Genomic DNA, 144,179 nt, shown 5'->3' with positions numbered 1-144,179 from the left:
AGAGGGATACTCTCTCAGCCTAGACACACTGGGGAAGGTCTAGGCCCTGCTCCAAATGATATGACAGACTTTGAAGATTTCCCCATGGAAGGCCTCACCCTTCCTGGGGAGCAGAAAGGGGTTGGGATAGGGTGTGGAGGGCAGGGGAGGAGGGGAGGGAGAGGGATCTAAGGTTGACATGCAAAAGAAACTTGTTTCTAATTTAAATTTTAAAAAATCTGATAGTTGTTTTCTGTAAGACTGGGGAATGGTATATCCTGGACTAGGGACTCTAATGATTAAAAATCTCATGCCAGTGATGTTTTTCACCATGGGCCCCAGGAAATGTTTAAGATACATCTTTAGTCTGCCTGGAATCAATGAATGGCAGTGAGTGTCTCTGACATGGAGTTCAAGTTAAAACCCAGATCCATTCATCAAATGCTGCCTGTAGAACACAGATGCAATCTTTTTTAAGTTATTTTTTATTTTAGAGGCATTCATATTTACATACCATACCCCCATTCTCTCATCCTCCCATCCTCCCATGTTCCCCACCAACTCCCCAACCCACCCTCCAACTCCTCCCCCCAGGGATAGTGAGGCCCTCCTCAGGGGACCTTCAAAGTCCTTTATACCATTTGGGGAAGGGCCTAGGCCCTCCTTGCTGTATCTGGGCTGCAATAGTATTCCTCCATAAGGAATGAGTTACCAAAGTCCATTTGTGCTCTAGGGTTAAAGACTGGCTCCACTGTTAGAGGTCCCATAGACTGTCTTGGCCTCCTAGCTGACACCCACATTCAGAGGTTCAGTCCAATGCTGTTTCCCCAGCTTATGACTAGGGTCTCCATGCTCTCAGTAGGTCAGGTCAACTGTTTCTTCAGGTTTCTCCAGCACCATCTTGGCTCCTTTGCTCATCCCTCCTCCTTCTCTGCAACTGGATTCCCGGAGTATGGTTCAGTGCTTAGCTGTGGGTACCTGTTTCTGCTTTGAACAGCTACTGGATGAAGGCTCTAGGAATGGTAACCAAGGTAGTCATCAATATCATTATAGGGAAAGGGCATCAAAGGCAACCTCTCCACCACTGCCTAGATTCTTAGTGGGGGTCATCCCTATGGATACCCTAACATTTCCCCTGTGCCAGACCTCTTTCCAAACCTGTACTGTCTCCCTCTATCAAGGCATCTCCTTTCTTGCCCTCTTCTATTCCTCCCCTGTCTCAGTCTTCTTATTCTCCTGCCCCCCTCCCCTTGTTCCCTTCCTACCTCCTTCCTCCCCCCTCCCTGTGCTCCCACTTTGCTCAGGGTTCTTGTCCCCCTCCCCTTCTTTCTACACAATCTTCTCTTGGTATCCTCCTTGTTTCCTAGCTCCCCTGGCAGTGTGTATTGTACACTGGTAATCCTTTGCTCTGTCTAAAAATTATATATGAGTGAGTACATAACATGTTTGTCATTTTGTGACTGGTTTACCTCACTCAGGATGGTTTCTTCTAGTTGCATCCACTTGCCTGAGAATTTCAAGATTCCATTGTTTTTTATCTGCTGAGTAGTACTCCATTGTGTAAATGTATCAGATTATCTCTATCCATTCTTCAGTTGAGGGGCATCTAGGTTGTTGCTTCAAGTTTCTGGCTATTACACATAATGCTGTTATGAGCATAGTTGAACATATGCCATTATATGAGTGTGTATTCTTTGGGTATATGCCCAAAAGAGAGGAATTGCTGGATCTTGAGGTAGACTTATTCCAGTTTTCCTGAGAAACCACCATACTGATTTCCAAAGTGGTCGTTCAAGTTTGCACTCCCACCAGAAATGGAGGAGAATTCCTCTTTCTCCCCATCCTCTTCAGCATAGATTGTCATTAGTGTTATTGATTTTAGCCATTCTGACAGGAGTAAGATGGTATCTCAGAGTTATTTTGAGTTGCATTTCCCTGGTGACTAAGGATGTTGAGCATTTTCTTAAGTGTCTTTCAGCCATTTTAGATCCCTCTGTTGAGAATTCTCTAGTTCTGCACTCCAACATTTTAATTGCATTGTTTGGTGTTTTGGTAGCTAGCTTCTTGCATTTATTGTATATTTTGGTGATCAGCTCTCTGTCAGATGTGGGGTTGGTGAATATCTTTTCCATTTTGTGAGATGCTGTTTTGTCTTGCTGACTGTGTCCTTTGCCTTACAGAAGTTTCTCAGTTTAAGGAGGTCCCATTTATTAATTGTCTATCTCAATGTTTGTGCTACTGATGTTATGTTCTGGAAGCGGTCTCCTGTACCAATTCATTCCAGGGTGTCACCTACCTTCTCTTCTAGGAGGTTCAGTGTGGCTGAATTTATGTTGAGGTCTTTGATCCATTGGACTTAAGTTTTGTGCATGGTGATAGATATGGATCTAACTGCAATCTTCTACATGTCTGAATCCAGTTATGCCAGCACCATTTGTTGAAGATGCTTTCTTTTTTCCATTGTATAATGTTAGCTTCTTTGTGAAAACTCAGGTGTTTGTAGGTGTGTGGGTTAATATCACACAGATCCAATCTTACATTTTTAAAAATAATATAATTTATATATTATAGTATTCCTTAGCAATCGTATATAAAAAGTATCCAGGACATAAGTCTATAACAATCAACAAATGGTGTAAAGACAGCCCTTAAATCTCCTCTGTTAAATAGAGTCTCATTCCCTGAGCAACAATGACAGCTTAGACAACTTTTGCACAGCCAATAGAGACAAAGTTCTTAGCTGTAACTTCAGGGTTGACAGTAAGGGTTGTGATAAAAATAAAGGCAAGGTCATTTGAATTTGTTATTGTTCATGTTTTCCTATGCTGTGGGGCATAGCGTTGGGATATGACTATCCTTATTTTGGTTGTGAGCCTAGCCTTTAACTACTGAGCCATATCTCCAGCCCATGGCTATCTTTATTAAAATGATCTTTCAATTGGCAACCACATGCCAATTAATTAATTAATTTGATAACTACAAATAATGGAATTCAATATAGGGAAGATTTTTTTCCTTCAATCCAAACTAGCATATTTTTTTAGCATATTGTTGGTTGATTTCCATCTTCTCAGTTTCTGGGATTGCAGCAGATGCTTTGGAGCCAATTTGTGTTTTTATTTTTTTTCATTTGTTTGTTTAATTGTCTATTATGAAGTAGTCATGAAATGCACACTCAAATTCCTACATTAAACATCTGTGACACAAAGGACATCCCCAATACTCTTAATCATTAATGAGATTAGTACTGAGTTTCAATAGTGAGAGCAGTGCTAAGTTTCAGTATCCTACAGCAAGTGTAGGAACACCCTTCCACTGCAACAGGATGGAAGGTTATCAGCTAGCCCCAGGACTGCCAGCAGAGCAGTTTCTATACCTTATATACCACTATTCTTCAGGAACGGGTATGATTGCTTACCACTGGGACAATATTCAACCTAAAACCTAAAATCCTGGGCAAGCCTACTGGAGGCTTTTGTGAATTCATGAAGTTTTGCATCATTAGACATTTCATTCCCTTTTCTTAGAATCATAATTCATCTTCAATATTAAGAGACTTTAATATATGCAATGCTTATTTTGATGAGGTTTTTGAAGCATTTTATATACATTTTTCTTAAAATGGTAGTTAGGTTTTCGAGTGAAAGAACTCAGAGGTACAGCTGTATCGAATCTTCTACTGTTCATGTTTTTTCCTAGCATTTCTATGAAATACAAGAAGATTAAATCTTTGATTTTGTGTATCATTTGAAGAAAACATGTATTATAAGAGTAGCGCATCAGAAAAAGCCCGTCTGCCAAATCCAACCAACCACCTGGGTTTGAAACTAGAACAGAGTAGCCTGAAGTGTGGGCACATCTATTTGGTTTTGTGTTCCCCTTGGGGAGCTTTCACACTAAGATGGTAAAGCTAAACAGTTGGGATGTAGGCATTTTTGCTCTACACATTCAACAGTATATACTACAGCCAGCAACAGATAAGATATGCCAATTTTCCAGTCTAAATACAACCTAAGCTGTAGGGTCAGCATCTGAAAACTTCTACAGGTTTTCACATGTCAACAGTATATGGATAGTGGGTATGATCTAACCTTAACTAATCCATCAACATCATGCTTTTAAGTAAGAGAAGACCTCTTAATTTTAGTTGAGTACCTTCTGGAAACTTCCTTAATTCTCTGCTACAAGATATGCTTTACAAATGAGTTCCTGGCAATACTATCCTGGTCTTTAGCCTCCTTTAGAAGTCTCTTGAGTAGATCTCCAAACACAGTCCAAATGGAAAATAGATATCCAAGGCAGCACTTTTGCAGCAACAGCATTTTTTGAGGTAGTACTTGAGGAGAAGGAAAATGACATGAAGGTGATGCATATAAGTTGCCATTAGATTTTTGAAGATGGAGATAGGTAAATAGATAGACAGACAGACAGACAGACAGACAGACAGACAGACAGATAGATAGCAGAACACACACTTGAATTTCAAGTGGATTTCTTGATAGTAATTTAATCATCCAGAGCTATGATTCAGAACAAATAAGTTGGAATTGTACATTTATTGATGGTTTCAGTTAAATATTTGGTTTTACAATCTGGTAAACTCAGTTTGGGCATAAATCTCCTGTATTTGACTTCTTTTTCTTTTTTGAAAAGACAAATTTATTCAGTGTTATGATCAGACCCTCCTCAAAAGGTCAAAGTATTCTCTAGAGAACGAAAGAAGAAGGATTTTACTCACATTCTTAGCCAACTATGGCAACTAGATACAATGCTAAAATACAAAAACATTTAAATAAAATTAAGACTCTGAACTTCATTTGCCTTGCAAAGTACCATGGCTTACATGGCTACCGAGTATTAACTAATGTTTCATAATCCAACAGCACAGTAGGGTGAAATAAAGTCATAAAAATGGATAAAGACTAAACCCACTACATAGAGCTTCTCCAGACATAGAAAGACTTCCAAGACATCACTTACTCCATGTCTGTGTGATCTGAAAACAGAAGCTGTTTTGACCTTATCCTGACCTGGACCAATGATGTAAGGACCAACTATTTCAAAATTAAACTACACAGTCACAAGCCTTAAAACACAGTCATTCTGAGTGACTCAGACATTGGACATAGGACTAAGTAACCATAATGAAGCTTGTGCTCAGTGGAGAAGATAAGCCAACCAATACTGTTGAGAGTACTGACCCAATTGAGGTTCAAAACCATGACACCTACCCATATATAACACAAGCATGCTTTATTCTGATCATTAATTGATGAGTAAGATGCCGTGACCTGATCAAAGACCATCTCCACGTTAAAAGAAAATCATAATGTAAGATTGATTGTTAAACGAAAAATGGGCTCACATCCAGCAAAGTCATAAACCTTTGGGTCTTCCAGTCCTACTTGGCTGATATTATTTTGAGTTTTGCCATGGGGGTTGGGATGGGGACCCTGCCCTTGAACATCAAAGTCTGAGTTGTTTAATTAGTAATAAGTTGTGATGTGTTCTAATAGGCACTTGATTAATCCTTGGATGTCTTGGTTCCAAAGGACAATGAAAGGCAGTTATACACGTTTTGAATTATTTGTATTTTCTGATGCATACAATAAGACATCATCAACCAGGGCTCTGAATGGGATAGAGTCAACATGGTATTTTTAAGCTGAGACTCAGAAGTGAAGATAGCGAAACCAGAAAAAGGATAAGAAGGTGAGAACTCCAAATTAAAAAGAAAAAACAGGAACATACATGGCAACTTTATATTTATCACTGTGTTACTTTATATTTTGTACCCACAGGCTGGAAAAATCATAAATGCACTCTAGGAAAAGGTAGAAAACTGTTTTCTTTAATCTATCCTTACAATGAGGACAAGATGTACTAGCTTCTGATAGGCATGGACTGAGAAATACACTCCCACAGAGTATTAGCCTGGACTGGAGAAGAATGAGGATGCCTCCATTGACCTGGGATATGTCTCTAGGACCATGGGCTTAATGGAAGGCTTAAAAGAGCTGTAAGGGAAGAGACTGTCAACTGCTTATTTCCCAGCCACATGTGCTACTTGTCTAAGTCAGTTTGTGGTCTCTCACTTACTCTATTTAGAATTCTGTACATCTGGGTGTATCTTTTCCTAGTGTTTCCTATCATATCAGTGACAGAATTGCCAACACAGAGGTATCCATAAATTATACTGCAGTCTAGTAGTTTCTAATGTCTGGGAAGCTTGGAACAAAAGACTTGGATGCAAATGTGAGCTGTTTAATTCAGTGAGTATTTGTGATGTTACCCAGGTGCCAGTGACATCTTTCTGACCAGCACAGAGGCACCAGGGACCAACCCAACATACATTTTTAATGTGCTCAGCTGTGACAGCACACACACACACAGAAGACCTCAAGGCCCTAAAGTCATTTTATTGGAAAATGCTGTACTTTTAGGGACCCAGAAGAAACGGTTTAATTAATCTTTTTTTCAGGGTAGCTTTTTTTAATATAAATTATGTACACTGAAAACTTGCCAATTATAGCAAATTAAGGGACTTGGCAAGTGCATCCCATAGAGGCAGATGGTAAATAATATCCAGATTCTGATTTGAAAGAAGACCAGAGATTAGCTAGTGCAGAATATAAAAGCCATCCAGATAGAAGAAGTAAACAGACTTCATGTGAGCTTGAGGAGAGGGCTTTGCTTCGGGATAGCTACACTGATGTGTTGAAAACAGATCTATGTGATCTATGGAGGAGTCTGAGTTACGACTCTTCTTAGACCTTTCTTTTGGGATTCTTGGATGAATCAGTTTTGTTTGTGTCTTTGTGATGATGTGCAGATGCCTCAGTTTCCCTGCCTGTGCAATGAGCACAGAATAGGTTAGCGTGAGTTTGAAATACCATCACTATTTAACATACTAAAGCATTGGCCTTGCGCACATTAGGCTTCATAAATATAAGCTGACTTTGTCAGTGTTGTTATAATACAATTACCAAATAAGTCAATCATGGTGCACTTTCACCACTACTACCTAGTTGCCAAAGATAAAAGCTCATGTTTGTGAGTGCCAATCATGTGCCAATCAATGACTGATGCAGAATTTCATTCTTCAGGGAAGGGATGTTTAGAGACCTCAAGCATGGTGACTACCTCCAGGATAGTAAGAAGCATGTCCTGGAGGTTTAATTGTCTTAACATTGTGCTATCACTCAAAGGCTGACAGCTACTTAAAAACCCAAAGGCCATCCAGAAACATAAACTAACCAGGTTGGTATATCCTGGGAAGCACCAGAAGAGAAGTATGTAAATGGAAGGTGGGGTGATTGTCTGGCCAGAAGATCAGAGGAGCAAATAGCAAGATGAGGTCTGTTCCTGCTCACTTTCTCTTGCCTCCCAAGTCAGTTTGTTTCTGGCTTCAGTCACTATAGCCAAGCAGCTGGTGAGCTCAGCTTATTTGCCTAATAATCAGATTTCTTCTCCCTAACTTACCACAGAAATCATTTAGAGCAACTGCCAGTCTTCGTTACAGATCCTGTGTTTAGAAGAAAGAGGAGGAGAAGGAAGAGGAGGAGGAGGAGGAGGAGGAGGAGGAGGAGGAGGAGAGAGGAGGAGGAGGGAGAGAGAGAGAGAAGAGAGAGAGAGAGAGAGAGAGGAGAGGAGAGGAGGAGGAGGAGGAGGAGAAGAAGAAGAAGAAGAAGAAGAAGAAGAAGAAGAAGAAGAAGAAGAAGAAGAAGAAGAAGAAGAAGAAGAAGAAGAAGAAGAAGAAGAAGAAGAAAGAAGAAGAAGAAGAAGAAGAAGAAGAAGAAGAAGAAGAAGAAGAAGAAAGAGTGAGCAAAGGCAGAGGACACCCAACCAGACAAGAAAGCAAGGAATAGTGCAAGTTAGAACGAAGGGGAGCTGATTGGTCCCGTGGGCAATGCATCTGCACGTGCTTGCATGATCCACTCCAAGCTCTGCCACTCTCAGCAAAACAATCCCTGTGTCAGCCAGTCCAGACCTGGGTGGGTTCTTCCAGTAGTATCAAGTTAGAGATAGGACAACGTCAAGCACATGTTCGTCATGTAATTCGTGTTCAGCCGGGGTTGCTAAAATTAGGGAGTGACTCAATCATCATACATCATTACAGCTATTTTCAAGGCTGTAAGTGATGCGAAGCAGGAGCGCTGATGCAAAAGCTTACTCCAATTAGCTTCTGCAAACGCACTGCCTGCAACAGGGCTCCGTTTCCTAGGAGCCTTCAATCTAATTACAAGCCTTGATTCTCCCGCAGGGCCCGCCTGGCCGGATGATTTCATTTTACTTTTAGGCTAACCTTTGCCATCGGTGATGTCACTGGAGTGTTCCTTCTCTTCGAGGCTCCTAGGAACACAGTAAAAGGTTAATTTGTTTGATATTTGGTTAAAGAGACTTCGCTACTGGAGGGGCCCTGTTTTGCTGTAGGCAGGTAATGGTACAAGGCAGAAGACTTTAGATGCAGGCAATTTGCACCCAGCTAGCACCAACATAGCTGGATGCATTCACTACCCAGGAGCCACTCGGATGGCAAAGCCACTGAGGACAAAGAGTGAGTCCTTCTACTGTTCAGATTATTCACTCGAAAATTTTGCACATTTCCTAGTGGATTTCTCCCCCTCAAGAATAAGAGCTACAGGACTCAGTACAAATTGTAATTAATATGCCAGGTGGGGTTGGGTGGGGGAACTTCTGTTAAGCCATCTTATATGTTTGGTCATAAGTCTAGTTTTTAAGTGCTGAGCCATCTCTCCAACCCTGTTAAATCACCTTAAAACCAGCAAAAGGTAGTGGAAAAACACAAGCTCAATGGGGGCCACAGCTCCACCACTTTTGTGTGTCCCTGAACAAAAGAGACCCCAATTGGAGTCTCTTTGTGACTAGGTGTCCCCTCCACACCTATCCTCACAGCCCTCAATGATGCTTGCTGAAAGCCAAAAGGGAGATACTTCAGAAGGGTTCAGGTTCTGACTCTTCCCCCATTCCATCTGGGCGCCCTCTACAGAGAGCCAGTGTTCATCACCAGGACCTGTGCACCCACCCAACTACAGGAGATAAGTAATGAAAATCAGGGCTTCCTGACACTTCTTCAGAACCACACAGTAGAAAAGCCCTGCTTCTCCTTGATTTCATTCATAAATATTCCAAAAACATTCTGGCCTTGGTTTTGCTTTTTTGTTTTTGTTTTTGTTTTTGTTTTTCGAGACAGGGTTTCTCTATGCAGCTTTGGAGCCTGTCCTGGCACTCGCTCTGGAGACCAGGCTGGCCTTGAACTCACAGAGATCCGCCTGCCTCTGCCTCCTGAGTGCTGGGATGAAAGGCGAGCACCACCAACGCCCGACTCACCATTTTCTCTTATATACAAGGGCTTTCCACAGCTAGTCCTTCCCCCACCCTGGCCTTTCATTGCATATTTTAGATCATTATTTTTGTTTAATTAAAGAAAGCCTCACCTCCTTCCCCTACACAACTTTTCAATTTCTGTTATTTCCATGAATAACGGACATTTACAACATAATAAAAGCATCAAGCACAGTATGAAATCAGCATATGAACACAGCAGACAAATAAAGTATAGAACTTTTAAAGCAAAAAAATAGGAGTCCCTGAACAAATTGGCCAAACAACAGAGCATGTATCAGTCTGAAGTCAGAGTTGTACACTATGCCTGGAATATGAAAATTCAATTTACATTAAAAGCTGGAACACAAGTGTGAAAGGAAATGAAATAGAAAAACCACTTTATTCAACAGGCAATAAATTATAGGGCTTGTCATTAATGGTAGTTTCAAGTAAAATTTTAAACACAAATACTTCCTTAGTTAAGTTCCTGGATGATAAATAAAATTCAACTGCTAGAATTTTGAGTAAAGAAGGCAATATAAGAGATACCATATCACATAATTTCCACTTTCCATTTTGTATTCACACATGTCCAACCTATTTTTCGAAAGAAAAGAAGTCACTATCAACAACAGCCCAGGTGAAAAAGATATGCAGCTGAAAGTAATAATTACCCACAAGTAAAGATGTAAAGATGAACTTACAGAACATTTTAGAATTAAGTAAAGCAGTTGGGGCAACTTATTTGGCTTCTAATGACTTTTCAGTATTCTAGACACAATGGTTCTGTCAATAACATACTAACAGAAACAAACTTGGAAGGAGCAAATTGAAATTATCTCCTTGTACTTTTATTCTTTTAGTAGCTGGAAAATACTGGGGAAAGAGACAGGGAGGGAAAATGGGATAAAGGAAATTTTATAAGTTCACATGGCTTCACCCAGAGGAGACAACAAACTAAACAAGACTGATGGGGAAACCTTACATTTTCAAGGGAACCATGATGTAAGGTTTTCAGCACACCTCATCTTTGCTGTCTTTCATTTCCCACACTTGATCTGCTGCTCAGAGGAGATGCAACATAAACCTACATGTAGCCTGGCAGAAAAGGAATAAATGAAAGTATTAAAGCATTTTTGAAGGAAATTAGCCAGTGAAATCATTTTCATCAAATAAGTCACAGTAAGTACAAATAAATTACAGTAAGCTCCTCTATCACAGTTGGACTATATCTGAATAAAACCAACTTAAGTTGACCATTTCTTCAGTTGAAATTGCATTGAGTACATCTGAAAACCCAGGCACCACAGTGAAGCAATGTTATAATCTAACAGACAATTCTTAATTCACCCTCATACATAGGGGTGACTGGAAGCTACAGGGGACTGCTAAGCACCCAGACAACCCATCATCTCACACATGGTTAGCCTAGGCAAAGACCAAAATTCTAAGTCTCATTTCTGACAAGTGCATATTTTTTGACATCATAACTTCAAAATATTCTAAGTTGGGGCTTTCTAGCCGAGCAAACTAAAAAGAATCTGGATGTCAATATTCTAATCACAGTATAGGGGAAGTTAGTGAGTAAAAATTAATGGAAAACAGACTCAGGTCTGTAGACAGATTTTTCTTTGGGTGCCAGCTAAACAAATAATGACATGGAGACTTATTATTAAATATGAAAGCCCTAGCTTAGCTTGGGCTTGTTCCTAACTAGTTCTTATAACTTAAATTAACCCTTATCTTATAATCTAAACTTTTATGGGACTCATTTATCTTTACTCCGTATTGTCCATTCTGTTTCCTCTGAGTCTGCTGGTGACTCTGCCTTTCTTCCTCCAAGCCTTCTCTCTCTCTGCCTTCAAGTCCCACCTCTCCTGCCTAGTTCTTGGCTGCTCAGCTTTTTGTTACACCAATCACAGCACATACATCTTCACACATTGTACAAACATCCCACAATACAAATAAAAAAAATGCATGTTTGAGCAAAAGCAAAGAAAATGAAAGGATATAAAAATAGAGTTTCAACATTAAGAAAAATTAAAATCTAAAGCATGAATACTATGAAACAATTTATAAATTGTGGAAAGGAAAAGTACATATGTAAAAATAAAGTTGCTGCTCTAAATAGTTTCTTTAATTCAAAACAAATATAGAGAATGAAGAAAACATACCAGAAGAAGAAGAGAAAGAAGAAAGGGGGAAGGGTGAAAGAAAGAGGGAAGGATGGGAACAAGGGATTGAAGAAATGGGGAATCTTTAAGGTAAGCTGACTTAGGATAACCAGCTTCCCCAAAGAACAAAGCTCACCTACAAATCTCAAAACACATAATGCTGAAGACTGAATGGTAAAGCACCATTATTTTACTGAGGAATTTCAAGGATGAAATATGACTTCCCCAAGTTACCACCAGAAAGCTTAAGGTGCCTATCAGCCAAGAGGATAAAACTTGCCTGGAACAAGCATAGCCACATACATGATTGCGAGATCTGACAAGTTCTGGATAAAGAGAATATGTCAAAAGTGTAGTCTATCCAGCCAACTATTACACACAGAAGCTGTTAAAAGAGGATTCTGAAAAATATAATAACTCAGGCAGCACAATATTCGATAACATGTTATGACCCAGTTGTGGGGTGGGCAATGTGGAACAGGAGTGTTGCTTTATTACTATTCTTCGAAACTGTATGATGAATGTGGGGTGTGAAGCTCAGAAGACAATTTGTAGACTCGGATCATTCCTTCTATCTTTACATGGGTTTGGGGATAGAACTTAAATTGGCAAGTTTCAACAAGCCTTTGACTCATTGGGTCACTTTACAAGCACTGTAGGAGAGTATTTAAGTGGATCTGACTGAATTTGAATACCAGGGAAAACTGTGGGTCACGATGAAGGATGGAAATATAAAGGCATTTGAAACTGGTAGCAATACAAACGTAAAGGAACAGTTATTTCTATGTGTGAAGTTACAGCAAACAATAGCAGCTAAATGATATTTTTTTTCTGAATGCACAAATCTCTCACCTTCCCTAAGGATTTAACTATCATCGTACGTTAAATAACACTTTATATTTGTATACACGCTATACCCATCTTTTTGTCAACTTTGGAAGCTTGTTTGTTTGCTAAACGTATTTGCAAGTCAAATTATAACACTTTTCCTTGCAGAAATGTAAAAATTTATGCAACTTTTAGAATTGGTAATGTAATTTACAAAAATAATTGGAATATCCATTATAACTTGTGAAAATTGATAAAAAGTTTGAATATTATTCCATTTCTATTCATGCTTCAAGGATTAAAATGTCATGTTTTAGAATGGAAATTCTGGCAACTTTGCTGACTTATTATTTCATTTTTGAAGGAATGTCATATTATCTGGGCCACTGTGTAAAAACCGACTTCTGTGTAAGGTAGTCAGATTAACAGAACCTGTAGGAAAATCCAGCATTGCTAGAATCTATAGAGGCTTTGTTTATCTACCAAAAGGGATGTTGCCTTAAACATTCAGGATCCTTATACAATCCAATTTCACTCATAGCGGCTGTATAGCTTGCTTTCTGTGGCTGTGATAAATACCATGACAAAAGCAACTTAGAACTGGATGGATTTATTTGACCTTACAGGTTAAAGTCTATCTTTGAGGGAATTCAGTATGGGAAATCAAGAGAAAGCTAAAACCTGGAGGCAGGAGCAAGAACTAGAACCATGGAGGAAAGCTTAGTGACTTGCTACTTTCCACCTTGGTAGTGTAGCACCTACACTACCATGGACCCACTCACATCAATCATTAATCCTAAAAAGTCTTCATAAATTTGCCTACAGGCCATCTTGTGATAGCACTTTCTCAACTGACTCTAGTTTTTGTCAAGTTGATAAAAACTAGAAGAGCATTGGTTTGGAAACCTCACTGAAGGGCTGGATGATACATGTGAAGAAGGGGGGTTGCATCTTATAACACAAATCATGTGTTCTACCATTTTCTTCTTCCTTCTTCTTATAAGTTCCCAATCGTTATCCTATGTTTGATGTAATATAACCCATTTAATATTATGACACTTGCCAGCTTAGTCAAGGCCTGAAAGTCCTACAACAAGTGTAGTTTGGATAATAAAATTCCAGGTCATGATTGAGAAGAATAATTCTCCCTGTAATTCTGATAGGGCATTAAATATAGAGTTTCACTTGTGGATGTGACATGACCAGTACATATTCTTCAGTAACCATTTGCTGAATATCTGTAGAACTTCTACTGCACAATAACCTAATTGCTATAAATAGTTAGGACTGTTTTTAGTGAGCCGTTTTGCTATTGTCATATTTATCAATCCTATCTATACCTGAGGAGCCCAGGCATGGGTATGTGTAAGGAAGCACAACTTCCTAAATGTAGGCATTTATCCCTCCTCTTATCCCACAGAAGTTTGACTTACTGTGATTGATTTGTAAGAATACCAGTGGCATACCCCCTGCCTTTTCTTATTTGAGATTTTGATCCCTTAAGAAGCCACAGGCTCTAGAATCCTGCTTGCACACAGAATACACACTTGACCTTTGGCTTAGCTGAGATTCCAGAGATAGACTTAAAGACTGGTGTCTCTCTCTGTTCCTCATATAACATGGACATGAAGCAACAAATCTGAGTTTGTCTCTTTTGTAGATTCAAGTGGTCTCTCAGATGGAACATATCTAACTACCTTGGGGAAATGATGGAAATCCCGAGTGCTTACATATCTCTGCCTCTCTTCAATTCAGTCTTTATAGTAATATCCTCAATAATATATGTCTGACTTTTTGGTCTGTTTCTAAAAACTACTTCATAAAACAAGAGAGAAATAGATATGGTTAAAACTCTCTAAATCCCAACAATTACTGTTATGATAATTAAGTTTAAGATAAAATAAAAGTGGGCCTGACTCAGTGCCCTGACTTCCTTAGTTCCAAGGGTGGACCTCACTACATTGCAGGCCTCACTTCTGCCATGTACACAGTCCATGCGACTCTACCCTGCCTCTCTGTACCTTCCACAGAGTAAGTAGCAAAAATAAAGGCAAATAATAAATGCAAAAAATGATGAACAGACTATGCAGGAACTCCAGGATAAAAGAAAATAGAAAATCTTTGGACTATGAGAATAGAAGGACAAGAATTCCACATCAAAGACATAGACTATATCTTCAATAAAATCATGGAAACAAACTTTACAAATCATTGAAAAAGAACACAGAGCAACAAATTGACAGAAATAAAATAGAACTCCTTATAATATATTGTGGTAAAAACAATAAAAATGGAGAACAAAGTAGGGCATTGAAAGCTGCAAGAGAGAAGGCAAGTGTCACATATAAGGACAGTCCCAGAAGAACAGTTAGTTTCTTAATAGAAACTTAAAAAAAAAAAAGAGCTTGGAGCAATGTACTCCAAGTTATGAAGAGCACAGATGGGAACCCAGAAGATTTTACCCAGTAAAACAATCCATCATAATTAAAGGAAAAAGAAAGAATGGGGGAAATAGTCTACAGCAACTTATGACTACAAAATTAGTCCTACAAAAAGTACTGGAAGGAATAATTTGGACGGAAAAGGATGCTCACACCCCAAGAGGCATTAAGGAAAGAATGAATAATGCCAGAATAATGATTTGTAAAATAGGACCATGAAAACAACCAGCATTAAATCAACAAAAAGAAGTCAATATATACACAACTTTCATCAACTCTAATTGTTACTGGCCTAATTCAAAGACACAGGCTAGTCAATTGTATCAGGAAACAGGATCCATAGCCGGTTTGTCCTGACCTGCAGGACATGAACCTGGGGCAAGAGAGTCAGGGATAGGGAATGGGGACAAGAGACGCAGAAAGAACAACCACAAGACAGGATTTTTATCAAGTGGCAAACTTTACTTTTCTCAGGCTAGCTTATATAGTCAGGATATGGGGAAGGGCAGAATGGGTTGCTTGTGCACCAGGTGTTAGTATAGGCAGGATATTGGGAAACCACAAAGAGGATGTTTGCCAGGGTAGTTTATGAGTAAGAGGTCCAGGAAGGGGTTGCCTAGGTGACTGAGCCTGTAGGTGGAGGACTGGGTTAAATTGTTTCTTTTCTTGAGCTGAGGTTCTAAGGAGCTGCTATGTAAAGGTTAACTTTGTGGCCTGCCAAGCATCGCCTAGGATCTCATGTCAAGCCCTGAGATTTGGCTCCCAACACTGGTTGTCGACAAGAAACACATCTCACTTTCAAATATAGACCCTACCTTAGCCAAGAAAATGAGATCAGAAAACAAGCAAGCATCATTATTCAAATATCTGACAAAAGAGAATTCAAGTCAAAAGAGACAAAGAGTACTCCATCCTGGCCAAGTGAACAATTTACTAAGAGGACATTGAAGTTTTCAACACATATGCACCAAATTTCTGTGAAACTATTTTCATAAGACAAACACTGGTAGGCATTAAGTCACAGATAACATAGTAAAAGTAGGCAAATTGAGTACCCAAGTTTCACAAAGGGGCAGGGTATCCAGATAAAAATACACAATAAAGCATCGGAACTAAATAAAACCATAGGCCAACAAGACCTCACAGACATATAAATAATATTATACTCTGAAAATTCAGGGTATGCACTCACAGTAGTGCATAGAAGTTTTCCTAAAACAGATGACTTGTTAGGACACAAAACAAATCTCAACAAATTGAGGGAAATTGAAATAACTTCATGTATTCCATCTGAGCATGGAATAAAATTTGGAATTAATACCAAGGGTACAACATACACAACCCATGGAAATTAAACAATGCTATATTGAATGAGTCATTAAAAAAATCAAGGTGGAAATAACAAAATTCCTGGTATTCATTGAAAATAAAAACACAGCATGGCAAACCCTGTGTGATACAGTGAAAGTGATCTTAAAAGGAAGATTTACAGTTCAAGTATGTACATTAAAAATAATAATAAAATACAACAAAATAAACAACTGAATAATACATATTAAGAGTTTAAAAAACATAGCAAACCAAGTCCAAGAGAAGACAAAAAGTAAAAACTAAAACAATAGCAGAATTCAATGAAAGGGAAACAAAAATAATCAACAAAATGATGAATTTGTTGTTTGAAACATATATAATATCGACAAACTTTTAGTTGAATTATGTAAAATATGTTGTAGCATATGAAGTCCAGTCTAGGGTAACAACATTTCTGGAGAGGATGGAAAGAAAGAATTTTTATCCACTATTGATGGGAATGCAAACTTGTTCAGCTATGATGGAAACCAATATGGCTATTTCTTAAAACAAACAAACAAACAAAAAAACCTAAGACTATAGCTATCATATGACCCAACAATAAGCACAAATAAACAAGTATCTCTGTTGTATGATATAGAATACCCCAAATATAAGCAGATAGATGGATGAAAGAACTGTGAAAATATATTGAGTGAAATAACACAAGCACAGAAATATAAACACTCCATGTCCACATTCATATGTGAATCCTAACTTTGATTTTCTAACTGTGTACATTCAACTTAGAGTTCCTATAGATACCACTAACCTAGCAAAGGGCCTTTGGGGAGGGTCTTTAAGGGATGGGAGCTGGTAAAGTGTACAAATTATGAATGTGGGAAGAGGGAATACCAGGGGTAGAAAGTTTTGAGCTGGTGGTTTTTAATCTCTGGATTACAACCCCATTGGGGGTCAAATGACTCTTTCACAGAGGTCATATATCAGATATCCTGAATATCAGATATTTATATTACAATTAATAGCAGTAGCAAAATTACAGTTATGAAGTAGCAATGAGGGTCACCACAAATTTATTAAGGAATTGCAGCACTAGGAAGATTGAGAACCACTGGCTTAAACAGAGAGGAGTTCTGGAGATGTAGGAGGTGTAGGAGCAGGGGGGGGGGGTTAACCACAATGAAAAAGCTTTGAGAAGCCTGTAAGGAAAACTACTATCTTGCAACCAAAGTAAAATACAAAATAAATTTACAAAAAAAATATATAAGCTACTGTAAGGTTAGAAAAAACTGCTCCTAGAAGACATAAGTTACTAAACTTAAACCCTAGGATCAGAGGTGGGATACCACATATATTAGTTACTTTTCTGGTGCTATGATAAAATACCATGACCCAAGCAACTTAAGGGAGGAAAAGCTTCTTTGCCTATAGGTCCAGAGAAAATGAGACTTCATGGCAGGGAAGGCATGCCATCTTGGCAAGAGCAAAAAAGACAAGTTATCACAATTTATATACACACAGAAAACAGAAAGAACAAGCAGGAAGTGGGAGAAAGACATAAATCCTGAAGTCTGCCCCAGTGACATAGTCTGCCAATAAAGCTGCATCTCCTAATGTTTCCATACACTCCCCCAAAAGTGACACCAATTAGGAACCATGAGTTCCAATACATGAGTCCATGAGGGACATTTTCCCTTCAAAGTACCACACTTCCTTATGAGTTTTTTGTCAACAAGGCCCTGGAGGCTCCCAAAACAATACAGGCTCTTGCCATTCTTTAGTTCACCACCAGAACTATATGATAAGACCCTACCGCTGAAGAAACCACACACTATTCCTAACCCTAAGTAATGGAGCTAGCTGGAACTGAGTTGGAAGCTTCCTCCCTGATTAGCTTTCATAGCTCCAGAAGTTGCTATGCAGGCTGATAAGAAATGGGTATCAGTAGCCTGAGATATCCATAAATTCCATGTTCTACAAGACCATCCTGCCAAACAAGGTATACCAACTTGTGCAACAGTGTCACTGCTGTCATGGGGATGTTCAATTGCTCTCCAATTTGATTTGGGTACCAGGAGAGAATCACCCTGGGTACTGTAAACCTGATCAAATACCCATGGTGGGGCTTCATAGACCCTATGGGGAACAGAACAATATTATTTAGCTAAATCATCATACCATCAAACTGCCTTCTAAATATTTATGTTTATAACCCTAGACAAATGCTAATCCATGCCTTAATCACAGAAGCCTCTCTTTCCAGTGAACAGTTGTAAATGAGACTCGAGGCTTCACTAGGTGCTGAGGGTAAGTTATGACTGAGTGATCAGCCTTAAACACAGAATTCACACCATGCCTTCTAAAGTTCAAGGAACACTGTTACAAGAGTGGACAGAAAGAATTAAAGAGCTAGATGACAGGGAGAAGAGCTCCAAAATGAAATGCCATCTCCTTGCCAAGACACAGCCATTGCAATCATGAACTGACAGCTGCCACTAATTGCACTGTGCCAGTATAAGAATGAGCCTATCATATACCCAAAGAATGCACATTCATACAACAAGGACATATGTTCAACTATGTTCATAGCAACATTATTTGTTAGAGCTAGAACCTGGAAGCAAACTAGATGCCCCTCAACTGAAAAATGGATAGAGAAAATGTGGCACGTTTACACAATGGAGTACTACTCAGCAGAAAAAAAAAAGCAATGGAATCTTGAAATTCACAGGAAAATGGATGGAACTAGAAGAAACCATCATAAAGTGGGAAATTACCAATACGGAGCCAAGTAGAAACATACGGGTATTTAATAGGGAAAAGCCTTACTTACAGAGCTACCTAGCCAGCCGGCGTGGCATCAGTCTGTATGCAAGCCGAAAGGGTAAATGAAATTGAAACGAAGCCCTGACCCTCTCACTCTATGTCACTCTGACCATGCCCTTGCAGGCGTGGTCAGGCAGACCTGTAGCCAGCCCCTAAGCAGGCATGGCTACAGGTTCCCCTACACCATCCTGAGTGAGATAACCCAGTCACAAAAAGACAAACATGGTATGTACTCACTCATATGTGGATTTTAGACATAGAGCAAAGGATTACCAGCCTACAATTCTTATCACCAAAGGAACTAGGAAACAGGAAGGACTCTAAAAGAAAAATGAATGGACCCTGGAGAATGGGAAGGGGCAGGATATCCTGAGTTAATTGGGAGAATGAGGGTAGGGGAGAGGGAGCTGGCAGAATGAGAGGGGAAGAAGAGGAGGGGAGAGGAGGAAATGGAGGAGCAGAATGGTTGAGTTGGGAGAAAAATAGAGGAGAACAGGATGAGAAATACTATAACAGAGGGAGCCATTATAGGTCAGAGGAGAGATCTGGCACTAGAGAGATTTCCAGAGATCTACAAGGATGACACCACTGACAATCAAGGCAATGGTGGAGAGTCTGCCCTAAATGCCCTTCCCCTATAATGAGATTAATCACTACCTTATATGCCATCCTAGAGCCTTCATCCAGTGGCTGATGGAAACAGAGGCAGACATCCACAGCTATACATTGAACTGAACTCTGGAACCCAGTTGCAGAGAGGGAGGAATGAAGAACAAAGGGGTCAGGACCAGGCTGGTAAAACCCACAGAAACAGCTGACCTGAACAAGAGGGGGGCACATGGACCCCAGACTGATATCTGGGATGCCATCATGGGACTGATCCAGACCCTTGAACGTGGAATGTGAATTAGGAGGTCTCAGAACTCTATGGTGCCCCTGGTAGTGGATCAGTATTTATCCCTGGTGTAAGAAGGGACTTTGAGAGCCCACCCCACATGGAGGGATGCTCTCTCAGCCTGGACTCATTGGGGAGGGCCTAGGCCCTGCCAAAGATGATATCACAGACTTTGGGGAACCCCCATGGAGGGCTTTACCCTCCCTGGGGAGCAGAAGGGGATGAGGTAAGGGGCTTGTGGGGGGTTGGGGGAAGGGGAAGGAGAGGGAGAAGGGATTGACATGTGAAGCAAGCTTGTTTCTAATTTGAACTAATAAAAAATAATTTAAAAAGCAAAAAAAAATAAGAATGAGCCTATCAACAATCAAACATGGCACAGCAAAGATTCAGACGGTCCCACACCTAATGGCAGAATTATTTACTACTGAAAGATCAAGGGAGGAGAGGAATCATTGTCTCCAGTTGTGTATGCACTGATGGCCCCACTAAGTTCCAATGGGTAGTTCCAAGCTACAGATTGTCTTGTTAAACTAAATGGCTCCTAAAAATAGAACCAATATCATAGCTTTAGGAACATGACTGATAGAGTATGGTGTGTGTGTGTGTGTGTGTGTGTGTGTGTGTGTGTGTGTGTGTGTGTGTGTATCTGTCTCCCTGTCTGCTTGCCTGCCTGCCTGTGTCTGTGTGTGTGATAGAGATGGGAAGAAGATAAGAGGTGTGGGGAAAAAAACAGAATACATTATATACAGGTAGGAAACTCAAATAACAAAATCAATTTGAAAAGGCCAGTGATTAAGGTCCTACATTCAATTCCCAATATCATATTTAAGAGGTCATAAAGCTAGCCATCTATCCTTGTTCCTTTTCAGTTTCTAAATTTATTCAGTGCTTCCTTTCTTTTTCTTCTTAATTTTTGTCTGTCTGTCTTTCTTCTTGCTTTGATATAGAGTTCCTTATAACCAGCTAGCTTCACACTCACTACATAGTCAACAGTGACCTTGAACTCCCATTTCCACTTCCAAAGTGCTGAGATTAAAGGCACATACTACCATGCCCAATTTTATGAACCTAGGGTTTGTGCATCTTACCAACTGGCCTACACCCCAGCCATATTCTTTTTTCTTTTAAACTTGAGATTATATGGGAATACACCTGTTAAGTGAGAAGACACCAGTCCTAGCATATAGAAAGAACATGGTCTTGGGCACCCTTTTCACATTGAGGTTACGTCTGATATTGCTATCTTCAGATGGTCATGGAGTAGCCTGCTAAAATCTTACTTTCTGCCTCTCCTTAACAATTCCTCAGAGAAATATTAGGCCATAGACGTACCAAGAGCTGTATTTTCCCACACTCAGAATACTACTAAGATTCTATTATCATTAGTTCTCTTACGTTTTCATGGTAAGAGACCACTCAAGTGTGTGACTCATTTCATCCTGCTGACCAGTGACCTAGTTGAGAACAGGGACAAATGGTTATTTCTCTGTTCTTTGATGGCTTATCCTGTTTACCTGCTCTCATTTTCCACTCAGATTAGTTGCCAAATAGTAATACTACTACTAATAATAATAATAATAATAATAATAACAACAAACTTTTAATCTGGCTGATGAACTATATTCAATAATGGTGCTAGCCCCCTTCATTAGTTTATATTCCAGCATGGAAAAAGATAAACTACACACCGACCCTTTAAAAAGCAAGCAAAGGGATACATCAGGAAATTCAAAGAGGCTCAGTTTCAGGAGCTATCTTTAGACTATAAATTCATTCCTAACCTAACATAGCTTATACTCACATTCATTTGTCCTTGCTTGGATAGTTGTAACATGCATGTGTCTTTTATAAGCTTCCTCAAATATTTTTGGAGCAAAGTGGGGTCATAAATAAAGGACAGTTTACTTACGACCAGGTGCATTAAGAGTTAAAATACTCTTAATTGTATTTTTTGCATGGGATGAATAGAGGCACAGCATGACAGCAGGGAGGGATAATGAATGATGACAAAGGGTGGTTTTAGTTCAGATCTATTTTGGGGGACCCAGAGATGAGCAGCTTGATCATCTGCACTCAGAAAGGGCAGAACATCAAGGTTATCATCTTAGCTGCTTGGGAAAATAATTGCACAAGCTTTAGCAAGTGGCCCGGAGCAGGATCTGTGTTCAATGACTCATCTGAGAGGTGGCCCTTCCATTAGCTCCCCAACTATAACAGTGAGACATCCATTTAATTCTGACTCACATTGTTAAATGCCACACACTGAATCACCAGTCCTACTACATAAAGCACCTGGCTCAAACGTCCCTATGAAATACTTATCCAGGCTGAAAAATATCCTCTGGGGCCTGAGAGGCACTAGACGCTGTGGTTACAGCTAGTTGCCTTGGAAGTCACAAATGGGTTCAAGTTCACAGTCTTCCTGGATGCAAGTTAAAGCCCAAATAGACATCACATTTTATATCCTTGGGGTGCTTTATGATCCTACTTATACATTTATTGTATGTAATAAAATTTCTCAATAATCCTGTTTCTAGTAATTTTTACTTTAAAAAAATATTTCTCTTGAGCCGCATGTTATCTTCCCACTTATGTTGCTTTCCAAATGGATGTTCTATATATGGGGGGCAGGAATACATGCTACAAGGTCCCTCAAATGAAATGTATTTGCTAGCTGTCCAGATGTTGGCTTGGGTACATGCATTGGATAAATCTAAACTGATGAGAACAGTAATGGCCCAGCACAGTCTGTCTTACTTGGTGAACTCTGAAAGAAGAAAAATAAAAAAATGTGCATTTTTGGAAGTTATGAATTTTAACAACTCAAGAAAAGAAAACACTTTCTGAATTTTATTGCTTTGATTTTGTGGACAATAAAGTTGAGTTCCCACAGCGGTTTTCTTCCTATGTAACACAAAAACATCATCTCTGCTTCAAAAATTTGCTCTGTGATAAGGCTATGTTTGTAAAAAGATAAATAAAAAAACAACAATGTAATCCCAGGACACATTCTATAATATGGCAGTGTTTTCTATCGCTACTCTCTGAATACTCCAATAGATTTGATGGCCTTTCATTAGCTCCCACACATCTCAAGCGTGGGCAGATGGGAGAATCTCTGCTTCTTCCACCTCTGAGAATTTATATAACATTATAGAAAATACCATGAATTACAGCTTTACTTGCTGTGTGATGTCTTGCGACAGATTAATATAATGATTACAAATAAGGCTGAGCCCAAGCAAGCCACAAAACTATTGTGACTGAATTAACCACATAGCCACTTATTCTGGTCAATAATTATGACTAAGGATTCTCAGAGTTTATGTAAGAAGACCAAGTGGTGTCAGCATTACACAGTGAGGCTGGTCTTGTTCAACTTTTGACATTGCAACATAATGTTGTTCACTACAAAAGTGCCGGGGCTCATTCATGCTTACTGGTGGGCAGATATGCACCATAAGCAACTGGTAGCAAATACCCAATATAAATCGTTTACCTCCTTTCATAGTCCTAACATGAAGAAGCCTTGAAAGTTTTCACATATACTTGAAAGTTTTCACATATACATTCACTCAGTTTTTTTTTTCCTTCTGAAATATGTGTTATCAACAGAGGTATGATGCCACACCACTGGTATTGCACTGACCTTTCTGCAGAGTGTAGCATTTTCTGAATGTGAAACTGAGTGAGGCTCTTCATCTTGTATATGCAGCTGCTTAAGTTATTCCTGTAGTAGGAGCCACTGTTGTCACCCACAATACACTAGTGTTAAGATATAGCTACCATATCCCAAGTGACGAATATTTACAGGGATCTTGCCTTATACATCATTTACAGCAACTACTAGTTGTTTCTGCCTTCTGCTAATCACAAAATTTGGCCCACTTGCAAGCACTAATACATCCTGCTAGCACCAATTCATTAGTCTGTTCGAACCTCTACAGATTTTTTTCTAACAGCCTTTCTAGTTGGATATAAAAAGGAATACCATCTATAAGAAAAGTTCCCAGTGGTTGTATGGAGAGAGGTCTGGAAGAAGAGGGAAGACTACTTGCCCTAAAGAAAGTGGGCACATGCTCAGTGTCAGTTGGACCATGATATAAACCTGGTACATGAGCTAGCTTGTTGGAGCCCATTAGCTATGGTGGGATGCTATGATCAGACTTAATGCATGGGAGAGGGGCTTGACCCTGCCACAACCTATTATGCCAAACTTCATTGACTCCTCATGGGAAACCTTACCTGTGAGGAGGAGTGGACAGGGGTTGGGCTCCAGGGGTGGGGTTGGGGGTTGAGGAAGGACGGGAGAAGGGGTAAGAGGGGGAATTGTGACTGGAATATAAAATGAAATTTAAAAGAATAAATAAGTTATTTATTAAAAGGAAGAAAGTGGGCACTGTTAACCCTCTCTTGTCACAGTCCTGCCCTATTATGTGCCCTTGGCCACACCATACTCAGTTTTCTAAGGAAGAACTCGAGTTGTTCTTTTATAATTCTGCTCTCATCTGACACTATTAGATCATGAACCCTCTCCAATGCAAGGCCCAGTTAAGCATTCATTTCTTTCCTAACCCTTCTACATTTCTTAATATAGTACCCTCAGAACTGGTAACAAACAAGTTATTTCAACAGAACTAGAAACAAGGTTCTTCACAGCGCAGAAGAAAAGCTGGGAATTTTCTTGGCTCACGTGGAAGCCTCAAGTCCAGCATTTGCAAGAATAAACACTATTTTCCAGAGTGCATTTGGTATTATAACTCAGCTTAATTTAAGGAATTACCCAAATGAAAGGGACACTCGGTGTTTTCATACACTGCCAAATTAGTACAATCACTTAAAATGTTAAATAAGAATTTTTGAAAGATTTCCTGGAACCACTGAAATAAATGCCTTTAAAAGCTGGGGTTTATAATTTGTCTTGTGGCGCTAACACTAAGAATGTGGTTATAATCTGGCACAATAATATTTTCCTGGATGAGCCTTCAAGTCTTGGGACAATTTCAAAGGGAACTGTCCAAAGACAAAAAGATGACCCAAAAACTAAGGCAATACAAATGCAGCATGTGCTGTGGTCTACCCATCAACTGCAGAAGCATGACACCTGATCAAGGCATACAAATCCCTCACCCACGATTAAAGTCAAAGAGCATCACCATTGCTTTTAAGTCAACACTTCTGCAGAGGCTGCCCACCTCTGAGAATATCAGCACTTTTCTCAGCACCTTTTCAGGCTCTTCCCACTTAGTAGGAAATTGGATTACTAGGGATTTTGATTTGAATGCCTTCCTCTACATAGCCAATAAAATGGTATTTTGATTACTCGATTCCCAAATCCACTTGCTTCTAAGAACTCCGTAGTTGGTCTTTCTCATTGGACTTTCTCTTGGGACTGCCAGCCCCCAAATAATGACCCAGAAACTTATTATGAATTATGAAAGCTTGGCCTTTAGGCTTGTTTCTAATTAGCTCTTATGACTCAAATTAACCTGTTTCTGTTAATCTACGTTTTGCCACATGGCTTTTTACCTCTCTTCCATTCTATACACTCCACTTCCTCAGTGTCTTGCAGGCATCTTCCATGGACCTCACATTCTTCCCCTGTGTTCCTATCTCTTCCCAGAAGTCCTGCCTATTCTCATCTGCCTAACTATTGACAATTCAGATCTTTATTAAACCAATCAGAAGATACTTTAGGCAGAGACATCTTTACAGTGTACAAAAGGTTATCCCACAACAGAACTCTCCATTTACTTTTGCCAAGCCTTTATATACTGTGGTATAGTGCTTAAGCAAACATCACCAGCACTCATTTCTCATGGAGTGAGAAACTGGCCTCCAAATACTCAGATTTATTTACGACTATATCAGACATCTTTATCTTCTCATCTTAACAGCTTCCTCTTTACAAGGTAACATCCTGTTTATTGTGAGGAACACTGCCGGTATGTCTATGATCTCACTACCATGAGTAAGGCAATGATTCAGTCTGTTTCTGCAAATTCTTGTAGAAAATATTTGTCTCTCTTTCCTGTACTGGCCAACTTGATCTTCTTTGGTCCAGAGATCCCTCTACATACCTCCAGGGGCAAAGCCAGGTCCGTTTGCAATCTGGCCTTATAAATATTTAATAAAGAATATGAGCGGAGAATGCGTACAGATCCATCTGGTAAACTGCTAGAGACAAACCAGATATTGTGAATTAACTACAGAATAAGCCCATTATGTTGTCAGGGTTCGATAGAGGGCCAAAAAGATGCAGCTGATCCCACATTTCAAGTGGAAGAACAGTGTGATAGGGATGCAGCAGACACAAACAGATGAATATAATTCTGCCACCAAATAAAGCTAATTTCTTATACAAATCAGTTAACAAAACTCTGATCACTCTAAAGCAACCCAGCTAACTGTGTTGCAATTGCAAGAGCCTTCAGCTCTCAGCCAAGTCCAAGTGTTCTGAGTCTGATTCCAGTTGCCATCCCTCAGGAAATGAAAATCAAGCCAGGAGAAACACAAGTACAAACATGATGTGTGTGTGTGTTCCTTGATGACCATTCAACTTTCAACTTTGTAAAACTTAATTTCAAAATAATCTTTGAAGCCAAACAACCACAAACCAGACTCCTGAAGTGCTTTCTGTCACATGGTGAAAGATGATGCTTGTGTTTCCGAAAACAGACAGTATCAGGACTTCTAGACAATGATTGATGGTTCAGGAAAGGAAGACCTGCCCCCTCTAAAGCAGACATACCTCTAGATTGATATGATGGGTGAAGAGAGAAAACTGACTTTACAGCTTTTAGGCTTTCTATATCATTTCTCCTTGTGGAAACATTAAAATAAATGGACACAATTAAGATAATTGCAGAGTTTTGCACAACAGAATATACCCAATTCTGCCTCTTTTGTATTCCTTCTACCCTTTCTCCCGCATGGGAGAAAGAACATTGCTTCAAAGAGAAATGTACATAGGTTCCTGTTTCTAATTCTGTGTCCTTCCTCTATTTCTCCTGATTTTGCCCTTCCCCCAGCAATCCAGCTCTTTAGACATAAAAGGAAGTGATATCTAGTACAAGAATCTCTTTAAGGCAGTTTTCTTGAGGGCAGTATAGGAGACAAAAGAGTGTTTGACACTGAGAAAATAAAGCCATGATTCAAAGGTCAGGTTGCACTCAAATTTATAATCCTCAAGGTGAGAATTGTCTTCCCTCTTTCTACTCCCCAGCCTCAACTTCCAATATGTACAAATTCAGAGTCACAAATATGCACATACCTCACACAGAACAAATATACACATGTATGTGTACATATAGTCCCACTGGCATGAATAACAGCTTCCTTGGGGTTTCAGGTAAAGACAGGGAATCTATTTACCTCTGATATATTTCTAATGAGTAGATGCGTATACCCAGAGGGTCACAATTTGACTGCTTTTCTCATATAAGCCTAGCCAAAGCACCATCAGTAAATAATATATTAGCATTTTGCATGAGAATAAACCCATCACTATACCATATTAAAAGGGAGCAGTAGCCCAGTGGGAAAGTAACAAAATCATGATTCCCTAAATCAAGATCATCTGTGCAGCTGCTTGGTCTCATTGTACATTTAAACATATCTACTCAAAGAGTAAGTAGTCTTACTACACAGGGAAACATTTTCACTGCTATAAAATATTACAGAGGGCAGAAAAATGGCTCAGCAGATTCGAGCATCCATTATTCTTCCTGAGGACCCAAGTTCAGTTCCCAGCATGCATGTCTGGCAGCTCACAACTACCTGTAATTCCAGATTCAGGAAATCAGATGCTGTCTACTGGCCTCTGTAGGTACCCATACACAGAGACACACACTTAAACATAAATTAAAATATTTTTAGATGACTACAGCTCCATTTTCAGTTGTGGAAGAAATTCCTTCAACTTTTTTTTGAAAAATTATAGATTATTAGCACCTATCAATTATGTATAATATTGGTTTCATTGTGACATTTTTGTATGTGTACACAATTCGTTTTGTTCATCTTCAACCCTCATTATCCTCTTTTGTCCTATTTCCACTCTCAGTGATCACCTTTCTCTTCCCAACTAGTCCCTTTCTACATTCATGTCACTTTTAGGTTAAGTGAAGAAGGAACCCAGTGAGTTTCATATTTATGTTTATGTTCATAGATCATTGTTGATGCCAACTTTGGTCAGAGAAGCCCTTCTTTGTAGTGGGTGTTATTGCTTCATATTGCAGAGACTCACAACTGCCCAATGTTCTGAGAACAGGTGAGGATAAACTTAAAATGGTGTATCCATATCACCCTATCCATAGCTGAGAGAACATCACATAAGAGGAGGTAGGAAGACTATAAAGGAGAAAGTAGGGGTGAAGGGTCGTGGGATGCTAGCTTCCAGGCAAAGAGTCTAGAAATAACTGTAAAGACCTGCACGTGATTGGGACTGTCAGCAACATCATGGAGAACATGGTGCTCCATGAGTCCTCACCCAATGCTGTGGACTTAGAGACAGCTAATAGTTGTTAAGGAAAAGCAAGACATTTTCTTTAATGGTATGGCCATTCATTAATTGCCCATGGCACTGGAAAAAATCCCTCACCTATTTCACAAAGCAAAGATAGAAGATAAGAGCAGGTTGCCCTGGAAAATTGAATGACTACATCTAACAGCACACTTTTGTTTATAGGACACAAAAGCATTTAAATAGAAGCACAACTTTAACACATTATAATTTCAAAGATTTTGCCACTGTTCTTAAGAAATGAATGAAATGAGAACAAGGTATTACCACCATTTTCCATATCCACAATCTATAATACCCAGGTTTTGGAAGTAAATAAGTGAACTCATTAATATATATTCACTATTATTTTAATTATTTTACAAACATTTTGATTAATGTGTGTGGTTAGTAAGGTGGAGACATAAAGGAGTTGTTTCATGTTAGCAGATCTGATCTATCCTTTACAAGGAAATGGGAAAACAGAAGATCACGTTCTTAAGAGTTTTTTTTTTTTTTATTCACACCTTTGTCAGCTCTTTGTCTTTTGCTATGATAAACCATCACTTATGAAAGAAGGGATTTATTTTGGTTTATGGTTCCAGAGAGAGAGAGAGAGAGATCATAATGACATAGAAGGCCTGCCCCAATACAGCTGAAAGAGGGTGTGTTAATCTACAAACATGAAACTGTAATGGACAAAACATTCAAAGCCTGCCCCACAACAAAACCCTGTGATGTCATTCATCCAGCAAGGCTCTAAATCCTAAAATTTCTATAACCTCTTCAAACAGCACTACCAATTGGGAACCAAGTGTTCAAATGCCTGGGCCTATGGGGGACATTTCTTATATAAACCACTACCACATCTAACATTTGGTCAAGAGTAATTATTTTTGCTAGGATACCAAACTTCAGCAAACAACTCATCAATGGCCACCCACGCAACTTACAAAACCCAGCTAAAGAAAAAATAAGATAGAGAATAGCTAACACCAGGACTAGACACCATGCATGGTAGCAACACAATTTTGCAAACTGCAAGAGTCAGCTCTGCAACTAGCCCTCCCCTGTGTTTCCCACCCTAGGGCATTGCACCAGGAATAGGAGCATCACAGTGTTATAGCTAGAGGAGTAGTAACTGGGATGGTTACAGACAACATTTATACATTATGGATGAGAAAATGAGATCTATATAATAAATGCTACTCTTTAGGTTTCACAGCAACTTTATGTCAAAGTCTAGGCTGAAAAACTTATTTCCTAAAAGTTGGACCTTAAGTTCTTCAGCTACCCAGTACAGTACTCTATCTGTCCAGCAGTACCAAGAACTGATTAGAAACACAAAATCTCAAGGCATACTCAAGTGCTCCCATAATTTTTCAGAGGAACAGAATCACAGAAATAGGTCTGTGATATGTGTATGTGTAAGTATGTGTACATATAATTAGGAAGATATTCATTAAAGGGAATTGGCTGGCAAACTACTTGTTCATAGGAAAAGTAATGAGCTGGAAACCTATCAGAACTCCCATGTTTCTGCATGGAAACAGAATTTCTTCTCTGGAACTCCTTGCCCTTTTCATTCTTAAGACATTCAAATGAGTCCTAGATGATTCTCAGATGCATTAAACTTTGAATTCATTTCTTTGTAACCTTGGGGAATTTCTCAAGGTCACGGCTATAACAATCCCAACACAATGGTGTATTAGCTGAAAATTTAATTTTCTTCCCAATTTCAAGTTTAGGGTGAGAGATTTAACATTTACATGGGACCTCTTCTAGCTTTTTTACCATGTTCAATACAGAGTTTCCACCACCTGGCCCAACCTAGCACCCTCAGCTCTTAAAATTCTTTTGTTCTCATCAGTCAAGGAGAGAGACAATAAAATTGCCAACTTTTCCTTGAAAGACATAACCCAGAGGAGTTCCATTCATCTCAAATCCAGTAGCTCAGAAATATGCTATAGATGTAGCTACAAGGAAGGCTGGGAAAACATTCATATAGGGTGTTCAATAATGTAATGATGCCTTGGTTAGATTCAGAATTCTTGAGCTAAAGAACGAAGAGGGGGCATTGTTGTGGTATTTTTTTTTCCTAACCTGTTTTCCGAAAAGCCTTCTGTAACTACAGACGAGGTTTTAGGATGAGTCAGACAGGAAAGGGATCAGATGTCCTACTTTCTTCCATAGTGCCTAGAATTGAGCTGGGTGTATCACCTTCATGGAAGCAGAGATAGCAGATCATATCCCTATGTAGATGCCTTCCTTTCCATGGAGCTGCTCCATCAATGCAGCTTTTATGAGTTCCTCTTGTTCCAGGAGAGCAGGAGTGGTAGGAGAAAGGAAATTGAAAAGTCAGACTGTTTACATCTCATCACTTCCATCTTCTCATGGTCCCTTGTGTATGACTCACTCCTGTCTGTTTCCAAGACCAAGAAGGAACATAAAGAGGAAATGAGGCCAACATTTCTTCTCTTCTGTTTCAGTCACAGTGATTCTCATAGTCCACAGCTGGGGATAAAAACACTGAGCCCCTCTCAAAGTTCAGGCTAACCACAAAACTCCAAGTTATTTCCTTTCCCAAAGCAGAAGGCCTGTGCATTTGGGGGTAACGGAAAAAGCATACCGAGGAATGGATAAAGAAGATTTTATACAGAAGAATAATGTTTGGGTAAGTATATTTTAATTAACTGATGAAAACAGCTTTTACTTGAAAACTGCTTAATAACAAAACACTCCATAAGTATACATCAGATTTTCTGTATTACCACTTCCTACACAATATAAACACGTGCATAAATTCCCATCAGAGAATAACAGACATATTTTACAGATTTTTCTGTAACCAAGGTAACAAAACAGTGTTCTTCCGTTCAACTTTTAGACCTTACCAGTAGGCATTTTTGTACTGGCCGTTTCTTTGTAAGAAAGCTTATTGCTAGGATATTTGCTACCATTTGTAAGATTTAGGTTTGCTTCGGGAATTTGTTTTCATCTAGGCACAAGCTACAATTTCAATGGGCTATTGGAAGGGTTTGGATTATAAACTAGACTTTTTTAAGTTAAACAAGTACAAAAATGACAACAATGAAATTCTACTTAATAAGCTAACTACACAATTTTTAAGAATAAATGAACATACAAAGGATGCCATATGCAACATAAATAATTTAATGGTCTACTATTTTTACATAAATAGCTTGTCATATTCTCACGAAGTTAAATCATTAATTTATCTTGCCTATAGTTTCTGAGACAGAAAGAGAAAATTCATCTCCAATTTTATATAATCTTATAAGAAGATAATTTCTCCCAAATGTATAAACGCCCACATTTCTCAATATGGGTACTCTTTTCACAGTTGTACATAGATGCCTAACTGTGCAGTAAGAACAAAATGGTTTTAATGTGCATGAGAACAAGTCTCAGTAGAAGGTTTGAATCCTGTGACATCACATTGCTCACACTAATCCCGGCCACACTGATCTTAGATTGACATGAAACTTTCTTTTATAGGGATGTTCTCATTGCCTTCATTCCTATGAGGATTCCTTCTGCCTTTTTAAATGTGGTTATTATTTGATGCAGATTTATCTCAGAAGGACCCTTGTAGCCTTCTATTTTGTGCTCCTAGTATATAACATCATACGCTGTGACTATTGCTAAGTCCCTGAAAACTTTTACTTCTGTGGGTTTTGTAAATACGTGTATCTATACACTTGTACATGTGCAAAACTGCAAAAGCTTACAAATCATCACATCATGTACTTACAGATGTGTAATGTCAATATTACTGGGTATGTTGTGGGGTATGTTTATTTGCAGTTCTGGAGACCAAATCTAGGGCCTTGCACATCCTAGGCAAGCTTGCTACCACTGATCTACATATCTAGCTGCTTTTATCAATACCATCAGTGCAATGCTTCAGTTTACTCTTCTATTAGATTAACACATAGTCATTTTTATTTTGGAAGCAAATGATTACTTATAAAGATTTTTACCTAGTAGGTAAATGTTAGCAAACATTTATGCAAAATTGCTATGATTCACTATAGGAACCCAACCCAGAAAATGTAACTTTTCAAAAGAAATAAAGTATTTTCCAAGTTTAATAAAGCAAACATTAACTTGTTATCACAGTTCCCCAGTTTCCTTTGGGAGCACATCCCATTCATCGACTTCCCTCATAGCTCTTCTTATGGGAAGAAATACTGTCAGACATGAGTTCATAGTCCCAGGGAACTGTATCCTGCTCAACATGATCTAGTTTGATGAAAATAATTTCAATTCCCAACAAGCAAAATGCAAGTATACAGCAGTGTCGTGCACACGTGACTAGATTTCCCAACACTTCGGACTTATTAGCCATGAGAAGTTGCAAATTTATGTGAAAATTTTCCAGCCTAATGATATTTGCCCTGAAGCTCTTGCATTAATTTTTTTCATCCAACTTCACAGATGTCATTTTGGCTTCTGTCTTAGGTACATGGCATGAGGATTATTTATATTCTTCAAGGGGAATTTTTCCTTGTTTTCTTTTCTTCTGAGTTGATTTTAAGATATCTTTTAGTCCTTTACATGTTCTCTTTATTCTCTGTTTGTTTGCTTGTTTTTCTGGGAAGAAAATGTTGAATGATAATACTAAAGATGCCTGTCTAAAACAAAGACTACAAAGAACACTGCTCAATGACCTTTCAAAACTATGTCTATGCTTTGTCAATGACACTTTAGTCTGAGCAATAGTAATTATCAATTTTTTATTAAAGTGAAAGAAAATTCAGGTGTGTTAATCATAAAAGCAAGTTATATCTAGCCTGGAGCCACACCTGGCTGGACACTGGCAATCCAATCTTACCCACAGAACATAGATTTCAATATGAGACTTTTCATGCCAAGCCAATAGATTAGTTATTTTAGGGAAAGATTAATGGGACTTTGGCATACTGAGTGAAGTTAAATATATCTGTAGTTAGTATTGTGGATACAAGTTATGGTCCAGAGCTGTATAAGAAGGTCTGTTGCTCACCCCTAGGGCCATTGCACAGTCATTTGCCTACAGATCATCATTCTGATCATTTCAATATGAGATGATGGGGAGGAATGAACAGACTAAATACTCCCTACCTCCTTCATGATTCATAATCTGGGGCACACAGTTTTCCTGGTTGAGCTAACACTATTTAATTACTATTTGCATCAGAAGACTTCCATTTTTTGGTACAGGAAATATTCAGGTGAGAATTTCAATGTGTTCCACATTCCACAAATAAATGAATAACAATGATAGCACAGCTCAATTACAGTGTTTACTATACGAGAACAACGAAAGCACACATTGACTTGCTTAACAAGGAAATTAAGACAGCTGCATTACTATTTTTGTATGCACTGGTCAGATGAGAATATTTACGTAGGCAGTGTTAAGTAACTTCTCACTTAGCCTGTAAATAATAAAGCCATAATTCATATTCACACATCTTTACTACAGATAGATTTAACTGTCATTCAGGGTCACAAAGCCCTATTAATTTTAACCTAAAATAAATAATCTGTGCCTTTGCTCTATGTAGACTTGATTATACAAAATAGCAAGTGGAACTGGAATTTCACAATAATGTAAGCAATAGTGGAGGGGCTGCCTTAAATGCCCTTCTCTTATAATGAGACTGATGACTACCATATATGCCATCCTAGAGCCTTCATCCAGTAGCTGATAGAAGCAGAAGCAGACACCCACGCTTAAACATTAAGATGAATTCCTGGAATCCAGTTACAGAGAGAAGTAACGAGCAAAGGGGTCAAGACCAGGTGAAGAAAACCACAGAAACAGCTGACCTGAGCAAGGGGGAGTTCATGGACCCCAGGCTGATAGCTGGGAAACCAGCATAAGACTGATCCAGACACCCTGAAAGTGGGTGTCACTTAGGAGGCCTCAGAAATATATGGGGCCTCTTGTAGATCAGTACTTATCCCTAGTGTAGGAATGGACTTTTGGAGCCCATTCCACACATAGAGGTATACTCTCTCAGCCTAGACACACAGGGGAGGGCCTAGGCCCTGTTCCAAAGATGTGACAGGCTTTGAAGATCTCCCATGGAAGGCCTCACTCTCCCTTGGGAGCAGAAAGGATGGGATCGGGAGCTAATGGGGGGGCAGGGGAGGAGGGGGGGAGAGGGAACTGAGATTGACAAATAAAACAAGCTTGTTTCTAATGTAAATTTAAAAAGAGAGAGAAAAGTCAAAAGACATTGTAAAAGGAAATATTTGAGATTCTTTTCACTTCAGAAAATACCTCCACAGAATACACAAACTTGCTAAGTTTTTGGTTAGGAAATTCTTGAAAAATATGTATCAGGGACTAAATATATTTTCATTATAGCTGACATGTATAGCAAAAGCTATATTATCTATGTTTTCATCTCTAAACATTCTGGCCTTGCAAAGAAACTCCCACACATTAGATAATGTAATGGGAATAGACACAAAACCAATATAGCTGTCAACTTAATCTGATTTAGTAGTTTAAACACCTTAGCTATGCCTAATCTATTGGGTTAATGACTCAAATTTTCTTAGTTCTGGACTCACTGTTTTGTCTGCTTTTTAAGCTAGAGGCCAAGACTATAGAAGAGTCTCTCATGAACTCATGATAAAAAGGGCTGAAATCCTCTGGTTTTGCCTGTCATAGGCGATCAGCCACTTCCCCCATGACATTTGCATTGAGAGCCTCATGGGTCTGTTCTCTGGCTGGATGGCAGTCTACAAAAGGCTTCCTGGAGGACTGTTATGAAATTTTGCCATGTATTCTTACCCTGCCTTAGGCCTGTGTGGCCTTCCTAGAGCCACCTTGCATTCACAGGCAAACTACTCATTCTCAACCCAGGGAACATGCCATAAAGAACATCTAGAGTAAAAGAGAAGTGTGGTTTAATCCTGTCTTTCTCCTTCAGTGTGCCTGTTTGCCCTCTGACCTGGTGTTTATGCTTTGTACTCACGTGAAATCTTCCAGCCCATTACCAGCCTCCACAGGCATCAAGCTTACATCAAGGCCAGAACTCACAACTCTCAGGGCTGGTTCTCTATCACTGAGACAAACCAGGTAAGGATTCCTGAAGCAAATACCGGAGTCTTTTCTCTCCCTCTTTTCTCATACATCCTTCCTCTTTTCTCATACATCCTTCCTCTTTTCTCATAGATCCTTCCTCTTTGCTCCACAAATCTCTAGGTGAACATCCCCATTCCTCATTATCATAAATACCTTCTATCAAGGACTTCTACCAAGCTTTACTAACACAGTCTTTTTTTTAAGGCTGTAATTTTGCAATTTAATTTTGTAGCTATGAAAATTCTTACTTGCTAGGCACATGATAAATGCATTTTATAGAAACCCTTCTTAGCTTTAATCCCCAGATCCCATTCCTCAAGGAGGCAGAGAATTAATGCTCCAGTTATTTATGGCTATGTAACAAACCACCCAGACACTTAGTGATTTGAAATAACAATCATCATTTATTTTGCTCACAAATTTACAGTTTGGGCAAGGTCTGGCAGGAAGGGTTCATCTCTGTTGCAGATGGAATAAATGGTGTCCATTTAATTGGATTTAGAAGATGCACTCCTCAGATGGCTCATTCTCATGGCTGGCAAGCTGGTGTCCCATCACTGGGGCTATTAGCCAGTGATTTCAGTGCCTTGGTATCTCTCCAGGGGACTTCTCCACAGTGCTGCTTCTTCCTAGCATAGTAGCTTTGTTTCAGTTAAGGTAGTGAAAAAGAGGAGACCCTGACAGTATCTTAAGCATAGGTTATCAGTTCAGTAGAATTGGCCCAGAGTCATCTGTACTAAGTTCTATAAATTAAAGTTGTTACAGAGCCTCCCAGACCCAAGGTTGCTTGGGAAGGGAAGCTAGGCATCACCAACTCTACCTCTTCAATTTTAAGGTACAAATAATCTGTGTCTATCTTTAATCACTCATACTTTGCCTGGGAATTTCCAGATAACTAAGGTCATGTTTAAGCTTCTGTAGTTTGATGTACTTAAAAGTATGGGGTGGGGGTGAGGGCACAAATCATGAAGTGATGCATAAAGCAAATGCTCTCCAAGTAAAATGGAAGCATAAAGCTTAGTTTCATCAGTCAAAACTAATCACTTAGGTCTCTTGGCCTTCAGTTGTAAGAATAAAAATCTAGCTTATTTGCACAGTTTCAAGGCTTCTTACAGCTCAGGTGATAGACTGGCACTTCTTTAACAATAGTGGCCATAGAACTCAGTCACTTCAGCCCACAGCAATTGTTATCCACTTGCAGTTGACTGTGAGTGAGTGTGTATCTGGAAGGAAATGTACAGAGAAACCAGGGTTCTCTAAGCCTATGTCATAAGTGCCCTTGTACAGCACCACAGATCCAGAGACTACTATGAAGTTTATCACAAAGTTCTGGGAAACAGGGTAACCACAGATGAACTAGGTCATTTCCAGACCTTGTCATGGGTGACCCCAACATGCTGGAGAAATATAAGAAAATCAAATCCTTCCACATATCCCTAGTCAGTCTATGTGAATCCATAAGGACGACCTGAGACATCCAAGATTTCCACACATCAGAGATTTGCTGGGGGTTGTGAATACATAAGAAAGGCATGGAAAGACCCATAGCAAAGAAAAGGTAAAAGAAACTAGAGAAATATCTGAATTTTGAATGTACCCAGTCATCTACATAGGTCCATCAATAGGTGTTTCACACAACTGACCCATTTTAGGTTGTCACAATAAAAAAAAAATCCTCACAGGGAAACCAAAAGCCAGAACTTTGTAAATATAGTTTTCAAAGTGTCCATTCAGAAATTAAGGACATGTTTTAAATAAAAAACAAATTATCTCCAAGTTAGCCTTATATGTTTGCAATTGGAATACACAACTGTCAAGGCAACCATTATAAATATATTCAAAAGATGGTAACGAAGACTTAAGAGAAAATGTAATAATCACCCAAGAAACAGTAAAGTTCAGTAAATAAATATTATTTTTAAAAAAGAAATGGGAAACTCCATAGCTGACACAAAAAATTATAAACTTGGTAATATATAAATAAAAAATATATTTTGAAATGCAGGGGAATGACTGAGGAAATTTTAAAGTCTCAGAAAACTGTAGGTTGAAGCAAACACACTAATAGGAAGGTCCCCAAAAGATGAGGAGGAAGAGATTAAAGGGAATCTATTTGAAGAAATTGTGGGTAAAACTTTTCAAATTTGATTTTACAATATTTATGTTCAATTTCAACAAGATCAGTGATGCTCAGATTAGCATAAGCACAAACTGGGTGGTAACACATATATGTGGATGTGGTAGTCAAACTGATGGGAGCCAGGGAAAAAAGCAAAGCATGAAAGTAACAGAATGCTGTGAGGAACTCATCATACTCAGGGAACAATACTGTTAAAAGATAAATTGTCAACAGAAACAGTTGATGCTAAAAAGCAATAGGAGAAAGAAGCCCAAACCTAAGTGAAAATGAGTCAACAACAACAACAAAACAAACTAAGTAGCCAAAGAAAATATTCTTCAAAAATGAATGCACAAAAGGACATTCTCCATTCTCACATTTAAACAAACAAGAAATAAAAGCTACTGGGAATTCTAAAAATTAGCAAGTCAGGCACTAGCTAGAATCAACAGGGGACAATGAAGAACTAAAAAGGCAAAATGTAGGTAAATTTAAAAGAGTAAGTTAATTTTTTTCCTTCTTAAAATTTCCTTAATAGGCATACTATATCAAGCAATGCTAAAATCTATTAACAGTATATGCATATAATATGCTAATATGCCATGCATTTGGATATAATAGCATAAAAATGAAAAAATAGAATTATATTTGATAGAATTCATTATATTTATGAGAGAATTTCTATATTTTGTTGGAATTAAGCCACCTAGGTATGCCCTGGTACATTAAAACACATATTATAATTTCTAGATCACCACTGACAAACAATTGGAAAAAGATAATTAAAAATTCAACAGGATTATTGGCTTCCACATATGTAGTTTGGCATGGATACCCACACACATACACACAAATAAATGAATAAACAATTTGAAAATAGGGCACTAAAAAGTTTCTTAATTAAAATAAGTGGAACAGAGAGAAAAAATACAAGAAACATACAAACATGAATTGGCAGGTATAAACCCAAACACGTTAGTAGTACAATAAATGTAAGTGGACTAAACACTCCAGTTTAAAAACTCAAAATATCACCAGGTTGGATATAAATGGCATTAATTACATCTGTGTATATATAAGAATAGTTTAGTTTATATTTCAATATTTAGATGGAAGGTAAAAGAATTATAGAATATCACTATGCAAACTACATGATTTAAATATTTCAATATTGAATAGATGTAATGGCAAATAAAAGAATGTTAAAGAGAGTAACTGTCCAAACACAGTAAAAAAATGGAGGTGTGTGGGAATTCTGAGTGCTTATGAGAGAACAAGACATGAGTTTTATGACCTCAGTTTCTTCCAAACACACAATTATTCTTGGAATGTGATTTGGTGTTCCTCCCAGGTTTAGCTAAGTAAGCCAGTTTACTTCAGGTGTTGTTATTCATATACCTCTTGCCATGAGAAGCTTGTCCTTGTGAATGAACATCTTGCTCATGTGATTCTTTTTAATTCTTAGAGTAAAAATTGCCTGGTGCTCTAAACAAAATTGGCTATTGCATGAGACTTTAATCTGCCTCGTTTCTTGGCCCTGTTCCCCCAGGTTCATGTTGTCAACTAGAATGGTAAATAAATAATATTACTAATAACTCTGAGACATCATCTTACACCTGTCAGAATGGCTAAAATAAAAAACACCAATGACAGTTTATGCCAGAGAGGATGTGGAGAAAGGGAACACTCCTCCCTTGTTCTGGGAATGCAAACTTGTAGAACCACTTTGGAAATCAGTATGGTGGTTTCTCAGGGAAATGGGAATCAGTCTACCTCAAGATCCAGCAATTCCACTCCTAGGCATATACCCAAAGGATGAACATTCATACCACAAGGACATCTGTTCAACTATATTCATAACAGCATTCTTTGTAATAGTCAGAACCTGCAAGCAACCTAGATGTCCCTCAACCGAAGAATGGATAAAGAAAATGTGGTACATTTACACAATGGAGTACTACTCATCAGAAAAAAACAATGACATCTTGAAATTCACAGGCAAGTGGATAGAACTAGAAGAAACCATCTTGAGTGAGGTAACCCAGATACAGAAAGGAAAACATGGTATGTAATCACTCATAAGTGGATATTAGACATAGGAGCAAAGGATAACCAGCCTACAGTCTACAACCCCAGAGAAGCTGGCAAACAATGAGGACACTAAGAGAGACATATATGGACCCCCTAGAAGTGGAAATGGAAAAGATCTCCTGAGTAAATTGGGGGCATGGAGGAAGGCTGAAGGGAGGTGGGAAAAAGAGGAGGGTAAGAGGGAGGATGGAGGAAAACATGCAGGATCAGGAAGGTTGGGGGAAGAACAGAGAAGGAGAGCAAAGAGACACCTTATTAGAGGAAGCCATTATGGTTTTAATGAGAAATCGGCACTAGGGAAATCTCCAAGGATCCACAAGGGTGACCCCAACTAAAACTCTAAGCAATAGTGGAGAGGCTACCTTAAATGCCTTTCCCCTATAATGAGAATGATGACTACCTTAAATGTCATCATATAGTCTTCATCCAGTAGCTGATGGAAGCAGCTAAGCACTGAACCAAACTCCTGGAATCCAGTTGTAGAGAGGGAGGAGTGATGAGAAAAGACCATGCTGGCGAAATGTACAGAAATTACTGACTTTAGCAAGTGGGAACTCGCAGACCCCAGTCTGACAGCTGGAAAACCAGCTAAGACTGAACCAGGCTCCCTGAACGTGGGTGTCAGTTGGGGGACTTGGGTAGTCTATGGGGCCTCTGGTAGTGGCTTTGGGAGCCCATTCCCCCACAGAGGGATATCCTCTCAGCCTAGACACATGGGGAGGGCCTAGGTCCTGCCCCAAGTGATGTAACAGACTTTGATGATCCCCCCATAGGAGGTCTCACCCTCCCTGAAGAGTGAATAGGAGTGGGATTGGGGATTGTTGGGGGGCATGGGAGGACAGAAGGGAGGCGAAACAGGGATTAGTATGTAAAATTGTTTTTAATTAAATAAAAGTTAATTTAAAAAAGAAACAAGAAAACAGGTGTTTTATAATAAAATGTTTGGTATACCAGGAAAATCCAACTATTCTAAATCTATATGGACCTTTTAAAGACCTTTGTAATTCTTGCATCAATGCTAACAAGTTATAAAGATAAACAGATACTTCAGTGCTTACAGTCAGGGATTTAAATGTCCCCTTCTCAACAGCTGCTGAAATGATGTGGGAAACCGTTGTAAATGAAGATGAGACTCCTATCAATCAGTAGGCCTTAATTGATGTTAATGAAACATTTCACTCAAAAAGGGAAGAGCATTCTTCCATTTCAAGAACATTCTCTGGAGTAGCCCAAGTGCTAGAGACACAAACCAAATTTTAATAAATTCTAAAAGGTTCATTTCAAATTGTATTATATAGTAAAAATATAATAAAATTCTAAATCAGTGATGCAAAGTATCCAGGAACCATTCTATCTGTTTGGAAATTAAATAGGACATGTTTCAAAATTCTAAAATTAAAAATGAGTTGAATGAAAATAAATCAAAACATCATAATATACAAAATGGAAAAATGTAGAGGTAAATATCATTTTAATGAAAGGAACCACTTCAGATTAATTGATCATGCTACAATAAGGGTCTAAGAAATTCAGGGGTCACAAGAGACACTGAGGTAGATTTTCCGTTTGGTTAAGAGATTTATTAGGGGAAATCTTAATGCCATGGAATGACAATATTGCAGAGGCTCTCAGAAGATCCATGAGGCCAACTGTGGGTTCCCTCTTACAAGTTTAAGAAAAATGAAAATGGCTCCAAGTCATGTGGCTAATTAGTAGCCCACAATACCATAGTGTATATTCGAGCTGGCCTTTCTCCAGTTCCCAGGAAGCAGGGGAAGAAGCCAAGTTTCAGCCCTTTAGTTAACGTGTGTTCTTTGTGTTCTTTATGCAGGATGGGCCACCTGTAGCCCCCGATTGCTTAGAATCTCGAGTAACTTCAGATTAATAAACTTCCTTGGGGAAGTGATTTGGGGAGAGAATGAGGGAAAGAGTGGGGGAGGAGAGAAAGAAAAAAGGAGAAGGAATGAATGAATGACCCAAATAAGGCATGAAAGGAGGAAATAGTTATTTTCACTATAGGAAAAAATGAGGAAATATTAATAACAATACCAACATATTATAAAATGAACAATGTCCTAGAAGGACTGCTAGTCCCTAAAACTGACTGTTTTAATTTTAATTCCAGAAATAAAATCCCATGTCCACATGGCTTCAACCGTGAATTCTTCCAAATACTTAAAGAGGAATTAAATTAATTCTACTCAAACACTTTCCAAAACTATAAAGGAAACACACTTCTCAAGTCTGTCTCCAAGAAAAATCATTTTAACAGAAAAGATGTGAAAACAGCCGATTCATTCATGAGCAGATATAGAGCAAAAAAAAAAAAAATGTTAGCAAACTGAATCCATTACTATATTAATAGGGAGTGAGAAGTGCATATGAAAGCAGTCAATGCTATGTCTTTAAGGACACATAAATTTAAAAAAACATGACATATAACTAACAGAATGGCTGTGATCAAAACAACTGTCAATATTAAGTGTTGACAAGGATTTAGAGACACTGGAGGCCTCATTGTGGGAGAATGTAAAAAAGCACAGCTGCATTGAAAGACAGTTTAGTGGTCTCTGAAAAACACAATCATCTACACACCATTCCAGTCGGCAATTCTGCTCTTAGGTATATATCCAAGAGAAATGAAAACATATGTCCACATAAATACTTTTTCATGAATGCTCATAGTGGCACTATTCACAATAGCCCCAAACTGGAAACAACCCAAATGTCCATCAGCTGGTGCCTGGATAAATGAAATGTAGTCCATCCACACAATGCATGCTATTCAGCAATGAAAATACATGATCTTCTAGCGCCTGTTCAATATCAATGAGCCAGTTATGCTAATTGAAATACCCAGATTCAAAAGACTATATACTCCACTATTTCATTCGGATAAAAAAAATTTCTTCTAATAAATTTACAGGCTTTGAGGTCACCTGGAGTTGGAGGGCAGAGTAAGAAGTCACTGGTAACTGTCACAAAAGTTTTGAGAGAAACAGAAAGTTCGCTAAGTCTGGAATGTGGAGATGATTTCACAGCTCCATAATTTACTAAATATGATTGAATTACACACTTGTAACTTATGTGTTTTACACTACATAAGCTATACATCCATAATGTTTTTAATAAAAATAAGTCAATTTAATATTTCCAATTTAATATTCTAAGCCTCTCACTTTCTATGGGGCTGGGTTCTCCACTTGGAGAGGATGGAGACAATACACAGGTTTTGCAGTTTTGTCCTGGACTTCATTAAAATGTATCCATATGCAATTAACATTATTATTGACTATCTTCCTGCTTCCTCATCCGCTTAGTTGCCTGAAGACACAGCAGTCTTGGTTCACATGACTGACAATGACAGCTATACAGAACTGAATTTCATTCTATGGAGAAGTAAAAATGTTGCATATTGTTTTTCAATAAACTTCTGTTAATCATGTGTAACTACATTTTTGTTTCAAAATCCACTTCCTCAGCAAACTTTCCTCTTAGATCTGAATCTTATAAAACAGAGTCCCAGCATGACCATACCTCCATATAATTTCTACCCTATTGTTGTTATGTGATAATTATATAGAATAACTTTAAATAACTTTCTGTCTTCCCAAGCTTCACTTAAAGAACAAAGATTCCCTCTCTTCTTGATCCATAAAATCCTAATATGAAATATGTGAGTGATGGCCCATCCTGATCTACATACAAACATTCCTGCTTCAAACCATGAGTTAGCCTCCAAAGCAGCCATTCTCACCTCCTAATGATATGACCCTTGTGTTGTGGTGACCCACAATCATAAAATTATTTCATTGCTACTTCATAACTTTAATTTTGCTAATGTCATTCATCACAATGTAAATATCTGATATGCAGGATATCTGATATGTGAGCACCATGAAAGGGTCAGTAGACCTGAAGGGGGTCATGATCCACAAGTTGAGAACCACTTCTCCAAAGTATCCTGCTTTCTTGGTCTGGTGCACTATGTTATCTTCCTGGAACTTTCTGTTTCTGAACTCTCCTAGCATAGTATATTTGTGTCATTATTTTGGCTGGATCTTTTCTCATGTGGAAGAGTACTACCCTTGAGGTAATGGAAATAGAAACCAACAGCAGAGAGAAAGTATAGGATTTAAAGAGCATGTGATAAATATCCAACTATGTCCCTATTCTGCATGCCACTTTATAACCTATACGTTTATTGTGTTTAGTTTTAAAATATATTAATTTATCACATTATTATCTTACTCCTGCTATTTTAGATCCATTAAAATTTAATGACATCTTAAGAGAACTCCCATTATGACTAGTGAGCTTTCAGAATAAAACATCTCCTGGTGTCTCTGTTGACAATATTTTTTGTTATGTTTTTTTCGAGACAGTATTTCTCTGTGTAGCTTTAGAGCCTATCCTGACACTGGCTCTGGAGACCAGACTGGCCTCAAACTCACAGAGATCCGCCTGCCTCTGCCTCCCAAGTTCTGGGATTTAAGGCATGGACCACCAACGCCCAGCTCTGTTGACAATATTTGACTTCCCACAGAATGAAATTCAAGCAAATGTAATCATTTCTTCTTCTTCTTCTTCTTCTTCTTCTTCTTCTTCTTCTTCTTCTTCTTCTTCTTCTTCTTTTCTTCTTCTTCTTTTCTCTTCCTCCTCATCCTCTTCCTCCTCCTCCTGCTCTTCCTTCTTCTTCTAAAGTACTGTGGAGGCCACTGCACAGAGTGATGTTGAAAGAAAGATGATGAACACTTCAGAGCTTGGAAAAAGAAGATGATGGGTAGCACCATTACCTGGGCAGGTAGTGTGAGCTGCATAAGACCTAGTTAAACATGAGCCAGTGAGCAAGCCAACAAATAGCATTTCTCCATAGTTTCTGCCTCAAGTTCTCATGAGTTCCTACCTCATTTCACTCAGTGATGGACTACCTGGAAGTACAAGGAAAATGAATTCTTTCTTTCCCTAAGTTGTATTTAGTCATGATGTTGGTCATAGCAGCAGAAAATAAAAAGAAAAAAACTACATCAGAGTGAAAGGTTTTGATGAAATATGTTACATATGCTTGTGGTGTGGTATGATATTGTCAGAGACAAATAGACCCACAGATGGAGACAGACAGAAATAGTTTTATTCTAACTTTGCTACAAAAGAGAATGGAAGAAGGTGATGTTCAGAGGAATGCAGACAAGTGCTTTGTTACCCTTTCCTCCTGTATAAATGCTATATATTCTGGATCAACTTAATCACTAAAGAAATAGAGAAGCTAAGATACAGATAAACAAAGTCAGACAGTAAGGGTTGCTAATAAAATACCAAGAGTCATGGGCTGGTGCAGTATCCAATGGAAGTTCTGTCATATGGCAGGTAGTATGATGTGATTGGGTTCTACTACGTTCTCTGTAGACAGTATATTATGAAGATGAAATTTGAAGGTAACATTGAGGAAGAATGGAAGTAAGATGTCAGCTGAGGCCATGGACACATCTAACAACTTCCATTTTCTTATCAGGTAGGAAGATAGAAGATAATGTGTGTGTGACAAATCTAGCACCTATTAGGAAAAAAATTAAAAAAAAATAAAAGAATACTGTACCTAGCTATATCAGTGTGCAAAATGAAACTTTCCTAAAATGTCAGTTGAAATAAACAACGGTGATTTCAAGAAACAATTACCAGCTGTCATATGGCACACATAGATATAGTCACTTTTACACCTTCATTATGGCTACTGAAGTTCAAATGTCATCATGCTAAGAGGGGTTGGAAAGGAAGAAAAGGCAGGTGCATGAGACTGCCCAAAATGATGATGTGTGGGGTATTTTCTTGCTATTGTGACAAAATGCTTGAAAAAAGCAACCTAAGGGTGAATTTATTTGGGCTTGCTCTTTGAGTGTGTGGTCCACCACTCAGGGAACTCATGGTGGAAGAAGTGTAACAGCTAGTCACATTGTACCTGTAGTCAGGAGGCAGAGACAAATGATTGCTGATGTTCAGTTTGCCTTCTCCTTCATCTGGGGAACCTATCCCATAGATGTTACCTACCACATTTGAGTTCTTTCTTCTTTGTTTAAACCTTTCTGGAAACACCCTCATAATAGATATACCCATCGCTGTGTTTCCATGGTGATTCTGTATCCAGTCAAATTGACAACAGAGATTAATCATCACAAATGGATACCTTCAACTATGTGAGATAAATTCCTGCCAAGATACATGAGAAATTCCTAAATGATTTCCTACATTCCCGCTATGGTAGAAATGGAATTATTTACTGTTGTCATTATCTCAAATATTATCATTACGGCTTATTTTGTGAATCCCCTGACAGGCTAATTCATTCCTAAGGGGATCTAACAGTGTGGGTTTCAAGCCTGCACAACTCTACCTGGAAAATTCCATTGCTCTTTAAGTTTAGCTCATGTCCAAACTGAACTCACAGAGCTCCCCACATGGCATTGCTGCCCTATCTTGCATAGCTGCTTCACTATTCACTCGGCTTCTCAAGATGTAAACATCAAATAGTTCTTCTTCTTCTTCTTCTTCTTCTTCTTCTTCTTCTTCTTCTTCTTCTTCTTCTTCTTCTTCTTCTTCTTCTTTCTTCTTTTCTTCCTTCCTCTCTCTCTCTCTCTCTCTCTCTCTCTCTCTCTCTCTCTCTCTCTCTCTCTCTCATTCTTAGCAGTTCTTCTCTCTCTCTTATTCTTGGCGTATATTTTTTGCATATATCTTCTGGGCATCTTCTACATTCCTTTTCTTTACAGCCTGTAAATTGTTGCACCCTTATTTCAAGAACTGAATAAAGAAAATTCCAACAGTCTTTCCATTGTCAGGCTCTAAGGGGTAGATTCAGATTAGTGATTCTTGTTGCATGGAGTGCCATGTTAAAAACTGAAAAACTTGAGAAACTGTGAGCACCAACTTGTAATATGAGAGAGCCTGTTACACTCAAATAGAAGGAAACTGCTTTTCTAGAGGGAAACTTTAAGATAACCACAATTATATTTTTCTTATCAGTAATTAATATTGTTAGCTTTTCGGTCATAGCCCCTTGTCTTTATACACAAATCCTTAATGGGCCAGTTATTATATTCTACTCTGGAAATGTACCCTGAATGCTACTTTGTATATTCTAAAGTATAGTTTTATTTTTCTGAGTCTACTCAGATACTTACAATAGGGTACACATTATAAAAGTCTGCTATAAATGGCAACTGAAGAGTTGAATTCAAATTAAGTGGATATTTAAAAAGGCCTTGTTATACCTTTAAAATGACATTTATCAAAGCACTGAGTAGAAAGTACAATAAACATAGAGAACCCCAGAAGATACACTTGCAAATGAATATTAGAAATCTAAAAAAGTGAAATTTGCTTATATTCCAAAAATTCAGGAGTAAAATATAATAATTATGAAAGAGTATGCCTTTATAACTCTTTTTTAAAGTATCATAAAAAACAGTGAAATGACTTCTCCACCTCCTGATCAATTTCGTGAATTTGGAGTGAAGACTGAGCAGATGCAGTGGGCTCTTTGCCTATGATCACCAGCCCTTGACACTCCAGGATACAGTGGCTGGATCAGCAACTTCTACCACCTGCATTTCTATGCCCAGAGTTTCTCTTTAGCCAACAAAAACTACCATGGCCACCTGCACAGCACTCTGGATATGTTGGGTATACTCTTCTCCTGGAATTAGCCTTCAGCTTATTAACAAAAGGAATGGTACAGAAATACCCAGTAACCTTATCCCTTGGGTAGAACACTAGAATTATATTATGACAGACTGTCTGTCCTTCAGGACACCCCCAGCAAGATTAAGCTAGAATTAGGTACATAATAGGTGTCTTGATAATATGCACTTTGTAGACTAATTTTCCTTCATTGCCTCTTTCCATTATTACACCCTTTTCTCCCTCCACCCTTGTTTTGTATGTGAACCTATCTCAGTGCTTGTTATCACAGAAACCAGGGAAGTGAAAAGAGACTTTAGTGGGGATGGAGGAGCTCTTGAGAGGAGAACAGCAGGACAGGGGCGCTTTGAAGAAGGAAATGGGAAGAGGGACTTTATCTGATGAAGAGGAAAGAATGCTAAAGAGAGGGAGTGGGAGAAATGAATAATTAACATTAAAGATGTTTGAAAAAGCCATCAGTAATCCTTTTTACTTTAACCTAAAATTACATATAACATGTACATAAATGTATGTGAAATTGTGCCACTTGGAGTGATAATGCTCCCCCATGACTCTAACAAAACCCCCAGTACCAATCATGAGAAACTACCTTTCAAGTTGTCTGTCAGGGGACGCCAAGAGATCCCTGAAACATGGGTTATTGTTATTGCCTTTAAGAATTTGAAATTGGACCTGATCCCTGAAGATAGCACACACTTCATACATGGGATTTGGATGAACTGAGCTGCATGTGATATGGGAAGCCTCTACTCCGAGGACTATTTCTCATGGTTCTGGAGGTACTATATAAACCACAGGAACAAAGCAAGATGTAGCCTGCTATGACTCTTATGTATCACATCAATGATTAACATAACACATCCTCAAAGGTACAATAGTGGCACTTATATCTGAGAGGTAACCAACAGTCGTCTAATTGGACTTAAAATCCATTCAATAGGAGGGAATTCATATGTGGTACTGTAAACCTAGCCAGCTACCCATGGCTAATGAGACAATTGAACCTAGATGAGAACCTATTACTGCCACATACCTAAACCAATATAATTACTAACTACATTCTAAATACTTACAGGTAAATGTAGCTTTCGCTCATAATCAAAGAAGCTTCTTTAGACAGCAGGTAGGGACCATTATAGAAAGCCGCAACTGGTCAAAATGCTGAGAACAGCTGACTGTGGATGCTTAACCCCATTGATGAATTTACTACACAACTCTATGGTAACATAATACAAATTTGTGGCTCAGGAACATCATAGAGGAGGGAGAAGAAAGATTATAAAGGCCAGAGGAACAAGACACCAACTTCAAGATTGTGTGCTCTACATGGCAGTGAAGCTGTACTCAAAATCTCAACATGTCTCAACATGATTGTCTACAAAAATCTGAACACAGAAAACATCAGAGGCATACCAATGGTGATGTTGGAACTCTCCAGAAGTCCACACCTAGATGAAGAATTACAGGTAGTTAATGAGTCCCACAAAAGGGAGATACAGTCATTCCCAGGGATAAGATCCCTCATTGATTATCCAATACCAAGTGGTCATCCATTAATGTGTGTGTATATGTGCAACACTAAATGGACTCCAATTATCTCCCTGCTTTCTCTCTGTCTCTCTTGTCTCTGTCTCTATCTCTCTCTCACGTGTGTGTGTGTGTGTGTGTGTGTGTGTGCATAACAATCATAAGTAAAGAAAAAGAGATCATGAATTTGAGAGGGGGTTGTGAATGGAAAACATGAAAGAAGTTGAGGAGAGGAGGGAGGAAAGTTACATAAATATAATACCCACATATGAAATTCTCAAAAATAAATAATTTTTCAAAAGAGAAATTTTTAGAAAGAGCTGTTTAAGAGACAAACCAAACCAAAACTCTCACTGCATCCTACCATAAAAGGAACTGATGCAAAAATCAACACCAGCAAAAATCTAGGCTAAATAAACCTTCCAGTTCAAAGCAGCAAGCAATTGTTAAGTATTTATGGTATCAGGAGCTGCATACAATCTGGTTTCTAAAGAAAGTATCATTTCAAAACTAGACAATGATCAAAAATTTGGAGTGCAGTAATTAGTGTATACAAGAACTAAGCACTGACAGGAAGCAAGAAAAGAAGAAACAGTGGATCCACTTTTCTGAGCCCAAATAGAATTACTGAATAAAGGGACCATTATACATACAGGAACATGGTGAATTTCATGCCTCACACTCATTTGGAGACAGGCTCAAAGACACTGAACAATATAATGTTTATGAGCTTGAATAACAAAAGCTGACTACATGCATACATATTCCAGTTTTTCTACTTCTGGTCTATGTGACCTTGGACAAATGAACTCACCTTCCTGTGTGCTAGCCTGCCCATCTATAAAATGACGATGCCAATCCCTTAACTTTTTTCAGTGTTCACAACACAATATAATTAAAAACTTTAGACCAATATCTGGCATATTAGAAATGTTACAAACTATAATTGTGATCTATTGTCATGGCTGGTTAACTTACAGGGAAGGGTTTGAGACACAGAATTAAAAATGCAGGAAGAAACAGAAGACAAATGAGATAGGATCCTGCATCCCCTACTCAGGGCCTCTTTGTTGTTTTATGAAATAAAAGTCAGCAAATTATATGATCCACAGGCAAATCTACGTGTGTGTGTGTGTGTGTGTGTGTGTGTGTGTGTGTGTGTGTGTGTGTGTGTGTCTGTGTTTGTGCACACACGCACTATTGGAGCGTAGGTGCACTGGTTAGTGTCTATGCTTTCTCTGGTTTCCTGAGACTGTGGCATGGTTGCTCACAAAGTCAAAATGATTTATTTTCTGGGCATTTACAAGAAGTATTTGTCAGCCCTAGCCATAATCAGAAGGGAATGGCATGCAGAGTGAAGATGCATGGAGAAAAACAACCACTAAAGCTAGGAGGCTAGCCTATGCATCAAGATTAAAGTAGAAACTGGCACAGCCAGGCTTCACAGTCCTCCAAAGAAGAGGGTTTGATGCACAGGTATAGGAAGAACGTATTAGTAATTCATACAGAAAGGGTCCAATGAAGAACTCAAACTCCTGATGATTTAAACTGTAACTTTAATTTATTTCCCAGTGTTCATAAATTTTCAGTAGCTGCAGTAATTTAAAACAAGATAATAAAACTTGGATATCAGGTTTCAAATGAAACTCGGAAGAGCTGATGAAGGTTTGCTGGTGGTCTGAATGGCAGCAGGGTCTCTAGCTCCAAATGTGCTGCTGTGTGGGCCAGAGGCCCCTGCTTTCCAGTATGTCAACACGCCCCACTACATCCAAGCCCATAACTACCATCTCAGCTCTGCTTTATGCCATGAACACCTCACCCACTACTGGTTGGTTCAGGGGCTCTAGGGCATGAAAGAAGAGGCTACCTTTGCTCAAAACACTTGAAACAGAAATAGTGGCTGGGGTGGATAATCTGGATTGTCAACTTAGTGGGATCTAGGACGCCCTTGGGGATACATTTCCAGGCATGTCTGTGATGAAGTTCATAGATTAGGAATAACTGAGATGGAAAGGCCCACATCTCAGTGGCACCATCCCATAAACTGGAATCCTAGATGAATAAGGGTAGAGGGAAGGATGTACCAGAACTATGGAGGGAAGGGTGTAGTTGAACTATGTCCAACTACAAATACAATGTAACCAGATGCCTCAAACTCTTGCTGATATTAAATCCCTGCTATTATGGTCAGAATCCACAAATTCTGTGCCCAAATCAAACCTTCCATCCTTAATTTGCTTTGGTCAGATGTTTTGTCCCACAATATGAAAAATAACTGACAATGCTAATACCTCCTTGGGAGAGAGCTACATATCAAGCACAGGTGATGAGTGAGTCCCCTGGAAACTACCCGGGGTGTAGAATCCACTTGTTTATGAAACAAAAGTTTAAAAAGCAAAGGGGAGAGTGTTCTGGAGTAGTGGCATGGTAAAGACTGCTGAATCAAAGGGATTGCTAGGCAGCCATGTTACATTTGGTTTGTGCATGAGGCTGACTTGAGTGAAAGGAATAATTGAGCCCCAAGTCCCATTTGTGACATGTCTGTGATGTTCGAACCAGTGTGGGTAGAAGAAGGCTGGAGTGGTTTTGTTTGGTCTTCACATATGCTGCCTATAAATCTGCATGAGTTAATTAGAACTGCCCCAAGGCCCATGGTCATGGTGAGGTCTGGAGACTCCATGGTACAAAGTGCTGCAAGGGTTGGATAAAGATGTTTGTGATTACTCCAAAGTCTAAGGTCAGACATTTTTATGACTAGAAAGAAAAAGGAAGGTGCCATCTAAATCCCTAACTGCCTTAAGGAAAATCTTAGCCACAGTATTCTTCCCTTCTCCTCTACCTTTTGTGGAATCCATGTTTCCTATCCACACTGATGACCTTGGAATAGGTTGTCCCACCTTAGTAGGTAAATGCATCCTGGTCTCTCACATTCCTTCCATGGTTTTTCCTATGGACTTTTCCATGATTTTCCTTTTTTCTTGCAAATGGCTTACCTATTTTTAGAAAAAAAAAAATTAGGGACCGTAACGAAAAGAATAACACTATCAAATCTCACAGCCTTTTCAAGGTACCTAGTACTAGCTTTTTAATGACAGAAAGTTGTTGTTCTATAATAAAGCCTTCTCCTCCTGTTTGAGAGAATCCCCATCACAGAAAACACCATGAAGTCATATTTTTACTCCAAAACTCTTGAAAATAGCAGTAAGCGAATGTCCACTCCTCAAGCTCAGTGTCCCAGGCACCATGGTGGAAGAATTAGCCTTGGAAAGGAGAAGTCTAAGGATCCAAATAACTTAACAGGCAAAAAAAAAAAAGCATTCACTTGCAATTGAGACAAGAAGATATTTGAATGTTTACATTCTTGAATTACTATGATTCTGGACAAAATATTATTTGTAAAGTTGTACCAGGTGCAGATGTAGCTACCAAGAGTGACTAGGTCTGGAAAATAAATTCACTTATATTTCCTCTTCCAAGGAATTATCAATGAAGTAGGTGATGGAGAGGGAACAGATGCTGTCCAAGGAAATGGTCATAAGTAAATCAGAAAAGTATAACATTAGTAACTCTGTTCAATTAAAAGGAACTTTGAGAATCTTTTATTCAGTGATATTTCCCCTCTATATTAAGGTCCTTTCTGGCTTATATGCTGGAATAAAAGCCTACCTGGAAATGGATAAGTTAATGCCTGCTTCCCTCAAGTGATTTTTAAAGCTAATTTCCCACAGTTTTAGGAGAAAAGGAAGGAAAAGACAAGACAGGAAGGACAAATCCGAATGACTTCTCTTCTGACCTACAAATAGATGGAGAGAATGAGAAAGAATAAAGCATTGCTCCAAAATTAAGTCACCATTGCCCAGATCTTTCCTTGATAGAAAATAGTCTTCTTGAGGCCTAACATACTGAGAACTGTGGGCTTTGTTTACTTTGCATGTTCTGCCTTTTTTTTCACCTTTTTCTTTTCTTTTCCGGACATAAACCTTAAGATGCTTTAAAGTAAGCATCATTCTCTGGGCACTGAAAACATGCCCCATGAGAAAAGAGTTAATTTAATCCTTTTTAAATTAAAATTGTACAGAAAGGGCCAGCCATGTTGGTGCATGCCTCTAGTTCCAACACTCAGTGAGGTTGAGGCCACTCTGATCTTCATGTGAAGATCTTATCTCAAAGAATAATAAAAAAAAATTTAAAAAGGCTCTACAAAATTTTAGAAAGAAATCTTTATGGTGTCAAATTTGCTTCCTTTGTCACATAAGTCAAATTCAAACTTGCCCAAGTGCTTTGTGCACTATCATCCTCCTTGATATAAGAATTTTAAGGGATCAAACTAACCACTTATCTCCTCTACTGAATACAAAGGTCAAGATTCAATGATCTGTCAGTCTGTTGCAAGTAATTTGTTACTATTAATAGTTCAAAGTTTGCAAATGATTTACTTACATTTCTAAGTTAGAAAAGTCAAGGTTATCCAGAAATAACATTCTCAACTGTGTTGTGACATCCTTCTGTGAGTGTCAAGGAGCTGGAGGGCTCTGAGGTTAAGTTACTGGTGAGTGACTGTCACCCAACTTCTGTTTTCAGAAGCAAAACAAGTGACACCTCTTCATCAGGTTGAAGACAGATAGCAACATACACCAGAGAAATGGAAGCAGTGTGCCCTCCAGAAGATAAAAATCAAGGCAAGATGGCCATACAGACCTATTCTTGAATATGGTAGGATGTTGGGGTAGTTCACTGAGCAAAATTATGAGTACATCTACAATGAAAGCGAACAGATATGAGGGTATTGGATCAAAAGGCATCTGACTCAACTGCAGAAAGTACGTGAATGACTCTGTGCCCTCTGTCCTGAACGTCATGCAAGGAAGTACTCTTCTAAGACCACTTGTGGTTTAAATGTTTTGGTTATTGCTGCCTTGCCTTTGCAAGGATTCAGGTCTCCAGAAACACTCATGTTTATCATGTTCTTATGAATTAAGGAACTATCTTTTTAGTTTTGTCAAATGTATTGACCATCCTGCTCCAAGTCATTCAAAGGGAACTAAGCAAATTTTATGAAGTTATTCAAGAGTCTACAGGCTAGGGGTAAAGGTCAGGGGTAGAATGCTTCCTTAGTGTGTATGAGACCATAGGTTCAATCTCAGTATGCCCTCCACATCTCCAAACAAAAGTAGCATCTTCAGAAATCCCTCTACTAAGTTAATTAGCATGAGTTTGTTCCAGAAAGGTTAATATACTTACTGTGTGCTCAGAGAGTCATTTTGGTGAGCCTTGAGGATTAAGGAGCAAAACTATGGATTTTAATGAATCCATCAACTAAAATTCTATTTTATGAAAGCTTTACTGGGGATCAAGCAACTGACCTCAAAGCAAAAATAAAATAAAACCCTGCCCATTGTGGTTCTCCTTGGGAGCACATCCTTCTTCTAGTAAGGCTCCAGCACACAGGGCAAGACTATTTGCACTGTGGCAGTGGTGGAGGTAATTGATTTCACTTAGTTTGCCTAGTCACATCTCAGATAGGAACAATCATAGACACACTCCAAAGTAATGCTTGGCCAAATATCTGGGTCCCAGTCAAGACGGTACATAAAATTTAACTGTTACCAAAAGACCTTGCTCTATTCTTTTTTTTTTTTTCACTGACTGCTTTGATGTTTGCTATGTGGCCATTCTCAGAGCTCTTTCAAAATAGAGGACTCAACAGCTTCACCGCCTTAAACTCAAATTCTCTCCTTCCAAATGAGCAATGGTGGAATGATCTGCTCTCTTGGACAATTCCCCTGTGGATTAAAACTAAGAGCCTTCTGTTTGAGAGGTGGGGAAGTAATCGATGCCACACACTATTGTTGTTCTGAGAAGCAGTTAATAAAGATTTCATATAAAAGAAGGCAAATGCATCCTGGACCCTCCACCTCTGGTTCTATATCACATCTTTGAAGCATCAAGCACAGCAGGGCCATACCTGGAGGAGGAGAGTTGCAGCCCTATGTGAGATTTGTGGGTGGGCCTTGCAATTGTTAAAGCATTAGTGAATGGGATCTTTTTCCTAGAAGAAAAATGCGAGAGAAAGAAGGAACTGTTTTCTTTTTTATGAAGCAGAATTCCTGTCTAATTCTCCGAGCCTTTGCCTATAACTGCTCCAGCATGTGTTTTAAATTAGACTGTATGCATGTGTTCCCTATAAAATTAGCCATCATGACCCATTGTCCCACAGTCCTTCCTTTCATCACATTTTAGAGGCCTGTGTTCCATATTAGCAAATAGCCCTTAGGGAAAATTATGCATTTTCCACACACCAGCTTTGTTACATATTTGATAACACTTATTGTATATTTAAGGATATAGGTCAATATACAAAAATTTTTTGAATAATAAAACAAGTGGCCAATTGTTTCCTCATGGCAAACAAACCAGGAAGTCAAAAGGAATATATCTAGCATCAAAATCAAAACAGAATTAACAGCTGTACTTTCAACCCATGTGTATAAGAATATATATAACTCCATCAATATGTTAACTAGGGTGAGGGCACATTGCCAAACTTAGAACCCACTCAGATTCCAGGGATTCTGAGTTTAAATCAAATTCAAAACCTTTCCAGGTCCAACGTCCTTTTTGGTGCTGTAAAATGTAACTTCCTGGTTGAAAAGCCCCAAAAGTTTTTGGACACCAACCTACTCACGCAAAATATGATAAGTGTGAATGAATTGGGAACATATGGATTGCATTTGCTCTCTCAAAACCGGATTTTTAAAAACTTTTTTAAATAGAAAATTCATGGTAAAAACATGCATCGGATTTAACCAACACTAAATCATTTGCAAAATATTTGCAAGGATTTTTTTCCTCTCAGTGGTTATGTGGCAAAATTTCTAGCTCAGTTAATGTAATTGCCCTCTTTCCTCAGTCCTTGCCCCACAGCAAGTAAACAGGCAAGAGAAAACAATTAAATTGCTGCTCATTCTTGCTCCTTCTCTCCTGCTTCCTGAGTGCGTCCTGGAGAGCTTGCTGTGGGCATTTCTGTTGTATTGATGCTGCTGTTTTTAAATTAATTGTGTGCCAATCTATTATAAAAGCAAAGCTCTCAGGAATGGTAGAGAAGGACAGAGGTTACTGCGAAAATGGAACACAATCCCCAAAATAACAGTTGATTCTTGTTTTCTACCCACAAATCATGATTCTACTAACCAAATGTAAATACTACCCCAAATATTTTCCCACAGTGACCTCTGAATAGCTGATTATTAAATAAACTATGAGGATATTAAAATAATGTAATATATCCAGCCCTTGGTATATAGTAGTTCAAGTATATCTATGTGTCTATGTGCGTGCTTGTAAAGTGATATTTTCAGTATCTTTTACTTCTTTCTTTGAAATGCTTTGTCTCCTAAAATTGATTTAAATTAGGCTTTGACATCAGAAAAAAATTAGGCAGCAGTCTGCTGGACATATAAGTTCTATTAATTGTTGCTTACAATGGTTTCTACAATTATATAGCCATGGATTATATATCCATGCCATGTATTCTTGTGATTACAATTCTCAACTCCCTACACTTGTGCATATTTCTGTCCCTGAGTCGTGAATATTTCCAGGGGTTGGCCAGGGCTCACTGCCAACAGCACACTTGGACAGCTATACTATCATATCTACTCAGTTTAAATATTGCAGAGCTCCAAGCTAGGTTTGGACATAAATCACAATTTATTGCTTAATGGATTTCAAATTCAGAGTACATAAAACAATATTCTATTTCTTCTGAGCAATAATTTCTTTAGTATAGATGTAACATACCACCTATTAATTTCAGCATTCCATTCAAATAATATATAAATACATGGGCATTATGTCTGAAATGCTGAATACCACAGTATATAATATCTTTCTGGGGTTATTTATGTAGAGCAAAACCCAAGAAGATTATTTAACAAAAACCAAAGACTATAATTCTCATATTTTTTTATCTCAACACTACAAAGTCTACAGTATTACATTAACATTTATCTACATAAAACCTTACTCTAGAGACATGAATAGTTGCAATTCCCTGAACTGTGACAGATGAATCCATGAAGATCGTCTCCCAACTCTCTAATTACAATTAATGAATCTAATTACTGTGATGGCTTGAATATTATGCTTTCATTTTAAAAATCTACTGTGTCTGCTTTCAGTTTCCCATGTGGAAGAATATCAACCTGAATTTTTTAAAAAATGGCAAACATTTCCCAGGGAATTTGTAATTCAGCTATGACAGTGCTAGATTTATTTATTCAAAACTTAACAAAATCTATTGGATATCTATAAAGTATCAAATATTATTACATTTTATTGGGAACCTTCAAGAACTGCATAACCAGGGCTGAATAAATGTGGGATAAAAAAATACCCAAATGCAGTAATAAATGTAATGCTATCTTTTGTCCCCAAGTTATCCAATTTCCAACAGTCTTCTGCAGAATTTTTGGTTTATGTTTAATATTACATTAAAAGGAAGTCTGATCTGCTTTCCATTCTCTAAACAAAATTTTAAAAGAAAAACAATTTAAATCAACATCTCTTCAGTATATCATTTGATGAATTTGAAGTAAAAAAAATAAGCTAAAAGAAGTGATATCAAAATAGATTCAGGAAGTATTATTCTCATGAATGTTTTTCCAAGAAGAATAAAGTGTTGTGATAATTCAAGAGAAAATCACAGTATGTTACTCCATTACCAAACATTTACCATTAAAAATGACTTCTGTGCTTTAATTACCTTGGCAATTTTTGGTTCATGTAATTATGAGTTGAGGTAACCAAAATAAAATGCTTGCAAATGATGAGTGTTTCTAATTAAGAGGTTGTAATAGCTAAGAGTGTGTATGCCTATGTTCGTGAATCAACAAATGAAAACAGCTTTGGAATTACTTCCCATTTCTAATGCTTTCTTTCCCTTTGCTCAGCATTCTCCCAGTAAGGGAAAAGATAAGAGTCATGAAATAATTGCTGAAAATGATGCTGCAACTTTTCAAATGAAGAAACACTCTGGTTGAGAAATACATCCACGGGGTATGGTGCCAGCCACTCAGCTTACTCATGTAAATTATTCATACCATTAAAGACAGACACCTGAGAACTTGAGAGAGAAACCAAAAATAGATAAAGGAAGAACAAGACTTCCAAAAAGGAGTGAGAGACAGATAATATAATGAAGATGCCCTATTCCAGATCAAAAGTCAGCTAGTGAAACATGAAGTCACCCTGCTATTGTGAAGTTGTTAGATGGCCATCTACTTCAGTTGCTAGCATCTTAATGACTGGAAGGCCGTTTACTTCATAAGAGTGTAAGAATTCATGTCTTTAGAGACTGAGTGTTGGCAGACTTGTTGTGTTGCTTCACAAAGCACTCTATTCAGAAGAAGAAAATTAAAGAAAAGGAGTGATGTGTGACATTTTTGCATAGAGATCTACTCCACACATTGCCTTTTCTTGTATCAAAATAATCATTATGCTGAGAATGGTGATACGGACCTGTAATCCTAGCAGGTGAGGGGCAGAGGCAGAAGAATAACCAGAAGTTTAAGACCAGCAGGCTCTACATAATGAATTTTAAGCTTGCCAGGGCTGCATATTGAGACCCCCATCTCAAACAAATAAACAAAAAAATCAACAACAACCAACTTGTTATGCTTACTTTTTCTTCCCTTGTTCTTCACATCTAGAAAGGAGCTACCCTCAGTGCACACAAATATTATATAAATATATTACTTGATCTTCAACCCATTGCCATATCTTGATGGTTCTATGTTATTACTCTCTTAGAAGTAAATAATGTATGCCTTAGAAATGACAGATTTAACTTTTAAGTATTATACAAATATAACAAGCGTCTTGTCTATTTTTGTTTATTTTTCTTTTATTTTAGACTTCCTAACAGACTGGCTAAGAAAGCATAAGTCTAATATTTGCAAGAAAGTCTGCTTTTGTCACAAGTAGACTTCAGAGATTGTCTGAAGATACTTTGAAACACCCTAGAAGACCAATCACATACAAACCACCACCAACATCACCACCCTCTTTAGAGGAGCGTAAGAACTCGGTTATATACTGGCTATACTGCTTATATACATGAAGTTCAGTGCTATCAAGCAGTCTCACTCCCTGTATACACACTGACACACAAAACAACAACAGCAAATTACTTATGTGTAAGCATACTCTTTACCAAGCAAGTTCTTTGAAAAACAATTTCATGAGAGTAGAAGGAAAGGTGTTTCACGATAAAATGATGCTTCCTACACTGCAGGATACTGGGATCCCAGAAGACAGCCAAGGGAAAGGGGAAAGACTCAATTAATTGCATTAAATTGCAATCTTTCTTTAATGAATATTGGAAAAATTAGAAGTCACTGTGTGTGTGTGTGTGTGTGTGTGTGTGTGTGTGTGTGTGTGTGTGTGTGTGTGCTTGTGTTTGACTTCAGAGCGATGGATCCATGAGGTATGACAATGGAGCTAGGTAGCTAAAATTGATTGGTTAACTGAAACTCTAGGTGACAGCATGTCACTGGAGGAGTCATGAGCTAGAAGTTAAAAAGTAGCTTATGTTGCTCCACAGGAGATAGTGATGCATGTAAAAATCACAACTGTGCATGAGCAGTGCTTATCTGACCTGAGGAAGAACCAGTGACCATGAGACATCAGGTATCCTCAATTTACCTTATGTGTCCAGAATCTCCAACAAGAGCTATGAGTCCTGTGTCAGAGCTGAGAGTTAACCAAAGCATTTGGAGAATCTCCTACAGAAAAATCGATAATTCCAATGGCACCATCTGTTACTCCATGAGATATCCACATACACAGATATAAACACAAAACCACAAGAGACCATTTCGACAACTCATGTTCAAGACTTCTGTAGCATTATTGGGTGGCAGAAAAAAAGAGTCAACTAGAAGATATCAAGTAGGCAAAGACTAGATTTTGGGCAATCAGCAGGCCAAAATCTGCTACAAAACTAAGCATCACTCATAATCATTAAGGGAAACATGTGTGATTGGTGGTAAAATTCAGATAGGTGACATTGCATAAAGGCAAACAGACCATTTGTGTAATTTCCCATGATCCCCAATTTCTTTTCAAGTCCCTGACTCATCCTGTCATTATTTTTCAGAATCATTTTAAAATGTAGGTTCCCTTAATTTCAACCGACTAAACATTGAGATATAATTTATAATTCATAGATTCCATATGAATTATGTCTTATGAATTTGTGTTCTTCCTTATAGAGTTAACAGCATGAAGTTTAATGAAGGTCTTGACTCTTGATTCCCATTAAATTTCATCTTGGTCCATTATTTCAAAGTTTTGACGTAATTCTTCATATTCATTCTCTAGCTATTATACTATCAGTCTTTTTATTGTATAAATTATTTGATTAGTAATATCTTTTATCCTGGAGGTCTAAATGGACCAATAACAAATAAAAATGTTCCTTTAAAGTCATTTGACTCTGTCTACTGAGTTTTAAGTACAATCTAGTTGCCAACTTCAAGTTTAATGACTATCCAGGTTGATGTAATGACTGGTGACATCTAGCTTTCGGAGCAAAGTATCATTAGCTGTGGCGTGAGGGATGACCACCAACCAACTTTTTCTCTATATTTACTGTCTTTTATTAATTAATTTTCCTCTTTATTTTTCTTCACATTCTTTCATTCTCCTGTGAGATGTTTAGCATCTCCTCTGAACTGTTTCACAATTCAGTGCTAAGGACATAGGAAAGAACAAAATTTTGACTCTTCAGTATCAACCAGGCTGTCTTATATCTAGTGTTAGTACCCACCACAGTCTGGTACATAATTTCTTGCTGTTACCCTTTCATTGAAGGATCTGAGTATTAAAAGAGACATCTTAGAAACAGAGTTTCTGTAACAGTTGACCTGAACTACTGATAGCATGGAGACCCTAGTCATGAAGCTGAGGAAACAGCATTGGACCTAACCAAGCCCTCTGAATGTGGGTGCCAGCTAGGAGGCCAAGACAGTCTATGGGACCTCTAACAGTGGAGCCAGTCTTTAACCCTAGAGCACAAATGGCCTTTGGGAGCCCATTCCCTATGGAGGGATACTATTGCCGCCCAGATACAGCAAGGAGGGCCTAGGCCCTTCCCCAAATGGTATAAAGGACTTTGAAGGTCCCTAATGGAGGGCCTGACTATCCCTGGGGAGGAGTTGGGGAGTTGGTGTGGAACATGGAGGATGGGAGGGCGAGGGAATGGGGGAATGGATATGTAAATATGAGTAGTAATTAAAGAATTGAAATAAAAAACTAAAAAAGAGTTTCCGTTCTTTATAAATGACTGAGTCTATAGTATTCTAACAAAGCAGCACAAAATGACTGAGATACACACATGTTCTCACCCACCAGCAAACTCTTAAACATGCATACATTGTATTTGCTTTTCAGTCACTCTTATCCAAAGGGACTTCTAGTCTCTTCTAAATTAAATTTCTTTGAAGACTGTGTTAGAGAGAGAGAGAGAGAGAGAGAGAGAGAGAGAGAGAGAGAGAGAGTGTGTGTGTGTGTGTGTGTGTGTGTGTGTGTGTGTGTGTGTGTGTTTGTAATCCTGACTCCAACCTATGAACCTTGATATTACAATTACTGACTCATGATATGCATCACCCTCACCCCAGAGTCAGGGCCTTTGATGACTTTTTGCTTCCCTCTTTGCTCTACATATTCATCCCACAGCAGTATGCATCTTTTAAGATGCATCACTATCCCACAATAACTAAGGATTTAATGCCTCAGCCTTCACTGCCTTCCTCCTGTGGGTAGTCACAGAGGTTGGTATTTGTGAAAAAGAGAATTGAATGCTGCTTCTTCAGTGCTATTCCTCTTTGCTACCTTATTTCCTTCTAGGTTCCCACAGCTAGACTTCATCTTTCCCCAATCGTCAACCCAATCTGCAAGCAAAGCCAGAGGCTGGCAGGTACCGAGCAAGGTCAAACTGCTACTTATCAAGAGATTTGGTCCCAGTACAGTCACTGAGATTTTCACCCATTCTCTGAGTCGGTTTAATAGCATCCCCAAGGGTTCACTCTGTGCATGGATTGCCAATTCACTGCTCTCCAAGGTTGGCTCAGTGGAGAAACCACTTATCTATCTTGTCCTTCGATTTATCATCATACCGAAAACCTGCCTGGAAACTATCTTCTTCCAGCATCTATTTCTTACTTTGCTGCTTTTGCCAGTACTATTTCCCCAGATTAAACCAGAGATGACTTACACTGAATGCTTGCCTGCTTGCAGGCATTGTTCCAACAACTTCATATGTCTTACCTACCTGCTTTAATCTTCACAGTATTCTGCATCTTGCTAAAAATGAAACTAAATTCTCAAAGGATAAGGAACTTCTTCCAAGTCACATTTAAGGAAGCAAAGAATCCAGAGTAAGACGCAAATCAAGGGACATGGTCTGGATTCTGTCCCCACAGCAGTTTTCCAAATTTTCATTGCTAAACACAGGGGCTCACATCTATAATGCCAGAACTCAAGATGCTGAGGTTCACCTGGATATCTTGAGCTACAAAGAGTGAGCTCTGCCTCAAAAATTAAAATTTATGTCAAAGCATACATTAAATGGGTTTCTGAAAAGTTGACCAAACTGACAGATTCTATATGTAGTTGAAGCCTAGCTCAGCCTTGTGCCTCATTTTGCCCAACTTAAAATCCCTGATGCAAAACTTGACTCCCATCCATCAGCTGTGTCACTCATGTTCTTCCTACAGCATTAGTGCTCAGAGTCTGGCAAGCATCGAGATGGGTCTAGCAACAGAGTCCAGCTCCCTCTAGTTAGCCCATAAAAGGATGAGGATTAATTTGAATCTATGTTATCAGCCCAAGTAGTGAGCCATTCAATTGGATTGCTAACTGGATTGGCAACATCTGCAATAAACAATCCAAAATATGCAATTATAGAGAATCTTATCACATGTACAGATCAAATGACCTTTGACGCATAATAGCATATGTTGATAGGAAGTGACATTCCAATTAAATTTGACAAACGTTGTTTTTAAGAAACCCATAACACACCAGAATAGTAAGCATGGTTAATTTTTAAACCTAGAATAGGAGTGCAAGGTTAAAATAGTCATACTCCAATTCATATACCTAAAGAATGAAATCATGATCTATCTAGTCTATGAAATGTCCATGACATAAACACAGAAAACAAAGACTTTGTCTCATATACTCAGCCACTCTTCTATATAAAGCAGAATATTACTTTACTGTTTAATTTTTCATTTTAAATAAGTAAATTTATTTATTTTATAGTCTGGCCACTGCTTCCCCCCACTTTTCTCCTCCAAGGCCACCTCCCCACCCCACCCTCATTCCCAACACCCAATCCACTCCACCTCAGTTTCTGTTTAGGAAAGGGCAGGTCTCCCATGACTAGCAACAAAACATGGTTTGTTGATATATTATTTATGATTTGTTAAAGCTTGCCTGAGGATGCAGAAAACAAAATCAGCCTCAAGTTATAGGCAGTGGTGGAACACATCTTTAATCCCAGGACTCAGGAGTAAGACAAGGTGGATCTCTCAGTTCAAGATCATCCTGGGCTACCCGAGAGTAAATCAGAGCTGACGCCTTTAATCCCAGGACTCACTAAAGTATTTAAGACTACAACAGGGTCTCAGAGATGGCATTCATTCTCCAGCCACACTGGAAATAGGAAGACATTCAGTCTCAAGATCCTCCAGCAATATTGAGGAGAGCATAGCAATCTGGGATTTCAGTCTGAGTTTTGGTGGAGCCAGGATTGCCCTTTCAGTGGAAGGTAGAGGTAAGAGCTCGTGGCTGGCTGCTTTGCTTTTCCAATCTTCAGCTTGAAGCATGAATGCTAATATCTATCTCTGGGTCTTTTATTTTTCATGCTACAACATGGCATATCAAGTTGCAGTAAGACTAATTACTTCCCCATGTATTAAGGCTGAACAAGGTGACCCAGTATGAAGAGTAGGGTCCCAAAAGCTTGCGAAAGTGTTGGAGACATCCCTGCACTTAGCCATTTTTAATAATACACCTATAAATATAAAAAAATACCTTTAGAAATAAGGTCTAAAATCTTAAATCACTATCAAAAGTCTAAAGATGAATAATAGAAATGGGAATATAGGAAACAGAAAAGATAAGGTGGAATATTACGACACAGGCTTTTGTGTGACCTCCCAAAAGAGAAACTTGCACTTAAATGAGGACAATGTTATCATCCATATGCCTGAATTCTCGGCAAATGAACTTTGGGATTCCCAAACATCAATTTGAAATGATCTTTTATATCTACTGTGTCTTAGTTTTGGTTTCTATTGCTGTGAAGAGGTACCATGACTATTGCAACTCTTATTAAAAGAAAACATTTAATTGGGGATGGCTTACAGTTCAGAGATTTAGCTCATTATTTGCATGGTAGGAAACATGGTGGCTTGCAGGTATACATGGTGCTGGAGAAATAGCTGAGAGTTGTATATCCAGATCCAAAGGTAGAAGGAAGAGACTGAAACACACTTCCTCCAATAACACCACACCTACTCCAACAAGGCCATGTCTCCTAATGCTATGATCCTATGAGGGACGTTTGTTATTTTGTTATTTTTGTTTTCAAATCACCATATACTGAAATGCCATGTATGAAATAAACAAAACATAAAGAACCCATGATAGTCCTATGAAAATCCCTTCAAATCACTTTGAATTTTATTTTTATTTCAAACCATCCCACTGAAAAAAAATCTCATATTATGCAGATTTTAAAAGATAGAAAACATAAACTGTATATCCATTCATTGGTATTAAATTATATAGTATACTAATGTTGGGATTTGTTTTATTGATTTGTTAACATCTTTAAAGACTGTGGGGGTAAAAATATGTGGTGAATTATTTGCTTTGTTTTACATGTAGGAATGTCAACTGTACCTGTCCACTAAGCTAGCATTATAGAAGACACACAGAGAAGAAGATGCAAGGTAAGCACAAATATGAAAGCATGAAAAAGAACCCATCTCAGTCCGAAGTAGGCAAGAAAATGAAAATTAAGAAAGAATCTTGCAGAATCAACTAAGGAAAATCAAATCTCTAAGACAAATTAGTAAAAAATAAATATAATTGATTCAAAGCAACTATGAGAAAAACAACAAAACAGCAGAAGTTAGTGACTACATTTCAATAACGATGAATACTATGAATGTAAATGGTCTCAATTTTCTAATTAATAGCTATAAAATGGCTGATTGGAGAAAATGATAATATCCATCAATTTGCTGTCTGCAAGAAACTCACCTCACTAGCAAAGTCATATATTAATTGGAAGGGAAAGGATGGAAAATGATAGTGTAACCACATGGAATCCTAAGGCAAATAGCAGTAGCAGTACACATAGCTAACAAAATAGACTTCAAGCCAAACTCGGTCAGGAGGAAAAACAGTCTCATGGCAAAGAAATGATCAAGACTAGATACATTCACAGCTGAATTCAACCATATTTTCTTAAAAAAAGAGAAAGAGCTAACAGTAGCATCCATTAAACTTTTGAATACAATAGAAATAGAAGGGGACACACATATATTCATTCACAAAAATCAATAAGTAAATATTGAATATTGAATCCAACAACACATTACATCATGATCAAGGATAAAACAATGATTTAATCTATGTAAATCAATAAACATAATGATACATATAATTAGAAACAAGAATAAATGTCACTTGATTATTTCAACATATTGAGATAAAGGCCACAGGTCTACATACTTCCTTGATGAAAGCTGTGAACAAAACAGATCTAAAGGATTATATCTCCAGATAATAAAGATAATGCATAACAGACACAGTGTCAATTACACACTAAGTGAAGGATATCTAATAAAAGCCTTTCCTCTAACACCAGAAATGAGACAAGAGTGTCCATGATCACTGCCCTTATTCAGTATTGTGTTTCAAAATTTTCCATGGCAATTAAGTAATAGAAAAATAAAAGGAATGCAAAAAGTACAGGAAAAGACTCAATTATCACTATTTGCAGATAATATGTCCTTAAATTCAGAATATGCTAGCAAAAGATTCTTCCATCTAACAAGTTCACAAAGCATAGGATTGGAATTCAACAAGTGCAGAACATCTGGTTCTTGGAGACAGTGTTACATTGTAGTTTGCAACATGGAAGGAAAAGTATGTGCATGCCTTCACCTTAGAATTTCTACATTAACATCTAACTGCTGGGTGTATTTATTTGAATGGACTGCTGCATACCTGAAAACTTCACTCTGATTACTCAAGCAGCTCACTGTTTCTCTCTGTAGGTGATGCAGGCCAGGATTGCATTGAGAGAATGAAATAACTCCAAGATAGGTTATATGAGCCTTGAAACACTCTGTCATCGTTTGCTTCAAAACTTCATTTGCAATATTTTAAATTCTGGGAAATGAAGAAAGCATCAGCAAAACCTAAATTGGGAATGGCATCTGGAATCATAAGAATACACAGCCTTGTACTGAAATGATTACTGAAAACACAGTTGTTGAGAGAAGGATGTGCTATGAATTTGCTAAAAGGCTACCACGCAGGGGCTTGGTCTTGAAGAAGTAGCAGAAATGTAAAATGGACCAAAGAGTTTTGCTTTTCACAGAGCTGTTTAGGATTACAAGGGATGGTAAACAGGTTAGAGTCCTGTTTGGGAGTTCTAAGAGTATGAAGTATATGAACAGTTCAGGTTTTAATTATCAGTAAGAGGGTGGGAGTGGCTAAATTAAACTTCATTTGTTTAGGTCACACTTTTCTGTGTCAAATAAGGAAGTTGAACTTTACATTACTGGGCTTTGGCTTCCCCACTGTTGAAAAGTAATCAGACAAAATAGCACAGAATGTCAGTAATTGTATTTATTAGCTGAGCTAAAAGGAAAAAAAAAGTGAGTATTAACTTTTCCTGAAAATGATTGCTTCATATTGATTTAAAGCATGCTCCAAAAAAAAATGTCAAATCATATACAATTTCAGTGTAGCATTTTCTACATTGGTGACAAAAGTGTTATCAGGTTGGAGTTCACAAAGTCATTTCTGTTCACCATTTTGTAGTCTCCAGTGTTTGTGTCTGGCTCAATGCAGAAAAGCCAAGTACCATCAAAAGGCTGCTGAGCATCACCTGAGAACAGTGGGGAGATGTGGGGCCATTCTGTCTTAAGATGTGAGTCCCCTTGAAACATAACAGCTAAGACGCACTTTAATTCACAAGTACCATCTGAGACTCAGTTGGCACTGGTTTGTCTAAGGATAAGTATTAACCAATCGGAATCCATTTGCTTACATTTACCTATCAAGAGAAAGAGAAACAGAATTCAGCTCTAAGGCAGTTTGCAGAGATAATAATGGATGCTTTGTTCTAAACATGTAGCAAACATGAATGCTGTTCACAAGATCAGGCCATCAGAATGCAGGCACCAGTGTTCAACATGTCTACCAGCTTGAGGGACCACAGTGGAAATGACAAGCCTGAGAAGAGATGAAAACAGTGTGCATGACTAGATACTTACAACTTACATAGGGAGAAAGCCTATGGATTGTGTAAACCATGGTATGCCATATGGTCTATTCTTCTGAAGATGGTGAAGCTATAGTCCTCAGGACAGAGAATACTCACTACTGTACAAAAAAGGAAGTCAACTTTCCACACCCTGGGGTAAGAGAGCCACTAGAGACAATCACAGAGAAGAGCAAAATATGACAAGCTGGACAACAGAAGTGTCAGGATCCCTGGCTCAGGCAGTGAAGTGTACAGAATGAGGTGCCCCCACTTCATAGGCTAGGAGTCAGTCTTAACACCTTAACACTTTGGAGCTTGATAATCCCAAGCCTGGGGCCAATGTGTGGCTCAGGCTCACCAGATCTGCTGCAAGGTTTACATCTGTAGAGACTGAGACCATGGAAGTATTAGAACACTTAGTGATACCTACCACCTGGTGTTTAATACACAGCCAGCTTGAAGAACAGAATGTGGTTTACTTGTGCACAGCTCAATTCAGGGTTTCATCTCCCCAATTCCAATATGCTGGAGAGAAACCCTCAAGATGAAACATTAGCCACACGAGGCAGTCTCGGGAAGGTGGGAGAATGTTCATACCATAGATTATAAAGCAAAAATTTACAAGCAGATATCCCTGATATACAAGGAAAGGAAAAAATAATTAAGAAAAAACAGTCCTAGTGGACATATGTCACTTACCTAGTACAGGTTCAACACCAATCAGATACATGAGAGTCTTAAAGTTCAACAGGCCTCCATACAAATCACTGTGTCCATCCTATATCAGGTCTAAGACTGAAGAAAGGTAGTAAAATAGGTGAGAAAGAGGTGAAGATAGATAAGAAAGTCAATAATACAAATGGAAAACTTGAGAATATAGATGAAAAAGCCAGAAAGGAAACAGTGATATCTGCATCCTATTCTAATTAATAAATAAGATCAGAACTAAAACAATCAATAAAGAAACTTCAAAGTTTCTTTGAAGCTATTCCATAGCTCAAATAACTTAATAGACTTTTATAGAATATTCCACCCAACAATTAATGGATACACATTATTCTCAGCAGTTCATGGAAGTAATTTGTTTTATCTTATCATATCACAGGGAAATAAAATAAGAAATCAATAGCAAGAAAAACCATACAAATACATGGAACAGAAAAATACTCTTGAATTATCCTGGAGTCACTAATGAAATTAGGAAGGTCAGTAAAAACTGAATCATAGAATCAAGTCAAAATGAAAATAAAATTTATCAGAACCTTTGAGATATAGCAAAGGCAGTTTCAAGAGAAATGTTTAAGCTCTTTATAAATTACTGGTAAAAGGTACCTGCCACAAAGCCTGAAAGTCTGATTTTGATACCAGAGATTGAAATAGTAGGAGAGAATTGGCTCCTACAAATTTCCACACACAAACATACATATGCGTACATATGTATATGCACACACACACACACACACACACACACACACACACACACACACATACACATACATGTGAACACTCAAGAACACGAACACACAGAAAGAAAGAACATAAAATAATTAAAATTTAATTTAAGCACCTAAGATATCTCAAATACATAACATAATGACATATCTTTATTAAATTTATTTATTAGTTCTAGTTAGGGAACAAGCTTGTTTCACATATAAGTCCCTTCTCCCTCTCCCACCCCTCCTCCCCAACCTCCTCCCCCACGCCCAGCCCACCCCAACCCCATCCAACCACCACTCCCCAGGCAGGGTAGGGACCTCAACTGGGCCTCTGTAAAGTCCACCAAATCTTCATGTGCTGGTCCTGGGCCCTTCCCCATGTGTCCAGGGCCAGAGTGTATCCCTTCACAAGGGATGGGCTCTCAAAGTCCCTTCTTTCACCAGGGGAAAATGTTAATGCACCACCAGAGGCTCCCTAGAGTGCAGAGGCCTCCTTATTGACATCCATGTTCAGGGGTCTGGATCAGTCTTATACTGACCTCCCTGGCAGCATCTGGGGTCGATGTGCTCTCCCTTGTTCAGGCCAACTGTTCCTGTGGGTTTCTCCAACCTGGTACACACCCCTTTGCTCTTCATTCCTCCCTCTCTTCAACTAAATTCCCAATTTCAGCTCAGTGTATATCTGTGGATGTCAGTCTCTGCTTCCATCAGCCACTGGATGAGGGCTCTAGGATGGCATAAAGAGAAGTCATCAATCTCATTTTAGGGGAAGGACTTTTAGGTTATCCTCTCTACCATTGCCTGGATTGTCAGATCTTGTCATCCTTGTAGGTCTCTGGAGATCTCCCTGTTTCCAGATCTCTTTTCAGACCTAAAGTGGCTCCCTCTGATATGGTATCTCTCATCCTGCTCTCTTTCCTCTATTCTTCCCACAACTCAATATTTCTGCCCCTCCATTTCCTCTCCTCTACTCCTCTTCTCTTGCTCTTATTGTAGCAGCTCCTTCCCCCCCCCACCCTCATGCTCCCAATTAGTTCAGGAGTTCATGCCACTTCCATTCCTGGGGACCATTTATCCCATAGAGTCCTTCATATTTCCTAGTTTCTTTGGTGAAGAGGATTATAGGCTGGTAATGCTTTGCTCCATGTCTAAAATTCATATATGAGTGAGTACATACCATGTTTGTCTTTTTGTGACTGGGTTACCTCATTCAGGATGGTTTCTTCTAGTTCCATCCATTTGCCTGCGAATTTCAAGATTCCATTGCTTTTTTCGCTGAGTAGTACTCCATTGTATAAATGAACCACAATTTCTCAATCCATTCTTCAGTTGAGGGGCATATACGTTGCTTCCAAGTTCTGGCTATTACAAACAAAGCTGCTATGAACATGGTTGAACATATGTCCTTGTTGAATGAAAAGGCACTATTTGGGTATATACCCAAGAGAGGAATGGCTGGATCTTGAGGTAGACTGATTCCTATTTTTCTTGGCAACCACCATACTGATTTCCAGAGTGGTCCCACAAGTTCGCACTCCCACCAGCAATGGAGGAGTGTTCCTTTTTCTCCACATCCTCTCCAGCATATATTGTCATGGGTGTTTTTGATTTTAGCCATTCTGACAGGTGTGAGGTGGTATCTCAGAGTTGTTTTGAGTTGCATTTCTCTGATGGCCAAGGATTTTGAGCACTTTCTTAAGTGTCTTTCAGCCATTTCAGATTCCTCTGTTGAGAATTCTCTATTGAGTTCTGCACCCCAATTTTAATTTCATTGTTTGGTGTTTTGGTGGCTAGCTTCTTGAGCTCCTTATATATTTTGGAAATCAGTCCTCTGTCAGATGTGGGATCGGTGAAGATCTTTTCCCATTCTGTAGGTGGTCGTTTGATTCTACTGACTGTTTCCTTTGCCTTGCAAAAGCTTCTCAGTTTCAGGAGGTCCCATTTATTAATTGCAGACCTCAGTGTCTGTGCTACTGGTGTAATGTTCAGGAAGCAGTCTCCTGTGCCAATTTGTTCAAGGGTAATTCCCACTTTCTCTTGTAGAAGATTCAGTGTGGCTGGATTTATGCCTCAGCATAAATCTTTGATCCATTTGCACTTAAGTTTTGTGCATGGTGACAGGTATGGATCTATCTGCAATTTTCTGCATGTCCGAATCCAATTGTACCAGCACCATTTGTTGAAGATGCTATCTTTTTTCCATTGTATAGATTTAGCAACTTTGTCAAAAATAAGGTATTTGTAGGTGTGTGGGTCAATGTCAGGGTTTTCAATTCGATTCCATTGGTCTGTTTGTCTATTTTTTGTGCCAATACCAAGATGTTTTCAGAACTATGGTTCTATAGTAGAGCTTGAAGTCGGGGATGGTGATGCCTCCAGAAGATCCTTTATTGTAAAGAGTTGTTTTGTCTATCCTGGGTTTTTTATTTTTCCATATAAAGTTGAGTATTGTTCTTTCAATGTCTGTGAAAAAGTGTGTTGGGATTTTGATGGGGATTTCATTGAATCTGTAGATTGCTTTTGGCAGGGTTGCCATTTTTACTATGTTAATCTACCTATCCAAGAGCATGGGAGATCTTTCCATTTTCTGGTATCTTCTTTAATTTCTTTCTTTAAGTCTCAAAGTTCTTATTGTACAGGTCTTTCACTTTTTTGGTTAGTGTTACCCCAAGATATTTTATGTTGCTTGTGGATATTGTGAAAGGTGATGTTTCCCTGATTTCTTTCTCATTGGATTTATCATCTGTATATAGTAGGGCTACTGATTTTTTTGAGTTAATTTTGTATCCTGCTACCTTGCTGAAGGTGTTTATCAGACGTAGGAGTTCCCTGGTAGAGTTTTTCGGGTCACTAATGTAGACTATCATGTCGCCTGCAAATAGTGAAAGTTTGACTTCTTCCTGTCCAATTTGTATCCCTTTGATCCTCTTTTCTTGTCTTATTGCTCCAGCCAGAACTTCAAGTACAATATTGAAGAGATATGGAGAGAGTGGACAGCCTTGTCTTGTTCCTGATTTTAGAGAAAACGCTTTGAGTTTCTCTCCATTCAGTTTGATGTTGGCTATTGGTTTGGTGTATATTGCATTTATCATGTTTAGATATATTCCTGTTATTCCTGTTCTCTCCAAGATCTTTATCATGAAGGGATGTTGGATTTTGTCAAAGGCTTTTTCAGTGTCTAGTGAGATGATCATGTGGTTTTTCTTTTTCAGTTTGTTTATATGGTGGATTACATTGATGGATTTTTGTATGTTGAACCATCCTTGCATCCCTGGGATGAAGCCTACTTGATCATGGTGGATGATTTTTCTGATATGTTCTTGGATTCGGCTCACCAATATTTTATTGAGTATTTTAGCATCGATGTTCATGAGGGATATCAGTCTGTAGTTCTCTTTCTTAGTCATATGTTTGTGTGGCTTGGGTGTCAAAGTGATTGTAGCCTCGTAGAAAGAGTTTGGCAATATCCCATCTGCTTCTATTGTGAGGAACAGTTTGAGGAGTACTAGAATTAGCTCTTGTTTGAATTTCTGGTAGAATTCTGCAGTGAAGCCATCTGGCCCTGGGCTTTGTTTGGTTGGGAGGCTTTTGATGACTGCTTCTATTTCATTAGGGGTTATAGGTCTATTTAAACTGTTTATCTGATCTTGATTTAATTTTAGTAAGTGATATTTATCCAGAAAGCTGTCCATTTCCTTTAGATTTTCCAATTTTGTGGAGTACAGGTTTTCAAAGTATGACCTGAAGATTCTCTGGATTTCCTCAGTGTCCGTTGTTATATCCCCCTTTTCATTTCTGATTTTGTTAATTAGCATGCTCTCTCTCTGCCTTTTGGTTAGTTTGGCTAGAGGTTTGTCTATCTTGTTGATCTTCTCAAAGAACCAACTCTTTGTTTCATTGATTCTTTGTAATGTTTTCCTAGTTTCTACTTTATTGATTTCAGCTCTCAGGTTGATTATTTCCTGGCGTCTACTCCTCCTTGGTGTGTTTGCTTCTTTTTGCTCTAAAACTTTCAGTTGTTCTGTCAATTCTCTAATGTGACTTTCCTCCAGTTTCTTCATGTGGGCACTTAGTGCTATGAACTTCCCTCTTAGCACTGCTTTCAGAGTGTCCCATAAGTTTGGGTATGTTGTGTCTACATTCTCATTAAATTCTAGGAAGTCTTTAATTTCTTTTTTTATTTCTTCCTCAACCCAGGAATGGTGCAATTGGGTGTTATTCATTTTCCACGCGAATGTGGGTTTTCTGCAATTTGTATTGCTGTTGAATTCTAGCTTTAATGATGGTGGTCTGATAAGATACAGGGTGTTATTTCAATTCTTTTGTAACTGTGGAGGTTTTGCTGCCAACTATGTGGTCAGTTTTTGAGTAGGTTCCATGTGACGCTGAGAAGAAGGTATATTCTTTTGTGTTTGGATGGAATGTTCTATAGATATCTGTTAAACCCAGTTGGGTCATAACTTCTGTCAGATCCTTTGTTTCTTTGTTAAGTTTCTGTCTGGTGGTCCTGTCTAGTGGTGTAAGGGGGTGTTGAAGTCTCTACTATAACATAATGACATATCTTAAAGTCATAGAAAAATGAGGAAAACCAAATCCAAAAGCAACAGACATATAGAAATAAGGATGAGATCAGAAATTAATGAAATGAAGGATTAAAGAACAATTCAATAAAGCCAATGAAATGGTGATTTGATTCTTTGAAAAAATTAAACAAAACTGAGAAAACATTAGCAAGACTAACCAAAAGAAAAGGACAGAAGATGCAAATTAATAAAATTAATAAAATTTACTATAGTAAAATCAGAAAGTCAATATGAAGTGCTTGAAAATCTTCTATTCTGTAAACTTAGAAAATCTAGAAGAAACAGACTAATTCCTTGCTTCATATAACCTACGAAAAAATAAGATTTTTAAAAATGATTTAAACAGATCCAAAACAAGCAAGAGGCTTAAAGCTATATCCCAACAAAGGAAAGTCCAGATTTGACTATGTAGATTCCTTGCTGAAAACCTATCAGACCTTGGTTAGCATCAATGTACCTTAAGCCCATCCATAAAATAAAAAAGAAAAGAGCACTGCCAAACACATTCTAAGCCAATCACCTTGTTACCTAAGTCATATGAGGACATAATCAAAACAAAAAGCTATAAAGCACAACTTCTCAAGAAAATGTCAGGAAACTGAATTCAAAACCAAATTAATATCATGATCAAAGTGATTTCATTCCAGGGATTCAAGGGTGTTTCACCACATGCAAATCAATGAACAGAACAGGCACATAATATTAAGTACGGAAATCACATGGTTATTTAAATAAATGTAGAAAAGGCTTTTGACAATATCCCTTCATGATGAAAAAAGTTCAATATCCCTTCATGAACAAATCCCTAAATACACTAGGAATAGAAGGAACATACCTCAACATATAGAGCTGTATAAAATAAACCTATGACCATTATACTAAATGGAAGGTTTTCCTAAAAATATTAGGAATGAAACAAAAATCTCCACTGTCTGCACTCTTATTCAGTACAGTGCTAAATGTCTTTACTATTTGCACATTATGATAAAAATAACTCAATTCTATATAAAAAGGAAAAAATAATCAAATTATCTTCATTTGCAAGCAACAGGAGCCTATAATTAAAAGGCTTGAGAGATTCAATCAGGAAACTGTTAGATCTGAGAAATACTTTGTGCAAAGAAGAATACAGACTTAACATGAATCCATAGCTTTCTTACATAGGAATAAAGAACTTATGAAAAAGAAACCCAGGCTAGGGGGAGAATCCCATTCACATTATCCTCAAAGAATAAAATACCCAAGAATAAACCTAACCAAAAATTTAAAAGAATTACAATGAAAAAATTAGAAGAAAACCCAGAAATAGGCTCACATAGCCACAACCACTAACTGGTCATATATATATATATATGAAAACAATACAGCCTCTTCAATAAATGATGTAGGAAAATTGGAGATCCACATATTGAGGAATTCCACTAGACCCGTATCTCTCAGAAATCAATTCAAATTAGAGCAAAGATCTTAATGCAAGAGCTGAAATTCTAAAACTGCTATAAGAAAACACAGGGAGAAGGCTTAAAGACACAGGCATAGGCAAGGATTGTCCAAAAAGGACCTCAACAGCTCAATATATGGTAATTAATAATTGACAAATGGTACTGCACAAAATTAAAATCTTTCCATACAATGGAGGAAACAGCAGAGTGAAGAGAACATATAGACTGAGAGAAAATCTTTATCATTCTACACATCTGACAGGGGATTAATATCTAGACAATATAATGTTCTTGGAAAGCATATTAATAACAGCCAAGGAAATCTGAAGTCCATGAATATAAAAATGATGGACACATTGTGGTATATTCATACAGGAGAATATTGTTCAACAGCAAAGAGAAATTAAGTATTGACAGATGTGGGGACATGATGAATTTCAAAATTACTGGAAACCAGACACAAATGAGTATATGCTATGTGACCACACTAAGATGTAGTTTGTGAATAGGCAAAAGTAATATAAATTGATAAAAGGCAGTAAGTGGTTACAGTAAGTTAATACTAGATGAGAAACAGATTTGAAAAAAGCCCAAGAGAACTCTGGGTGATATAAATCCTTCATGTCTTAAGGAGGTAGCTACACAAATGTACACAATTGTCAGAATTCCTAGAAATCAGCTTTTGAAATCTAAACATTGTATTACTTATGTTGCTTCGCTCATAAAAGAAACCATTAAAAAGCATCATAGATTCCTTGGCAGATAAATGCTTATACATTTAGCATAAACTCTTAGCAACAGAAAAGCATTTCTCAACATAAGAAGAACTAGAGACTGAGTTAGATGAATTTAAATGTCACTGTTAAACATATGTCTGTGGATAGCTCAAGAACTTTCTACCAAAAAAAAAAAAAAAAAGCTTGATCTAATTCCTTGGCATTTCCTGTATACCAACTCAATTTTGACATGCATTCTCTAGGAACAATCAAAACAGAATAGTTAGCACGAAGTACTTCACTATTACCTGTGAAGGACATCTGTTTAGATTCATCCACTATTTCCTTTGAACGGTATATACAGCATAAAGGAAGTACAGCTAAGTACATAAACTATGCAGTTATCAATTTCACGTTGTACTTTGAGCAATATTGCATAAAGAAACAAGAGTTTGAGCCCTTTAAAAAGCAGCAATTTTCCATCAGAGGTCTATGAACCAGGCCATGCTATATATTTGCCAAAATGTCTATAGAGCCTAATAAGCAACTCAATTGTATGTTAATTTCAAATTAGCTCTAATACTTGCTTCAGGCTTCAATGGGGACTGAGAAAAAAGCAATAGTTACACGGAAGAAAATTACTCATGATTAGAAAAAGACCTTCGTGAAAAGTCCAAATATCTTTCCTATTTCTAACTGCAACAAAAGACCATGTAGAAGGAAAATAATCATATATTTTTATATAAAGAGAAAAAAATGAAGCAAGCTTAATATGAAAGTAGCAGACTGCCCCAACAGAGAAATGAAGTGATTCAGATTGAAAGCTTCTACTTAAATTTGTGAGAAAAAAAATAGTATTATACTAAAGAATAATTGAAATTTAATGAGAAGGTATCTAATTATGCCAGTGTGTTTATTTAAATATTTTAAATTGAGTGTTATAATGATTTAATTGGATAATAGTCTTGCTTGATGTTTTAACAGTGAATTTTGTTTTTACAGAGAGAATGTGACATAACAGGATAAACATTCTGCCTTAAAAATCCCTGTTTTGCTGAAATCTACCTACAAGTCTACTGTTTACCCTGGAAAGCTAGTCCATACTGCAGGAATAGAACCTGAAAGACAATACATGCCCATATACCATGTGTCTCTTATTCAAACCAAAAAAAAAAAATTATAACCTTACATAAACCACTAATGTGAAGAAGTTTTTCAAACATTTGACCAAGACCCCCCCCCTAAAGTTTATTTTACATTGTGTTTTATTTATTTTAGGCTATAGCAAAAATACTGTAGACTGTGGTGCTTGCTGACAGGGACTTACTTCCCATACTTTTAGAAGCTGGAAAATCCAAGATGGCAGTGTCAGTGAATGGAATTCCCAATTTGCTTGTAGATAGGCATGGTACAGAGGTTGAGTCACAAGCTCTCCTCTTTCTTTCCTTGTATGGACAGTAATTCCATTGAGAGGCATTTACACACATAAACTCATGGAAACCTATTCACATTCCAAAGACCCTCCTTCTAATGCCATCTCTTTAGAGGTGAGAACTACAATGTGAACTCATAGAAAAGGACAAAATGTTACTCTAAACATTTACCTCTGGTCCCCCTAACTTCATTTCCTTCTCCCATGCAAAATATACTCAATATACTTTCAACATTTCCAAAAACTCAACTCTAAAATCCAAAGGACAAAATCTTACCAAATGTTGTCTGGATTAGATATAGGTGAGATTTCAATTATAAATCATATTCGATAAAATTCTTGTTTTGTGCATATTATATGAGGTATAATATGCATGCTTGTTCCCATGTGACTTGGCACAAGCCTGTATGGAGGTACATGTGTGCATGTATGTGAAAGCCAAATGTTAACATGGGTGTTCTCCTTCATTGCTGTCCATCTAACATGTCAGGGTTTCTTGCTTGAACTCAGAGGTCACCAATTCAACTATCCTATATAGCCATCTTGCTTTGGGTATCCTCTGTCTGTTTCCCAAAAGCTGCACTACAAGTAGACCCAAATGCCCAATTGACATTTATGACAGTATTAAGGATCCAAAAATCTAGTCCACATGTTCCCACGACATTGCATAGCAAGCACTTTACCCATGGAAGACATCTCCCCACCCTAAACAATTCTTTGTCACACATAAAATCAAACAAGTTTAGTGCTTCCAAAATACAAATGTAGGATAGATGTAAGGTAGGCATTCATATTCTAAAAGGATAAAAGTTTAAAAGGGGAGGAGATGGAAGAGGGGGAGAAGAAGAAGTAATAGTGGCGGTGATGGTGGGTGGTGGTAACCAGTCCCAAGGACAGCACATTCCTGGTAAGACTGATCCTTGAGAGCTTAGGCCTAAGAATATCCACTCCTTTGTGAGTCTACCATTCATACCTTCAACTCACACAAGCTAGTTTTCTGAGAGAGGCAGGAAGGTGAGGAGAAGAGAGAGAGACAGAGAGACAAAGAAAGACACACACACACACACACACACACAGAGAGAGAGAGAGAGAGAGAGAGAGAGAGAGAGAGAGAGAGAGAGAGAGAGAGAAGAACCCTTCTCAAATTCAGCTCTCCGATAGGGCATGACAGGCCTTAGTTATATCAGGCGGACCCATCTTGCAGTTTCTTTTTTTTTCTTTTTTTTTTTCTTTTTTTTTTTTTTTTTTTGGTTTTTCAAGACAGGGTTTCTCTGTGTATCTTTGGAGCCTATCTTGGCACTCACTCTGGAGACCAGGCTGGCCTTGAACTCACAGAGATCTGCCTGCCTCTGCCTCTTGAGTTCTGGGATTAAAGGTGTGCGCCACCAATGCCTGGCCCATCTTGCAGTTTCTACTGGAGGTTGTCTGCCTTGTCCCTTAAATAGCCTTCAGGGACATCCTTCTCTTTTATTAAAGAACTAAAAATGTTCACAGACAAATAGCTTTATCATTGTCTTTTAGAGAACTGAAAAGCCCAATGACTTCCCTTTATTCTATCCTATCTCCTCCATCAGTGTCAACTGGTAGTTTCTTTGTTTGGGTGACTGATTAAGTATATGGTTCACACACATGTTAATCTTCTAGAATGTTCATTTAACCATATCCTTCATTCCTTTTCCCAAAGAGGATTACTATTTTACTTTTCAGTATGGATAAAAAGAGACAAAGTTCTGGTTTCTTTTGCTTAGAAAGTCCAATTGTTAGTCATTCTTTCTTTCCACAATTTATTGTTAATAGTCACAAGAAACCAAACAGTTCTTTCTGTGCCAGAGTTAGAAATTCCCTCAGCTCAATATCCAATTTCATTTCTCACTCACTTTACTTGTCACAGAGCACTAGAATTTGAATAAATCTAGTCAATTCCTTTACCATTTATAACAGGATTGTATTTTGTCCATTGTCTGGGAATGTATTCCTCAGCTATTTGATCCAACATTTACACCCATCTTTTTGCCAGCATTCACCCATGATTGTTTATGTGTTTTCTAAGATGATGCATTCACTTTCTGGCTCTCCTTATTCTTTTCTTAACCTTAACCAGAATCAGATTTAAATGATTTTTTAGAGCAATACTGGCATTTCTAGCATACACCTCAAACATTTTTCCAGAATTATGATGATGATGATGATGATGATGATGATGATAATGATGATGATGATGTTTGGGCTCATGTGACTATTGAAGTTGAGAAGCCCTGTCACTTTCCACTTGCAAACTAGAAGCTCAGGAAGATTAGTGGTAAGGTTGAAAGGCCTAGAAGTTGGAGAGTTGATAAAGTGGATTGCAGTCTAAGCATGGTGACCTGAGATGCGCTAGCAATAGACACAATAAAAGACAGGGCATCATGTAAAGCCATTTCCTTCATTGTTCTTTTTTATTCTACTCAGACTCAACAAGTTTCATGTCATCTCAGATTGAGAGAACTATCCATTTAACTTAATTCACCAATTCATATGTTAGTCACTTCCCAAAAGATCCTCACAGGCTAGACTCAAACAATCATCAAATGTATAGGAATACTGCATTCTGACCAAATTGATCTTTGAAATTAAAATTATCCATCCTGCATCTCAGCCCAGAGTACACATGTGTGTCACTAAAGGAGAAATTAAGAAGGCTAATCTTTCCCTAAAGGTGGTTTGCTTTATTATATTACTTACTTTTAAAAGTATTTGGAAACAGGGTCTTGCTATATATCCCAGGCTGATATGAAGGGTGCAAAAGGACTCAAGTTGATCTCAACTTCTCCATTCTCCACTTCCCTGCTTCCCCAGTGATGGGACTGCACATATGTGCCATCAAGGCTTCCATAAGGCAAAGTAACTTCTGGTGCATCAATGGTTATGGAGGAGTTGGACACAGTAACCCTGACCTTTGTGTGTGTGTGTGTGTGTGTGTGTGTGTGTGTGCATGCCCGCGTGCATGTGCATATGGGTATATTTGAAAAGTGTCTTAATTTATAATTCTTTCTTCAAGTACAAAACAAAATATATGAAGCTGTTAGCATTTTAGAACGTGAAGTTTGGGGTAACCTAAGTCTGTGTTACAGTCTCAATCACTCATCTTAGACTTCAGAATAAACAACCTCTTATTCCTCTTTGAGGTAAGAGCTGTGTTTCTTGTATCATCACCTTCTATTCAATGTTTAAGGCTGTCTGAACCACACTAAAATGATTTCACCAGCACCAGTCAAAATGTGCATATGACAAAGCAATAATCACTCTTCACCAAAACTAAGACTGGTAAAGTAAAAATAACTTTCCTTTGAGGGCATGCTGTTTTCTGATGGATTTACAACTGAGTGCAGCAAAAAGAGAGAGATTTACGGTCCCTAATTAGAACTCTGGGAGAATTGCCTTTATGTCAGTTAAAAGTTAGTGGAGCACCTTATTCTCCTTTCCCCCTTTCCCTTTTATCCCCGACTCCTCCTCTGATTCCATCAGCCTCACCGCGGGCTTCCCAAGTCAGAAAGAGCAACCTGCTCTTTCTGACCTGTGAGATCCAACCTTCACAGACATAGGAACTGAGATTTACTGAGTGAATCTAGCTATAAATGTAAATACTGTGGTCTTTTAGCCACTCAATTAATGATTTCTTATTTTCTCCCAGTGTGTTTAACCTTTACTTTGCATTGCTATCTTGAATATAACTTGTAATGATACCAAACACCTGAGCCTCTGCTTGTAGAAGCTCATATATAATCAAGTAGGGTCAAAGGCCAGTCTCTGAACCACTGAGCTTCTCCACAGTAAGTAGGTCTAAAGAAAGGTCATCTTCCAGAATGTTCTCTTGCAGCTGCTGAGGAATTAGTGGCAATGGGAACTGTAAAAAGGAGGGCCAATAGCAAGTTAAGTGATTATGGTCAAAGACATATAGAGTGTGACACCCTTTACATGGCCAAGTGTGATGGACTAATTCGGTGAGCCTTGTAGTGTACATCAGATGGAAAGTAGCCTCCTGAAGCCAAGTTTAGTGTCCTGGCATGTGTGATACCTCAAACAGTAACCATGGGAAGAATTAGGGAGAAGAGAGACTTGGGGATCCCAGAAATATGATGCAATTTAAGTGTGGTAAAGAAGAAATGTATGAGTCACACATTACCGTTGTTTTCCTATGGAGATAACTGTTCATATAGCATCATACACCTGCTGAACCATAACAAAGCCATGGCGGGGAGGGGAGGGAGAGGGGTCCGGAAGATGTTGACATTGTAAAACTCTTAATCACAGAAGCAAAAAAAAAAAGTGGGGGAGAGGTGTTCCAGTCTACATAACTTACTTCTTGTGTGAGCTGTAGTGACCTTGAAGAGCATGCAGGCCTGGGGCACAGCCTTTGTTCTTTGTTTCAGGGGAAGAGCAGGTTGGGTGAGGAAGGAACTGAGTTACATTGCCATGGTCTGGATGCCAAGCTCTACATCCACTGCAAGAATTTATGATGTCGCCCAGCTCATACCCTGAGTTATCACAAACTCAGACGATAACACAGTTCTCAAGTCTGGATGTGGCACAGATCACACCGCAAGCACCCACCTTAAAACTTAACAACCATTCAGACTGCTTCTATGAAAAATATGTTCCCAGTTGCAAATAGCATTCCTTCATAGAGTTTCAGAACAGCCTGTACAGGAGCTTGCTGTCTCTGCCACGCTGTGATGCATTTGTTTTGCACAGAAAGTCTGCCTCACATCCCTTCTAGACGAATCTCCCGCTCTTGGAGGATGACTTCCAATAATAAATTGGCACCAAAAATGGCCATGAAGCTTTTTTGAAGGCAGTTGGAAGGGAGAAAATATGAAGAAGCTGCATTGTTTGGGGGAATGCTTTGAATGTCCTGCTTAAAGTTATTTTGCATTTTCAAGGGGAAAGGAAGGACTCGTCTCACATGAATTTCTCTCTCCGAGGCATCCAATAAAGATCTGTACAACTTGGCACAGGAAGTTAGGTTCACATAGTACTTGTTTTAATGATAATAAAATGCATGGAATTGATAGCACATACTGTCACAAGTTCGGTACATCCAAAGAAAAGCTGACACTAGAGTCTCTTCTAAGGTGAGGTACCCAGCTTTGTGGAGATTCTGAGCAAATTCAGGAAACTTACACATAGTTTATTGGTGTCAAACATCCCCTATTAGATTCAAAAGTTGCAAATATGCTCTGCAGATTCATCCTCCACCCTGCCTTATGTGTCATCAATTGCAAAATATTGGTGTCAAACTGCTACAATGCACCCATCTATTAATATTTGAAGTCCTGTCAATTAGCTCTCTAAACATAATTTCCTATTCACTCCTTTAGAGACATTCAATACTAACAGTACCAGCCATGGTGTTCAGTCATCTCTCTAAAACCAAGCATGCATTGCCTCGGGAGGCTTACATAAGCTGGATTCTGGGGAGAAGTTGGAGGAGGAGGAAAAAAGCAAAGTGCAGGATCTGCTGAGCTTGAATATAGGTCTCTCCACAGGAGCTTCCAAATGTGTCTTTGTTTATGTTCTGGGCTCAGGGTGGCTGTGAGATACAGAGTGTAGGAGGAAGGAATTTGTTGCCTTAATGAAAAAAGAAAAGCGTAAGTAACATGACAATGGAAGGGTAAGTACAAAACAGAATTTTAAAAATCTATCTCATGGCTTAGTGTATTCTAAAACTAATATTTACACACTCGTGTATATAACCATTGTTTTTTGTAGAAAGTCTGGTTTTAGTCCTAAATATGGGAATTAGTAAACCCTGATGATTCTACACAAGATTTAAAACAAGAAACAATAGCCATGATACACATGATTATAAGCCCAAACTACCTGCCACATTAAGCATCCATTAAAACTAATGCACTAATGCAGGTTTCTTGTTGGTATTATTGAAGACCTTTCTTACTTCTGCACTCAGAGGAGGGGAGAGTGTCATGCATGTAGCAGTAATGTCATCACTGGCTCAAGTAAAGTTGCTAGGTTCCAGCCCAGCCGCTGCACTTCCTAGCCGCACAGAATGTATAAACAAGTTGACATCTTAAGCCTCCCTTTTCTTGAAGAAGATTATGGGAAGATATTTAGTACAGTGATTGTGTAAAAGAAAGGACTAAAACTACTACAAAAGACACCAATAATGCAGTTTGTCTCCCCTTGCCCTATTCTTCATGGAAAAAACTTCATATACACTTCATACTTAGACAGATCATATTAAGAATTATCCCGAAAGCACATCAATTTATGGTGGGAGTGCAGTCTACAGGCCCCTGGGCATGAAAGAGTTAACTGGAGGATTGCTTGGAATCCTGAGAAGGGGGAGGGAGGAGGAAAACAGGATTTAATAGACTCACTGGAGCTGAGCCCTGGTGCTATGGGAGCACAGTGATGTTTCTTCCCAGCCCTAGCCAGTCAGGAAGTTCCCATAAAGTTTGCTGTTCCCTATTCTCCTTATACTGTGTCCCAGGATACTGAAGGCTCCAGAGATGCTGGAGCTTTCAGGGATCCTATGGCAAAATGTGATCCATGCCACACTCCGTGGTATAAGGAAGCAAACCTTGAACACTCACACGTGCAGACTAAGAAAATGACAGGATTATAATGAACTGATTCCCATTCCATCCCAGTTCATGGCTGGAATACAAAAATATTCTGAGAATTATACAAAAGTATGTTTCCTCTCTCTGTCTCTCTCTGTCTCTGTCTCTGTCTCTCTGTCTGTCTCTCTCTGTCTGTCTCTCTCTGTGTGTGTCTCTCTCATACACACACACACACACACACACACACACACACACACACACACACACACACACCCTTAATATACCACATTGCACCTGTTGGACAACATAAGGAAAGAAACTCGGGCTCCATCAGAACCCAGACAGTCCCCAGTCAGTCTGTTGTCACCATATGTTTAATGCAGAAGACTGGGTAAATATATATCAGTACTTTATTGCAGAACATTGCAAATCTGTCACACACACTTATGCTTGTCAAATCTGTAGCACACACAAAAAAATCCCTATTATTCTTTTGGCCACTGTTTATTCTTCTCTTAGCTGAAAGAAGGAATGGGCTTTGTATGTATTGTTCAACTTTAGACTTTTGACTGCCTGCTATTTACTATGTGCTCACTAAATATTTGCTGACTGACTGCGCAAGCACTGCCCATTCTAAAGGGGACTTTACCATTGTAAGTATATAAATCCAACCGAGTTGGATTATGGCTATTGATATGAGTAGAGAACAGCTCAGACTAATTAGTAGGTGAAATTATACTACAGTGTGGGCTAAATTATTTCTGTTTAATTTTGGTGGGTTTCTGTAGCCACTAATTTTCTTTTTAGATTTGTGTTTAACAAACATGTAATGTATTTCTATTATTTATCATAGTCAAGTTTCTATTATTCATTAGAAGCTGTTCAGCAAAAACATCATTATCTGTCTCTGACAAAACAACCTAATATCAAACCTTTATGTTTACTAACATGAAGACTTCTCCGTCATTCTTTTTCGTATCTAGAGCAAGCCAAGTTTTAGGGATTCTTTCCTCAGGCTGGGTTTACTTTCACATGGCTCACTCAAGCCTATGGAGTCAAGACATACTTTGGAAGTTAGTATGGCAGCCTGTTGAGGGTCACTTTGTGGAAGATGAACACATTGGTTGTGTGTGCATAGCTCGCTATGCAACCAAATTCCTACATTTTCTACATTAAAATAAGACTTACTAATTACATTAAGGTGCTCTTACACTAAGTGGTAACAATTTCTATGCCACGAGTCCTCTTCTCTCCAGAACGATGCTTTTTTGTTTTTCTTGTAATTCATTAGAAGCAGTTTAGCAAAAACATCATTATCTGTCTCTGACAAAACAGCCTAATACCAAAATTTTATCTTCACTAACATGAAGACTTCTCCGTCATTCTTTTTAAGATTGAATATTTTCTCTCTTCCTTTTCCTCTGGCCATGACCCTCTGAGGAGCCTTGATGGTCTAGCCAGAGATTTCCTCTTACAGAAAGTTTCTTCTCTTATTAGGTCATGCTCACTGTGTGGCTCTCCTCATCAGAACTTCCAGTGGGCAGTGTAGATTTAGAGGGAGACCCCCAACAGTTTGTAGTAACTGCAAGTCATAAACAGTTTCCATATACAAAAGACTTTCATTAGCAGTCTCTGAACTTTGTTTTTTTATAACAAAAACATTAGAATATAGTCCCTAACACCAAAACCATTTTAATTATTAAAATACATGCTAGGGGCTGGACAGATGGCTTAGTGTTTGAGAGCACTGGCTGAATTTGCAGAGGTCCTGAATTCATTTCCCAACACCACATAGAGGTTCACAACTGTCTATAACTATTCCCAAGGGATACAATGCTCTTTTCTGATGATGCAGACAAAACATCCAGATGAAAGAAAGAAATGAATGAATAAAGCTTTAAAATAAAATAAAATACATATGACAACATACTTGTCCAAACCTATGGTTTATAAATACCAAGAGTGATCCTGATGTAAACTATGGGTTGCAGGTGACTCACTGTCACTTTAGTCTCACAGAATACAACAAATATAATACCTATCTGCTGGGAGCTTTTGGTGCTCTGGTGGCCTGTATGTGTGTGAGGACAGGGTATGTATAAGAACACTGTTCTTTCCACTCAGTTATCCTGTAAGCCTCAAATTGCTGAAAAAAAAAAAAACACTTTAAATATTTTTTTTAAGCTTGAGGACCTGAGTTTGATCCTCAAACACATGTGAAAGAGGTGGTGGCACTTACAATTCCAGCACTGGGAGCCAGGACAAGTAGATCCTTGAGGCTCACTGGCCAGCCAGCTTAACCTATTAAGCAAGTCCCAGGCCAGGGAGAGCCCCTGCCTGAAAAACGAATGTGGACAGTGCCTGAGAACCAGTATCTCTAGTCTCCACAGGCACATGTATATACAACATATGAATACACACGAATATGTTCACATGTATATAAACAGATAACATAGTTGTATAGGACATAAATTATGGCATTTCCAAAACATTTTATGAATATTAATATATGTAATTATAACAACATCAAAATAACTATATAAATTATTCTCTCTATATAGTGACATATCTCAATAAATTCATCATGAGATGGAAATAGCAAGTCAGAATTGCATGTACTATAGCTAGCCTACCAAATATCACAGCTTAGATACAACAGAATGGTGTATGGTATTCATTATTTACTTTCCTGACCACATGAATGACTGACAGCTTTACCTTGCTACTGTTGACCAATCCAGGAAAGGAGGATTAATATCCTTAACCCAGAGAACAAATACCAGAATTCAAGGTATGCTTTCTACTTCATGGGTACAGCTTTAACCAACATATGGTGGAAATGTTACAGGTACAAGTGTAGTGAATCAGGAACCAACTATGTCATAACTCTTTTAACTAATAACTAGACTTCAGCAAAGAGATCACCTGACTCTGAATATCCAATTATGCATCAACCCAGCTAAATCATGCCTCCAAGCCTTTCAAGTATGGTTCTTTAAACATAGAGTTTTTCCTAGTATACAATGTACATGACACATCACATGGATAATGTATATTAAAATCACTGCATGTGTCTACTGAAGAGATAGTGGAAGTGAACGCATTCCAAATGTTTTGTTTTTCAGGAAAGGGGAATATAAGGAATCATTTGATATTTTCATTTGCATCAAGGTCACAAAATAGCACTTCTGACTTTGGGTATCTGTCCAATTCTGAAAGAACTCACATGCTCATGTCATTCATTCATTTGACAGTTTATTTCCCTGGTGATCAAATGTTTGGTGAGATGCCATTTTTATTGTCTTTATTTTTTTTCCTGTCGTAAAAGTTATCTGGAAACCATTCTGAGCGAGATAACCCAATTACAAAAAGACAAACATGATATGTACTCACTCATATGTGGACCTGCTTTATGATACACAGTAGTGACCATGCTTTATGATACACAGTAGTGATCATGCTTTATCAGAGCTGTTTTTAATGATGTTGCTCAGATTGGTTTCCTCCCAGGTGATGACTAAGAAACTAATTTAAAAAAAAAAAATGGTGCCAAGTACCACAAGAGTAACAGAACTGTGCTGTCTTTTGGGATTTTGTTTTTTACTTTTTTGTTGTTGTTGTTTGTTTGTTTTTTTGTTTTTGTTTGTTTTTTGTTTTTTTAAAATGGAGTGTACTAGATGTCTCTACAATTTTATTCAAAGGATACAGAACCTGGAAAAGATGTTGCTGCTATTGATGTATAACATATTGCCATTATTGCTCTTTTTATATAAATATAAATATATACATATATATAAGCAAATAAAATAAAATAAAATAAAAAATGTTATCTGGAGAGTCAGCTGACACAAGCGACCTGCAAGCCAGACCAGTTCAGCAGCAGGTTCCAAACTCCGAACACCCAGAGGTAGCCTGCCTCCATCTGACGGCCCAGGACCCTGCATGCCCGAACACTGCTGACACCCAGGGAACAGTGACACCTCCATTCACAAGAAGAGGACCGGACATCAAAGTATTGGATCTGTTTGCATCTGCCAGAAGAGAACCTTGGTTCCACACCTACCAGGAGAACAAGAAACTCTTGCTATACCCACCAGAAGAAAGGATGAGAAGAAGACAAGGTAAAAACACATCCAAAAACAGAAAACCCAGTATGATACCACCGGAGACTAGGAACCATATACCAGTAAGACCTGAACATCACAATGCAGATGAACCAGAAGAGAATGACCTTAAAAACATCTTCAGGAAAATGATAAAGGGTCTCAAAGAGGACATGAGAAAAATCCCTTAAAGAAATGGAAGAAAAACTAACCAAAAAATACAAGATATCAATCTTCAAGTCAATCAATATCAATCTCTCAAGGAAACAGTTCAAGAACTAAAAACTGAAATAGAGACAATGAAGAAAGCACAATCTGAAGGAATGCTGGAATCAGAAAAGCTGGGTAAACGATCAGGAACTACAGATGTAAGTATAACCAACAAAATACAAGAGATGGAAGAGAGAATCTCAGGGGTTAAAGACATACTAGCAGAAATAGACTCATCAACCAAAGAAAGTCTTAAGTCCAACAAATCCCTATCACAAAATATCCAGGAACTATGGGATATGGTGAAAAGACCAAACCTAAGAATAATAAGTATAGAAGAAGGTGAAGAAATCCAACTCAAAGGCGCAGAAAACATATTCAACAAAATCATAGAAGAAAACTTTCCCAACCTAAAGAAAGACATGCCAATGAAAATACAAGAAGCCTACAGAACACCAAATAGACTGAACCAAAAAAGAAGGTCACCTCGACACATAATAATCAAAACACCAAACATACACAACAAAGAGAAAATATTAAGAGCAGCAAAGGAAAAAAGTCAAGTAACATATAAAGGCAAACCTATCAGAATCACACCTGACTTTTCCTTGGAAACTCTGAAAGCCAGAAGATCCTGGATAGATATTCTACCTACACTAAGAGACCATGGAAGCCAGCCCAGACTACTATACCCAGCAAAGCTTTCAATCATTACAGATGGAGGAAAACAAGATATTCCATGACAAAAGCAGATTCAAACAATACATATCTACCAGTCCAGCCCTACAGAAAGTATTGGAAGGAAAACTCCAACCCAGGGAAGTTAACTACAAACAGAAAAACATAGGCAAGAGCTAATCACAACTTACCAACAGCCAAAAGGAAAAAGGGACAGAATCCCACACATAATCTCACTACCATCACCAAATCAAAAACAAACAAGAATGAACAATAATCAATGGTCATTAATATCCATCAACATTAATGGTCTCAACTCCCCTATAAAAAGACACAGATTAGCAGAATGGATAAGAAGACAGAATCCTTCCTTCTGTTGCATACATGAAACTCACCTCGACCTCAAAGACAGATGGTACCTAAGAATTAAAGGTTGGGGAAAGATCTTCCAATCAAATGGACCCAAGAGACAAGCAGGATTAGCAATCCTAATATCTGACAAATTGGACTTTAAATTAAAATCAGTCAAAAGAGATGAAGAAGGCCACTTCCTACTCATCACAGGAGAAATCCATCAGGATGAAGTCTCAATTCTGAACATTTATGCCCCAAATACAAAGGCATCCACGTTTGTAAAAGAAACATTACTAAAATTCAAATCACACATAAAACCGCACACACTTATAGTGGGAGATTTCAACACCCCACTCTCACCACTGAACAGGAACACCAGACAGAAAGTTAACAAAGAAACAAAAGATCTAATAGAAGTTATGGCACAATTGGACTTAACAGATATCTATAGAACATTCCACCCATATACAAAACAATTTACCTTCATCTCAGCACCACATGGAACCTTCTCTAAAATTGACCATATACTTGGCAACATAGCAAACCTCAACAGGTACAAAAAACTTGAAATAACCCCCTGTGTCTTATCAGACCACAATGCTTTAAAATTAGAATTCAACATCAACACGAACTACAGAAAACCTACAAACTCATGGAAATTAAGTAACACCCAATTGCACAATTCATGGGTCCAGGAAGAAAAAAAAAGAAATTAAAGATTTCCTAGAATTCAGTGAGAATGGGGACACAATATACCCAAACCTATGGGATACTTTGAAAGCAGTGCTATGAGGAAAGTTCATAGCGCTAAATGCCCACATGAAGAAACAGGAGAATAATCACACTAGAGAATTAACAACACAACTGAAAGCTTTAGAAAACAAAGAAGCCAGTACACCCCGGAGGAGCAGACACCAGGAAATAATCAAATTAAGGGCTGAAATCAATAAAATGGAAACTAGGAGAAAACTACAAAAAATCAATATAACAAAAAGTTGGCTCTTCGAGAAAATCAACAAGATAGACAAACGTTTATCCAAACTTACCAAACAACAAAGAGTGAAAATGCAAATTAATAAAATCAGAAATGAAAAGGGGGACATAACAACAGACACAGAGGAAATCTAGAGAATCACCAGGTCATAATTTGAAAAACTATATTCCTCAAAATTTGAAAATCTAAAGGAAATGGACAATTTTCTGGACAGATTTCACTTGCCAAAATTAAATCAAGAACAGATAAACAATTTAAATAGACCTATAACCTCTAATGAAATTGAAGCAGTCATTAGAAGTCTCCCAACCAAAAAAAGCCCAGGGCCAGATGGCTTCAGTGCAGAATTCTACCAGAAATTCAAAGTACAGCTAATACCAATTCTCCTCAATGTATTCCACACAATAGAAGCAGAAGGGTCATTACCAAACTCTTTTTATGAGGCCACAATAACCTTGATACCCAAGCCACACAAAGACACAACTAAGAAAGAGAACTACAGACCAATATCCCTCATGAACATTGATGCAAAAATTCTCAATAAAATATTGGCAAATCTAAACCAAGAACACATCAGAGAAATCCATCCATCCGGATCAAGTAGACTTCATCCCAGGGATGCAAGGATGGTTCAACATACAAAACTTCATCAATGTAATCCACCATATAAACAGACTGAGGAAAAAATCACATGATCATCTCACTAGATGCCGAAAAAGCTTTTGACAAAATCCAACACCCCTTCATGATAAAGGTCCTGGAGAAATCAGGGATAACACGAACATACCTCAACATAATAAAAGCAATAAACAGCAAGCCAACAGCTAACATCAAATTAAATTTAGAGGAATCAATGCAATTCCTCTAAAAACAGGAACAAGGCAAGGCTGTCCACTCTTTCCATACCTATTCAATATTGTCCTTGAAGATCTAGGTAGAGCAATAAGACAACAAAAGGAGATCAAGGGAATACAAATCGGAAAGGTGTCCCACACAATCGTCTCACCAGCAAGAATGACACAGGACACTCGGATCCTTCTGCAGTAAAGCTTTAAAGCATCTTGAGAGAGAGAGCATAAGCTTACAGGGCGGAGACCCCGAACTCCCAAGAACCCATCCCTTATATAGGCTGGCAACCGCCGCCTCGGACGTGTTACCCCCTGACTCGCTGTAGCTCATCGGACCAAATGACGCCACGGAAGAGGCAGAGACCAAGGGATGGAAAGTTACCCAGCACCTGCGCACTAACTTGTTTACATTCGGTGCCTGCCGGATGCAGGCGCCATCTTGTAATGGAGAATGCAGGGACGGCTCCCTACAGAAAGGAAGAAGTCAAACTCTCACTATTTGCAGATGATATGATAGTCTATATATGTGACCCGAAAAACTCAACAAGGGAACTCCTACAGCTGATAAACACCTTCAGCAAAGTGGCAGGATACAAGATTAACTCAAAAAAATCTGTAGCCCTACTATATACAGATGACGCATTGGTGGAGAAAAAAAATCAGAGAAGCATCACCCTTTACAATTGCCACAAACATAAAATGCCTTGGAGTAACACTAACCAAAAAAGTGAAAGACCTGTGACGTAAGAATTTTGAGTCTCTAAAGAAATTAAAGAAGACACCAGAAAATGGAAAGATCTCCCATGCTCGTGGATAGGCAGGATCAACATAGTAAAAATGGCAATCTTACCAAAAGCAATCTACAGATTCAATGCAATCCCCATCAAAATCCCAACACAATTCTTCACTAACCTTGAAAAAACAATTCTTAACTTTATATGGAGAAACAAAAGACCCAGGATAGCCAAAACAACCCTATACAATAGAGGAACTTCTGGAGGCATCACCATCCCTAACTTTAAGCTCTATTACAGAGCTATAGTCCTGAAAACAGCTTGGTATTGGGACAAAAATAGACAGGTAGACCAATGAAATAGAATTGAAAACCCTGATATTAACCCACACACCTATGAACACCTGTTTTTTGACAAACAATCCAAATGTATACACTGGAACAAAGAGAATATCTTCAACAAATGGTGATGGCATAACTGGATGCAAACATGTAGAAGACTACAGATAGACCCAAGCCTTTCACCCTGCACAAAACTTACGTCAAAATGGATCAAAGACCTCAACATAAACCCAACCACACTGAATGTACTAGAAGATAAAGTGGAAAATACCCTTGAATTAATCAGTACAGGAGACCGCTTCCTGAACATAACACCAGTAGCACAGACACTGAGATCAACAATTAATAAATCGTACCTCCTGAAACTGAGAAGCTTCTGTAAGGCAAAGGACATAGTCAGCAAGACAAAATGACTGGGAAAAAATATTCACCAACCCCGCATCTGTCAGAGGGCTGATCTCCAAAATATACAAAGAACTCAATGAGCTATTCTCGAAAACACCAAACAATCCAATTTAAAAATGGGGTACAGAACTAAATAGACAATTCTCAATAGAGGAATCTAAAATGGCTGAAAGACACATAAGAAAGTGTTCAACATCCTTAGCCATCAGGGAAATGCAAATCAAAACAACTCTGAGATACCATCTTACTCCTGTTAGAATGGCTAAAATCAAAAATACTAATGACAGTTTATGCTGGAGAGGATGCAGAGAAAAAGGAACACTCCTCCACTGCTGGTGGGAGTGCCAACTTGTACATCCACTGTGGAAATCAGTATGGCGACTCCTCAAGAAAATGGGAATGAGTCTACCACAAGATCCAGCAATTCCACTTTTAGGCATATACCCAAAAGAAGCACATTCATATAACAAGGACATATGTTCAACCATGTTCATAGCAGCATTATTTGTAATAGTCAGAAACTGGAAGCAGCCTAGATGCCCCTCAACTGAAGAATGGATACAGAAATTGTGGTACATTTACACAATGGAGTACTACTCAGCAGAAAAAAGCAATGGAATCTTGAAATTTGCAGGAAAATGGGTGGAACTCGAAGAAATCATTCTGAGCGAGGTAACCCAATCACAAAAAGACAAACATGATATGTACTCATTCATATGTGGACCTGCTTTATGATACATAGTAGTGACCATGCTTTATCAGAGCTGTTTTTAATAATGTTTCTCAGAATGGTTTCCTTCCAGATGATGATTGAGAAGCTAATTAAAAAAAAAATATTGCCAGGTACTACAAGAATAACAGCACTGTGCTGTTTTCTGGGATTTTGTTTTTACTTTTTTGTTATTATTGTTGTTGGTTTGTTTGTTTTGTTTTTGTTTTTTTGTTTTTTGTATTTTTAAATGGAGTGTACTGGATGTCTCTACAATTTTGTTCAAATGACTGCAGAAGCTGGAAAAGCTGTTGCTGCTATTGATGCATAACATATTGCCATTATTAGTCTTTTTATATAAATATAAATATATATATATATGCTAATTGAAACTCAAATATGTGATGAATCCAAGGTGTTTCAGTGAGTGCTCACCTGTGCATGCAAATTTGATTTCATCTTTAGTAAGTAGTAAAGTTATATGCTTGCCAAAAAAAAAAAAAATAAGTGACACACTGGAAGACAAATGTCACACAATTTCAATTTTATGTGTAACCTAGAAATGATGAACTTATGGAACAGAGAGCAGAATTGTGGCTATTAGGCTTCAATGTGGGTCTTTTAACAATGGGGAAACGATTGGTTTAAGGATATAAAACTGCGGTTGAACAAGAGGCATGGACTCTGTGATGAACTGAGGTCTACTGAAAGCGTGATAAATATGGTTGATAACAATACGCTGTATTTTAAAAGTTGTGAGATAGTATACTTTAAGTGTTCTCAAAACAAAAATGATGGATATGTGTGATATAACACGTTAATTGGTTTAATTTAGCCATGCCATTGTGAACATACTGTATTATGTACCATAATTGTGCATGACTTTATTTATGAGCTAAATAAATGAATGGAAAAAAAGTTATCACGTCTTAAAAAAAAAAAACAAAAATAATCAACGGGATTTCAATTTTTTAGCAAATAAAATGTACATCTAAATTGTTCTGATGTAGGCCAGGGAAATTTTCAAAGGATGTGTGCAATTGCTCCCAAAGTCCAAACTCCTCTGAGGAGTTAATTTCATGAAAATCATTACACAAAGTTTTGCTAAATAAAGACATATTCTGAATAAACCACCTGCCCCTGCCCCCTAACATCATCATAATCATCATCATCATCATCATTATTATTATTATTATTATTATAGGTAGAGGTACATGGATATAAGAAGAGTCTGACAGGATATGCATAAGCACAAAGGAATTCATAGGGCTTTTAACAATAGAGAAAGGGTACTAACGTGAACAAGTCTCCAAATTGGGAGTTGATGAGAACAGAATCTAAAAGCAACATTATAGGTATCTATTATAAGTATCTTCTGCTAGATTTTCAAAAGTATTAATGACTAATGAAACAGAAGTGCCTGTATTGTGTAATGAACAAAAATTCCCCCTTTTATGAGATTTCATGAGGTAAGCAATTGTTTTCTTTTCCTTATTTTTTATTTTGTTTTCATTTTACACACTAGCCCCAGTTTCCCCTCCATCTCCTTCTCTCTCCCCCTACCTGCCCCTATCCTACTCCCCATCCTCATCCTCAGAGTGGGTAAGGCCTCTCTTGAGGAGTCAACAAAGTCTGGTATACTAAATTGAGGCAGGACCTAGCTAGCCCTTCCCCACTGCATCCAGGCTAAGTAAGGTAACCCAACATAAGGAGTGGGCTCCAAAAAGTCAGTTCATGTACCAGGATGAGGATCAGGACTTAGCCTGGGTGCAATTGTTTTCAATATTTTTAAAGTCATTAGCTTGTTGTTTTAAATTGTACAAAGTATTACATGAAAAAACAAGATTTGTAGTCAATTTAGAATGTACTATAGAGCATTAAAATAGAACAAATTTCCCTGATCTGATATAGCAGTAAGAAAATGATAGTTTGCAGCCTCTATGGAAGGTTTCAAAGAGTCTAGATGAATATACACTTAAAATAATGTTGATCTTCAATGTTGAGATTTACAGGAGAGAGAAAATATAGAAGCAATGTGTTAAGGACACATAGTGGCTGCATTGTTTCTATGGGTTGTGTAACCACTTTGACAGAGGTTTTCCTTTTTTGTATCAACAAAGAAGAAATTTTGGCACCCCCAGAGTCCTCCACTGTTTGAGCCCATAGATCTCAAGCCCTTCTGGAGAAACCTGTGAATGAATGGTTTCTAAAGAGCATTCTTACCCCCTCTGAGTTTGTGCCTTGGACCCACATGTAACATTCCAGTTGTTTGCATGCTTGTTTTTTTGTTTTTTGGTTTTGGGTTTTTTTTTTTTTGCTTATTTTGTTTTTGTTATATTCTATTTCATGTTTTATCTTATCTCATTTAATGGAAATAAAGTGAATCACCTTTCCTGTATTTCACCTGGCCTTTGTGTCATGGAAACCTAAAAGGGTTAGACTTGGGGCTAGGAAGAGAAGATTGTAATTCAGTAGGACTTGCATGACGAGTATTTGGTCTTGTTCTATGTTCTCTTCCCATTTTTCTTATAAAGAGATCCCATGAATTTTAACCTGACTTGTAATCTGGTACAGAGCCTCCCCCTCACTCTAAGAGGCTCTGTTATCTAGGTTGCAAGTCAACAGGTGAACTCCTATGTGATCTGGGTGATGGCAGCACTGAGTGCATACTTAACATCAATCAGCTCCCACAAACAGCCCAACACATTGGATTCTCTGCTTTTCCCAACCCCGAGTGGAAACACAAACACAAAAAGGTTGCATGACTTTCCCAAAGTCATTCAGCTAGAAAGGGACACAAGCAGGCAAAGTGTCCAAACTGGCCAAAACAGCCAGGGCATCTCACAACAGCATACCCTTCTACTGCTCTACTATACTGACTGGCCATCAACAGGAATTTCAACTTCAAATAACGCTCATTGATTGAATCAATAAAGTATGAATAAAACTAAGTTTTCTTTGCTGCTCTTGGCTTAATTATTAGAATAGTTGGATGTTTTCACAATAGTAGAGCTCTATTCAATAAAGGTGATATAGTTGAAAGGCTCTTCCCCAACCCTTCCTTGTAGTAGTGGATTCTAACCATCTAATGGGCAAATAAAGAGAGAAGAGAGATGCCTATTTTAGTTCATTCTGCTTTGGGCTCAGTTGAAGTTTACAGAAATTCATACCTAATAAATTATAAAATGATCCCAGGTGTTATGACAACACATGGTTACTAGACAAAGGTCAAATATTTCCATGATTAAAACCAACAATATCAAAACAAAGTAATTCTCATTTGAAATAAATATGCTAACCTCGGGTATCATTTTACACTTTTAAATATTTTTCATTAGAGAAATGTTACTAAATATATTTTAAAGGTTTTTTAATAAACAAAACACTTCTAAAGTTATTGAAATAGAATTTTGATTTTTTTTTAATGTGACAGTAGTAGAACTTTGTTAGGACTCATAAATGTTCGAATAAGCACATAGAATCTTTTTTTTTTTCATACTTAGAGTATTTTGTTTTAGTCAGTTTGGGCAACTGTGACAAAACACCATAGTCTGGATGGCTTACACAGTAGACACTTTTCCTACCATTCACAGGCAGAGAAGGTTAAGATCAAGATGCTGGTAGACTTGATTCTTGGTGAGGAATGTCTTCCTGGCTTGTGAGTAGCTGTTTAGTCATTGTTTATTCAAATAGCCTTGGTACATAAGCACATAAACAGAGAAATTATTGGTGACTCTTCCTTTATATAGAAAAGCACTAATTTTGTCCTGTCCTTACAACCTTATTACTGATCACTTCAAAGATCCCAGCTGTTGGGGACCCTTTTTGGGTCTGCTGATCATCTTGTGACTAAGGGTGACATACTGTGCCCTTGGGGTCTGCTGATTGTTTCCTAACTAGGTGTTTACTTCCTTGTTCCCTCCTTCTGACTAGGCCTGTATGCAAGAATGCAACCTATCCACCCATGGGGGGGGGGGGCCTTGGGGAGGACTTGGGGGCATGAACCTTGACGTGAGTATTTTTCCACTGTGGCTGTTATGGTATATAACTCTACTCCCCTTTGAAATAAACAGCATTCTCCTTGCAAGAATGACCAGCTGTCTTGTCTTTTTTCAATCCTCAGATTCCCTCACCTGAACCTATGAGAAGGCTGTAAATGCAGGCGTTATACCCAGCACCTTTGAAATATTCTGGAGACTAGGAGGTATGAATTAGAGAGGAAAACAGACTTACCTCTGTGAAAACACATCCATTTATTTAAAATTTATCTGCTGCTACAATATGATCCAGAGCTGAGCTGAGAGGGAGAAAAGGGAGTATTAACTTAGATCTTCAATTCACCACTCAAAGACCTAGAAACAGATTTCCAACTTAGAAGAAAACCAATGACTGAATAGTGATACACAATGCTTGAGGGGTCACACATAACCTCCCTAAGAAAGTAGAAAGGAAAACCAGAAAGGGTATAAAGAAAAAGGCAAGTAGGGGGTAGGAGGAAGTGAAGTTTGAGGCAACACTGCAAATCTGGAAGGACAGAGCAGTGAGAAGGAAAAAGGGGATGCAGAAGTATAGAAAAGGCCCAAGAACAAGAGAAACAAGAAATTATATATTATATATATATATATATATATATATATATATATATATATATAAACTGGCACTGGAGAAACGGCTCAGTTTTTAAGTGTATGTTATTCTTACACAGGACCTGAGATCAGTTCCCAGCACCCATGTTAGGTGGCTCACAACTTGCCATAATGTCACCTCCAGAGGGATCTACCTCCTTGGGCACTGGCACTCAGAGGGACAGGCCCCTACACAGATGCATACATTAACATGTAACTAAAAATAAAATAAATGTTTAAGTACAGACATTCAAAATCATTGTAACTGATTTTAGTGTACCTGAACTTCCTTGTATATAGTTCAGGCTACAGATTCTAGCTACCTAGTGATTTTGATGTCCTTTCCTTGGAATCAACAATGTCTATCTTCCTCCTGTGTCAAATTCCTGTTCTTATTGCACCTGGATATGGTTAGAATAATCACTGTCAGTTTTATTGTCTTTGCATTTTTACTACCTCAAATCTTATATGAGAGGGATTTGTTAAACTGTGGTCTGTCAGTTATAACTCCTTATGAAATATGAATGAAAATTAAAATATTGGCAGTGGCTACCTATACACAAAAAGACCTTATCAAAAAATTAAAAAACAAGGGTCTAGAGAAATGGTGTTAAGTCCTTAGTATTTTTCTTCCAGAGGACCTAGGTCAGGCAACTCAAAACCACCTGCTAATTCCAGCTGCAGAGAATCTTACACCTCTGACCTCCACAGGCATATACACAAAAAATACACACACAGGTGACACACATAAAACAAATACATAAATAAATAATTAGTTGGGGTTGGAGAAATGGCTCGGTGGTCGGGAGTACTTGCGTTTGAATAGGACTGACTTTTATTTCCAGTGGCCCACAACTATCTATAACTCCAGTTCCAGAGAGTTTAATGCAGTCTTCTGAACTCTTTAGGAACCAGGCACACATATGGTCCACAGACACACATGTGATTAATACACATATAAAATACATATAAAATAAAGCAAAATAAAATAAGTGAAAGCATCAAAAAGTCTTGTGTAATTTAGGTGACAACACATTTGTACTAGTATTTAAAATACTAGATAAAGCAGTTTTGATGAGTAGATTCACATACGGGATGTACGTGTGTGTGTGTGTGTGTGTGTGTGTGTGTGTCTACAATATTGATAAAAAAGATCAAGACAGTTGAATTTACCCTAACTTGGTGACAGCTGTGTAGCTAATTGTTGACTTCTACTGTAGAAACAGTGTAAATTCCAGTAGGGAAGGATTTTCTCAGCCCTTGGGAGTAGGGAAGTAGTAATTAGGTCTAATGGGATCATCTGAGAAGAGGAACATTAGGCCTATCAGGAAAAAAAAATCTTCCTCAAATTGAAAACTATTCGATAATGGAATGACCTCCCAAGAGAAAGGTGAAAAGCCCTCACAAAACATGCAAAACTCAGCTGGACACTAGAGGACATCCCATTGTCTCAGCATTTATGATCTTTTTTGTCCCATGTGTGTTAATATTTTATTTGATGAAATATTCAAAACTTCAACAGAGACTATGAACATTAGAAGACTATAATATATATGTAAAAGATAATACAAGCACCTGATTTTTTTATTTCTCTATATTTAGTGCATGCATACTCATGTGTAGAAAGATGATACAGAGATTATACATAGACAGATATACATACATACAATCACACGTAATAGATGGTAGATACATGCATATATACAATAGCACATGACAGATGAAATGATAGAGGATAGATAGATAGATGATACACAGAGAGATAGATGATAAATAGGATAGATATATGACAGAGATAGATGATGGATAGATAGATAGACAATACATAAATAGTAGACAGACAGATAGATAGGACAGATAAATGATAGGTAGATGACAGAGAGACAGATGATAGATAGATTAGATAGATAGATAGATAGATAGATAGATAGATAGATAGATAATAGGTAGATATATAGATAGTAGATAGAAGAAATGGGAAGTAAGAGAAAGAAACCCAGATAATTAAAGTGGATAATTAAAGTTCTCTATGATTATTTTTAAACTTTAATCTGGCAATTGAAAAGAAGAAAAACTGTGGCTAATGGATGTTACAGAAATATGCTAAGGAAGAAAATTTCTCCAGTTTCTGTTTTATACTACATATACCTCCAGCATCAGAAGCAACCATGGTGCATTTCTTCTCTCTTAGTACTGGTTGCCTTTGAAAATAAGCTCATCTAAAATTCCAAAAGCAACCAAAACAGTTCAGGTGACAAATTAAAAATGTCCCAAAAATGAGAGCTAAATGTTCAGAAAGTTAACTTTTTCTTGAGAAAAGGACAATCACTTTCCGAAAACCTCTGCCCCCATGGAGTGATACAAACAACCATTCCTAAGCACAGATCACTTTATCAGTGCTGCCAAATGTTCCTAACTAGTGAACACTGTGTTTATCTAATGGACCACAGCTGACAGCAAGTTCAAGCATGGTTGGAGACAGCAATCTCTACACTAATTTCCAAACCAATGCTCTTTTTTTTGTTCCTTTTACCATTAAGGGAAAGGAAGTTATTAAGGCAAGATAGAAACAAGAATACCGTTTAGATAGTTGCTCTGAATCCATGCCTGTGTGGTAAAATGTCACAAGTCTTCACACAAGAGCTAGACCACAGAGGAAAGCATTCCATGGAGTGAAGTTTGTACCAAATGTCCAATCAAATCCACCATGAGTCTCATACAGGCAATTCCTAAGGACTCCTGAGAGAACTTCTTAACTTTTTATCCTCTGCACAATGAAACAGTCCAAAGCTGAGGATCAGGATGGGTTTAACCAGGGTTTTATGTAACTACTTTGAAAAATTAAAATCATCTGATGCACTCCACATGGCTTAATATCAGACTGAACACATTTTTGTTATAAAGTGTTTAGACATAAAAGAAAGAAAGTAAGTCACATAGAATACTATGATGTCAAAATACATACTATTAAATTGTGGTTTATATTCTTCTAACCTGATATGTTCTGAAAACAAGTATTTTAGAAACAAAAAATGGGATATATATATATATATATATATATATATATATATATATATCACCTTGATATTTTGTACAGAAATTTTACTATACAGTATACTATCCACATCATATGTTTAAAAAAAAGCTTTTCTTTTGCTATTTTCTGTACCATTGTAGTTGCTAGATAATGATTTATTACATTCTCTGCCCTCCATTCCTTTGGACCTTCCTCTATTGTTTTTGCCCAATGTTTGTGATTATTATGAGTTCTATGATTTTCATCTTTCCTTGGACCCATACCATAAATATTTCTGTGGAGTGATGTGCTTGACCATATCAATATGTGAATGAAACTCTTGAGACTTTGTGATATAATTGTTTGAAATAGCCTTAAGATGTCTGTAATGCCTTTCCTCTCTGCCTGTATTTGTTATGGTATTAGACAGGGCAATGCTTTGTATGTATTTGGTTTCTGCACCCATGAACCTATAAATTCTGCTGTATGGTTGCATTCATTGATTCGTATTTCGCTGGTCAAAGACATCCTAGCCCACTGATTTTATGTGCTACCTCACAAAATTATTAGGACACTTCTCTCTAATTAAATCTGTAAGTTGACCATAACCAGTCTCCTTGCAGATCTCTAAAAGATCCTAGAGTCAGATTTACTTCACCTACGTAAGAAACAGTTGAAGTGAGAAACTTGGCTTGTAAGTTTTTCTCTTCTGAATGAAAAAAGAAAAACTATAACTATTAATCTCTTCTCAAAAGCTTAATCTATGGATGGGTATAGGAACTGACAAATTACGGTAAAGACCCAAATCTACAGCACTCACAGTAGAGAGGAAAGTCATACTGCATGAAAAGCCTACTCCCTCCCACCTTCTCCTATCCTCTAGCTGCATTTCATTTAAAGAGATGGTTCTCGAAGTGTTGTCTCTAGACCAACAGCACTTCTGGGAATTTATTAGATATGAACGGCTCCAGGGAAACTGAATAGTAGCCTATGCTTTAATAATCCCCTCTGTAACAATAACTCTTTCCGCCAGCCCTCTGAGCCCCACTACCATGCTAGGGCCCCCAAACAACACACAGAGTCTTATGTTAGTTACAATGCTGCTGGCCGATGACTAGGATTTCTCATTTGCTAGCTCTTCCCTAAGTATCAACCATAACCATTAATCTATATATTTTAGAAAGTCTTATCTTACCGAGGACGCTGGGCTTATGCATCCTCTCTTCCTGGTGGTCACATGGTGTCTCCTCTCTTTATCACATTTCCCAGAACCCTCCTCGACTCCTAGCTCCACCTATCTTTCTTCCCTATTGGCCAAAAGTGCTTTATTTACCAACCAATAAGACAAAACTTACACAGAAGAACCTCCCCCATCACCCCTCACATGGTACTCAAGCACACAGGAGCACAAGAATACTTGATAGAAAAGATCTTTGTCAGGAAAATATCCAAGAAGCAGCCAATAAAATATTACAGAGGTGACATTGTTCTAGAACCATCCTTGACTGGATTCCTCAGTATAGACCTTTCTCCATTTGCCTTTCTGTCATTTATCATGTATTTTTCATTTATTATACAGTTTTTTAACTATCTAAAATATACATATTGAATAAGTTCAATCCTTTCCTCAAGAACATTATAATTTACACACAAATAGACACACCTTATTTTTATCTCTTAGAAAACTACAATAACTTATAATAAGAAATAAAACTAAGCCATTAGCTTTCTCATCTGTCATTCTTTTCATCTATGCAACTAATTAATGAATGCCAATTATTCTGCTTCTTAAAATATAAGCTTCTGATTGATTTTTAAAAATTACTCTATAATAAGGTGAAAGATATCTCACAAAGATAATATTACAAGTATTTCTTAATTGAATTGGGAATCTGAGAGCGTGGACATGGAGTCATAGATCATGAGAAAGCCCAATAAGCATAGGTTGTTGGGAAGGGGAAATAACTGAGAGAGCAGAGCCCAAAGATAAAAATTACAATGAAGGATAGCCATGCAGAACTGGAGACTTCACTCCGGAAAAATGAGAAGGGTCAGATGAGATGCAGGGCACAAACATGGAGACACCTTAGGAGGGAGGGTAGGAGGGGAGGTGTAGGATTTGAAGGAGAAAGGAGGATGATCTTGTATGTTTGAACCTCAAATGGGAAAGGATAGCCACCATTTAATGAAACATGAGGGACATGATGGAAGAACGGATAAACTTGACTTGTAGTAATACCTGAACATCAGTTTTTCTCCTCTGAATCTGAGGCTATCACTATGGGGAGTGAAATACCTTCCCTTCAGGCTCCACCCTGACTATGCAGACTTCCCATGTCTCTCACTCAACCTCTCACCCTAATAACAGGGCTCAGAACTATTTTAACAGCCTAGTATAGGTTTAGAAATGACACGGGGTGGGGGGGCGGAATTTAACTTAGATTGCCCTAAAGGGAAGGTGACAGCACAGAGTGACACAGGAGAGCAGTGATCTCCAGAGTGCTGGGGAGTGGGGTGAGACTTCCTACAGGTACTTTCCACTCTCTGAAAAATAACAGTAGTAACAGTAACAAGAGTGAAGTTCTCACAACTCAAGTTTGATCTCACTTCCTTATCAGCCAATATTTGTTGTCTTAATTTTCCAGAAAAAGTGTCCTATTCATTCTCCAGAGATCACTTGTGACTTTAGTCCCAGAGCTCTTTCTGGTTCTCTGGAGCAGTGGAAGTCCCTCTGTGAGAGGTTGTCATTGTTCCCTCTCTTCACATCATTTTTCACACATACAGTATGACTTTCACTTTCATGACTACAGTGAGGTTACTCCACTTGGCTCGCCTGCCCATATCTATTTTGATCATTCTTGAGCCATTAGGACCTAGGGAACTGTCAAGCACATGATAGGGCCTTACAAAAATGAGTTGGCCCCTGAAGTTAAGAGTAATTGTTGCTCTTGCAGAGGACAAGGGTCAATTCCCAGCACCCACATGGTAGCTCACTACCCTGTGTAACTCCAGTTCCACTGAACTTGACAGTCTTTTCTGACCACTGCAGGCTCCAGGTACTCATTTACACATAAAAAATAAATAAATTTTTAAAGTGTAATGTAAACTTTTTGCTGAGTTCTAACTTCCATAAACAAGCAAAAAACTTCCCTTTAGGTCTTTTTACTGATTATGTTCTTTGTTCTTGTGAAGTCCATGTTTCATTGCCACAATTTTATTCATATTATTTGTTGAGTCATCAACAGAGTTCTTTCAATTCTCTTATTTTAATACAAACATCACTACTCTCACCCCATTTACAACATATGTGTCCACATGTCTACTGGTTCTGTACTCATACAGCCCACAAACATAACATAATAAATCTCTATGGCAACAAAAATTACTTGGTTTATTACTTTCACTCTAGCTCCAAATAGTGTTTGGATGAAGGGAAAAAATTACCATCCTAGCACTGGAACAGAGCTGAGACACATTAGAGTCTACTAAATTGATTATGACTAGACACAGTAAGTGTCCTATTCATTCTAGATCCTTCATAGTTGGGGAATCAAGAAGAGAAGAAACAGGAAAGAGACAAGAAGGTGATGATGTGTACAAATGTTAAGATGTCTCACATCCTGATTCCCCATAACCAAAGATGATGATAGCCAAACTTTTGGGAACCGAATAACATGAGTGGGAAGGCCAGAGGAGACTTTTTTCAAATGTGGCATAATTTTAATGCTAATGTGCATTCCATTCTGATAATTAAATGTACAAATACAACTCCTGGCCATCAGGCTCTGTGAAATGTAGGTCATGATCGTAAGAAGCACTGCTGACTCCACATAGTTACTCTACCTTGTCCTTCACCAAAGTGAGGTTATCATGAGAGTCAGAACCTCAAAAGTTTCTGGTAATGGCCAGCATGCAGATGGTGTGCACTTTGTGTTCAATATGTTATTGTTTTCCAGGTGTGCTGAACTGTGTATCCAGCAAATCCATGTGCTAAGATTCCCATTGCCTCAGAAGGTTAGGTGAAGTTCATGACATTATAGTGGATTCTAATCCATTTTAACTGATTTTTTATGAAGAACTTAGAGCAAAAGAAGCACACACAGAAAAAAAAATGAATCTACAAGCCAAAAAAATGAGATTTCAAAAGAAATTAGCCCTGGACATGTCTTGATCTCTTATCTCCAGACACCAGAAGTATGAGAAAATAAACCTACCCATGCTGTTTATTAGTGGCAACCCCAACAAATTAATACACCATCTATTTTTAAATGTCTGATTGCAATCATATAAACTTGAGAACCAAGTAAGTACTTACTATTACAAAAACTTAATTGTTGACTGATATAATAAAAAAGGGAAGAAATGTTCAAAATGGATAACAAGAAATACTAATTGAAAAGTTAAATGGACAAAATATTTAAAAGATAGCAGAGAAAATTCTATCACAACAAAAATAAATCTCAGGCCTGGCATGGGGAGGCAGAGACAGCAGATCTCTGAGTTCAAAGCCAGCCTGGACTACCCAGTGAGCTCTCAGCCAGCCAAGGCTAGAAGAGGAAGAAGGGGAAGAAGGAAGGAAGGAAGGAAGGATAGAAGGAAGGAAGGAAGGAAGGAAGGAAGGAAGGAAGGAAGGAAAAGAAAGAAACAAAGAAAGGAAAGAAAGAAAAAGAAAACTACTTTACAAGAAAATATTGCACATATTCTACCTCCTATAAACTGACACTCCAGATTACACCATTTAAACCTGCTAAAAAGACAGGAGCCAGGCATGGCTTTTAATCCTAGCACTTATGAGGCAGAGATAATAAATGTATCTCTCTCTGTCTCTCTCTTTGTCTCTCTGTCTCTCTGTCTCTCTCTCTGTCTCTCTCTCTCTCTCTCTCTCTCTGTGTGTGTGTGTGTGTGTGTCTGTGTGTGTAGGTAAAAATATAGCTGTATAAATAGGAGAGGATACAATGGAATATCTATAAAAGATTATTGCCAGAGAAGTAACAAGCAGTAGCGATTTGGAAAAATACAAGCATCAAAAAGATAAAAAGTGTACATTATAAAATGAAAATTTAAAAACAACCTACATAAGTGGTAGACAATGAGTCCCAAATGTAAAATGAGGCAGAGGAACAAAAAGAGGAACATCACCATCATTAACTCAAGCTAGGGCCATATAACATTTCAAAGGTCAATAGCAAGGTCTGAACTTTCAACATAAAATGCATTGGACCCTTAAACAAAAAGAAAAAGAGTCAACACTTAAAATGCATAATGGTTTGCAAACAGCACCATAATGTGCTTCACTGTACCGGATCTTCCATTTATACAGCCATCACGTGTCAGTTTTATATTAATTTTCTGGCAGAAAGAACAGCCTATCATGCTAGATGTGGTGTATCTAAGAGAGAGTCAGGGATCTTCCAAAACCTTAAAATTGCTATGGGGAAGGGGGAGAAAAAAGTCAGAGAAGGATAGAGTAGGGACAGAAGAGCTGCATCTGCATTAGAGAATAACCTGTTTTCTAGCCATCTCTATGACGGTCACCTGACAGTTGTTAGGAGAAGGAAACAAATGAGGGCAGTAACCAGAGCTGAAGATTCAGAGCATCTGACCCTTGGTGTTACAGTTGCTAAATTATAACCCGAAAGCATGCCTTTGCCTCAGCAATGCTTTATTTTGTTCTAAGTGCAAAGTTAGTCTAAATGATGGCAGTTAAACATTAATTTAGTGTATTCAGTGAGAGACATGTGCTGTCAGAGGAAAAAGTTACTTCACCAGTTGGTCCATATGAAGAGAGAGCTTTTTTTTTCCTTACTTTTTCAAGAGATTGAATTGTTGCTTCCCTTAAAAATTACCCAATAAAACATGTCCACTTGTGTACGCCAATGTGAGTCCATAACTCAAGAAAGGATGGCTACATTGGACCATTAAAAAGCAAAGATTCTGTAGAATGCAAATAGGTAGTCATGTTAGTATCTCCAGAATAACTTCTCCAACACTTCAAATAGAATAACAGTCTATTGATTAACACTTAATTAAAAAGATAAAGCAACCAGTGTGATTTCACACTTGAAAGAAAAATTATGACAACTTAATTTAATGCCAAAATAAGAATTTTATTTGTTAATAGAATAGTATGGGAGTTTTAAGAAGGACATAACTACTAATAAAAATTGGAATGTTTATCATATTGATAGATCATAATAAATTTTTACAGCACTCTGCCACCATGTGAAATATGAAAATAAATTTGACTGGAATATATAAAAGCCTGTTTCAGTTCTCAGAAGAGGAAAATCGATTATTTAAACCATGAAAATTAAAACCATATTTTAAGTTTCCCATCACTAAAGCTTCTAATGACCAGCAGCATGCATTTCACAGGTAGTTCTAAGTAGATTAGGTATCCAAAGTATTTCTCTCAACATGTGTACATTACAAGTTTTAAAAATCAGTTTGATCTCCCTTGAAATTGAAACTATCACTGAACATAAATTTACTGTTATACATTGAGTTACTGCTCTTTGAATTCCTGTGTTATTGTAGCCCATCAATATAAAGGATATTAAGCACAATCCTTGGATTCACGGGTCAGCATTTCTATTATAAAGGATTATGGTAAATGAACTTCCCTTGCTAATGTGAGCAATACTGCCAGAGATAACAATGGCTTGTGACACTTACTATCATGATGGGGTACTTGGAACTCTACCCAAGACCCTGTGCATGCTACATTGTAATTGTATTTTCACCTTTTATTGAAAATAGATTATTTTTCCTCTATGATATAACCTGATTACAATTCCCCCTGCCTCTACTACTCCCAGTTCCTCTCTACACCCCTGCCCATCAGGATCCACTCCCTTTTTGTCTCTCACTAGAAAAGGGCAGGCTTCTAAGAGATAACAGCCAAATGTAGCAAAATAAAATATAATAATATAAACACAAATCATCACATTGAAGTTGGAGAAGACAAACCAACAGGAGAAAATGAGCCCAAGAGAGGGCACAAGAATCAAAGACCCACTTGTTCACACATATGGGAGTCGCATAAAAATAGTAAACTGAAAGCTATAATATGTAAACAGAGGACCTGGTAAAGAACCATGTCAGCCCCATGCTTGTTCCTTCAATCTCTTGTGGGTTCATATGAAATTTGCTCAATTGATTCAGATTTTAGAAGGACTTGTTCTTCAGGTGTCCTCCACCTCTTCTTGTTTACTTTCTTTCCATCTCCTCTTCCTCTAAGTTCCCTGAAATCTGAGGGGAGGGTTTGGGAGGGATTTGATTTGATGGAAACATCCCATATAATGCTGTATGTTCCAAGTTTTTCTCTCTCTCTCTCTCTCTCTCTCTCTCTCTCTCTCTCTCTCTCTCTCTCTCTCTCTCCATAATGCATGGCTATGGGTCTCTATTTGCTCCCATCTGCTGCAGGAGGAAGCTTATTTGATGATGGTCGAATAAGGCACTGATCTATGCGTATAGCAGTGTGGAATAGCCTCAAATTCATTTGCAGAAGAGAAGAATTTCTGTTGTGGAATGTTAGTTCAAGATGTAGTACAAATGTTTATGCTGTAGAACATTTGTTTAATGATGAAAATGTGTGTTGCATTCTTTTATGTTGCATTTGTTTAACTCTGTGCAGCTGTGTTACTTTGCCTGTCTAAAACTCCCAATTGGTCTAATAAAGAGCTGAATGGCCAATAGCTAGGCAGGAGGAAGGATAGGCAGGGCTGGCAGGTAGAGAGAATAAATAGAAGAAATCTATGAAGAGGTGATCACGGAACAAAAGGAGAAGGAAAAGAGGACTCCAGAGGCCAGCCTCCGAGCTACATAGCAAGCCACAGAGTAAGAAATAAAGAAAGGTATATAGAAAGGTAAAAGGCCAGAGGCAAAAGGTAGACAGATAATTTAAGTTAAGAAACTCTGGCTAGAAGGAAGCCAAGCTAAGGGAGGGCATTCATAAGTAATAATAAGTCTCCATATGATTATTTGAAAGCTGGGCTGTGGACCTCCCAAAGAGAAAAACAAAAAACAAAACAAACAAACAAACAAAAAACTACAATAGCACAGGCACTAAGATCAACAATTATTAAATGGGACCTCCTGAAACTGAAAAGCTTCGTAAGGCAATTGTATTTTTAGCTTTGCATTCTTATGCATTGAACTTAAAGAATACATAAAACCTATATACACATATCAAGCCTTAAAACCAATGCTATTATTACAGGCTAAACTTTATCTTTTTGTTTGGATTGGTGGCACTGGAGTGAGTCCACTGGGTTCAGATGCAAAGTCGAAATCAAACTTGTTGATTTAGACTCTGGAACATGAGCCAGGCAGTGACCTTTCTGGGGCCAAGTCTTCTTCCTGTAAATGTGAGTGTGATTGTTCTTGCGCTGCTTGAGTAGCCCATGCATTGTACAGCACTGAGCTGTCATTGCCAAAATTTTGACTTCAATAGAGATCAGGTGTTCTTAGAAGAGATATTACTTAGACCCGTGTGATTTGAATTAATTAACCCATCCTTTTGGGGGAGCTCCATTAAGGAATATCAAAAATAATATTAACAGTGTTCTTATGTCAGACACAAACCACATGAAACGCAGTATTACATATGTTTCAAGCCTGGTAGATTTTTAGGAATATAGTAAAGAGTTTGCTGAACAAAAGCTCAGTAGATGAACTTCAGAAAAGCAATCAAATGCAAATTTTTGATAATATTTCTGTATAACAGAAAGAACCTAAGTATCTTCAATTTATAAAAAAGAATAAATGAAACAAAAATCAAATCTCTCTGCAAGTAAAAAAAATATAAAAGAACATATTATATTTCTAATTTTATTTAAAATGTGGTAAGAACAAAAAAGCATGTGAAAAACTGATAAACACACAAAACAGTCCATGTTCTCAGAACTTGCTCTGAAGTCTCACCCAGAAAACAAAACCGTTTTATGTGTGTCTGTAGCAGATTTCAAGTTAAAGACCCCACTCTAACTTTTTTATTTACTGGTGCTGGATTGCTAATTGGTTAAAGACTCTCTGGGAAGAGCAGTTAAGCTGATGGGCAAATTGTATACTAATAATGCAAGGAGAAGCAAGGTCCATTTTTAGGATTTCACATCAAGAGTGGCAAGAAAGAATGATTCTACTGGGATACACAGACACACACACACACACACACACACACACACACACACACACACACACACACACACATATATATATGGAGATAATTTTAAAACATTTAATGGTAGCGAGGAGTAAATTATTTAACCAGGGATAAGAGCCTTTTGGTAGCTATCACTCACTGCTGTAAATCTGCTGAAGTCTGCATTTCCTGGCTGCTGGCTCTGTTTATTTAAAGTCATTCTTGATGCTCTGCGGGAAAGGGTTTCAGTGCCGCTGCCAAACACTCACTAGATTAAAAATGTGCTCTACTGATAATATTTTTATAAACACTGCACACTGAGCACGAGCAACGTTCTTTAGTTATCAGTTCACTGCTCTTCCCCAGCCAGGCTTCCCAGGGGGGCTTGTCAATCCACAGGTTCGGTTCCAGCGGGCTATTTCTGCTATTGGAAAACTAACATCAAAGTCCCCTATTGGTTAAGTGCTGAAGTAGGTGTCACTCTCTAACAAAACAGTAAAGACAATGTGTCAGTGTGAATGTTGGAATGTCTAAATATTTGCTAGAAAAAAAAAAATGTCAGTATAGCAAAAGCAATTCTGGGAAACAAATGATGTGATATCACACGAGACTAATAGACAAGGACTCTGATTTTTAAAACCTGTCCCTGCATTCCAACAGTTAGTAGAAAGATGTCTTCGCTACAGTTAAAGTAGTCATGGCTAAAACCTCCTAGATTTTCCATTCCCCCCTTAGATTTATCCTCAGATTCCAAAATCACCAGCTACATTAGAACAAATTTTGTTCACAGTATGCTTCGTGAGTAGCTGGAAGAAGTGTCTAACCTGAAAGCTAGAGAATAACAATAACTGAGCGGAAGGGTAGAAGATAAGAAACAAGAGATGAAAATATATATTACAAAGTTAAAGGCTGTAGACAATCCAGTAAGGAGGTCAAACGCATAAGCATAAAAGGAAGGAAAGTGTGGAAGTAACAACAAAGATAAATGTTAAGCCTCTCTCATTACCCAGTCTCTGGGCCACTTCCTGTGGATTCTCTAAATTACTTTCAAACTCCAAGTTTCATCCTCCAAATGATGTCTGACTCTGAACATCGGCCAAACTGCCTGGGTTGAATTAATTTTGGAAGTGGGTGGCAGAGGACTTTAGCGTTATTTTTTTATTAGTCTTTGAAAAAAATATGAATTCATTAAAAGAGAAAACTTACATGACTTTTTTTTTAATGTGGCAAACTAGAATTTCCCCCATAAGGATGGCGTCACTTTATGCTTTTGACCCTGTCTTTTATGTCACCCATTCTACTTAGGGATACTTTGAATGGCACAGAAGGGTAATTATTCCAGTCACTGCAAAGAATAGTATTTTAGAGTAAGTTCAAGAAAAGCCTCTTAATTCTTCCCAGGTACTTAGGCCTCCATCTGGTAGCTGCTCCCAGCTTTTTAATGGGGTCTCGTTAGAGCAGAGCGCTAATGGCCTTTTGACTTTCAGCAGAGATAACTGAGACACACAGTCATGTCTATATATAGAATACACACACACACACACACATAGAAATAAATTCTTTAAAAAAAGATAAACTATTTCCATTTTTATAAAAACAAAAGAAGATAGAACAAGGAACAAATGACACGAGTCAGTTCAGGGCTGCAGCATCTTAAGTACTATGGTTCTTCTAGATTTCTTCTCTTAGAACACCAGATATGAAGCAGAGACGTATATATACTAAGAAAGTGCTGTACCATTGGGATATACCACCAGCCCTTTACTTAACCTGTGATACAAGTAATCTCCAAGGAGCCCAAGAACATTGAATGTGGGATGTCGTCTATTACTTATCAAATCTTACCATCAATGATAGCTTTTATTCATGTTAAGTGTCACTGTTAAAAAGTGACTTTAATGTCATCAATAACTAGTTTCAGGCTTTTGTGACTACATAGAATCTAGCCAATATCATGTGCTAAGAGCAGAAAGAGAAAAAGGAGCTGCAAGATATACATAATATACATACAAGGCTTCAGGGAAAAAATTTATCCCAAGGAAGAGGAAGTCTTACAAAGTGAGGTAGATGTATGGTAGGGAGGATTGGTCATTGAGGTAGCCCAGTAGGCAAAGGCTCTGGCTGCCAGGCCTGATAACCCAAATTCATTGGATTCCCCGGACCCACATGACAGAAGAAGAAAACCAGTTCTCTCAAGTTTCCTTCTGACCTACAAACACACACACACACACTTGTTCACTGGCACACACTTCATGACCTACACATGCCCCACCTTTCACCACACTAAATAAATATGTCTAAATTTAAAAAAAGAAAGAAAAGTGAAGGGAATACATGGTGTTGGCATTTCCATCTTCTCTACTTTGTGAACTCAACACCTTTGTTCTGCCACAGGCTCCCACCAGCATGCTGTTCTGCCCCACTAAGGGAGCCAAGAGTATTAAGTGAGTACTCTGAAGCTTTGGGGAAGACAAACCCTTCCTCTATGTCAGTTGTTTCTCCCAGCTATTGGACCACAATGGTGATGAGAAAAGTTAATTCATACAAACCCTACTGTGTAGCGGGCCTGCAGAGTGTAAAGCCAAGTAGGGGCAATAATAACACTCTGAGGCCTAATCTAGACTACAGTATTATGCAGCCTGCCAAAGAGCAGAGCACACCTGAGTTGGAGCTGATTCTCCACTCACTAATAGAAGGGCAATGAGAAGCAATCTCCAGGAAGACATAGTAGCACCATTTCAGGTGGTAGTTTAAACAAAGGCAGCTAGAATCAGCACTAAATCATCTGCTCCGTGATCCTAGCAGCCCTGAAAAATAGTATTATACCATCACAAGGCAGTGACAAAGTAACAGGCATATCAATGAAGACTGATCCTTAGAAGACTAGACCAGATATCATGGGGGTGGAGGGAGGAAACTATGATAGCTGTGTGGAGCCTTCATCTTTTCAATGTGAAATGTTAAGGAACAGACAGACAATAAAAGTCAGGTTGCATCTCTAGAGTTGCAGTACCCACAACCTAGAGAAATCTACAAGCACTGAGAAAGGAAAGCAAGGTGCTATGTAAGACATCAAATAAGTAGAAAGACCCAGGAACCAAGACAACAGTGATAAGAAAGAGGGACAAGCTGAAGAGTGGCAACGTAACTCTTTCTGATAGATGATTGGGGATAGTTTTTATTTAAAATGTTAGAGATAGATATAATGCCTAATAATGTCAATGCTACCTGGTTTTCTGGTATGTATATAAATTAGGAATCAAAATATCTCCTCATTAGCCTGCTCTTTTGCGTGTTTCCTTTGACGTTTTCTCCAGTGTCTTGTACATTCATGTTTAGGCCAGTTCCATCTTCTCTAAGTAGTCCCCTTCTTTGTCATGCCTACTCAATATCTGAATATTCTAAATTCAACCTCATCAATGTATTCTATTTTTCCCTTTTCTCTAAGGTACACAACATGCCATCAGACTCTCTTAAATGGCTTTATATAAAGTTATATTAGTCACCGTTACGATTTCACCTTCCTTGGCTCTCATTACTCATTGTCAACAATCTTAAAATATTAAATTGAAGACCCCAGATATAATTTACAAATCTTAAATTGTATTCTCTTGTAAGAAGTACAATAAAATCTTGTGCCATCCTTGTTCTTCTCACACAGGATAAAAATCAGTCCTTTCCTCTTTGTCCTTATCCAGTGTCTGCACTGGATAAGATACTCACTTCATCACTTTGTAGCCATCTTGATTATAGGATACACTGTAGCTTGTCACAAATAATAATGACCACAAAGAAAAAAATATGTTGTCAGTTCAAGTATGCCAAAGCTAAGCCACAAAGTGGTTCCTTTAAAAATAGTGAAAATACAGAAATATAATCCTAAGAGAAAAAAATTACATTTGCATGCATTCTTACAATGTATTATGATCATTATCCCATTTCATTCTTAATTATTGTTGCTAATATTTTACTGTACTTAATTTATGAACTAAATTTTTGCAAGGATGTATATGTGGGAAATTTAGACACATATAATTCTTACCACCCATGATTTTTTGCTATCTATTGTGTGGTCTTGGGATGTGACATCTATGGAGAAGCAGAGACAAATGCATTTTCTGAATGCACACAATATCCTAGGCTTGCAAGGAATACTCTTTTCTTTTGCCATTCTAAAGCCTGCAGCTTTGTCTGGGTTAGGCTGTAAATTTCTGGAGCAAATTTGTAGTGCTCATGACTATTTGCTTGAATCAAGTGGATATATGAAAACAAGAATGAATGACATTCTAATTATTAGGTAATGTGTTAAAAATAATCAGGCTTAACTTTTAACATAGAGTTTTTAAATATTTACATTTATGGAGTCTTCATATAAATTTTATTGCTGTATTATTTTCCTACCTATAAATATCTAAATATGTATGAGCCTAAATGGCTAAGATTAAATACCTGAGACATATGAACTAATGAAGAAGAGAGGTTTGTTTAATAGTTCTAGAGGTTCAAATGACCAGTGAAGGATTTGGGGTACAGGGTGACCCTTTTCTACATCACCTCAATTTGTCTAGCAACACCAGAAGCACCTGCAGGAGCAAATATAGTCTTTCCAGACTCAGGAAGTAGAGGGGATTGAATGGGTCCAGACTTATGCCTTTTGTAGCAACCCTCTCATGAGAACTAAACTGTTAAGTCCTGTGGAGAGTATGAACTTAAGACCTCCCATAAAGGCCTATCAAAGCTTCCAAACAACACCATCCTGGAGACAAAACCTTCAATCAAATGAAGCCCTTGGGGAAGACCCAAACCATCACAGGCACCCCTCAGACACATGTTGCTATGACCTTTCTATCACACACACACACACACACACACACACACACACACACACACACACACACACACACCGTTCCTATATTATTCTAGTGAAGCCACATGTTACAGTGGTAGGCTTAACTGAAAGACTTGAATACTAGTTCAGTTCTACCAGTTGCTAAGTTACCTCTCTCTAAGCCTCTGATTGTTTGGATACAAATGACATCAATTATAGATTGTTCTGAGACCATAATGATATGGCAGGTGACATGACATACAGTTTATTCACATAGACCTCAATACTTTGTAGAAACTCAGCACAGTGGAAATTGATCGCATATTTTCCTTTTACCTTTTATCTTTTCCCTTTATTGCCTTGTTCCTTCCTCTCAGTTTCCATCTCTCTATTTGTTCAAACTACTGTTTAATGTACTGTACTAGAATAAATATAGGACTAGAAGGCAAAGACTTACATTCTACAGTTTAATATTTGAATGACCTTGTGTAACACACTCCATGTTTACAGAACAGCTTCCATTTCTGTATAATGAAAAAACCCTGAATGCCATGAAAGCTATAAATATTTATTAATCTATAAGGTTTTTAGAAAGTTAAAAACAACATGAGGTCATTATGACTTCCCTATTTTATCTAACATCTTCCTTTGAGGTCAGACTCTTGACTCTGAACACAAGCAGAGTTTGTTTTAACGACAGCTTTCTTCTAACAGCCTGAATGTGAAATTTTTCTTTTAAGTGCATGGATCTCCATGTGAAATAATTCAATTGATAAAGCCTAGATTGGTAAGGTCAAAGTATGAAAGCATAAAAATAATTAGCTTGTGTGTACATTTATGTGATTGGGGGGCTGGGGGTGTTGGGGGGATTATGTGAAGGTCAATGTTAGCTATCTTCATCTATTTCTCTCCTTCTTATTTTTTAGATAAGGTCTTTCACAGAAGCAGGAGCTCAAACGTTTGACAAGTCAAGCTGGGCAACAAGTGTTGTCTTTACCTACTGAGATATAGAATTATAGGTACTTGGATATTTATGTGTACAAGCGATCGAAACTCAGGTCCACATACTTACACAGCAAGGACTTTACTTGCAGACCATCCTTCCAGCCCCACAAAGTAGTCTTCATATACCATTGTGGTGTTTGAGGTGACTTACCTGGACATAGATGCATATAGTGTAGGAAGCAACAGAAATTCTTGGTCTAATAAAGAAAGCCCCCAGAGATAGTCCCCAGAGGAAAACAGTGGCCCACCTTATACATTATTCATTGGCTCCGGAACTCCCATATTCTTCAGTCTCCTGGAGGCTGGTAGACCTACTGGGCACCAGGCTGGATGAGCCCTTTCTCCATGCTATCTCAGGAATTTTTTAATGCTGGAAAAGAATTGAATCAAATGATAATCACCAAAGAGCTCCATGGTACTTTATTACTTAGTGCATTTAGTCTCATCAATAAAATCTAAAAATAGAAGCTGTCAGATATGCAAATACTCAGGAAGTGACTAGAATCTTGCTTAGCCTTTCTTCAGAAAATTTTGTATGTTCTGGCAAAGATTATCAAACCATCGTCACTGAAAGAAAACTCAGTTTCACAGACTGCTATTTGCTATATTTTTCCAAAAGTCTGTCATTACCACCTGTATACATTAGGCAATTATCTCCTGTCTGTTGTTTAAATAAATGCATTTTGTTTACATTACTCTATACCGCTAAATAAGAGGCCTTTAGAAGTAACTGATCATGGAAAACTTGTTTTAAAAAATGTTTTAAAGTCTCTGAATAGTAAATATAATTTAGGGGAAGGATCATATTCCTAAGAACTGAAAAGACACCAAACAGGAAGAATAGAAAAGTACAGCTAGAAAAAGGGATGTCCATGTTGTCACATACATGATCACTTTGTAAAAAACCAGAAGCAGGCTCACATGAAAAATAATGTTTATTCCATTTTATTGTTTCTTATAAATTATGAAAAAGTTATCTGGGTTTGCCTTGGGCTGTGTGATGAGCAAAAAAGATAATATCCATTGTGTGAAGGCACTGAGAGGTATCTTGGCTATTTCTTAACAAGGTCATAATTAAATACCATGATAATATATTAATTAAATGCTAATTCATAAAGTGAAAAATCTTAGGTGCCATAAAAGTTTCTTTTTAATGAAGCTCTATTAACACCTAAACATCATGTACTCTAGCATTTCATAGAGTTCTCCTTGTGCACACTGCTTTAAACAAGTTGAAGCAATTACAAAAATGACAGAGGAGATAGAAATTGAGCTGGAGTTTTGAGGTAAATGGGCTGTAAACAAGTGGCAAGATTGGTATTGAACCAATCACATTGCTTAGGGCTGTCAAAAATATTCTATCTTTTAGAAGTGCATCTCAAATCTTAAATCTGGGATTTGGAGTTACACTTACCCTTCAGAGGTAAGGAAATCCATCAGTGTAGGGATGAAGGTACTCATTCAGTTCAATGTGCTGATAGGCAGAAACTGGGCATGTGGTTTAGCTAAGCATCCCTCAGGCATTTCTCAAAACCACTACTCCATAAAACAGCAACACTAGCATAAGCTTCAAACCACTTAGAAAGACAGATGACAAGGACAAGAGTCATCATTGGCAGCTCTCTAAAACATCAACTCTGATATTCGTTTCCAACATCACTGATTCTGTTGAATGTGATCAATCAGTATTAATCAAAATCTTTAGGGTAATTTCTTGGGACTGAAGCCCGCATTCATATTCCTATTCTCTTTTCTCTTCTCGGTCTCTTTTGTCTTCTCTTATTCCAGATTCTTTATTCAGTATATTGCTACAAACTTTATTGCAGTACAAATGTATAAATCTTAAGTGCACAACTTGAAGACTTTTTATTAAGTGAAACTATCACTCAAGACGATTCGCATCAGTAGTAGAATAGTTATTGGAACAAAAGGAAAATTATTCACAAGCCCTCTATTTAATATCTGTCTCAAGGACTTGGTTCTGCTTTTCACCTTTGTCTGTATGGAATTACACAGTATATACTTCTGTGTACTGTGTACACAGGATATACTTCTGTATACTGCAGTAGTAGATGTATGAGATATGTATACATAGCATGTTACATATTACAGCAGTACCAAACAATTTTCACGCACTCATTTATTTGTTGTTTAATGGTGCTAAGTGCTGTTTTCAGCTGTTAGGAAAAATAAAGCCATGAACATCATTTTACTTACATGTTTATGTAAATGTCAACATATTTATCTTTGGAAACATTGAGATATGAAGATTCTGAGTCACAAGTTAAGAATACAATTAACCTTGGGTAGATAATGTCAGGTAGTTTTCCAAAATATTGGTTCCAATTTAAGCCACATCATCTGTTGGGATTCCAGTTTCTGTATGTCTCTGCTTAAAGCTGATGGTGTCTGTGCTTTGTTTGTTTCTATTTTAGCCATTTCCATAGGGAAGTATCAGACTCTCAAAATGGTTGTTACATGCATTTCTCTCATGACCAAGTACTTCGAACGTGTTTGAAAGACAGCTTCATGTCCTTTAAGTAAAATACTTCCTAAATGTTTGTTGATTCTTGAATGGGTTGCCTGCCTTCCTATTGATTATAGATCTCTTATTATGTTCTACATGCAATTGTTTGTATGCATTGCAAACAGACTTCCCCCCCTGCTGTTTCCATTTTAAAAGATGGAAACATTTTAATAAATTTTTTCTTACCAAGATTTCCTTAGCTTTTGTGTCTTTTATTGAAACTCTCCTCTCTCTGATAATTTAAGAGTCTTTGTTACATTTTTCTCTAGAAATCCTATTAATTCATGATAGATAGATAGATGATAGATAGATAGATAGATAGATAGATAGATAGATAGATAGATAGATAAATTCTCCCTTACTCTAAGGTTATAGAAAAATAGTGGACTGCAGTTGAATGAATCATAAGACACAGATTTACTCTGATGAGCTCTTAGGAAAGTCCAAACAGGAGACCAACTCAAACACAGTAAAATAATTTGGAGCCTCCAGCATCTAGTATACAGAAAACATTAAACAGCCATTTTCAAGTAATATCAATGTAAGTCCTTACATGTCACAGAAATCCATATTCAGAAATTATACCACTCAGTTCAAACTACAGTATCCAACAAAAATTGTAAGACATGGGAGAAGGCAATAATTCGAGTTTATAGGGACAAACCAAGAGGTAGAATCTATTCAGATGTGACTCAGATGGTAGAATTATTAGACAAAGGAATTTAAAATAACTGGGTTACTATTTGGGGGGCTTTCACTGGAACCTATAAGACAAGGGGGATGATGGAAGCAGAGATGTGGAAACTGAGAAAGAATTGAAGAGAAATTCAGAAACCAAAAAACATTGCAATAGAAACAGAGAAATAACCAATATATTTGATGAACTCATCAGATTTGACCCAACTGAGCAGGAAAAAAATAAATACAGTTAACTTGATGACAGGTCAAAATGACCTTCCCAAAATGCAATGCAAACAGAAGAGCAATTGGGCTGACAAGGGAAAAAAATAAGAACAATGGGCAAATATCAAATGTTGAAACATATTTATTCTCCATTGGAACATCAGGAAAAGAAGAAAGTAACAAAAGTATCTCAAGTAACAATGGCCAAGAATTTTTCAAATCTAATAGCAGACATAAACATTTAGGAAGCTGAGACTAACAGCAACCAATCCTGAACCTTCCAATAGTGTAATGGAAAGTAAAAGAAACTCTAAAGCCAGGCAGAGGAAGAACATACCTTCAGAGATACAAATACAAGGATGACAGCCAATATCACAACAGAGATTGTTGAAGAACATGAGAATAAAGTGCCATACTTTAAGGAGTTGAAGCAGGTAGTATAATGCTATGAGCAACAAAATTATCTTTTAAAGTAAATATAAAGATGCTGTTGCTGGGCAGTAGTGGCAGATGCATTTAATGCCAGCACTGGGGAGGTAGAGGCAGGTGGATCTCTGTGAATTTGAGGCCAGCCTGGTCTATAGACCTGCCACCCTTCAAGATGTTCAAAAGAAAATTTCAAGAAAATGAAGTAAGGCATGAGAATTCAGCTCAGTCAGGAAGTGCCTCTGCACATAGGTTTGATTCTCCAGATGCATATACAAAACTCAAGTTTAGTGGAATACCTTGCAATCCTAGTACTTGGGAGGTAGAGCCAAGCTGATCCTGAGAGCTTGGTAGCCAGCCATTTGAGCCTACTTGATAATCTCTAAGCCAGAGAGAGACTGTCTCCAAAACAAGGAAAACAGCCAGCACTTAAGGTGTAGTCTGTTCTCCACACATATATAAACAAGTACAGGAAGATCTACATATACACACATACCTAGACACACAGAAAACATACACAAAGAAAAGAAACAAAAGGAAAATAACACAGACAAAAATATTGGTAAATATATAAGAAGGAAAATCACTGGAATAATAATAAGTGGAGATAAAATAAATTTGAATCTATCTTTCTGCAGTCACAAAGATGGTTGTTAAAATAAATAACAGCATTGGTGATTACAAATGGCAATGCTACAAAGGACAGAAGGAAATAATTGGAAATATTCTTTTATAATGTATTTGTACCATATAGGAAACTGTATAATATTACTTTTAAATACATGTATGTTTGCTTAAAACATACACTGTAAACTTTAGATACAGTAATAAAATATTTTGTTAAAAATTATGATTGGTAGCATATGTTAAGAGACACCAGAATGGAGATACCATAATAGAAGGAAACATTTTAGGTTTACAGAGAAATCAGGCACTAGGGAAATGTCTGGAGATCTACAAAGATGATACCAGCTAACAATCTAAGCAACAGAGGAGAGGGTACCTTAAATGCCCTCCCCTGATAATGAGATTGATGACTGACTTATATGCTACCCGATAGCCCTCATCCAGCAGCTGGTGGAAGTAGAAGCAGACACCCACAACTAATCACTGAACTGAACTGGAATCCAGATGCAGAGAAGGATGAGTGAAAAGCAAAGGGATCCAGACCAGGCTGGTGAAACCCACAGAAACAGCTGACCTAAACATCGGGGAACTCTTGCTCCCCAGACTGATAGCTGGCTTACCAGCATGGGACTGATCCAGACCCCAGGAACATGGGTTTCAGTGAGAAAACCTCGGAAATCTCCTGTAGTAGTATAGTACTTATCCCTAGCATAGGTGTGGACTTTGGGAGCCCATTCAACATAGAGGAATACTCTCTGAGCCAAGACACACAGGGGTGGGACTAAACCCTATCCCAAAGAATATGATAGATTCTGATGACACCCCATGGAAGGCCTCACCCTCCAGGGGGAGCAGAAAGGTTATATGATAGGTAGGGTTTTAGTTGGGGCGTGGCAGGGGAGGAGGGGACTGGGATTGTCATGTAAAACAATCTTGTTTCTAATTCAAATAAAAAAAATCTGCAAAAAAAAAAAAAAATCCTTAACTAAAACCCAAAACGATATTTAAAAAAAAAAAAAGTCCTCTGGAAACACATAAAAAACAGTTGCAACAATGGTTAATATTAATTCAGACATAGAATTCCTCATTTTAGCGGTAAAGAGATTAAAGATTACAAAACAGGGATTACAATGTTAGACATCCTGGCTCATGTCTGTCATGTTATCATTTAAGGATCAGAGGCAGCAGAATCACAGGCTAGTGGGTGGCATGAGCGCTGTGGAATGTTTATCTGTGCACTGTGAATACATGTTGTTCTCACTGGTTGATAAATAAATCTGCTTTGGCCTATGGCAAGGCAAAATAGAGCCATGTTGGAAATCCAAGCAGAGATACAGGAGAAGAAAGGCAGGAGTCTGAGAGATGCAAGCAGTCACCCAAGAAACAATATGCCAGCAGACCAGTAAAGCCACAGCCACATGGCAATACATAGCTTAATAGAAATGTGTTAATTTAAATGTAAAAGCTAGTTAGTAATAAGACTGAGCCATTGACTAAGCATTATAAGTAATATTAAGCCTCTGAGTGGTTATTCAGGAACTGATAAGCAGTAGAGAAACATCTGATTACACACGAGCTACACAGAAAACTCTAATTATAAAAAAAAATCAAAATGGGTGGGAGAGGCACAGATTATCAAAGAAGGCTTTTTAAAAATACCCTTCAAGAGGTTCATTTTAATACACCCATTTGCAAATATACAAACAGTAGTAAAGCAGAGGACTAGAGAAAGACATATACACCCTCTCCCATATTACAGAAAGCTCTTTTTAACAGTAGATCTGAAAGCAAGAGGGAATCATAAAGAATGGGTCAATTCTCCAAACAAAATTTTTTTTAAAAAAAATAGCATGATAGTAACTGCTTGTGAAGTTAACAATTGAACACGAAACTGATAGATCTGAAGGGGGAACAGACAAGGCCACTATTATATTCAGGGACTTCAACAGCCTTCTGTCAGCAATTGATAGATCAAGCAGGCAGAAAATCAGTAAGGATGTCATTGACCTGAACAGCACCATCAATCAATTTGAATATTCCCTCCAACAGCTGCCAAACACATATTCTTTTAAATCTCACATGAAATGTTCTCCAAGATGGACCACATTCAAAACAAAAAGCACACATTAACATATCTAAAATTCCAAAAATAATATAAATTATGTTGTCAGATAACAGGATGATTAAAGTAGAAATCAATAACAGAAAGAGATCTGGAAACCTTCCAAATAATCCAGGTATCAAATATACCTTAAGACACATTGCAAAAACAACAACTATCTCAATGAAAACTTATCTTACCTTTCAGAAATGATCTAAAATCAGCATTGAAAGAAAATATATCCCATTAAAGGAAAGTACTAGAAAGAGGGAAAGGTACAATGGTGATCAGGTAATTTACTTGACAAATTACCTGGATCTAAAGTAAGTTTAATGTAAATATTTGCATAGGAGATTTTACAACACTATTTTTTAATTTTCTTTTGTGTATGACTCAGTTTCCCTTCTATTGTTGTGATTAAATATCCTGAGGAAAAGCAATGTAGAGGGGAAAGATTTATTCATTTTGCAATTCCAATTTATAACTCATCAGATCAGGAAGCTGGAAGGGACCTGAGAGAGCTGATCACATTACACATTCAAGAGCAGAGAAAAAGGAATACATACCACACTGTCTTGCTTGCTTGCTTCCTAGTGCTTGGTTCAATTTCTCTTAAATAGTTCTTAAATAGTTCAGGACCCCTTGCCTAAGATATGGTGCTACCCACAGTGGGCAGAGAACTCCCACATCAATTAAGTTTATTAAGATAATCATCCACAAACACACACATTTGTTTTGTTTTGTTTTTTGAGACAAAGTATCAGTGTGTAACCTTGGTTTGCCTGAAACTCCCTTTGTATATCAGGCTGGCCTTAAAAGCCTAGAGATCCACCCATCTCTGCCTCCCAACTTCTGACATTAAAAGCTTGTTCCATCTGGCTTCTTGATTTTTTTTTTAACAGTTGGTATTGTCAATCTTATTTTGGGGGCACAGAAGTAAGTGTACAATGGTTTACAACCACTTACCAGCCATTTGTTTATTTTATGTTAAAAACTGTCTAACCCTCTAACCATTGTTTCATGAAAAGTATTATTATACTTATCATCGTTAAATTTTAAGAGTTTCTATGTACAATAAAAATAATTCCTCTAAAATTTATATAAATATACATGCATACTCATAAAGATACACATAAAACACACACACACACACACACACACACACACACACACACACACACACAGATAGAGTCATTTGTTTCTAAAAAAACTTGTGTAGATTCTTTAAGAGTTTACTGGGCATCAGAGATGACTCAGTAAAGTGGTTGTCACTCATACATGAATCCTCAGATCTTGAATCCCCACATAAGAGCCAAGTGTGGTGGCCTGATCTTACAATCTTAGTGTTGAGAAACGGGGATTTCCTGGGACTTGCTAGTCAACCAGTCTAGCAGAGTAGGCAAAGTCCAGGTTCAGTGAAAGACCCTTCTCAAAATGTAAGGCTAATAGCAACAGAAGGAGACACTTGACATCGATTTCTGTCTTCCACATGCTTGAGCATGTGCACAAACGTGTACATATCAATGCATGACAAACATGAACCCATACAACAAAAACATATTTTTCTAGGACAAAACTATGTCAAAGTAAAAAAATAAAGGACAAAAATCTATTTATTTCTTCTTCTACTGCATTGGATGAGACCATTAGCACATGGCTAATTAATAAGAGAAAGAACTTTAATTATTATTTGTTCTAGATACTATGGGAAACCTTATACTTTTCTAATGTTAACTATGACTTACACTGCAACTCTTGTCTATGTCATTCATATTCACAAAGTTCTATTCCAGTACTATTTAGTCAAGTGTGATTTTGTTTTCTTTAGTGCTAGTGATAGAACCTAGGACTTAGCACATGCTTAACAAGGCCTGTACTACTGAGTTATATTCCCAGCCTCTTTTTTTATATTAAACAAATGACCATTAAGTCACAGACTTTTTTCAAGGAAATGATGCAAAGTTTTGCTTTTATGGGTTCTGTTTTATGATCAAGGTGCAATATTGAATCAACTGTGAATTCTTGCACTAAACTCCACATGGTGATAACCATTTATTATTTTATATAATGCTAGATTTTATGTGCTAAATTTTTATTCAGTATATTTGTGTGTATATGGAAATTATTGATAAATATTTACCCTTCCTGTAGTATCCATTTATTATTATAGTAACAAAATAATATGGGTTTTATAAAATAAGTTGAGACATCATCCTCTTGGATTTCCTCAAAGAGTATGTGATGTGCATGAAATTTTTATGAATTGCTTAATAGAATTCACCAATGAAGCCCTTGAACTTAAAGATTTCTTCATGGAAAGTTTTTAGCTCAAAAACATTTCAAATATATTTTAGTCACGATCATGTTTTTTTCTCTTGTCTTACATAGTCTATGGGACTTTGTGTTAAGAATTTGCCTCCTTTGGCTCTTCTTATTCTCTCTCATTTGGTTAATGTATTGGGATAAATGGGTTCACAGTATTAACTCATTCATGTATCTGAGACTTACACTGGTGCCCCCACCTCACTCACTCATTCCTTGTAGTGTGAACTCTTGTCTCTACCCTGACCTTCTCCTCTTGCTCTCAATTATAGAGTGTATTAATCTTTCCAGAAAACCATCATTCTGTTATTGAAAATTTCTCTATAATTTTCATTATTAATATGTCTCGAAAATTCCATACAAGTATAAAATGTATTCTAGTTTCCCCCATTTTCCTCCTTATTGTTTTTTATTTTATTCAGGTAGATCTTATTGTTCCTATTTTTCTACTTACTTCATATTTACTTTGAGATTTCACCTTTCACCCATCAGAATTGCTGAGATCAATAAAACAAGTGACAGCTCATGCTGTTGAGGATGTGGAGTAAGGAAAACCCTCATCCATTGCCACAGTAGTACCACAAACTATGGCTATCAGTGTGGCCATTCCTCGTGAAGATGGGAATCAACCTACCTCAAGATCCAGCTGTTCCACTGAGATATAGTCCCCAAGGATGCGCCATCCTACCACAAACACACATGTTCACAGATGTTCCATTCATAATAGCCAGAAACTGGAAGCAATCTAGATGTTCCTCAGCAGATGAATGGATAGAGAGATTGTGGATGCATTTCCATAATGGAATCTTACTCTTCATTGAAGAATGAAATTATGACATTCACAGGTAAATGGACAGAACTAGAAAAAAATCCTTCCTATGAAACACTAACCCAGAAAGACAAATATGGGATTTATTTGCTAATATGTGGATATTAGCTATTAAACTACAATTGTTTGAACCACAGAGGTAGGTTACAGAGTAAGAAACTGGGATGTGACAATTTTCCCTAGGAAAGGGAACTAGAATAGATAGTTATAAATGGGTGGGAGAGGCTATTATAGGAGAAAAAGATGGGAAGGGGAGGACAGAGGAGGATGATGGAGGGACTATGAGAAGAGACAGCTAAAACTAAGGGACAATTAAAAGCTATCTTTGGCTATTCCCATGTATGTTCTCCTTTGTGTAACATGTCTCTTTCTCCTTTCAGTACTTTTCTTTATCATTATCTCTCTTCACCAATTGCATCATTTTCTTTTTGAGACTTTCGCTAGAAATACCTTCATTAAATAACTCCAAACTCTGCAAATACATCTACTGTGATTCAAATATTCTCTAGCCAGTCCTTCAGTCACAATTATTACTTAGAGTTATATTAGGTTGAGTGAAAGAGTTGAAGTGGGAATAGGTAGCCTCAAGCTGGTATGGTATTAGTTAACATCAGAAACTCAAGGTACTTATTTCTCATCCATCAATTAATCTAGGTGCTAGCAATCCACATGACAGCGTCTACAGTCTGGATAATTGGGCTGGAAGAAGCATGAGAAAGTTAACATTTCACAAACCTTGTCTTTGGAAGGACATTTCTCAGCGGCGGCCTGTGACATTTCTACTTAGATTCTTTTGGCTGAAATGTATTCACTTGTCTATACCCAATAGCAAAAGATATTGGAAGGTGTAATAAACACTCACTTTTAGCCTTTACCTGCTAGCAGTCATGGCTCTAGACCCTGTGATTCGTTACAATTATTCCTTTGTTTACCCCTTCCTCTCAGGTCTATTGACAGAATCTCTGTCATGGATAACTATTGTCTGTGTTGCTGAACATTCCTACTGTTTGTTGCCCTGTGGTTTTTTGGTACCAAATCTATCTCACTCATTTGCTCTTGCTCTCTCACTTTCTCTGTCTCTTACAGAGTTTTACTACATAGCCCCCAGGCTGGCCTCAAACTCACTATCCTCCTGCCTCAGTGTTCTGAGCTTTGAAATTTCAGGCATGTGACTCTATGCAGGGTTTGGTATCTCTTTAGAACCCCCCAAGGAATCTCTAAGGAGGTGAGATCTGGTGATTTTCTATAATCCTTCATACAGTGGAGTGCATGACTAGCAGAGGTGTTCTGTTCCTCTGTACCCCAGGATCTTGGCTAGTGCAGAGAGAGCTACTTCTAGTCTGGTGCTCGAATTTCCTAAGGACACAAAAACTGCTTTTATATTCCACATGAATTACAAAGGATGTATTAAGTAGGGCAAGTATTATGACTTTTGTTTAGTTTTCTAGACCACAAGTAATCCTCCTAATAGTTTTACCATAGAAAATTGAAAAGAAAAAAAAAGACACTAATTTCGGCCTATTAAAAATCACTCGCCAGATGTTGTAAAAAGAACCACTAATGAAAGGTCTCTCTGGAGAGTCTGAAAGTTTCTTTATATTCAACCTAATGCTCTTTAAAAGAATATCACATTACATTGACATACCAGGCATTTGAGTTGAACTAGAAGGCTTGAAAGACACCCGTCTCTGAATTGACTTCTAAGAACAGTTTTGGATGTTTACCTATTTTCCAACTCTTACCTCACTCTGCCATAAACCAAGTGATTCTTCCCAGTTTGAATTGATGCCATTCAACCTTGTCATTAGCCCCATAGTCAAGATGCTACACCCAGGGTCCAGGTGAAGCTGAGTCAACAGCCACACTCGGAGTCTGTTAGGGGGCCGTGGATCAAGCAGTTAAACCAGGTTGGAAAGTAAAAAGCAAACTCCACACTCTTTCTATTCAGAAGGGAAGTAAAATAGAGTAATTAGATATTGTAAGAGGTCAGCTTCACAAAAAAAATCCCCTGTCATCATTTTCTATTCTAGATCAAAAACATAATTCATGGTGGGTGTTGGACTTAAAAGGAGCCAGAAGCTGAATTTTATTTCAATTGATGAGGCACAGTTGTTAAAGTCTTATCTTCACAAACAACTAAACATTTTCTTTCTTCTCAAACCAACTACTTCGAAGTGACAGTTCTCCTTCTGAGCTATTGCCTGCACAGGCTAGCAAACTAATTCCTTTCCCCACCCCCACAATTCTGATATGATGAGGTAACTTTAAACATTTGTGTGCATAACTCACTTTCCTCACTGCTGGGAAAACATGAGCTGCTTGGAGGAGAGCAGCAGATGCCCAAAAAGAAGAAGAAAGAAGGAAGGAAGAAGGAAAGAAGGAAGGAAGGGGGAGAGAGAGAAAGAGAAAGAAAGAAAGAAAGAAAGAAAGAAAGAAAGAAAGAAAGAAAGAAAGAAAGAGGAAAACTTCAACAATGAGGCCAACTGTAGGTTCATATGCTAAAGGAAAATGGGCAGTTTTACATTTTCCTTTCTCCCTTAGCTTCAATTCAAAGAACAGAGAATATTCATCTAGTTCTGATGGTAAAGGCCCATTTAAAAAGCCTTTTTGTCTAGGATCAGGAAGGAAAATGCTGGAGATAGGACAAAGACTCAGACAGGGGCAAGTCATCTGCAATAATACTACAGAAGGCAGAGAACTTCAGATCTGAGCTGAGCCTGCTTTCATAGCATCTAACTGAGGCTGAGGGATTGCTGCGCTGACCTTTCTAACAATGCAGATAGGTTTGGCCTAGGTGCTGAGAGACTCTTCTCTATATATTGGTTTTCCTGAACCTTATAAGGAACTATAGATTAGAATGATAGCAATTAAGATATTCAGTAGGAATTGCCTGCCCTGATAACTGTCACAAGGAAGATGATGCCAGGGCAATAGCCAGAAAGTCTCATTGTCTATGCACAGTAAGTTGACTCCTTTGTAGCTCTCATCTCACCGAGAAAAACAAAACAAACAAACAAAATACCAAAAGACGTAGGAAATTCTCTTCCACACAGACATCCATTCATACTGGTTTCTGCAAACACTTATTCGGGGTCTGTGAACTATTATCCTCCCCTGCCCCATCACAGGCTTGCTGGTTTTATCTTGGCTTTTCACTCCACTTTCCTGAAAATTCTCCTGACCTTTATGTATCTCATCATCTTGAGTTTCCATCTTCCTTGTGTCATTTGTGCTCAATAAATATTTCAGTACTTGTGAGTCACATGAAAAGAGTCGATGGGCCTATCAAAGTAATTTAATTTGGCCTCTCACTTCTATGTCCAAGTGACACATGCTATGTTCTACTAATATCCTGAGAGTTATTTGAAAATGTGGCAAGTTTCCCAAATCAGTTAGAGTAAGCCTAGGCAGCTATGTCTAAAGTTTCTGCTTTTTTCATTAATTCTCAGAATTAAGCTAGATGCAGAGGATTTGAAAAAAAAATTGTATACCAGAAAGAGAGAAGGGAAACTTAACTGTAGGCTAGAGAGATAGATGGTTCAGCAGTTAAGAGCACTGACTGCTCTTCCAGGTACCTGGGTTAGATACACATCACCCACATGGCGGGTTCACAACAGACTATAATGCCAATCTCAAGGGAATTTGATGCCTTCTTTTGGCCTCCACAGGCACTTTATGCACATGGTGTAGAGATATATTCAGATAAACTAGCTGGCCATGTTGTGTCAGATAAAGCAGTCTGTCTCCATCTTAGCCTTGAAATCTGTCTTATAGTAAAGACAAACTAGGTGCGTCCCTGTTTATAATTAAACCTCTGTCTCTCAAGGATTGGCCTATGCCCCACCTGTGACTTTAACTACAAATGGTTCTGTACTGCCTGTTATAGGAAAGGCAAGCATGTCTTTGTTTCTAAATGTTCTCATGACCATCTTGCAAACTTACCTTCGTTTCAAAAGGTTATTATAACTACCTGTTCTTACGGCTACCTTACTATGAACACCTTGTCATGTTCTGCTTGTGTAACTCCACCTATTTGCCTGCTAAATGCCCTATTTGGAAACCTCCTATCCCTGAACTATAAAACCCTTATCTTCCCCACACCCAATGCTGACCTCCTGAACCCTGCCTTGTGGGGGAGGGGGCAGCCTGTGTACATGTATGTAAAAAGCTTGCTTTAATTAATTTGGCCATGCTGATTTGGCTCAGTGGTCTTTCTCATTGCATCTTTGGTATCAACAGTGTCCACAGTTCTGACTCAGAAAGGTGGGTAGATTCAGTTGAACCTTAAGTCTGCTCAGTTTGTGGCTAAACGTAAGCCTGCCTTCCTAAGAGATTGTCCTGCCTTCCTGAAAAAATGTCATTGACCCTATCTAATTGGAACGTTAGCACTCTACCCATGCTGGAGAGTTGATTCTCTTAACGAGAATGTGTTGGATATCAAGCACAAGGTCAACCTTAATGAAACTTGCTTTCGTTCATACTTAGAGCATAAATGCCATCTATTTAGTAGCTGCAGGGGTAAGGGTTGGCAGACTAATCTGTGTGCTGATGTTATCTGCAGATACTAGAGTTCAAGGAAGGCTACAGGGATTTCCAGGTCCATGTCTCCCCAAATAAGAAATTGGATAGGACACCTGGATAAACACAAAAGCAGAGAGTGTATTAAGGAAGAAAGGTCTTCCAAGAGATGATGTGGGCTAGAGCTGGGAGAAAGGTTAGAAGCTCAATGGTACATGTGCCCAGCAGACTGGGACCTTTGTATGTCGTTTGTGTCATGCACACTGCTTTGTGTGCATGCTCTGTTGTTTGTGGGCCTTTGTGGGTGGGGTTTCCAGTATTTCTCTCCACCAATTGTTTTCTTTCATATGCTAATTTTGACCTCACTTTCTGCCCTATTCCCTTGATAGACTGTATTGAAATAAATAAAGATTACCAGAATTGACAGCAAAATAAGACAGATGCTAGACCCAGATGAAATCCCACTTTTTACAATCATAGTTCCCAAATGAGTCCAAAACCACTAACATTACTGAAAGAAAGAATGAATGAATCAGTATCCTTGGTCAAAAGTTAAACAGATCTTACTTTTGTGTCCTTAAAATACAAATCAATGTTGGCTCTCCAAAGCAGTGACCAAAATGCAAGGTCTTCTAAACTAAGTGTTTTGTAAAACTATTTGATCACAAAATGTTCATTGCACATTTTGCAAATCAGAGGTATTTCAGAGAGCAGTTTGGAAAATTATACAGAAGTTCAACAGACATATCAATATCTTTATTCTTTATTGAACTATTGGCTATTCATTAAAATAGTGAATTAGTATAAAGAATAGCAACATATAATAATAATGTGTTGTAATATAATATTTGTTATATAACATATGATACATAATAACAACCTCATTTAATCATCACTTTCCAAAAACTGTTATCAAAAAAGGAAACCACAAATTTATCAATGTACATGAGCATCCAGTAATTGAATTATGACAATATTCCCACCAACTTTTATAAATATACATTATAATGCAGAGGAAATTTTGCCTTCCTTTGTTACCATGTGCCAGAGTCTATAGCAAAAAATTCTAGATAGTGGATTCGTTAATCATAAAGCTACTAATGCTAAGAAAACCCTGTAGAGGCTATCTCAATTCAGTGCTATTCAAAGACAAAACAATAGTGAAAAAGTGGAATGGACCAAAAACAGAAAAGGTGACTTTGTGTCCAGACACTTAACTTACACAGAAGTTATGTAGAATACTGCCTACCTTCTTTTACATTAGAGTTTGAAAAGTCATCTATACATAACAAGCAGCTGCTTTTCATCCTAGTTGGCCATAATCAATTCTTTCTCTATTTTCCTGTTTTATCAGCCTCCAATCTGAAGCTCGTGATTTGCTTAAGTATAGAATGAGCTCCTCTGGAGGCACTGAAATTGTGAAGCAGCTTATTCTCACACTATAAAGCCTACATATAACATGTGGCACACTGTAAGCATCATGCTAATCCAAAATAAATAGAAATCATACATGAACTGAAATTTGACCTGCTTCTCAATGCTAATACAACATTTTAAGACACATTTAAAAGAATGGAAATAATTTCTGTACCTTGGAAAACCATACATCATTTCTAAAAGTTTTGGAGCAGCTAAATTTTATGAGTGGCAAAAAGTGTTTAATTTGTATTTTATAGTATGAAAGATGAAATTTTTAGAAATTCAATGATCATTCATTAATATCGGCAACTTTCTTTAAGGTTAGAGCCACATCACTGGCTCTAGCATGCTACAGAAGATCACCATGACAACAGGAGCTACTTTGCCTGGTGTGAAGACAAAAGTGTAGGCCTCATTTCCTAAATGCATGTTTCTACTGAAGTAGAATCACCAATTAAAAGACTCTTTTCTGTCCTTGGGGGTTTCATGGATGTAAATGATGATGGGAGGCCGGATGGTCAGTTGTTATACCTCCAAACTCCCCGGATCATCAGGATTCTCTTTTAAGTTGTTATAAAAATGCAAGCCTAGATGGTTCTGAATCAAACGTCCTACATTATGACATTATAATACAATGTTATCTTTCTATGCACTAGTATAATAAATATGGAGCAGAATCATGAAAACTGAATTTATTTGGAAGATTTTTAAATGTGAATTCAAAAGTGAAATTTAGATATTAATCCAAGTGTATTTCTACAGAATGCCTTTATCATTTAAAGCAAGACAATACAAAGCAAGAATTTTCAATTACCCATATCCAAAACAAAAAAGAATTTTTTTGCATTTAGGAGCTGAAACTCTTTTGATTTTAATTTGTTTTGATTTTAAGAAAAGAATTGTATGTCTATACTAGAGGACAAGAAACTAGAAAATATAACCCAAATGTTTCTCAATATACATAGCAATTTTAAAAATGCCAATCAGTATTATTTTTATATACAATGATAAATAACTGTGTGACAGCTTTCACCCTCAGAAATATGAGTGTATGTATTTCTCCATTCTGTAATGACTTCATAGATGGATATTTCAGTTTTGACATCTTACCATCCTTCTTACAAATGCAATGCTGAAAATATACAAAGGATGTTGCTCGTATACTAGTGATTTTTATATTAAGGTAAAATAAGAAATTCAACAAAATTAATTCTGAAGTAAAACCACACATTTCTATGAAACGGCATATAATAAAGACATATGTTGTCAAATAGTGCTATTCGGGAATTATGTGCCCAAAATTCACAGTGCACATTGGCAAATTTTCTAATGTGTGTTTGCATGTTTAACTGTTTCTTTGTATAGCTAATTAAATGTTTGCTGCAAAGTCTCATGGGAGGCACATTTGCATATACCTTGTTATAATGGCTAAACACATTCTCCCTAAGTATTGCCTGATGAATAGATATTTCACAAATGCTTGCCATGGACACGACAACAAACTACGGACACATGTGATTATTACAGTAGTTCAGCAGGTGCTCTAACTGCATAATTAGACTCCTTTAGGAATCACTCAGTTGTTTATGAGAGGTTATGAGGGCAAGCCTGCATTTTAATTCTCAACGCTTAATGATGCATCCATGTGAATTCACACACATGTCAGATTTCAGGAGAAGATGTCATATAAGATATGAGAAAATAAATCATCAGACTCGGATAGAAATTAAAAACTCAATGAACAAAAGTATAAATGCCACTTATGCCTTCATCACACGGTTATTATGGGGATTATGATATGGTATGAGTAAAATGTAAATGGAGTAGCTTAGAGAAAGTAAGACAGCAGTAGCTTCCTTCCAGCTTCAGCTACAGCATGCAGTAGCCCAGAAAGAACAGTAGATAGCTTAGGAAGTCACTTTTCCTAACAGACTGACAAGGCACGTTGGCATATATATGAATGAAAGCTACAAAGCTGTGATCTGTTCTTAGCTCCCCAGACATGACACATAAAAGTGGAAGTCATTACTCCCTTCATTTCCTATGAGTAACTGGTGTGCTAATTAATAAGTTCTTAACACATTCAAATTAAACCTTCACAATCCAAATACTGCTTTGCTATTTCGTTCACATATTTCTAGCTCCTTTAAATATCTGTCTTCCTAGATGTTTTGAACATTCCCAAATTTAGCATCACCTTGAAATATAACTAAACATGTTTTTAAATTATCTTTTTTCTTGTAGATAGTTTTTAAAGCTCTAAATTAGGACTTTGGAGGATAGCTCAGTGGTAAAGGACTTCTCTGGTATATCCTGAATTCTATTCTCAAAATTGAAAAAATAAAAACTACCCTACATAAAACTATGGCAGGCTCCTGTCAAATCTCACAATATTTTGCTAGCAAATGCATTTTACCTAATAAAACAAAAAAATTACCAATGATGTTTTTTAAAATGACAAGGTCCAAGGATGCTACGTTTATGCTGAAAAGAATCCTGGCAGTTTCTTTCAGAGAGAATTCTAAAATCTGTGACAGTTATGGCAGCCATAATACTGATATGTAAGCAAAGCTTATTAAACCAACTATGTTAAAAGGATGGCATACACATATACATATATACATATGGGAACTCATTTTTCAAGTACAAATGTCAGTCAACTATATGTCAAGGCTACTTAGAACAGCCATATGACTATGGAATAATATTGGGAGGAGTTAGGAGTGCCTTCATTTTTTTCTATATTCTTCCAAATTTTTATAATTAGTATGGCATATATATATACATATATATATTTAAATTTTCTATTACATTTTTTTAGTTATTTAAAGGGGGCGTACACCGCAGCATACACATGGAGGTCAGAGAACAACTTGTGAGAATCAGTTTTCTCCTTCTACCACTGAGGTACTAATGATAAAACACTGGTTATCAAGTTTGGCATCAAGAGCCATTACCTGCTGAGCCATCTTACTAGTCCTGTATTTATTTATTTATTTATTTAACTGAAATCATTGCATTAAAAATAAAAATAATCACTTATATATACAATAGATAAAGAATATACCACATAGTTATAATATGTATGACTAAAATCATTTTAACCAATTGTATATATTTAATATATGTGTTAGAATATGTCAGCAAACTTTGCTCTTATCATGTCAGTGGAGAGTCTACTCAATGTGTCACCTAGAAAGTCCTGAAGAGCATAGTCATTCATTGTTATTTCAAAATACCAATTTTAGATCATCATTCTGCTATGCTACATGGAACTCGGTTTCATCAATCAAGAAGCAGTATAGCTGAGGAATAAAGGTGAATTGATGTAGCTCCCTTCTCTGTGTTTTTTAAACTACTTAACTTAACTGTTGGGCATTGATTTCTTTAGCTCACAAAAGGGTATCATAATAATGTCAACTTCTTCAACTCTGTAAGAATTAAACTGGGTGTTTTGTTCTGTTCTGTTCTGTTCTGTTCTGTTCTGTTCTATTTTTGAAACAAATTCAGCCTGATAGCCCAGGCTGGCATTGAACTCCTGTTACTCTTTTCCTTCTGCCTCTGCCTTTCACACATGCTGTGATTATAGGTGTGCACCGCCTTGCCCGGCCATCTTTGCAATCTGTGTAAAGTGTTCAGAACAGATCCTGGCACTTTATGAAAACACTATAAATACAGAATTTAATTAAGTAATGAATTCAATATGGAGTTATTGAAAGATGGTCCCAGATATCTTAAATCTTTGGAACAAGGAGTGTTATAGACATGCCAATAAATAAAATACTGTAAATTACATACAGATATATAGGTAAATAAACAAGAACTACTGAGTGCATTCCAACAAGGAGTGTTATAATTTATGCTCTGATTGGAGAAAAACACTAAGATGTATAAATAAAGTACTCTTTAGAGTATTCCCTGGGGAGAGCCATGTGAATCAGCAAAAGCAACAGAAGCCCCAGCTTGGATGATACTCCTGGTGATGGTTTGAATGAAATGGCCCCACGCAAAAGCAACAGAAGCCCCAGCTTGGATGATACTCCTGGTGATGGTTTGAATGAAATAGCCCCACAAGCTCATAGAGTGATATTATTGGGAGGTGTGGTCTTGTTGAAGGAAATGTGTCACTGAGGGTGAGCTTTGAGGTTGCAGATGCTCACAATAGGCGAGTGTGTCTCTCTCTTCCTGTTGCCTGCAGAATCGGGTGTATAACTCTCAGCTACCTCTCCAGCACTATGTCTGCCTGTGTGCCACTATGCTCCCCACATGACAATAACAGACTAAACCTCTGAACCTGTAAGGCAACCTCAATTAAATGTTTTCAGTTGTAAGAGTTGCCATGGTCATGGTGTCTCTTCACTAAGAAACCACCAATAAAGTCTCAGTGCCAATTGCAGATGCAGGTATAAGAAGACAAATAAACCTGAGCCTAACATCCCTTTTCTCATGTTCATAAGTTCAAGTCCAAATTGGCTGGCCATAAAATATCCTACACAGCCTGGTCCATATTGTATTTCCCATTTCCTCCCCCTGCTCTACCCTAACTTACCTAGTTGAATTTCTTCCTACATTCCTGGTGAATGAGATTGGGTTATATCAAGTTCAGCATTAAATGAGTTAAGAAAAAAATTACACCACTCAGAGTCCTTGAGATTTTTGAAACTCTAAATAAGAAGTCAATGACATTTGTCACCCAAATACTCCATGCTCTCCTTTGCCTCTGTAAAAAATCTGTCTCCTCTATTAATATCCACTCTTCAAGACCCAACTCACATATTATTATCCTAATAACCATAATCCTTTTGGGAATGGACATTAATATGTTAAGGACCTACACTCCTCCCCATCTTTCTCATTGTTTTAATGACATTGTGTGACAATTCTTTTTGCTTATATGTTTACATGTATAGTACTATATTTTTGCTTTTAACTGTCTATTTTAGCTTTTAGGGGCAGGAAGTTTCTTTGTACATAGATTAGTACATGGCAGAAACTCATCAATGGTACAGTACTATTCATGTATGACCATTTAGGAATTTTTAAAAAATACACCAGTGTGCAAAAATCAGTAATGGATAATTAGTGAAGTGGATCACCAAGAATTCCCTTAATGAACTACGAGTGGTTCCAAGAATACATTGTGAAATAACCATCAAAAAGGTACACGATACATGAATAGGTTAAGAATATTTAGTACATAGTGACTAAACAAATATATTTATAAATGGTAAGCCAGGATAAAAAGCATATTAAGGAAGTGATCTAAGTGAGTTGGAGGGAATCTCTCCTGCCAGAAGAAAGCAAAAGATAAGGGCAAATGTGAAGAGTGTTGCTCAATCCTGAAGAACTCAGAGCAGCAGAGCAGACAGAAGGGTTTTATTCTACAGAACAATCAGATATCAGGATTTTTATGGTCCTGTATTGGACAAGGAAAAAAACCAATGGAGTGAAACTGAGCAATAAATCCTTCCATGTTGATATGTTGTGCTTTGGTAGGCAAACAGTTTATACTGACTAATAAGCAAAACAATATCAGGTAAATGGCTGATGAAAGAAATCACTGCTCATTCCTGAACAGTGAACCATGAAAAACAAATACAGGTAAGTCAAATACATATTTGACTATGATGCAGTCAAATCAAGGGAAAAACAAGTTAATAGTTTTTATAAAGAAAAATGTATGACTGAAAGACACGTTTTGAAAATGCTCTTAATTCTTTATTCCAATTCTATGTTGTTACTCTTCCAAAATATGTGGCTTCTAATGTGAATAATTTCTAAATAAAAAAGAGCAGTAAACATCAGAGAAGCAAGTCAAATCAGCAGGCAAAAGTGCTTGCTGCCATAACAATTTAAGGTCCATCCCAAGAGCCCCTGTGGTGGAAATAGAGAACCAACTATTTCAGGTTGTTCTCTGACATATACATGTGCACACACACACACATACACACACACACACACACACACACACACACACACACACTAAAACAATAGTACATGTTTATATCGAAATGGCTTTGCCAGTGGTTCTCAACCTATCAGATATCCTGCATATCAGATATTTACATTCAGATTCATAACAGTAGCAAAATTACAGTTATGAAGTAGCAATGAAATAATTTTATGGTTTGGGAGTGGAGAGTCACCACAGCATAAGAAACTGTATTAAAGAGTCGCCACATTAGAAAGGTTGAGAACCACTGGTTTAGACACTTCTGTAGTATAGTTTTGATAACTGTCTTACAAGTCTTTCATTTGGATGGCTTTGGTCTAATAGTGAGTCCAAATATTGACCATGGGTTAATTGACTGATTAACCCATTCAATCCTACGAGGTTTCCATCTAGTAGGTTTTCCTATTCTAATGTGAATATTCTCCACAAATAATTTTGGAAATCATTGTGAGCTGCTATAGTTATGTCTGTTCATTCCTAAGGGGTTACAGCATTCAGGTAATGAAAGGACATGAGACACCCCAAAGGTGAGAAGAGGCTTGGAAAAATTCAGACTTCAGAAACTTCACTGTGTTCAATGAAGCTATACGCACATGAAAAGTACATTTCTCTGTGCCAACACCTCTTTCTCTGTATGAGCTGGTTTCACAGTAAATAGTTTTCTCTCGGTTAATCTGGAGGGTGTGTCTCCAGCCACGTCTTGTTAATACTGATCTTCCCCTACCTGACCCTACTGACCTGATTTTTTTAGGGCCAGCTGTTTATTTCCCTTACATGTAAGATGGTTCACAAACACAATACTAGGGCTTCGGCACTGTGGGAGACGGGAACATCCCTGGCCTCTTAGAGCAAGAGGATGTTGGCCTAAGTGTACAGTGAGAAGGAAAAGGAAGGTGATTTTACTCTCCTGCCCTTGTGAGGGCCTGAAGGAAGAGTCAGTTCCCCTTCTTCTACTCCCCCCAGCCAGGAAGCCACTTTGGTGAAATAGGTGACATTATTTCATTCATTATAAGTGGTAAAGGGATTGGCCTGGTCCCACCCATTATAGGGAGGTGTAAAAGGTGTAGGAGGGTACAGTGTGGATTAGGACACAAGGTGGGGCCGATGACATCAGAAGCATGTGACTGGTGGGAGCAGTTCCTAAGCTCCTGGGCAACCTAGTCCTGGCCTAGCAGAGAGTAGGGGAGATGCTGGTGTTTAACGTTTGGCATTGATGATGTCAACAAACTCAGGCTTGAGGAAAGCACCACCCACAAGGAAGCCGTCCAAATCAGGCTGGCTTTGCCAGCTCTTTGCAGGTTGCTCCAGTCACAAAACCTCCATAAATGATGCGGGTGCTTTGAGCCACTGAATCGGAGACAATGGATTTCAGCCATCCCCGCAGCTTCTCGTGTTCTTCCTGGGCCTGTTGAGGTGTTGCAGTCCTGCCAGTACCAATGGCCCATACAGGTTCATAGGCCAGGACAACTTTGTCCCAGTCCTTCACATTATCTGCAATGACCTTGGTTTGTTCGAAAACAACCTTCTTGGTGATACCAGCTTCCCTTTTCATCTAGCTTCTCCCTAATGCAGGCGATCACTCCAAGGTCCTTGGCTAGGGCATGGGCAACTTTCTGTCCAATCAACTCATCTGACTCCCCAAAGATGTGCCTTCTCTCCGAGTACCCCAGCACTACCCATTCGGCGGCTCCTATGTCTTTGATCATGCCAGGACTGATCTCCTAAGTGAAGGTCACTTTGTAGCAGTTCTGTGCAGCTGCAGCAATCTTGGGATCTAGCTTCTGCCTGGCAAAAATCCATTTAGGCGGTGGGGGGCGGTGCACAAACCACCTCAGTGTCTGCTGGCATCTTGGCCGCGTTCAGGGTGCAAATGAGTTCTCCCAGGCACATCTACCTCCCGTTCATCTTAAAGTTACCCCCAACGAAGAACTTCCTGGAAGGCATTGTGACAGACTCGCTGAAGGTCAGTATGAGCCCCGACTGACTCTTTTGAACCAATCTCCCCTAGAATCCAACTCAGAGCTATAAGTAACACTGTAAGACATGGTTTTCAGGGTCCATTCTGCAAAAATATATCCCACGCTAACCAAAAGAAAAATTCCTTTTAGCTTGAACAATAGACATTTATAAGTGGATGTTGCAATTAAATTAGCAAATCAGCTGAAGTCATCCATTTCTTTAGCTAAAAGTTCATGCTGCCCTTAGAATAACGCAAATACGTTAAAAATCCATTAAATTCTTAACTCTATCTTGTTGGTATGAACTTTATGATTATTTAATCACATATATTTAATTCATATTTAGATTATATTACTGCAACTGATCCATGTCCTTTCTGAAACAAAGAGGAACAAAAAATAAACAAAGCTTGCTTCATAAAATTTAAATGTATCTATACTCAGAAAAGTACAATCATGTATGAAAGTAATGGGCTGGAAGACCACTACAATTACTCCCTATATAGCCAGCAAAAAATCTTGAAAATTTTCAAGCAGAATTTGTACATTTTCAAGAGTAAATGAACTTATATGGCCCTCTATCTCACAAATTCATACTTTTTGTTCTCTGCTCTTCTCTATATATTTAGTACAATGTTATGCTAACTATGGTGCCTGGATAATTTTATGGTGATTATATACATGGTAAAAGGCAATAAAACAAGTTTTCTGAATCTTTATGAAATCTCTACGTCTCTTACACATGCATTCACGTACATGCACACACACACACACACACACACACACACACACACACACACACACACACACTCGTGGACATACACACCTGCAAAGACATGTTACTTGGTTAGCTCATTTGTACCCCAGCCTAAATCTCAACAGAATAAATGGACGGTGTATTTTCAAGTTTTCCACCATACTGAGAACAAGTAGTTGAGTTTGCATAGGACAGTGTACCTGAAGAACACTGTTGTGACTGGGCCAAGTCCTTGTACATTGTTTCCTCATAGCTTAAGCAGAGACAGACAGCATGATGGATTGCAGAGCTATCGTTTTCTACAAAAAGAAAACACACCAGTTCATCAATTGGACAAACTTTCTTATCTCTGAGTGTGAAGATGAATTTGTCAAAATGATCTTTATATAAGGGACAGCAAGCTCCATAATGTCCCCCATAGCAATTTTACAGGCAATACAGATGTGTTCCACATAGCTATTCCTTATATTGCTCTGACACAAGCCAACTGCACTTTAAAAGCCGTAGTTCTATAAAAGCGTGGGGTGGGTTAAAGTTGGGGGTGGAAAGCAAAAGGAAGTTGGCAGAAAGAAGAGACACAAGAGTGTGTGGCTTACTCTGTGTCCGTCTAAAACATACTAACAACTGAAAAGTTAATACTTGGAATATGTTACCCAACTGCCATTATCTCTCCTGAGTTTCCAACGAAGCTATCTGGCAGATCATTACCAAGCTGTGAGTCATGCCACCAGACACACAGATGACAAAACTGCCATGTTATTCTGCTAAGTCAACAAATGATAGATTTGTTCTGTTAGACAACCAGCCGACAAGTTCCTAAAGTAGTCCGTAGGGAGACTGTACTCCCTTTCCTTTCCTGTTCCTTCAGAGAAGTAGCTCTGTCTTTTGGATAAACACTCAGACACATCAAAGTAGTGTGTGCTGCTGTGTGTACAGCTGACGTGGGTATCTCATCCTTGCTTTACTCATAATGCATGGCTTTGTGGAGATTTGATAATAAGAAAATTAGATTTAAAAGCTTTATAATTTACCTAGAAAATAAATGCCAGAGATGCAACTTGTAAAAGAGGTTGTCCTGCCCATCACTAAAAACAGACTTTGAACAATTAAAAAATACTCAGAGATCCACAGGTGGTCTTCAGGTACAATCAAGTATTAATTTCACAGCTGACACATTTAGGACATGTGTCTTCATCTTTCTTATCTTTGGCAACATTGCTTGCAAAAAAGGATACTTTAAGGCTGTCCAGAAGAGGATCTGAGTTTGAGCCCTATGACTCATGTAAAAGCAAAACAGCAACAAACAATCAGGAACAAATGAATAAGGTAGCATGCTTCTAGTCCCAGAGGCGGGGAGGTAGACATGAGCGCGTTCCTGGAACTCACTGGCTAGTCATACACCAGTGATGAACCCCCATCTCATAAAAAAATGTGATCAGCATCTGAAGAGGTAAATATTAGATTTTCCTCCAGCTTCTACATGCACATGCATGCATACATGTGCATGCATAGCCCCCTCTCCCCCCAAACAAACAAACAAAAAAACCCATATGTGTGTGAGCACACACACACACTCAGAGAGAAAGAGAAGCGATAACCAGAGTCTTTGAGGATTATAATCTCATCTTAGAATTGAGTCCTTTCTTTTTATAGATGAAGAGGTTCTAGTTCATGCCACATACTGTTTGTTTAAGGATTTGTGGTACCTGAATGCCAAAAAATATTTTTAAATGCCTATGTAAATAAAGTGAGAAATTAAGATCTTTGGGTATTTCTTTTTTACTGGAATTCCTGTGTGCACAAATGTGTGCATGTGTTTGTGTCTATATGTATTTCCTATCTCTTTCATGTGCCTTTTCTTTGGCTCTTGCTCTGTTTTGGTGTTTGTGTGTGTGTGTGTGTGTGTGTGTGTGTGTGTGTGTGTGTGTGCGCGCGCGCGTGCGTGTTTAGTTTTGTTTTATCTTATTTATTTTATTTTACTATTATCCCTTAGATGTCTGTTTTCTAACAAGAGACGGTGTGTGGATTCAGATGGGAGGTAAAGTCAAAAGGAACTCAGAGAAGCTATGGGAGGGAAAACAATCAGAATACATTATGAGAAAAAAATCCATTTTCAATAAAAGAAAGATAGAACCCCTCCCCCCAAAACACTTCAGTTCCTAACAAGCCTCCTCTTCTTTGGCCAATAGGTGAGACATATAAATCAGATTTATAGTCTATTCACAAAGTGTATGGTAACTACACTTTTTCAGGTGGATTCAGGTAAGAAGGTCTTACAACGGCTAACTAGAGTAATAAAGAAAAACTTTTATTAATATTTTCAAGATAGTTTCTATGGAGTTCAAATTTTTATTTGAACTGAAATCTAGTAAAGCAATTGGTCCAGGAGCTTCTGCTATACGTAAGGCTACTGGTTTGCCTATGGCACTAAATTGACAAGAATTTCTTTTTAAAGACGCATAGGACTTATTATATTATATATTTTTATGTGTATGTGTGTGTATTCCTGTACACATGGGTGCATGCATGTGCACAAGTGCCACAGCACATGTATGCAGGCCAGAGGACAGCCTGGGGTAATTGGTTCTCCCCTTTTCACAATCCATGTCCCAGGGATTGAACTCAGGTCTTTGGGATTGACAGCAGTCACTTCTACCTGTTGAGCCACTTCACTAGTCCATCAATAACTTCTTACTAGGATATCTCTTCATGCCAAGATCTCACTTTCTACTACTGGCAGGAAGGGTCTCAAAATGCAAAGGGCCATCACAGAAGTGGCATTTCAGGAGTTTGTGATGTAGAACGTTTTCATTGTATGTGGATTATGTATGATTTGTGCCATAATGTGGATAAATAATGTGTCTCTCATGATGTAAATACAAGGGAATTTATTTCCACAGATCACCTCTGATTTTATCTTGTTTGTTATCTTTAAGAAGGGAACAGTTAATTCATATTTTTTACTTATCTCTTATGTGAAAACTGGGTGGCATAGACAAGGTGTAGAGTTCTAATTTAGATAAACCCATCTCTTAATTCTGGCTTCTATTATTTGAGTAACACTGAGATACATACATGCACATAAATCATTTATACTTATATACTTTTTAAAATTTTTGACATCTACCAGTGTAAAAATGACTGAAAACATCTTCTTTTTTAAATTAATATTTATTTAAACTAAAAACAATCTAATTTTACATCCCATCTTCTTGATTAAGGTTAGCTTTTCTGTTTTCCGGGAAAGAAAAGACATTATCTTTCCCTTCACATGAACCTGCCCTTATGTGAAGACTGACAGACAGTACAAATGAAAGCCTGGGTTGACTCCAAAGCCACATTTCCCTTTCAGCAGTGACTGCAGAGGAGGAGAAGAATCTCAGTCTCAGAGCGATATTTAAGGATTATGTGTCTTTACTGCTCAGCCACATATACAGCACACCAATGGCAGAAGAGGCAGGGTTTTAACTAGACAGCCACATTGCCTCAGAATACCTTTCCTTTCCTCAGAAGCATGACAGAACTCTCAAGGAATCTGCAAGAAGGCAATAAAGGCTCTCCAGTCTAAAGCCACGCCCATAGTCTCAGATATTGCAGAGAAAGGTCACACACAGCCCCCTCAGCCTCATAGGTGCATAGGGCGAAGTCTAGAAGAGGGTGGAGCCTAGAAGGGGTGGAGCCTGGAAGGGGGCGGAGTCTGGTTCTTCCAGGGCAGAGAGGGTTGGGAGGTTGGTCTGAAGCTACCCAATCACAGTAGAGTTAGCCAGGATAGAACTTTCTAAGGGTCGTCTGAAAGACCAGCCTATTGTTTGGTAGTCAGTCCAGTCAAAGACAAAATTGCTGCTAAGTGCTAAAAAGCTGTTTTATGAGTACACACAACCTCATTACAAAGTGGCTTCTCCTTGGAGTAAAGTCTGCCTTAGATGGAGAACAAAAAAGGAGCATTTTGGGAGCATCTGGGCATTTTGGTGCCTTTCTATTGTTAGCTAGGTCTCCATTGATTTTAATACACACATGTGTGTGTGAGGGCATGCATATGTGTATTTGTATATGTATGTAAGCACACATGTGTATGCATGCGTGTATGTGTGCATGCATATGTGTATACATGCATATCTGTGGGCATGACTGTGTATGTGTGTGTATAAGAGTGAAGGTCAAAGATTAACTTGTAGGAATTGGTTCTCTCCCTTCTACCACAAGAGTTCAGAAGATTAAATTCAGGCTGTCAGGCGAGGGAACAAAAATATTTA

The 144,179-nt window shown here is 37.9% G+C and overlaps 1 pseudogene; it reads right to left on the bottom strand.

Annotated features, from left to right (window-relative positions):
- Positions 1 to 138,408: 138,408 nt before the first annotated feature.
- Positions 138,409 to 139,155, bottom strand: LOC100767034 (annotated as a pseudogene).
- Between the last annotated feature and the right edge of the window lie 5,024 nt (positions 139,156 to 144,179).

This window comes from Cricetulus griseus, chromosome 2, assembly GCF_003668045.3.
Source record: "Cricetulus griseus strain 17A/GY chromosome 2, alternate assembly CriGri-PICRH-1.0, whole genome shotgun sequence".
Lineage (NCBI taxonomy): Eukaryota > Metazoa > Chordata > Mammalia > Rodentia > Cricetidae > Cricetulus > Cricetulus griseus.
The sequence above is the reverse complement of the archived record's forward strand: the minus strand, read 5'-3'. Positions and strand labels throughout refer to the sequence as shown.